The sequence below is a fragment of the Pholis gunnellus genome (genome assembly GCF_910591455.1).
Source record: "Pholis gunnellus genome assembly, chromosome: 13".
Classification (NCBI taxonomy): Eukaryota; Metazoa; Chordata; class Actinopteri; order Perciformes; family Pholidae; genus Pholis; species Pholis gunnellus.
Genome location: NC_136540.1, coordinates 7281463 through 7406722, shown reverse-complemented (window position 1 = coordinate 7406722; position 125260 = coordinate 7281463). Strand labels below are relative to the sequence as shown.

The 125260-nt window shown below is 41.6% G+C and overlaps 11 protein-coding genes across 16 annotated transcripts in view; 8 read left to right on the top strand and 3 right to left on the bottom strand.

Annotated features, from left to right (window-relative positions):
- crcp (calcitonin gene-related peptide-receptor component protein) overlaps window positions 1-1502 on the top strand; it is a 3877-nt gene extending 2375 nt beyond the window's left edge. Inside the window, exon 6 of the mRNA XM_079171544.1 lies at window positions 763-1502. Coding sequence (XP_079027670.1) covers window positions 763-909 — 147 coding nt within the window. The 3' untranslated portion in view covers window positions 910-1502. The remainder of the gene's footprint in view (window positions 1-762) is intronic.
- Window positions 1503-3760: 2258 nt separating this feature from the next.
- LOC306704697 (protein-tyrosine sulfotransferase 1-like) lies at window positions 3761-12470 on the top strand. The gene is made up of 6 exons (XM_079171187.1): window positions 3761-3923; window positions 6389-7091; window positions 8166-8324; window positions 8488-8741; window positions 10485-10686; window positions 11876-12470. The coding sequence occupies exons 2-6, from the start codon at window positions 6684-6686 to the stop codon at window positions 11909-11911; spliced, it is 1059 nt and encodes a 352-aa protein (XP_079027313.1). The 5' UTR covers window positions 3761-3923; window positions 6389-6683; the 3' UTR covers window positions 11912-12470.
- A 615-nt stretch (window positions 12471-13085) lies between these two features.
- Window positions 13086-16818, bottom strand: LOC306705603 (pinopsin-like; the record flags this gene model as incomplete). Its single annotated transcript, XM_079172399.1, is given in 6 exon segments — window positions 13086-13203; window positions 13205-13293; window positions 14275-14508; window positions 14587-14758; window positions 15430-15604; window positions 16467-16818. Coding segments are annotated over 6 exon segments (1131 nt in total). The 5' UTR covers window positions 16810-16818.
- A 3845-nt stretch (window positions 16819-20663) lies between these two features.
- Window positions 20664-28813, top strand: LOC306704633 (clathrin interactor 1-like; the record flags this gene model as incomplete). Its single annotated transcript, XM_079171062.1, has 12 exons — window positions 20664-20704; window positions 23720-23824; window positions 24051-24147; window positions 24695-24803; window positions 25274-25522; window positions 26166-26334; window positions 26458-26674; window positions 26761-26842; window positions 26943-27020; window positions 27142-27449; window positions 27935-28118; window positions 28255-28813. 12 exons carry the CDS (start codon window positions 20664-20666, stop codon window positions 28596-28598), a joined length of 1983 nt encoding a protein of 660 aa, XP_079027188.1. The 3' UTR covers window positions 28599-28813.
- A 5250-nt stretch (window positions 28814-34063) lies between these two features.
- Window positions 34064-46402, top strand: tcerg1b (transcription elongation regulator 1b (CA150)). 4 transcript variants are annotated; one of them, XM_079171315.1, is made up of 22 exons: window positions 34064-34146; window positions 35121-35352; window positions 36109-36261; window positions 36852-37122; window positions 37258-37584; window positions 38879-38932; window positions 39746-39946; window positions 40440-40549; window positions 41159-41247; window positions 41337-41524; window positions 41630-41711; window positions 42019-42157; window positions 42296-42385; window positions 42514-42632; window positions 42929-43079; window positions 43324-43488; window positions 43960-44142; window positions 44368-44547; window positions 44659-44697; window positions 44795-44878; window positions 45146-45246; window positions 45620-46402. In XM_079171315.1, the coding sequence occupies exons 1-22, from the start codon at window positions 34100-34102 to the stop codon at window positions 45819-45821; spliced, it is 3207 nt and encodes a 1068-aa protein (XP_079027441.1). In that variant the 5' UTR covers window positions 34064-34099; the 3' UTR covers window positions 45822-46402. The 4 variants fall into 4 exon arrangements, with proteins under 4 accessions (XP_079027441.1, XP_079027439.1, XP_079027442.1 ...); XM_079171313.1 differs by having other exon boundaries at window positions 34096-34146; window positions 41337-41497; XM_079171316.1 differs by lacking the exon at window positions 38879-38932 and having other exon boundaries at window positions 34096-34146; window positions 41337-41497.
- A 558-nt stretch (window positions 46403-46960) lies between these two features.
- pcyox1l (prenylcysteine oxidase 1 like) lies at window positions 46961-54782 on the top strand. Of its 2 annotated transcripts, XM_079170971.1 has the most exons (8): window positions 46961-47290; window positions 48474-48680; window positions 49378-49552; window positions 50147-50358; window positions 50805-50945; window positions 51536-51947; window positions 52578-52864; window positions 53773-54782. In XM_079170971.1, the coding sequence occupies exons 1-7, from the start codon at window positions 47182-47184 to the stop codon at window positions 52825-52827; spliced, it is 1506 nt and encodes a 501-aa protein (XP_079027097.1). In that variant the 5' UTR covers window positions 46961-47181; the 3' UTR covers window positions 52828-52864; window positions 53773-54782. The 2 variants fall into 2 exon arrangements, with proteins under 2 accessions (XP_079027097.1, XP_079027096.1); XM_079170970.1 differs by having other exon boundaries at window positions 52578-54782.
- A 6036-nt stretch (window positions 54783-60818) lies between these two features.
- On the top strand, window positions 60819-87658 carry crebrf (creb3 regulatory factor). Its single transcript, XM_079171805.1, has 10 exons — window positions 60819-60940; window positions 69947-70187; window positions 70354-70476; window positions 72341-72516; window positions 74265-75421; window positions 75556-75753; window positions 77190-77379; window positions 77491-77564; window positions 77784-77903; window positions 78390-87658. Exons 2-10 carry the CDS (start codon window positions 70179-70181, stop codon window positions 78506-78508), a joined length of 2166 nt encoding a protein of 721 aa, XP_079027931.1. The 5' UTR covers window positions 60819-60940; window positions 69947-70178; the 3' UTR covers window positions 78509-87658.
- Window positions 87659-89355: 1697 nt separating this feature from the next.
- bnip1b (BCL2 interacting protein 1b) lies at window positions 89356-93711 on the top strand. The gene is made up of 6 exons (XM_079171276.1): window positions 89356-89460; window positions 90596-90688; window positions 90791-90882; window positions 91345-91452; window positions 92091-92209; window positions 92381-93711. The coding sequence occupies exons 1-6, from the start codon at window positions 89377-89379 to the stop codon at window positions 92575-92577; spliced, it is 693 nt and encodes a 230-aa protein (XP_079027402.1). The 5' UTR covers window positions 89356-89376; the 3' UTR covers window positions 92578-93711.
- A 512-nt stretch (window positions 93712-94223) lies between these two features.
- Window positions 94224-98793, bottom strand: stc2b (stanniocalcin 2b; the record flags this gene model as incomplete). Its single annotated transcript, XM_079171880.1, has 4 exons — window positions 94224-94545; window positions 95240-95451; window positions 97161-97303; window positions 98664-98793. 4 exons carry the CDS (start codon window positions 98791-98793, stop codon window positions 94224-94226), a joined length of 807 nt encoding a protein of 268 aa, XP_079028006.1.
- Window positions 98794-102302: 3509 nt separating this feature from the next.
- bod1 (biorientation of chromosomes in cell division 1) lies at window positions 102303-103869 on the bottom strand. The gene is made up of 3 exons (XM_079171803.1): window positions 103649-103869; window positions 103292-103416; window positions 102303-103018 (listed from the first exon to the last, which is right to left on the bottom strand). Exons 1-3 carry the CDS (start codon window positions 103796-103798, stop codon window positions 102805-102807), a joined length of 489 nt encoding a protein of 162 aa, XP_079027929.1. The 5' UTR covers window positions 103799-103869; the 3' UTR covers window positions 102303-102804.
- htatsf1 (HIV-1 Tat specific factor 1) lies at window positions 103420-107960 on the top strand. Of its 2 annotated transcripts, none has more exons than XM_079171802.1 (10): window positions 103420-103485; window positions 104812-104976; window positions 105614-105848; window positions 106081-106128; window positions 106238-106392; window positions 106570-106733; window positions 106877-106973; window positions 107057-107146; window positions 107254-107391; window positions 107614-107960. In XM_079171802.1, the coding sequence occupies exons 2-10, from the start codon at window positions 104812-104814 to the stop codon at window positions 107866-107868; spliced, it is 1347 nt and encodes a 448-aa protein (XP_079027928.1). In that variant the 5' UTR covers window positions 103420-103485; the 3' UTR covers window positions 107869-107960. The 2 variants fall into 2 exon arrangements, with proteins under 2 accessions (XP_079027928.1, XP_079027927.1); XM_079171801.1 differs by lacking the exon at window positions 103420-103485 and adding an exon at window positions 104011-104060.
- Window positions 107961-125260: the final 17300 nt, after the last annotated feature.

Sequence of the window (125260 nt, the reverse complement as noted above, 5' to 3'; positions counted from 1 at the left end):
TATCTGGACTCGCTCAGATGCAAAGCATATTTCCACAGCTAGAAAGATCTCAGGGTGGTCTGGTTGGTAAACAAACAGGCTCTGTCTTGTTTACTGATATCCTGTTATGATTCTTGAGAGTTTTACGGTGCTGGTTTTTAGTGACCTCTACCTGTCGTTTGTATCTGCCGACACCCAGAGTTACAAAACCATGCCGTTATGCTGTTAGGCAGTAAAAAGCAGGAGCGTAGCAAAACCATCCTCAAACCTCCAACTGTATGGAGTAGCTGTTCTGGTGCTTTCCGTCACATCACGTGTTCTTCATCAGCAGATGGACTTTGCCAGTTGTGGAACTGAATTTATCAGAGTACTTTGAAGCGGCCTAATTATGTTTTTGCGATTTGTGAGTATTATGTTGTCATAAATACAGTTCATGTTGAATAAAGCAATTTACAGTCTGAGAGAAATAATGTGTTGACATTTAAAGCATGTAAACATTTTCTAGAAGACAAATATTAACCCGGAATTGTAAATAACATGTCCCCTTCAAGGACTCCTTGTCCATTTTGGGAATTTGAACATCTAAATTTCGACTGACAAACTGACAATCGGCTGAAGAAAATATGTGTTGCTAATGCAGCTTGAGGGGAGATTGTTTTGGCAACTGCAGATAAAGGGATGGACACAGTTGAGGTTTGGCAAGTTCATATGTATAGCATGTATTGAATAAGGCAAAGAAATGGACACCATTTGTGATAACCGACGCTTTCTGTTTGTGTTCAGATGGTGGAGGAGAGTGAGGAGCGGCTGTCGGAGGAGCAGATCGAGGAGCTCATCCACACGGTTGCAGACGTCCTCCCTGGTGACCCAGAGCAGGAGAACGCAGCTCCAGCAGAAGCAGAGATTGATGAAGCCGTTGAACAGTCTTGACACGGTGACGGGCCAGACACCACCCGCAGGTGGAGAACTGGAGTGAAGGCTAAAACTATTACAGAACTGGACCGGGTGCTTTAACCTGCTGACTGAGCAACATGCTGACAGAAGGGATTCACAATGACGACCATATAATTACTTCATTACCTTTATAAAAATGACTCACATTAAGGTGAATACTTTAATAAGTGGAAGAATTGTTTGTTTCTGATTTGCATTTTTACGTGTAAACATACAAAGAACAGGTTTTTGGACAGTGAGTCGTAGATGTCTTGTTTTGCAGCTGACTGGTGTAAATCAGATGATGTGCCTGCAGAGACAGTCTGCTATTAACCTGATATATTTTCGGTTTCTGACTCAATGTTCGTCGTCGGTTTTTTACGTGATGCATAGAAATATGGGTTTTAGCTGCTGTATGATTTCCCAAGCTGTAATATAAGTCGGTCATGCAATTAAACTTTGGTACAGCACCAACACAAGGTCAGACGGTATTATTAGAGCGGCTATGTAATAAAAAGGAGAGCAGACGTTATGGACCAAGAGGTGATTGTTGTCTCTTAACAAGGGTAGAGAAGCAATCATTTGTAAAATGTGCTGATGTCTTCCTTCTGTAACAAAATGAAGCAAAACAGCGGAAATGTGTCTGCATTTCTTTTTCCCCTCTTGAAATGACATGTTCAGCAGGCAGGCAAGTTAACAGGAAGACATTTGCTTTCAGGACATCTCAGTGTTGACGTACATGTGAGGTGTGACATGTACGACAAGAGCCCCTGATTCTCATGTGGTGCAACAAGACCGACTGTGAAGAGCTGGTGCTAAATTAGGACTATAATCTGAAACCCATTTCAACGTCAGACGACGGTGGTGCCCCCCCCCCCCCCCCCCCCCCCCCCCCCCCCCACCTCAATGTATCCTTTCTCTGCATCATCCTGTAGGACTGTGAATGCAACAAAAAGGTAGAAAACTCACAAACTGCTCAACCACAGGCTCTGGACCATCTCGTGCTTTCTGTGCAGGGATGTTTTAATGAAGCACAGGAAGGATGTGCTGGTTAGACTTGTGTACATATCTGTTTTGAGCTTCCTGTTAGAGTGTCATATCAGTTTCCTGTGCTCACTAAGCACCTTACTGAGGCAAGATACAGAGACAAAGTGAAAGTCTGGACTATGTACCAGCACATCCAGGAGCCCCGAGTGACCCCCGGCCATCGGTTGAGTTTGGAAGTGAACACATTCCAGGGACAACCTCTGAAACCACATGAAAGAGTAAATGTTCAGCACCTACCGATCTAACTATCTTTTACCTATTCCATTCAATCATAAATTGAATACACATATATATATATTTTTGGGATGCCTCTTTGTGTTGTGGTAACGTGATAAGCACGTCATCAGTGCGTACATTACGCACAGACCTAAATGTATTAATTAAATAAGATTTAATTGCAGTGTTGCCAACTTTTCCCAAGGATGGATAATCAAACGATTCAAGCAATTGTCCAGGGACCCACAAACCCCAGGGGCCCTGGAAGCTCCAAGTGTACTATATGTCTGCTGGCATGGGCTAATTCATTTCATTTTAAATCAGTTTGAAAATGTGCAGCAGTGTGACGGCCTCTGGATTCCAGCAGGGCTTGTGGGCGTTCTTTTGGGTCCTTTGTGTCTTGTCTTGCAGGTCCCTTGTAGGCGGAGCCTCTCGGGCCAATTGGGAGCACCTGGCCAGTCTCCCAGGGATATATAGGGGACCTGCCTGTCGCAGTAGAAGCTCTCTCTGTTCCTGCAGCACCATGACTTCCTTGTGTTGAGCAATAAATGCAACCGTTTTTGTATAACAACCTGTGTGTCTCCCTTCTTGTCACGGCTTGTCGTGACCCGGCTCTTTGATGAAGGCTTAAATGTGGTTTGGCCTTTATTACCTGAATCTCTGGGTTAGGGTGTCTAAATGAATGTGTTTTATCATACAGCAGACGTGGGATCAGCTTTGTAGCATAGAAAGACTACATGTTGCCTGTCACCTAATTTGTGGCCCCTCAGGGCCCCATAGTACTCTGTCCGTAGCTCATTTTGTAAATCACATGCTATTCATGCTGCAATGGGATTTGCTATCTACTTAGTGTTGACTTGGCAGTTTATCCACTCCAAGCCAACTTGACATAAATCAAGCTAAGAGGTTTCATTATAATTTGAGATCATATTGTAAATATAAAAACCTGTTAACACAAGAGAATCAGCCATTTATTTTCTTAAAAATATTTTATTGCACACCTTTTATCAGTTCAATACTCATTAATGTGTTCATATTTAATTGATTATTGATGAATCTCATTGCTTATTCATGAATTTCAGAGGTTATTTTATGTTTTATTTATTTACATTAGACAGGCTTGCCTAATAAGTCGCATTTGGTTCTCCACAGAGCACGCGATATATCATGAAGATATTAGATCCCACTAAAAGAGTCGCCAAAATCTGGTTTACTAATGAAAAGGTGGGTAAATGAAATGAGGCGGGTTTAACCTCAACTAAATCCCACAGTGTGATTACATTCCCCCTGTGGGCTTTTACTGAGAGCACACGAATCGATGAAGTAAAGTAATTTTAGCCTCGAGGACGAAGAAGAAGGAAAAAAAAGAAAGAAAAAAAAACTCGATTTGTCACTGCGGCGGAATCACCCTTTAACACCTCCACCAATAGGATCCTCCCGAGCAGATGTGTTGAAGCATTCAGAACGTTCAGGGACCAATCAGAGCTCAGCATTCTCTGCCTGGCTGCGCTCGTACTCCCCCCCCCCCCTCCTCCTCTCAGCGGTAGATACAGCTCGACTTCTCAGGGAGCAAAGTTACATTGTGAGCAGCGTTGTGTAACACTGTGTCTTCTAAAGACACTCAACAGATAGACCCTCCTCGTGCGCGATGACACGGATGTGGATATAGGAGCTGCTGGTTTCACCTTTTTTTGGATCAAGGTTCGTGTTTTTTTTTCCTCCGGATTTCGTCAGTTTCACAGACGCTGGTGAGTGAACACCATTTTTCACGGTTCTGGTGTATTTACGACGCGCAGTGGCTACCTACGGACAACTTAAATGAGCCTAAGTGTGAGACGGTCACAACGACACGCTGACAGGCGTTTCGTGGCGTGTTGCGCCGGAGCTGTGGGTGGCCGCTGGTCTGTCGCGCGCTGTGTTTGCACTGATAGCAGGTCGTTCACCTGGCGGCTGCCCGCCTCGGGTGCATTCTGTGCAAACAAGACGCATCATCAAGTCAGGGCCAGATGTTTGGTGGATGCTGGGCCTTCAATTTGCAGCCGTTGAGTAATCCTGTTTCTGCACACACTGCGGTGGTAGCTTGACCTGTTTATGATACATCCACCGATATGCACCTGGGTCACCGCATATGTGTATTTGTTTCAGCTGCAGTTGAATATTGTACCTTTTTTTTAGGATATTCAAATTATTTGTGCCACTGAGAGGGTCACTGCAACATTAGGAGAGCAATAATGACATATAAACAGCAATATATGAAGAAAAACATTCAATGAAGGGCATTCAGGGTCCAACAGATCCAACAAGGGACATGCTCCTGACTGCAATGCATTAACCAGAGAAGGGAACATGTATAAGTTGCTTTCTCTCTCTCTCTTAGACTTTCCCTTCAGCAGGAAGTCGGTGTCATTGCTCCCTTCTGTGAGAAAGAAAGAGGCTTTAGGCTGGTCAAAGATGTCCCGTCCCCCCCCCCCCCCCAAATAAAAGGGGGGCAGTAATTCTTGATGATGAAGCAGCTGAATTGAACATGTACCTTTTTTTTTTTTTTTTTAGGATATATTTAATTAATCTCACATTTAGCTGCTGATGGGAAAAGGGGATTGCAGGGTAGAATAAAGAAAAGAGAAATAAATGTATAAAACTACTTAAGAGTCATGTATTCAATGCGGGGCATCCGAGGGAACGGCTCTAAGGAAGCACAGGCTCTTGGCAGAGTTCAGGTTAAATGTCAGAGATGTTCTCTGCGTTCCACTTTCCCATTTGGCAGGAAGTACGTGTTCCCTCCTGTGAAGAGGAGGTGACACGGGCTTTGGCTCTCCTGACAGCCTTCTGCTCAATCTAATCACAGATCACTGCTTTCTGTTTATTATAGACTGAGTTTGTTGGCTTGGTGGCAAACACGTTGACCTTTTCGAGGTCAATTCCCCGATTAATCAGAGTGGCTATCCTCTCCTAGTCTTTGCAGAAACCTCTAGTCTAGACGTGTCGTGCCAGTCTGGTAGTTTTGTCTGTCTGAGATTTCTGCTTCCATAATGAAAATAATTCTTAGCTTTGAGAAAATACCCTTTTTTGTAATCTGGGTCAACTGGCCCTTTAAATCTGTTGAGAGAAAAAAAAGCACCAATGCTCTTCTTAAACCGCTGGCCTAATTCTCTGCAAAACTCCAAGTGGCTTAATCTCTGCATGGAAATGCATTAGAATTACATGTAAAGCTTGTGGATACCGCTGGATTTAGCATGGCTTAAGGCAGCACCTCACTATCCCAGCCAGGCAGTGGTGTCCTCATTTCCAGCTGTGTTTTTGTTTTTGCTGTGATCATCAGAATTAATTTTTACAGGCAAGCTACTCCAGCCCAGCAGAGAGAGAGGAGTTCCCCCACGTGGCATCCAGATGTTCGGCTCCTTGCACGTTCAATCTGAACAAGACAGAAACCAAAATCCCTCAGAGAAAGGCAGACGTATTCCATATTTGCTCAGAGCTTCTGTAGGAAGTAAAACTGCAGTGAGTTTGAGTTCCAAAGCTGCACTGTTGCTTTAAAAGTAATCCAAACACTGCAGTGAAATAGACACATTAGTCAAATCATTAGTTATTGAATGTTCACGCGTGTGTGTTTTAGTTTGTTGTGTGCCAATAAGAGAAATCGGATGCTGCCTTGCGCTGCTGAATCTGCTCGCAGGCCTATTGCAGAAGCGAAATGGGGAAGTTGCAGGTTGACTCGCTTGGTCAATAGTAATACGATCTTCAACAAATTGCCTTGAGTTTCATTGTGGCAGAAACTGTCGGTGAGAATAAAAGCATGAGGAAGCTGTAATTAGTGCATTCAGATACACTGCCCCGAGAGTGTGTCTGCGTTGCATGCCACAGTGAACTTTGATATGGCTTAACGGTCAGTGGCCCTTCCCGGAGGAACGATGCAAAATAGCTGCTTTGAGAACAAAAATTGGATGCGTTTCAGCCCCTCTGCGAGCGAGTACAAGTGTTCTTGGCAAAATAACACAGCAGCCACCACCACCACACCCTGCTGGCTTAGAATAACTCACTCGTGCAGGGCAGTGGCTAGCGTTTGGAGTTTACCCATTGATTGGAAATTTAAAATAAGGGGATTTTTTTGAAAGGAAGTTGTGAAATCGTGCTTGGAAAAGAAACCTCATCCCACACTGCAGTACGATCTTGTAAGCTTTTTTTCTTGTCTTGAAGTGCTCTTCTCGTGTTTTAGGTAGGAACGATGGATAAGAGACGTGGCTGGCAGCGCAGCGCAGCAGGCCTAACGCCTGCTCTCGGACAACAGGGCTGAGGAGCTGCAGAGGTGTGAGGAGTTTCCCCGAGGACACAATCCACCCTCCTGGCCTTCCTCAGCATCCCCTCTGCTGTTTTTCTCGCGCTCATCCTCATCATCGCGGCTAAATCGTCAACTGAGCTTTGCTGACATTAAAGCTGCATTCACAACTGATTCCAGCCCGCCTCCTCAGGTGCCTTTGAACATCTTTTTATGTCCTCCTGAATCTGAAACCATGAGGAACACCAGATCGAGCCTGCTGCTGGGCTGCATGCTCCTCTGCTCTGCCTCCCTGATCTACCTGGGCATGAGCGGGATGGATTGCCCCCCAAAAAGCCATCGGTACCGGTGGATGGAGCTCAACATGGGCTCGGCCAATCAGAGCTCGTCCCTGAACGAACACTTCCCCGAAGACACGCCCCTCATCTTCATCGGAGGCTTCCCCAGGAGCGGCACCACGCTGATGCGCGTCATGCTGGATGCCCACAATGCCGTTCGGTGCGGGGAAGAGACCCGGGTGATCCCCCGCCTCCTGGCCATGCGGGCCACCTGGAGCCGCTCGGTGAAGGAGAGGATACGACTGGACGAGGCCGGCGTCACTGACCAGGTGTTGGACTCGGCTGTGCGAGCGTTCCTCTTAGAGGTGAGCGGCTCGGTGCCTCTGCATCATGTTCGTGTGTCGAAAGAATGTTTCAGCTTTAGGAGGATGTGTTTGCATACACTATTATAAATATTTAAATGTAGATATTAAGCAGAATAGGCTTCATGTTTAACAAGTATTTTCATTATTGATTTATCTGGCGGATATTTTATTGATTAATCGATGAATTATTTAGGCTACAGTATAACTGCCTCCCACAGGTGTGTCTGACCAACAGTCCAAAACCCCAAAATATTTCATTTACTTTCAAATATCACATAAAAACAAAAAAATACCTCACATTTGAGAAGCTCGATCCAGCAAATGTTTGGCATTCTTGCTTAAAAAAGAACTGAAATGAAGAATATAAAAATATACTATACGTTCCATCGACTAACTAACATTTTACTGCTAAACCACGTGTATCCTCATTTTTGCTTAACTGCCTGGAGCCATTTATAGAAAATGTAACAACAAAATTGCTAAATAGATGCAGTTTGGGTAACAACTACTGAATTAGATGATGGAAACTGATGACACATAAACTTGATAGTGATTATTAAAGGAGTCGTTTTCTTGCGGAAAGGTCAATACCACTCTAATGTCCTTCCATTAAATATGAAGCTACACACATGCAGACCCTTATTTTAACACATTATAAGTGTTTAGATTAGGAGATGACGAGCCAGATTATATCTCAGATGGGCGCAGAGCACCAACTGATGTTTTTACACTCTCGCTGTATCTTCATATTTAGTGGACAGATGAGGGAGCGTCTCATCTAACGCTCAGCAAGAAAGCAAATAAACGCATTTGCATGCCAAATTATAGCTTTACACAAGGTCATTTGTGTAAATGTCACACTGTCTCGAGTAATAACAAGTCTGTTTTGGGGTAAAATATTCCTATTTCTCTTTAATAGGATAAAAGTGCCCATCTCCGTTATTGTAAATGACATATATATTTAGCGTGTCAATATGTGTAATCAAATCTTGGTATTCTGAGTATTAAGAAGGAATGGTTTGCATGTAGCAGCGGTGGTACTCCTTGTTGTAACATTCACTCGATGTGTTTCAGGTGATAGTCGGGCACGGGGAGCCTGCACCTCGCCTTTGCAACAAGGACCCGTTCGCCTTGAAGTCTCTCTCGTATCTGTCGCGCATCTTCCCGAAAGGCAAATTTGTGCTCATGCTACGAGACGGACGGGCAACCGTCCACTCCATGATATCACGCAAGGTACGGCTGGGTTTCTTTCTCTCATCTGGGATGCGGGCAGACAAACTTCCTCTTGACAAGTTTCTATTGTTGCCACATTGAGACATTTTCCATTCTGTGTTTTCGCTCTCTGTCGTGAAAGGGGCCTCCTGCCTTTATCTAACCACTCTGCCTCCATTCACAGGTGACCATCTCTGGCTTTGACCTGACCAGCTACAGGGACTGTCTGACCAAGTGGAGCAGCGCGGTGGAGACCATGTTCAGCCAGTGCCAGGCCGCCGGGGAGTCCAGATGTATGCCCGTCCGCTACGAGCAGCTCGTCCTCCACACAGAGGAGGAAATGAGGAAGTTGCTTCACTTCCTGGAGCTGCAGTGGGACCCGTCAGTGCTGCACCACGAAGAGCTGATTGGAAAGGCCGGTGGCGTGTCTCTGTCCAAGTAAGTGTGTGTGAAACGTGTTTGTGTAACGTGTGTGTGTGTGTGCACACCAACTCTAGTGGTATATCTGACGATGCAGATGGTTTCCGTTTCGTGTGCTGAAGTTTTACAGATTATCTTCATCTGTGTGTGTGTTTCGGTTGGCTTCATTATTCCTCCTGTGAATTCCCACTTTACTGGCTTTGAGGTGTATTTCAGGAGTGCAGGTGTCATTTCTTACAGGCGGCTAAAAGGCAGCTGTGATTCTCACATGTGACTCTTCTCTCTCAGTCTATCGGCCAACTCAACACGTTCCTGAGCTGCTGCTCAGCTTTCGCTTACACCCGTGCTGCTTATAATGACAAAATCTTATATAACATAATTTATAAGTTCTCAAGACATCTAGTGATGTATTTCTTTGAATATAAAGATTAAGATTAAACACCTTCCATTGAATTATATTTTGGACAGTACTTTCTTAATATCTTTATTATCTTCTTGCCAATCGTCTTGAGTTATGTGACAGGATGAGGATGAAAGAGATGTGACACAGGTCATTTAAAACTATAGATCGATCAAGAGGAAATGTGTTTTAAGACTACAGGCTTTAACGTTAATTCAGTTATTGACAACTAAATACTCAAAACACCTGCTTGTCTTTGAGGAAACTGTTGTCTGTCGCTTCTAAAGCAGCAACAAACGATTATTTTTAGTGTTGATTTGTCTTCATGTGAGAAGATGGTAAAATATTCTTCAAGACCGACAGCTTGTTTTGTCCAACCAACAATCTGAAACCCTAGAGACGGTCATAGTAGACTAAGATAACTAGACTGAGAAGCCTTTTGATTGATTAATTGATCATCAGAATTGTTTATGATAATATTTTTTGGTTTCACTAATTGATTAATGGACTAAATGTTTCACCACTAGTCTCTTGAGAATTGGATTTCTCTGTCTATGTTGTACCTTCATGAGACTTTATATCATGTATAATTTGCTTGCTATCCATAAAAAACAACAACATTTAAACAGGGGCGTAGCCAGGAATTTAAAATTCATAAATCAACCCCAGTGCTGCTGCATCTGAGCACAAAGCGAGAGGCAGATTTGAAACACGCGCGTCATATATTTGAATCCACTGATCTACCAGGACGCTCGAGTTCAGCCAGAGGTTTCATCTTTAGCAGCCAAACATTTCAAAGTCAAGTAAAGCTTTCAATCAGCAGAGTTAAGTTTTTGTCGCTCCACTTATTTGTCGGGATTGAAATAGAGCAGAAGCTCGGGGGATTCAAACCGCAAAAACCCAAACCTGGCGTGTATTTGAAGGAATAAGTCCACATTCGGAGAGAATTAGCGCCATTATTTTGATTAGTTATGCAACGGTTGGTGCAATATTAGTCACACAAATGTTCTATAACCTCCTCAGAAATGTAAATTCTCATAAAATGTGGCATGTTCTGAATCATGCATACACATTCACTTATTTTAGAGTGGAAACGTTAATGTGTATGGAAGATTTAAAATGCCTGAGTCAAAGTAGATCAAACAAAAATTGTTTTTTAATTTTTTTTAACTGATTTTCACTAAAATGCTTTTCATAGACACAGTAAATACATAACAATAAAATACAGCAGTATAACAATGTGTAGATTTCAGTGAAAATGTTTGATTTGTCTTCATTTTCATAGACTCTTCAGTGGATTATTACAAGGAACATTTTCTCCTCCATATAAACACATGAACTAAACGTGTGTTTGTGTGCAGGGTTGAACGCTCCACAGACCAGGTGATGAAGCCGGTGAACACGGACGCCCTCTCCAAGTGGGTCGGTCACATTCCGTCTGACGTGATAAGCGACATGGCTGAAATCGCCCCCATGCTGGCTCGCCTGGGCTACGACCCCAACGCCAACCCGCCCGACTACACGAGAGCGGAGACCGTGGTGTCTCTGGTCAACGACTTACAGGTGAGGTTAAAAAACTGATCTGAGGAAGAACAGAATCACAGGTCATAGTTAAAAAAAAAAAAATGTTAACAGAAAAGTAACCGGATTAAAATTAAATGATAAATTGTTTAATCTGACTTGTGATAAAAGTCCATCACAAATTTAAGCTATTTTATCTTGATAAATGACTTAAAAATGAATAAACTAAATAATGTTTTGATTAATTATTATTATTATTGAAACGATTTTCACCTGGAGTTGATGTACCACGCACGTTTCCCTGTTTCCAGAGGATTATGTTCACCAGAGTTTACAGTGACAAATGTCTAAATATGAAATTATAATATAATATAAAACTACAGAGTGCATAAAATCAAGAATAACTGAAACTGATTGACCCTAAAGATACTTTAATATTAATATTAACAAGATTGCCAAATATGTGCGGTACTGAAAAGACAGAAGACTGAGCTTTTCTTCAACTTCCACAATATTGTCTTTACTCTTAACAATGTCCACAGGAATCACAAGCAGGCCATGCTGACCAATCACAGCATAGTCCGTAACCCCTTAATAACCAACAGTAGACTCGGCTTAAATCCCTACCCCAAAAAACAACAACATTGCTTCCCACTCACCCCTAGTGGCCTCCAGTCATGCAGATACCTTAAAGGTGCTACAGTATATATGGGATTGGGAGCATTTCGATCGCCTCTCAAAGGCTTTCAACGAGGACACGGCTGAGCCGGCTGCTCGCAGCTAACAGCGCTAAGAGGGCTAACAGCGCTAACAGGGCAAACTACAGCAATGGTGCTGACAGAGTACCGTCGGTCTGGAACAGCGGTATCAGCTGAAACCGCCGTATGAGAGCGGTGCAGAGCATCCGCAGTGAGCTAGCCAGTGGGCGACGATCACATGCGTGATCATGCACTGAAAGCACGCGTGGCCGGCCATGTCAACAAAGCAAGGATAGCTTGAGTTACATCACACAGAACAAGCAACTTCATTCTCTGCTCAGGTTAGCCATAACTCCATTATATCTTTACATAGACAATTGTTGTTTGCTGCTGTATTAATGCTCTGAATCCCGTATATTGCACCTTTTGCACCACAGTTGGAGGATGCAGTTTCGACGTAATTCCTCTTTGTTTTCTCTTTCAGTTTTGATAATTCCAGTCATACTAGAACATTGTGTCTTCTCTTTCCACAGAATGTGAAATCAGCAGAGACTCCACACCCTAGTTAAATGAAAGAGTACATTTTGGCTTCGGTGCTCCACGATTTTGATGCACCTTAAAGACAGACTTCCAGTTCAGCAGTAATTACACCTCACAGGAAACATTTTTCAAGTGTCCCATGTGTATTTTTGGATCGTTTGTAAGACTGATGTGCGGTGTTAGTGTCTGAACGCGGTAGAGAGACTCATCAAGTGGATTGGGTTTTATATCTCATGTGGACTACCTGCTCAAGAAGGTTTCTCCAACATTTCCTCCCAAGGTGAACCGACAGTATTACACTGCACTATGCCGCTTCCTCTCCCCTCGTACCTGGAAGTATTTCTACATGTCTGTAAAGTTGTATGATTCAGCACAAATGTGACTTTAGACTAATCTTTCACTTACTGAGATTTCAGTCAGGGTTCATGAAGCATAATGACTGTATATTTTTGAAGACGTATTTTTATTTTCTTAATAAATTATTTTGGTGTTGACCATTCATTCAGGAATCTAAAGTTGTTTATTCTGAATTGAGGGTTTTTTATTGTTGTATATTGTTGATCATGAATAAAAATAGTCTAAATGTCTCTTTATATATCTAATGTGGTCTATGTATTATGTTCCCTAATTATTCAGTTACCAGCCTTACTCGGTCATACTGCTGTGTGTGCATATTTGACAGACAGCTGAGCCTCGCCTAAGGGTGCAAAACACGTTTTTTGACATAAAGAGTTAGACTTCAGTTTTGATGGTTCAGTAGAAATAATGTCCAAAGTGCCATGTAGTCAATCTTGTTTTGACTTTAATGTGACACATTCTTTGTGAGATGTAGTGGGCTGCTTAGTCATATATAAAAATATTTAAAATCTAATTATAGTTTAAACTATAATAGACAACAAAATGAGCTCCATCTGATGCAAAGTTCAACAATGGACAGAGAGGTAAGTCAGTGCAGCTATACTATACAGACATTCAGGGCCAGCATACATCTGACTGCTGCTGTGATAAACAGTTCCAAATGGAGCTACATGGTCCGCTAAATGTATCAACAGAACAGGTCAAACACACATTTCTAGAACTAAAATAATTCCTGCAGCATCTTTCTAACATTTTTTTCTTTTAAATAGGTCAAATACATTGGAAAAACAAAAGTTATATAATGTATTTTTTCATTGATTGTTAAGCTAAAGTGACCGTTGACCTCTATGTTGCATATTGAGCCACTTGCAGCAGAGCAGGCTGCTGTACCTGCTGGTCTCTGGATGTGAACATGGCATGCACTGTGTTTTGCTCCTCTGTTGGTGGGTGGGGGGCGTGATGACACACCCCTTCTGCTGGGCAGTGTATGGTGAACTCTGGTGGGAGGAGCTTCTGAGCTGCACCTGATCATGTACAGGAGACACCTGGAGAACTGAGAGACACACACACAAACAGAGGAGGTCGAGGCAGCGAAAGGAATAGGATGCAGAATCAGACGTTACATTCAGATGTCCGAGCAAGTAGGTGGGAAATATTTCCTCTATATGTGAGGTGGGATGTAATCACAGAGGATGTTAGTTATTGGTGAAATGAGCCAGCTAAGGCAGGGGTACGATGTGAAAAGAATATATAAACCATGGCTGGATTGCCAACCAGGCAAAGTAGGCAAATTAATTAATTCTAGCCTGGTTTCAGAACCTCTGAATCTCCGCCCACATCTTCAGCAATGCAAATAGGTCTGGCGTTGTGCCCAGTGATGTCTGTTTCCACGGTTTGGAGAAACTATCAACCTATCAGAGCTTTGTGAGCAGAATAAGAGCTGCCTAGCAACACCCATGAAAAATAATGACAGTTATGCCAATAAGTGTCGGTGAGATTTAAGCTTATGAAGGTTGTTGCAAGTCGACTAAAACTATACCTTTTTTTGATCATTGTGAAAGACGCTGCAGCAGCTTTCAGTGACTGAACATTATGCTTGAAGGACACATTTGTCACTTGCTGCTGATTGGTTTAAATTAAAACAAATTTAGTGTGTTCAGTTTATTCAAATGAAAAATAAAATGTTGGTGGATGGAAAGTATTTTTCACAAAACAATCAGCAATAAAGTGCAGGAATACTCCGATTCTGGTGTGTTGGTGTTTATTTATATTAGATTTAAACAAATTTAAAAATAGATTGTTCTGTGTTGCAAAATAATACACTATGGTTTCGCAAACCAGCTTTGGTGCAACAGAATTTTATGATGTATCATAAAGTAAAAATAAATGTTTATTGTGTGAACATATCTTTTAATTGGTGATGCCTAACAAATGTTTTGCACCTCTAGTTTTATTTTGTTTGGAGTTTATTAAAATGTCATTTAGAGCACGACAGATGACTTTGTGTCAGATATTTACAGGGAATTGTTGGTACCTGGTTGTTGAGCAGCACATAAATAACAGGGTTGAGGACGGTGCTGGTCTTTGCCAGCAGGGACGGGATTAAACTGGCAGCAGGCGGCACCACGCCGGGCTGTCCAAAGGAGGCGAGCATTGCCACAACACCATATGGCATCCAGCACAATAGGTAGCCTGTCACCATTGAGACCACCATTAGAAGGACGCGGCCTTCCCTCCGCTCAGCTGACGACCGATTGATCCTGGTGACCTGGACGGACAAAAAAACACTAACACCGACACCGGTGGACCTGGTATCATAGTGGGGTCCGTCACTCTGCGGGCTCACCTGTCTTGCCACCGCTCGCACAGCCAGCAGGATCCTCCCGTAGCAGAAGAACATGAGCAGCAGCGGCAGCAGCAGGCAGAAGATGAACAAACAGCTGATGTAGGAGCGAGCTGCGGTCGAGCGCTGGTGCCACTGAACGGAGCAGATGGTGCCGGGACCCTCTGGCCCGTAGCTGCTCCATAACACACAACATATGCTCTGATTTCATGTGCTTCCTGTTTGACATTATTGATTTCTGTGTTAGGATATTTTTATTATCTCTCTGTTTGGGGCTGAAAAATTGAACGGACTTATTTTATTTCATTCTTTTGTTCATGTTAATACTTTTATGTGTTAGATGGGGCTTGGGAAAGGAAGGGAAACACCTCCCCAACATGCTATTTTTTTAAGTCTAACATTCTCTCCACTATAATATTATCCAGTTGGTTGGTTGTCAAAGCAAAGTATTAGTTAAATACCAAAAATTTTGTAAAGCCCTCTCTTAATTCTAAAGTCAATTTGTTTCGTTTGAGACAGGCTTGAGATAACATTCTTCAAATAAACAAATAATCATTTGACTTTCTCATTGTTTAGGGACATTACTGATTATCATTTGACCCGTAAAACAAATAACACATTATTCAGTAAAGTCATATTGTGAAGTTAGGCAGAACATTTGCAGATGACCATAACTTGTGGCTCTCTTAAGTTATTTTCCTTTAAGGCACTAATTTCACTATTCACTTTTTATTCAAGCGACTAAACCAGGACATTCCTCATAGTTTTAGCATCATCAGCCTGAATAAGAGAATGATTGATGTAGTAATGAGGGAAATGATGGGTTAATATTGGGGCAGTACGGACCTGCTCCAGCCCAGCAGCGGTGGCAGAGTCCAGACCAGCGAGTAGAGCCAGGAGGCCGATACAGCGAGCTTGGCCCGGCGGTACTGAGAGGGGTCCGAGTCCAAGTGGGTTCTGCCTAGCACCGCAGAGTACCGCTCCAAGGACAGCAGCGAGAGAGACACCAGAGATACTATACCTGACAGAGAGAGAGACACATTATTCAATATAGGACAACAGATATCAAAGTGAGCCTGATTAATAATGTATCTGCTGCAGTACCAATTTACTTTGAAGATGACAATTTGACATCCAAAACACATGAACAACCTATAAAATTGGATGCATTGTTGTAGATTAAACTACCTGAAGTGTTTGGTTATCTGTAATTAAAATGTCGCTAACAAGTTATTAGTATAATAAAATCTAGTAACATTACCCATATAGTGTCTATTTTTACAGATTTTTTCTTGTTGACATTTCCCATACAATTCATATGCAGACCATATTTCCAGAAAATTCATAAATTTAAAAAAAGAAAAAAAATTCAGATGTTTTTTTTACTACTACTAAGTATCTTTATTTTAAAGTAACTGTACATTATCTCAAGTACCTTACACAATTTTGAGCCATACTACCATTTTCCGATACTGTAGAGGTCTACTTCTTCTCCACTTTTTCATATACAAATATTTTACTACTACTACATTTATCTGAATGCTACTTGGCAGATTCAGTTTACAAAATATAATCAGCAAATACATTATTATGTACTATTGGGCTATAGATTAAAATAAGACCTCATTGAGTAAATTCACAAGCAATCTTGCAGTATATAAAATATTAAAAATTAGCTCCACCTTTACCTGCTGCAACATTAAGGTGATGCATACAATAACTGCATTGTATATAATGCATCAATAATTATAATAGCCTACATTATTCTGAAATGGGCTATTTTGCATAATGAATATAGGCTACTTTTACTTTTGGTATTTTGAAGCCACATTCATTTTTTTTCCAATTTCATCGCGGAGTTTCAAATATTCTCAATAACTCACCGAAAAACGCGTTTGAGAAACCGTACCACCGGCACCCGTAGGACCCGGTCAGCCACCTGCCGCGCACGCTGGCCGCGAAGCTGAGGGGAGTGCCGAAGATGCAGACGAGCATGTCGCTGGCGCTGATGTTGATCAGCAGCACGTTCACCGGAGTCACCAGCCCGGGGAAGCGCGAGAACACCATGAGCACGAGGAAGTTACCGAGGAAGCCCAGGACCAGGATGAGTCCCAGGACAACGGCCGCCGCGGTGTGACCCGCCCGGCCCAGCGCGGCGGCACCGGTATCCGACACGGAGCTGAGCCCGGTGCTGAGGTTGTTGCTGTGCTGCAGGAGGACCACCATGGCAACCTGGTTATCACTCTAGGATGAGTTAAACCAGAGACAGAGGGTGCCCGTCATAAAACAAAGAAAGAAAATTAATGTTGAAATGGTTTGTGAGGATTTATTTTAACCTGCCAATGCAGTGGGGGAGTTTCCACAAAAACACACTTATTCAGCCCACTGAGTACAAATACAGGACTTCAAGATGTTTAAATATGACGTCGGGAGGAGAGATAACAATGCATATGCATGAGTTGCTCCATCTTTGAACACCCTCACTGTGTTCACATATCTTAAAGGTTTTTCGTCCGTATCACTTTTTATTTAAAAGCAGAACAGTTTTTACAGTATAACTAAATCACAAACCCTCAATGAAAAATAAATACTTAAATATGGTGAACACAGTTTTGAGGCAATAAAATATGTAAGATTTTTCTTATTACATTTGTGAAAAATACTCAATTTATTCAAACCCAGAACCTAGACAATTTAAAAACATGAGTCATAACAAGGCCTAAATTACAGTTAATTACAGTTTTAGAAAGTGAAAAACATCTCCAAACCTTCAATAAGATCAAGGACACTCCCACAAAGAAAGAATGAAAGAAACAATCAAACAAAGATGCAGACGGTGACGTTTTCCTGGAGATGACCATCACTCTGACACATGTCTTCATTCTGTTCCGTTATTCTACTTTATTCTAGACCAGATTGGGGACCTAAATAACTGAGCCAACATATCAATAATACAAGTTGACTCAGATGAGCCAAGAACACACACAGGCTGGCAGCATTAACCGATGAGATGCTGAAGAAGAAAACTCTCCTACCATTCATTTACATTTAGAGCAAACTAAGATTCCACAAGTAACTTTTAGAAACGTAACTTTGAATTCTGTAATATTGGCCATTTGACTCTCAAACTTTACGTTGATTAGGTGAGTCGGCTGCTTAATGGCAGAATGAATAAGCAAGATGTGGTCGTTTGTTACGTCTTCCATTGTCCATCTTTGCCAACCTTCAGTGATGCAGGTGTCTGCTTACATGTTACTTGTTACTTTTCACACAATAATGTGTATATAATCTTCATCTGTGCACACACACACACTTTCATTGAAACTCTGGAGCCAGACGAGGGTCACATTTATCACCTTTTCCATTTAATAGCCGAAGCAGGATTCTTCCTCTTGAGACAATGACTGATCCTTTCGTGTTATACACAGCACACAGATTTAACAGATTAGTCAATGTTGCTTATATTGTTCTTTGTTTATTGTTGATAGAGGAAGAAAAGGGAAGCAAACAGCAGCACGTGCAGTCACTTCCAGTGTGGCCTCCCACACATCAACGTAACTATTGTGAAGCTACGTCACCAAACTCATCCACGTGACATGTCTTCCTTCTCATTGTCCAGGTCATCAGTGATTATTAGAATATTATATAACATTAAGGGTTGCACGTTTTAGGTTTGTTCTGCTTTTCTCTGACATTAAGGCCTGTATCAGCCATGTTCATCTTGTCATTTTATGATGTAGGAAACATATTTATGTGCACTAATTAACAATATAAATGGTATATTTTCACTAATAAGGACAAGAATTATACTAAATTTAATGCAATAATTCAAAGAGGGCATTTGTAACATGGGGTCATTTGTAATACTGAAAAAATAAGTCATATTAAACTTTTGTTTTAAAACACCCTTTTTAAATGTAATTATACATTTAAATTTTGTGAAATATGTTCATTTTATAACATAAAATTAAGTCTACACAGATAAACAAGGAGCTTACGATGGGCCATATGGCTCATCACGCAGCCATGGTAACATCTTGTATTCTAGATAGCAACACCAATACTACCATTGGTTGATCATGTTGATTTGTAACCAGTAAGCTAAATAAATAAAATGCATGTAAGTTTAAATGTGCATTCATCTAAACTTTAGACAGCAAAAGAAAAATACTGCACATCCTAAAAGTAACTTTCATACCCTAAATCCAATTTTTTGGGTATAAACTTCTGCCAAGCTGAAATGATTCTCCTCCTTTTCCACAGACACAGAATCCTTTCATCACTCTAGCCTGTTTCTGATTGGAGGAATTGAGTGTGTTACAATTGCCCCCTGTTGCCCCCGGATTATACATTTTCATACATGATTGTAAGATTATTATGGATTCCTGTTTTTAATGGGTGTTTTGATGGTGAGCAACAGGAATTCAATATGCATCTTACATTAATTCATGCATTAAATCATCATGAGCGATGCATTAGTTCAGTATGTTTCGTACTGTCCAGTTTTAAATTAAACAGATATTTTGTATTTTTTGTAACAGACAGCCCCAAACAGTGGTGGAGGAAGTACTTAGATTGTTAACTTTAGTAAAAGTGTACCAAAGTGTAGACATACGCTGTTACTTCAGTCAAAGTAGGTATCAGCATCATACTTAAAGTACCAAAATAGAAAGTATTTGTGATGCAGAATGGCCCATTTTAGAATCATATGTATTATATTGGAGGATTAAAGCTATGGTTATATTAATGTGTATGCGTTGGTTACGTGCAAATGCTGCGTATACTTTTTATGAGCACTAAAAAAAGCAATTATTCAATTAGAAACCAAAACAGACATCTATTTTACTGTATACAATTATTGTGGGTGTGGTGATATGACATGAACTGCCATCACTCTTGAGCAGATTGTGCATTTGAACCAAATGATCTGAATGTGCACACATCTACTTACAGCATCAGGATGAATTCAAATCCATCACTTCACAATTCATCACAGTTCAAAGCTCCAATAATCCCTGACAGGATCTAGATATTGTACATGGCTACTGTGCAACCAGCGTAATTGTGTATGCATAACAGCATATATATGTATTTATAGATCCATGTAATGTAAGCTGTGCAGCCTTAGCAGATAGTGTTTTCCAGTGTGATCATTTCATTCAAATAAATAGAGATTCATAACAACCATTATTTTGAATAAATAATCAAAAGCTATGAAATCTTTACTCGAGATCTGAATGAAATAGCCTACTTTTATCTTTAAGCCCATCCTTCCACTGAAAAGTCAAACTAATGCAAGATCTGTAAGCACACTACGATGCAATACTAAATTTATGTCACTAGAGGGCGGTATTTTCCTGCTGTATGAAATATATGTATTCTCTTTTCATTCCTTTGCCTTGTTTTCATCCGTATTCGTTTTCGCCTATACTCGTTTAAATTACACCCTTTTTTTATTACATATACGGACACATCTAAAATAGACGTTTATCTTATTAGAATAACACATTCATGATCAACCAATTTGGGATTAAAATCAGCAGTTGTTAGTCAAACATGACTTGATATGTCTTTAACAGCCTAGAGGCAGCTCTATATCATTGAGGGAACAATAAGTTTACATTTTATAATTCTAGAATTATACATAATTGGTTTTAAAAGGAAGATAACAATGTGTTTAGACACAGTGACGTGAAACGTGTCATTTTTTAGTCCAGAGGTGTGAAAACTAAGAAATATAATGTATATAATATAAATAAATCAGATTTTAGAGCATCATAAAGATAAACTGTGCTCGTAAGAAGAAGAAGCGTCCTTGAGCAAGGCACGTTCATTGTGCGTCAATTTGATGTGAGTGAACATCGCGGCGCTCCTGTGACGTAGACAGAGTACGACGTTTCCGTAGCAACTGGGGGGCGATCCGTTAACCGCAGCGGCCGCTGTTACTACGGGAAGCTAATAGAGGAGTAACGGGGATTTTGTTGTCGGATAACCGGACACCTCGTCTGTCTTGTGGGGGGGCCTGGAGACACAGGGGCGACGCACCATCGAGGCGGCGAGCCCGCAGTATCCGGACGGAGATGCTGAATATGTGGAAAGTCCGAGAGCTGGTGGACAAAGCGTGAGTACCGACGAGCAGGTGGAGCTGAGTGGCTGCTATGCTAACCCGGCTAACGTTAGCTCGGCAGCATCAGCAACGGATACAGGGCCGTGACGTCACGGCGATAGCCCCTCAGCTGTTAGCTCCGACTAGCTGGCTAGCTGCCAACCTTCAACCTTGTGGCATAAATAGAGACGAGTGCTTTACGGTGACTTCTACCGTCGTGCGTTTTTAATCACTTTTCCATACAGGGGGCGGGGAAAAAAAGGCAATATCACATATTGTTGATTCATTTATTTATGAGCCACAACGAACGCGATGCAGTTAGCTAATTCCGCTAGCATTGAGGAGCCCATGTCTGCTCTGTGTACTGTTTCTGTTGGTGCTGCTGCAGAATCACGCCCTGTGTCCGCCTGGTGATGCCTGCTACCTCCACCGTGCATCCACCTGACATTATATCCCGAGCAGAGAGCTAAGCACTGATGATGGAAGGCTAAGAGGCAAGATAATTGTTTGTGGATGGCACATATCCTGCCAATTAGCGAGCAAACATGTCTCAACGAAGCCCAGCTAAGACAACAAAGCTGGTCGGCTTAAACAGACCATACTGTTGTAGTGTAATGCTGGTGTCCTTCTACGTTGTGTTGTTTATCTGAGCACTAGACTGCGCATGCTTCATTGTGATATATATTGTTGTAAGTATAGTGTGCAGTATATAGTATATAAGTCCACCTGTTTCTGGTAACGGGTCCCTTTATTTAATAACCAAGTAAACTACTGGTGAAGAGGATGGTGTCACTATCCGGAGGACTAGGTCTGTGGTAGATACAATAACATCATTTGTATGTAGCTTGACAAAGGAAGCTGTCCTCATATGTTTCATAGAGCAACAATAACCATGATCAACTGTATTGGCTGAGTATATGTACACATATAAGGAAGTGGACTATGTTGTTGTTGTTGCTCTCAGTCTACGTACACAGAAATAGACTGGACCAAGGTAAAACATAAACATTATATAAATAAAATGACAAATAAAGACTTGTCATTAATGTTGGTTCAGTTCAAACTAATCTCACAAATATACTTTCCATACACATTAGAGTCATAATGTTGACATATTTAAAGGACAACCTTATCTCATAAAAACACTGTTTTTAGACAACTTTTAGATACTTTTAGAACACTGACTCTAATCTCTCACAGTCAGGTTCATGTGATTGACTTCATACCTCAATTTCATCAATACAGCTTTGAGTTGAATCTGCAATAACATTGTGAATCTTTTTCCTAAGCAATAACCCTTGAGCTTCCTTTAAGTAGTTTGTTTGTCTTCTATTTGATTTCTGATCTATGATCTAGTGCTTTGGCCAGTCTTGGACTGATATTGATTATAGTGCAACATATGGCTGGGCGGTAATTCAAAATGATGGAATCTTATCGTGACAAAATCATATATCGAGATATCGTGATACACAATTACGTTGTGTAAATAAATTATAAGCACATACTAACTCAGATTTAGCAGAGAATCTTATCAGATTGCACTAAACTTCTTAATTAAATGAGAAAATACTTTTCATTGCTTTTCATTTGACCAGTATGTCATTCACACGTGAGTATACAAAAATAGGCTTTACCATTTCATTTAGACTATTCATTTATTGAATTATCAGTAAACATTCTTTGTTGTGATGTGGAGATATGAAATGACCTAGATGGTAATGGAAGATTTTGGCCATATTGCCCAGCCCTAGTGCTACAAATCAGTACTACAATTACTTGAAGGTTTCAGCTCCCTTTGGGTTATTAATGTGCACTTGTATTTTGATAAAAACTGTGCAAACTAGGTTAAATGCAGGCTACTGTTAGATAGAGGGTACAGCATGCCAAAAGCATCTTTTAATTTTAGGGATGCTGATGAACTCTTGCATACATATTGTCTAAATCCTAAATTATTTTTCATATCATGTCTTTATTTGCCACGTTTACATCCCTGTCTGTCTGTCTGCTAACAGTTTTTAGACCCTATATTCTCTCCAGTCTCCCGTTGGCTCCGCTCTTTAAAGGACCAATTATATTGCAAATGTGACAAGGAAGAAAGAGTGAATAGACTGAAGAAAGGAGATAAAATGAGTGAAAACACTGTACAGAAGTAGCACAGATGGAGAGTTCAACAGAGCTTTAGATGGAGTAATAAACACCAATCAGCTGTTAGATGTGCCTGGCTGGGCCTGATGAATACACTCTATTATTGATCCACCTTAGCAGAGCTGGCAGCAGTGGCCTTGCTTTTCCTGCAGATTGAGAGTCACGCTATTATGGTGCTCTCACTGTCTGTGTCAGTCTTATCTGCTGACAATAACACCGTCAAAGGGGCAGCTCCTGCACTGAAGGTGCCTCTGATTCTCTTTTGCTGGGAGGATGGCAGAGCTCAGAGGAGAAAGAGACGGAAGAGGAAAGGTGCTGCGGAATGAAAGAGTAATGATGGGAACGTGAGATTGGCAGACACGGGGAGCAGAAATTGAAGGGGAAAAAAGGCCAGTTTAAGAAGGGCAGAGAGAGATGCATTTCACGTTGCAGTGCTTTGGCTGTTTTTTTTGTCAGCTTTAGTGTGTTTGTGCTGCATGAGCGAGGTGTTGCCATGTGTAGCAGTAGGTAGACATCTGTGTTGTGTAGAAGTTAGACATGATAATGACGCTCTGCTAGCCAGAGGGATTGTCTGCCATTTAAGAGTCACCCTCATTGAATGTGTGTGTGTGTGTGTTCTACTGTGTAAATATATCAATGTGTGTGTTTTTGGTGTCTGTGTTTTGGTCTGCCTGACCTCTGGAAATGGGACGAGTGGAATCAGCAGAGAACATTTGCTGACTGACCGAAAGACTGACAGTAAAAAGCTCTGTGTTCACAATATGTGAACAGAATGACAAGAAAACGAAGCCACGTGGTTTCACCTTTTATATAATTGAAATATTGATGGTAATACAGATATTTTATTGGAGTAATCATGAAGGAAATATATGTTTGTGTCAACAGCACTAATGTGGTGATGAACTACTCGGAGATCGAGTCCAAGGTGAGAGAGGCCACCAATGACGACCCCTGGGGACCCTCCGGTCAGCTAATGGGAGAAATAGCCAAGTATGTGTAACACACACAGTTTCAGTATGTGCAGGCAAATACATGCAGGTTATCAGTAAGCTAGCAGGTAAACCATGTTATTATTAGACACACAGTGTTTTATTTAGAAGAAAAAAAAGAGTTCTGTTCAGAAGACACGTGAGACTCCGGTCACTTGGATTACCTATATGGGTTTTCCCAGCACAATAACATGTTTTACTTACTTACTACATGTTTGTGTGTGTAGATCTACCTTTATGTACGAGCAGTTCCCAGAGGTGATGAACATGCTGTGGACCAGGATGCTTAAGGATAACAAGAAAAACTGGAGACGAGTCTACAAGGTAAGGTTACACTCTGGTTTATTCGGTTGATTCCCAGGTATGTTGTATATGTGTCATGTTCTGCAGTGCAGCTCAGTTCTGTATCGTTCTATCAGGATTCAGGAAAGCTGAGTCTCAGGGCGTTTTTGTTCCTGCAGTCAGACACCCACATGGGTTCCACTGTTTACACAAGTGACTGGATCAACACTTTTTAGGTTCATTGATTCTCTGGTTTTCTTTCTTTTTATCTTAGATACAATAATGTATGCATGTATGCAATGTATGTATGAATCCTGTATATATATATAGCGCAAAGATCAGAGCAGTGCATATCAACTGCATTCTTCAATCCTGCCCACATACTCATGAGACTTATATGCAAAGATGATAAATTATGCAAGAGCCTAGGAAGAATGAATTTGTTTGGATTTTTTAGAGCACAATTAAGATGCGTTTAAGAGTAGGGGCAGTTGAGTAAAGATTATTGCTCACTGAGTGGTTCTGGTTACATCCCCTGCGTGGTCTCTTATCACGTCTCTTACTGTCTCTCTCTATCATCCTCTTCCAGGCTTTGCTGCTGCTGGCCTATCTGATCAGGAACGGGTCTGAAAGAGTCGTCACCAGTGCCAGAGAACACATCTACGACCTGCGGTCTCTAGAGAACTACCACTTGATTGGTGAGTCTCTTCAAACTAAATTAGCTTCTTCTTTACGTTTATGAATATTGAGAATGAATACAGTGTGCACGGTGAAACTTCCATTTGATTTTGGTCATTCTTGCATACAAAAATACATTTTGACCCGGTGATGGTTCTAGAGGAAAGTAACCAAAAACATTATGATTGATCCTCTCTAGATATTTAATATCTCTGCAAATGTCATGAATTATCTGACGTTTCATTTTAAAGACACCTTGCCTTTACACAGTGGGTAACACGAGATGAAAAGTCACTATCTACAACAAATGTCAAAAAGTCTGGTCAGTCGTCATCCTGTTTTACTTTTCTGTGTGTGTGTGTGTGTGTGTGTGTGTGTGTGTGTGTGTGTGTGTGTGTGTGTGTGTGTGTGTGTGTGTGTGTGTGTGTGTGTGTGTGTGTGTGTGTGTGTGTGTGTGTGTGTGTGTGTGTGTCTATGTGTGTGTGTCCAGATGAGAATGGTAAGGATCAGGGCATCAATGTGCGTCAGAAGGTGAAGGAGATGGTCGAGTTCATCCAGGACGATGACAAACTGAGAGAGGAGAGGAAGAAAGCCAAAAAGAACAAAGATAAATACATTGGAGTCTCCTCTGACAGTATAGGAGGAAGTGAAGGAGGAGGAAGTGGAGGAGGAGGAATTGGAGGAGGAAGTGGAGGAAGTGGAGGAGGAGGAGGAGGAGGAGGAGGAGGCGTTAAGACCTGTAAGTAATTCACTACATCTCCTTTGACAGCTGTCAGATGTGGATTAAAATGCTAATAATAACTTCCCCTATTCAAACCCAGAGGACTTAAAATGAATTAGACGAAGGATAACATGTAAAGCAAGCGTGAGACTTTTTGAATCAAACTTGAATTTCCCGTAATAACGAGGAATTTGTAATATTGGTTTGTCAAAAAAAATGGCACCCATCACAAGAGCCCAACAAATGTCTTGAAGTATATGAAACACAGAACAGCATCCTAACTTTGGATGTTGGTGTGTGAGGATATTATTTAAATTGATCATTTGAAAGATTTATCAATCAAAAGTGCAAAACATTTTCCAGGTCCAACTTCTACAATGTGTTGATGTGTGTTAGGAGTGACATTTTACAGACCAAACAATCAATCAAAAATGATCAAAATGATAATTATTTAGCGGCAGCTCTAATGTTATTGTTGGTTTTAGTGTCTTATATTTGTTATAGATCGGCATTTTTACACAACATTGTTCAGCGGGAATGAAGAGCTTGATATGACTAGTATGATTTGGTGGATGCTTGTGAAGCTGCTCATGTTCAAAAGTCTTCTCTCTCTCTCTCTCTCTCTCTCTCTCTCTGTCCTTTTCTTTGTTCTTCCTTCCAGCAAATGAGTTGGATCGCAGTAAGTGGGATGAAGACTGGGATAAGAGCAGAGGAGCTTTCCCCTTTAGCGAGAAGCTCGGAGAGATCAGTGACAAGATCGGCAGCACCATCGACGACACACTCAACAAGTTCAGAAAGAAGGAACGAGACGACTCGCCCGACAGAATCAGGTAAACGTACCAAGTCCTCCTGCATAGCTATACACATTACATTCTACTGTCTTGGGTTATCCATCACATAAACACACACAGACGTACAATAACTGCAAAGCAACAAAACGCTGCTTCTTCTAGTGACAACGAGGAGGACAGAGCGTCGAGAAACGGCAGGCAGGAAACCCTTGAGTTCAAAGATGAGGAGGAAACTGTCACAACAAAGAGCATCCAAATCACACAAGCAACAGAAACCACCACCACCACCACGCGGAAACGCAGCGGAGCAACGAGCAGCAAGGCTTTGGACCTCGGTGCTGCAGCCCACTACACTGGAGACAAGAGCCCAGAGGTGAAGGTACGCACACTCTCGCTTTTCCAAATGTGGGATACATTGTCAAGAGTACACATTTAATCACCTTGTCTTTTTATTTCTGTCTTTAGTCATCAGTCAGGCAGTCTTCCAGTAGCGGTCTAGCTGACCTGCTAGTGATTGACCCTTTATCCAATCAGAGCACTGCAACAGGTACTTAAAAAAACTTTTACACAAACAAAGATATGGAAGAAATGTGGGTGTTGTTGTGTCACTCTTACATGTGTACATATGTGTGTGTCCTTCCATCCAGGTGGCAGTTCAGACCTCATTGGTGGCTTTGCTGACTTCTCCTCTCCTGCAGCCTCTGCCAGCCTCCCAACCTCCACTGGTAAACTTGTTCTTGCCTCTCTCTTAAGAGTGAAAGTCCACCGTGAAAAAAGCCATTTAGTACATACTTTTAAAATGTATTTAGCTTTTTTCTAAACACATCACAACTCTCTTGTGGCCAGCTGCTGTACCACCCAATGGAAAAGGAGAATTTGGGGACTGGAACGCTTTCTCGGCCAATACACCAGTTTCGTCTTGCTCTGGTTCCTCCCAGCCCGTCACTGACCTGTTTGGCAGCGTCCAGTCCACCGCAGCCCCGGCCTCTAATACTGCCCCACCTTCTACCGAGCTCTTTGACCTGATGGGCGGAGTCAACCATCAACTAACCAATCCACATACAACACTGAGTGCCTCTCAGAGCATGACTTTCTCTCTGGGAGGTGCAACGCCAGGATCAATGCCAACCATGCCCCTTTCTCGCTCTCAACAGGTAGGTACGGTATATTTCACAGGGAGGACTAGTTTGTCTCAAACTGTATGGAAATCAAAAAATGTTGAAGATAGTGAATTCCACTGAAAGAATAACCCAGATGCTTCCAGTGTGTATTAAATGGTCCAGTTAATAGTGGTGCAGGTCTGGTGGGTGGGAGGGCTAATTAGGTACATGAGGTTAGATGAGATACAATGTGTTTGTTTATTGTGAAAATCTGCAATAAAGAGACCTGGATCAAAATAACAATGTGAAAGGTAATGACACAAACGTTCAGCAATGCTGCAAACATAATTAAAGATTTATGTCAGTGCGCCCTTAATGAACGCTTTTTATTCAAATTTTCAATAAACATTAAGGGTTAGAAATTAGTTTGAAGCTGTTAATTGCTTTCAGTTTTTGATTTTGGTTTCTTAACGGTGTTTGTTTTTCTTGTACGTGTCAGGAAAAACTATTTTGTGTAAAATGTTTGTAATTCATTTTAGAGCTTGGGAGGCATGACATCTCAGCAGCCCATAGGACAACAGCAGAAGGTTGGTGTTGGAAGTCCAGGATCATTAGGGTCAACCTGGTCTGACCCCTCCGTCAACATCAGTCTGGACTTCCTATCAGCAGGCCTCAACCCCACGAAGACACCGCCCACACTCAACAATATCATCCAGCAACAAGGTATTATGTTCAATATTGTGATTCATTTTCTATATATCTATACACACATATATAGTTAACATTTTAGACTGGTCAGTGTAACTATCTGAACAAACAGAGTGGATTAACTCCTCCCTCTCCATATGTGTCTGCGCAGGAGTACCTCCGGTTAGCCTGTTGACCCAGAGCTTCGGAGGACTGAACCTCAGCTCCCCGCCCCACGTTAGACCCAGCAGACCACCAGCCAATCCCATGATGGCATCAATGGCATCGAGTATGCCCCCTTCAATGACCACGGGGACCATGGGGATGGGGGGAATTCCTGTAAACCAAGGCATGATGGGAATGAACATGAGCATGAATATGGGCATGGCCACTCCAGTGATTATGGCTGGCATGGGAGTGCCAGGAGTGGGGATGGGCCTAGCACACTCCATCACCCCAGCCGTGGTGCCACCCAAACAGGATGCCTTCGCTAACTTTGGCAGCTTTGGGAAATGAAGGAGTGCAAATGTGTGTGAGTGTGAGTGTGCATGTCTGAGATTTTGAGAGTGTGAACCAGAGGACTGCTGTACTTGAAGACAACCTTGCATGTTTCTCTCTCTGCTTCTGCTGTCTTCGGTGAGCTGGCGCCACTGATCCTTCACCATGCCAGTCTGTCGACATGATGTTGGAGGTTGGGGGTAGTGCCCACTGCTGCCCTTCACCCATTTGATGTGTGGAATGATGTCACACAGAGGACGCCTGAAGAGCAGGGAAGGTGTCAACCCACAGCCGCGAGTCATTACTTTCCTGTGGGGGAAAAGCTCCTCTTTGCTTTTTTGTAAATGTACAGAGAATCAATCAGTAGGATTAACTCCAATAAAAATGGCATTGCTGCCTTCATTTTGCATTTTAGCCTGAGGTATTACAATAAAATGAATAATTTCAACCAAACTTTATCGTACAATTTAAACCATTTTAATTAAACACAGCAACCAAAATCTTGCAGCTGCATATTGAATCCATACTCTGGCCCTCCAGCAGAGGGCAGGATGGGTCTCTGCTTTGAGATAACGCTGCATCGTGGTATTTATTCTTGAGACATTACTGTGGATGAATTGCATATTACATCCGTTTCCTCCGCTCTCCTCTTTTTATCAGGCCCGAAGCAGTTCACAGTAAGTCAATGTAAAGTAGGACACCTACAGTTGTATTGATGTTTAAAAGACAACATGAGTGAAACCTTGAACTGCTCACAACAAATGTCCCTAAAATACTGTTGGGCTCTTTATATTACAATAGTTAGTCAGTTATAAGCGACAATTTTCCTCTATTTTCCATTTTGGATGCCTCTGTCAGATTAATGCCTGATAAAAGGTTCAGTCAGTATTTTATTTTGAATACTAGTCATTAATAGTTTCTTTTGATGCCCCTCCTGATGTTGCTTCAGACATGATGTTGTAGGACACGTGACTTTATCGCAGCATTGCTTTCTGACCCACATAGATCTCTTCTATCTATTGTACTTTTTCATACAGACACTGTTTATGGATAGCGGTACAGAATAAGTTTTTTTTTTAAGTATTTGCCAACAGGCTTCGGGAAAAGAGGGTCAACGATGGTCACCATCGACAAGACTGAACATTACAATCCTCTATACTTCTTCCGTGTTTAAGGCAGTGGCTCCCCTCTCAATGTGTGGGTCAACACAGCAACGTACCTTGAATTACAAACTATTTTTGCCAGCAAACATTTTTCCGCCTGCAGCTCTCTTGGTGGTCTCTTGGTGCACCTCACAAACTGTGGACTAGAAAATACTCACATGGATTACACACATTGGAGGACATTTTCTTTCGTTAGCTGAGTTTTAATAAAGGATTTCTAAGGCTAGTTGAGACCAATCTAACGGGTGCTGGGGGTCTCGAGTGAAGTGTGTGTGCGTGACAAAAGAGTGAGTGAGTGTGTGTGACTGTGTGTATGGGTATAGTTCTCTCAGTTTGATGTGCAAACACAGCTAAGCAGAGCCTGTTGTCATTTTCTGAGGCACTGCACTCCAAATGACCAAATCTTTATTTTGTTACTCTCAGAGGAATGATTCCATAGTTATTAGTTTAATATTTTTCTTAGTTTACTTGTAAGGTTATGTTCATACGGGGAGCTACTAATAACATTTAGTTGAAGAGAACCATGTTTTTTTTTTTTTTCTTTTCGGTACAGCTGGTTTCATTTGATTGTACTCTATATTTTCTGTAATTCATTTGAAATCAAATTAAATTATAACATTAAAGATTAAATCTCCTTGTAGGCTTTTTGCATCATGCTCCGGGGTTGATTCCAGTATTTTTTCAACTTAATGAAATGTAGTTTTGACAACTTTGAAACCAAGTAATAAATTAACAAAATGTATTTACCTCCAGAGTTGTATTCTTGCTAGAAGGCTTTGAAAAATAAAACTAGACAATAGCATCAAGTGTAAGCACCGCACACCTGAATAATACACACTGTCTGTAGTAATGAGACTGTGTTGTCAGTATTACTATGCCAAAATTTAAATATAGTATATGATGTGGTAAGATAGTATAACATATTAACATAATATAGTATGATATAGCATTGTATGGTATGTATGTCTAATATATATAGATATGTGCAATATAATATAGTAATAATTTAGTATACAATAATAGTATAGTGCAGCAGTATGACTGAATGTCAAATGCACTATGGTATATGTTAGCTCACTGTATTGGATAAAGTGTATCATATAATAGAATGATAGGCTCCTTTATAGTATGAAATAAATATTGTAGTAGGCTGAGTATTTAACAGTTAACAATGAATACAGAAAAACTGTATTTGTGTTTTTCGGTCATAAAACCCCATTTACCTGGTAAATAAACAGTTAGCTGGAATATGTTCAAACACCTTAACGTGCAACAACATTCTGTTGTTACGGCAACCGAGGGTTTTTAATCGATCTCAATCCAGACGACAGATTGAAACCCAGATCTAGACCCAGAATAAAGGATGGACATGCACCTCAAAAAAACACAACAAGAACCGGGTCCGCAAACCAGAGACACGGGCCAGGATCCAGCGGATCAGATTCCGCTTGACGTGACCGGAAATGGGTCCAAAACTTGCACAGACCACATATCCTCAGTTGGCGCAAGTTCTGAATTTGAAGACGGGAGGTTACCACCGATATCAACCCTTTCCAACAAACTAAAAACGGTCCCCGAGAGGCTGGATACGCCACGGGATGCAGCTGGAGAACCCCTGAACCCAGATCCAGTCCACCTCACAACCTCACCCGTACTCAGAGGTGACAGTCCGGTCACCAGCTTTACCATCCCGCCCACGGAGGAAGGTAGAGTATGCCACAGGGCCTGTGTGTGGTAGTCCTGCTGGGATGTGTACCGAAGCAGAGACACAGGAAAATAAAGATGAAATGTTTGGAATAACACAAATTAAAACATCATAATTATGAGATACTAAATCAAATTACAATTGTGAAGTGACATTTTGACATTCAAATCATGAGATACTAAAATACAATTATTATTACATTAAGTCAAAAACAATAACTGAGTTTTTATTGTGTCAATCGGTAATCTTAAGTTTCTTGCAATCAGCATTTGTTATGAGCTTCAATATACAGAACTCCAAAATCATCACAGACCAATCATCTGTGCCCTAAAATGTATTTAATAATGATAGGCGAAGAAAAAAAAAACAATCAGCATTTCATTAGGTGTTTTGTCTATCATGTGTATTTTAGCTGTAAACCATTTTTGTTGTCTTACAGATTACTGAGGGAATCTTTGTCTAAATAAGTGATGAATAATGTAACATAAACCGTGAGTGCAATTCTGAATGTTTTCTACAACTGTGAGCGAACAAATCAGTCTCCCCAAATGTCCTCTTCAGATCTGAAGCAGTTGCAGTCTGGCCAAGACAAGAATGGATACATTAAACGGCCAGCAAATGCCTTTATTGTGTGGTCTCATATCCACCGGCAATACGCCCTTCGCAAAATCTGCCCTGGAGCCGACATGATAGACACCAGCATTGTGCTGGGCTGTGAGTGGTCCAAGCTCAGTCAGGAGGAGAAGAGGCCCTACTATGAAGTGGCTCACAAACTGAAATACATGCATAGACAGCAATTCCCTGGTATGGTCAATACTGATGAGAGGATAATGAACATTTACTGCAAGTTCACTGTCAAGTCACAGTAGGATGTGTTCAGTTTGAATCTGTTCTGGTATGGATGGTGAACCTCTGACTCTCTGCTTTGTTATATCACACCAGATTATGAGTTCCGCCCCCAGAAGAAGAAAGTGTGTTTATCCTCAGGGCAGGGAGCAGGACAAGACCTTGGTATTTCCTTCTCACAGGCAGTGGCTCCAGCTCAGTCCCAGTTGAAAGAACCCAGCATGCATCCATGTCCCACCATGATGCCCTACTACACAGTGGGCTACCATCCGTACCCACGTTTTACCCCATGTCATCAAATGGGCCTCCACTCCGGGATTAACCGTCCAAGGTAAGGCATCTTCAGTGAAATATTCCAGCTAGCCGATGTGTGAGAGCTGGTTCATATCCTTCAATATAGCCCATGTACTGAATTTATTTTGATAATGCATAAATTATAGCAAATATTAATCATTAAATGTTTATTTTTACTGTCAACCCACAGGATCACACAGACATACAAAAACACTTTTTTCCTTTAGATTTCTTTAAAGCCGCAGCAAGTAGAACGTGTTTTGTTTCAAGCAAGATTGCTCAGTTTTACACACTGAATGTTGCATGATACTTTAAGAGGGTGTACAGATTCCCAGAATTCACAGTTCAGTGACATTTGCTCTGAACCATTGAAATGGAGCATTTTCTAATTGACTTCCTGTGTGCTTATGTCACGTTTTTCTGCCAAAATGCCAGCAGCTCCACGGAGGAAGTGAGGAATTACCACCACACTCACCTGCAGAGGGACCAAAGCTCATCAGAGAGTCTGAAGCAGCCAGATGTTGACACCAGGCCGCAGCGTCCAGCTACCAACAAAGAGTAGACAACACTGGCAGTGATATTTAGAAGAATCATACATTTCATTTTTATTGCAAAATAAATAAAATTCTCTGTGACTGTATCTGTTGGTCAGCTTTTATATTCTAAATGTTCCAATACAAATAAATGTTCTGTCTTTGTTTGGATTTGAATAATTTCTAGTGGACACAAATTAATGCTATGGAACCCCCAAAACAAATGATATCTGCGTGTAAAAAACATAATGTTACCTGAGGGGGAGTTTTTCCTTTCCAGAGGATAGTACAGGTCGTAAAGCCCTCTGAGGCACATTTGTGATTTGTGATATTTGGCTGTACAAATAAAATGTAATTGATTGTCAGCTGTAAAATATATTGTGCACTGGTACTTTATGAGTAATGTGTCTAACACACTATTCCACTGCAAACCAATCAAGAAAGATTACATGACATTAATTTGGCAGACAATTTTGTTCATGAGTGGACATTAATATTTTGCTTCTGGAATGTTTTTAAGGTTTTAGCATGCAGATTTTGTTATGGATTTGACTTTTATGCAAGTATCTTTTTGAATACAGGACATCCCAAAACAGTGCAGTGGTTTTCCCCTGTCGTAGACTATTACTATTTTTAAGTTTTTCCCACCACTGTTCACAACAATGGACTCACAAAATACCCACAGAATACAAAATACCCAGCACCGCAGAGAGAGAGAAGGTAATGGGCTATGCGGAGAGTGGTCGTGATCAAGAGTCCAATTAAATATCAACAACACCCTGCTGCTGGACTAAACAAAGACATTATGAAGAACGAGACCCAGTGATTGCTTGGCCAAACCACAGTGAGAAAAACATCATCCAATCAGAGCTCAGAGAACTCGGTCTGCGCTATGATTGACAGCCACGCTCAGCGAATACGAGAAGCGGAAACCACTTAGGGGCGTTTCCAGGAAGAGAGTGGTTACATTTTCCTGTAATGGCGGAGCAGACCGAGAGCGAGGCTATCGGGTTCAACGACAACAGGTCAGATAATAGCGGCTAATGTGTCTACATGAATATGAGCTCAGTGTACTATTAACCACAAGCCCACATTGCATATGGAGTTGGGTAGAATTGTTTTTGGTTGAGAGATTGTGATAAACAGTGGTCTTACTTCTTCATGTAGCCGTGCTAGCTAACTAGCTTCTAGCTAACTAGCCTGTGTTGCCAAGCGGCTCGTCTCTGCTCTCCGCTCGTGGCACGCGGTAAACACAGGCAGCCAGATCAAACATGGCCAGATGTTTTCCTCTCTCACCAGGCTTCCTTCTTCACCAGGCCCCGAATGTGTGTTCGGACACGGCTCCTATCTTACGTGTGCGTTCTGTGCTCACATGTTAATGTACAATAGTCAGCTAGCTAAGCTATGCTACATTAATTAGTAAGCAGGGGCACACAACTCCGTCCATTCAGTGTTTTGAATGGACTGGCTTTCTGTTAACGTTAGCCTAGTTAGTAGTAAACGCGACTATCTTGAGTGTTTGATTTGTTTTATGATCTAAGCATGTAACGTCACCATGACCAACAGGATATCACCTTAACGAACATGTGGAATAATAAACACCTCCGAGCTACACAACGGACAGTAACGCTACTTCCGTTACACCTCAAGGCTCCATAAACATCACGTCACGTTTCTCCAGCTCATTTACTGTACAAACATCATCAGAACCTTAGCTAAACTAAGCCATGTTTATTTTTCATTTGTGCAGGTGGTTCTCTGTAATGTTATAAGCATCAGAAATGAGCCTTATGTAGCAAAAGGTTGAGAACCACATGTATAGACATGGCATAAAATGAATTATGATGCCCAGCCTTACCTGTAGATAGTTACTTTTAAAGCATTATATCTACCTGCAGCATGACAAGTTTACTACTGATCAAAGTGCTCCTATCAGAGGGTTTTTGTTGATGCTACACTTACAACACTGGTTGTAACTTGATATTGTGTTGTGTGCTAGAATGGTGCAGCAGGCAGTACGGTTCCGCGGCCCTGCGCCTGCACCTGCGCCTGCCCAGACCCCAGTGTTACGAGGCCCACCTCCACTCCTGCGGCCGCCGCCACCTCCTTTTGGGATGATGAGGGGACCCCCGCCGCGACCCCCGTTTGCACGTCCTCCCTTTGACCCCAACATGCCGCCCATTCCACCTCCAGGAAGCATGCCTCCACCCATTGGACCCCCCCATCTACAGGTGACTGTTGCCCACATGCATGCTTTTCTTTGTAGACGTGTAGACTGTTAACTCTGCCTGCAGTGATGTTACACACACCATTAATACAGAGAAATACAAAGACTCAAATTAGTCTAGGAATAGGACGGTATAGGATTTTATCGCGGATTGTGATAGGAAAGAACATAAGAAAACAACACACTGTTGCTATTTGTACCCTTTATTTATGTGGGGGGGGGTTGTTGTTCACTAAAAGAGATATCTTTCCTATCTGTGATGCAATCCTTTTTTTATTTACAAAATGTAAGGTAAAACATGATTCCAGTATGTTTTAATGCTGTTTGACGAGTTGTGTGCATATTTTGCTGATTATTGGGTCAATATCATGATTCGCAATTATTTTGGCCTGGGTAATTGTTACATGAAAATGTCATACGCCCCATGTCCAGTGAAGCCATTTGGCAAAGAGATTGACAATCAAAGAAAGCTTTAGTCCTCTCTGGCACGAATACCAGCGGTACTAGCTCCTAGAACAAGACAGAACCCAGGAGGAATATGACTAAAACCAATTAATATTCCTTTTGAATGATACAATTTGATGACTCGAGCCTCCTGATTTGACTTCAGAGGTTTTAAGTGCCGGCTGCTGGCTAAAGAGTCCGTTGCTTGTCTACCTGGCCACCAGGGAGGACTCTAATTGGGCAATGTATATTCCCAGTCCTGCTCCTTTTTCAAAGTCTGAAAATGTAATACTGGGTCTTTATCTTTTTGCTGCAGAGACCTCCGTTCCTTCCCCCTCCCATGGGGAACCTGCCTCCTCCTCCAGGAATGCTGTTTCCTCCTGGGATGCCCCCCGTTCCTGCATCTGGAGCCCCTGCACTCAACCCTACAGAGGAGATCTGGGTAGAGAACAAGACGCCCGAGGGAAAGGTAAGCTCGAGATCACACATAAGCACATCGCTGGGCCACTATACTTGTCTGGAAAATGAATTAATGATTCATGTTTTTACAGTCTTTTAATGTTTTTCCAAAAGTGTATTTGAATATAACACTTAAGACAGAGACATAATTGGTATTACTGGGGGGTTGTTGTTGATAATATTTTGATGATATGCGACTTTAGATAGACGGCTGATTTAATGGTGCTAATCACTTGATTGCATTTGCAGCTTTGCCGGTTTTGAAAACTAGAAATGCACACTGCTTAAAGTAGCCACTGTCTCACTATACATTATCATTTGTCATTTGTTTCACTTGGAAATCCCCTTCTCATTAATATCTTTAATATTGGACTGGATATTGTGCTGCCATTCTAAACTAAGTCATTTTGGGATACGTCTTGCTTCATAAGCAGGTGTGCAACTTATAACTTTAGCTTGAATGTCAATATAATCAACAAAATTGGTTGTCACTATATACACAAACATTTTGTTGTGCGATTACGGGGGTGGATGATAAATATATTCTAGTTACTTTTAGTTCCCTAATGAGTGTTTTCTTGTCCATTATCCCCTCTAAAGGCATATTACTATAACGCCAGGACCAGAGAGTCATCGTGGAGTAAACCGGATGGTGTGAAAATCATCCAGCAGTCTGAACTCAACCCTCTTCTTGTAGCCGGGTCGGGTCCGAGTGCTGGGGTGACTGCAGCTGTTAGCTCGAGCAGTGTCAACACTACAGCCAGCACAACATCCGCAGCGTCCTTTACTCAGGCCCCGTCCACAGCTCCCTCCCGCACACTCGCCTCCAGTCCAGACTCCACCAGCCCCTCCCCCTCTGTGACCATCGCAGGTACGGTCACAGTCTAATATGGACCCCACACACACGCACACACATACACACTACAGCAACAATACAAATCTTGTTTACGTGTGTCTTTATATCCAAAAGCCACTGTTGTAGCCGACCTGTCCCCTGTTGCCACAGTGTCCTCAACGGTTGCTGTATCTCCAGTCACTGTGGTAACTGTGTCCACGGTGCCCTCCCCGGTTACGGCGGTGCAGACCATGCCTCTGCAGACCATGCCTCTGCAGACCATGTCGCTGCAGAACATGCCGTTGCAGAACATGCCGCTGCAGAACATGCCGCTGCAGAACATGCCGCTGCAGAACATGCCGCTGCAGAACATGCCGCTGCTTCCTGCAGGTCTGCCTCACGGTGTGGGCCAGCCCAATGCAACCATGCCTTCCTTCCCCCCTGTCATGGTGCCTCCTTTCAGGGTGCCCTTGCCGGGCATGCACATCCCTCTGCCAGGTAAGAACTACAGACTAAGAACTAGAAACAATATCTAGCTGCTGCTATCACTGTGCTAATAAGAGGAACTGCTGATTAAATACATTTGGAATCAGGTAAAATACTGCAATAAGCTATCTTGCAGATCTATTGGTCAGGCTCCATGAAAGAACTTTCAGTACGACGTGTTGAAATTAGAGATGTCCTGAGTCAGGGGACCGATCCGGGCTAAGAGTGATACGTCTTCTCTCTCGCGGATTGTGTGTCTCTGTTACACATTCATCCATGTCAGATCAATAATTGAAGTTGTTGATTTTAACAGTTTTGAACCAGGCCCTTTGACATTTGGATTAAATGGCTCATGAAAGCTATGGTGGGCCACATTTCGTAGGCTACACCTGTTATTTCAATGTGTTAGTCAATACATAGATCTGGTGCTGCTATGTGAATGTAAATAACGGATTAGGTATCAGCAGATATCTATTATGTAAGGGCCACAAAAACTTGACCGGGACACCCCGAGGAGAAAGTGTGTTTCTGCTGGTAAGTTAAGCGGTTAAGATTACTCCATTACTCTGATGCTAATGAGCTACTTAGCGTAGTTTTGTGACAACTGATATGTAGTTTACAGTCTCTGTAAAAACAAACTCAGCAATGTGGGTACATGTTTGATTACGACAAAAAACAGAAGGTAGCCAGTGGACTCTAGCTGTTATCACATGAAGGAGGATTATAGGAACATCAACAAGTCTTGAGTGCAGTAGCTTGAATTTAAATGTAGGTTAATGTAAATGCACTTGTGTGTTTGCTTTCATGTTTTTTCTTTTCTCTGTTTTTTTTGTCGTCTTTGATTCCTTGTTTTTTTTCTCTCTGTCCCTCATTTTGACATCATTTGATGAAAGATGTGAATTCTTGTTAATTCTCTCTGTATATTGTGTCCTTTGTGGACGAAGTGTCAGACTTACAATCCGATGGGGATAGTTTTAGATTAGGGCTGATTGTTATTAAGCTGACAAATATCTGACGGAGAGCTTCCTGATTGACTTTAGATCTGTGGTGTTCCAACATTATGCGTTCACTACTTGAGATGTGATTTCTGTTTTTCTTTTTCTGTTTATCATAATTGTTAATGTAGCAATAGCCTCCAAATTAATCCTATTTTGTAAACCTAATGTACACTGTGCTCATTCCCAACACGTCTAAATACATTACGGGCTCATAAGTGTCATAACAATGAGTTAACAATAAGGCACAGTCCAAACCATGAAGGCCTGCTGTGTTCACCCAGATGCTTGCTTGTCCGTTGTTCTTGCAGGTGTAGCAATGATGCAGATAGTAGGTGCCCCCTGTGTAAAGGCCGGCCCCAATGGTAAACACCCAGCCGCTCGCGCATCAGATCTACAGTAGAAGGCATGGTAGTGAATGGTGTCTATATGAGTCACATGGTATATATGGGAACCCTCAAACAGTGGCATGGTGGTGAATGCAGTGAACATGATCCATCCGGTGTACAGTGGACTCTTCTTCCATTCCAACAGACAGAAACAGATTTAAAAACTATTCCTGGGTGCAAACGGAGTATTCAGCTCTCACTAAATGATGAATGTCCAGTTGTTTGGCTCTTGGTAAATGAGAGACATAGTTAGATGTGGCTGAGCTGTTGATTGTTAGGATCAGTCATTTTGAGGCGTGTTTTTGGTGAAATGGAAACGTGTTAAAACCGACTCAGTTAGTTCCCATAATGCTAGCTGGCTGCTTTAACCAAGTAGAGATTCAGTAGGATTACAGCAGTACGGGCTACATGTTGTGGTTGTGTGTTGTCTTCCTTTGTGGCATGGTTGTGTGAGTGTGTGGTCACTGCTTTGTTTGTTTGTTTGTTTTGTGTATGTGGCCAATGTTGTCAATGAGTTATGTTCCTTTAGACTTGAGCCGTTTCTTCCACAAAATGATAATCTTGATCTTTTTTGTATTCACTTGTCTAATAATCTAATCCTCTAGATGCCCCGGCAAAAGGTTTAGAGGGACAGCCCTTTTTAAGTTGTATTCTCTCTTTCTCACCTGGGAAATGACATTTCACAAATGAATGTACAAACGAATGCCTATTCTAGAGTATAGTCCACTTGACAGAAAAACGAGCCTCCGCCAATCCTGGTCTGTCTTTCCCCTCTCTGTCTAATGACAGGCATGCTTCCCGGCATGGGCCCGCCTTTAGTTTCCATGATGCACCCACAGCTGGCTCTCTCGGCAGCTTCCGCCTCCATGGCCGGCGCATTGCATCTCCCTGAGTGGTCAGAGTACAAAACAGCTGATGGGAAAATGTACTACTACAACAACCGAACACTGGAGTCCACCTGGGAGAAACCACTGGCCCTGGTGGAAAAAGGTAGGCACTGCTGACTAATGCGCGCACACACACACACACACACACACACACACACACACACACACACACACACACACACACACACACACACACACACACACACACACACACACACACACACACACACACACACACACACAATCGTTGCCAGCTCCAACATGATGAGATGATCTGCCAGGCCTGTAGTGGAACATAAATGGATTTGGTGGATGATGTGCGCTAGGGCTTGGGTTGGTTTCCAGTATCACCTTTATCAAAAGCTTTACCCACTTTGCTTTTCTTCTCATTAACACCACATTTGCAAGACGAGCTTTACCTCCGATCCAACATTATCTGTCCTAAGACTTACCAGGGTCACTTGCAGCAGCTACACTTCCAGAACATGAAGCCCTGGCAGAATTGATGATTGACGAGCTGCCTTTGTTGAGCTACACTACTCTTCTTGTAGTTACCTCACTGTTTGTGTGTTGCCTTTTCTCCACGCTGTCTTCAGAGAAAGAAGCAGAACGGCTCAAGGAGCGTCTGGCCCAGGAGGAAGCTGAGGCGATGGAGATGGAGATGGAGGAGGAAAACAAAGCAGAAAACACTAACAATGTGAAAGAGGTATGCGACTGGTTGAATTACCTGATTGTACAAAAAAAAACTCAAATCTTTTAATTCCCAGGTACATTGTTGCTGCACATTTTACAATGTTTTGCATCAATCTGGTGCACTTAGAGCAAGTTTAAGAGGCTAGAGCTATGAAGAACGTTGTGCTCTAGCAGAATGTAACTAAGGACATTTAGGCTACTCAGGTACTGTACTTAAGTACAAGTTTCAGGTACTTGTGTTGTACTTGAGTATTTTCATTTTATGTAACTTTATACTTGTACCCAACTACATCTCAGGAGGAAATATTATACTTTTAATTTCACTACATTTATTTGACATTATTAGTTACTAGTCGTAGATTGAGACTAGTAACAAATTCCCTCCTTCACAGCCATTGGCAGTTGTGTGGCCTCTTATTTATGGTAGATTATAATTCAGAGTGTAAGAAATGCTGTACACTGCTCATAATCTACACCTCATTACTATTCGACATGTACTATAATGATATATAATGAAAGACACACTTCTGAAATAAAACACACACAAAATAAAAGAATATAGTAAAGATATTGTTTAATAGTGTGAATGCAATAGTAATGAGAACTGATTTTTGCCTTCAAGGAGCCTAAAGAGGAAGAGATGACAGAGGAGGAAAAAGCAGCTCAGAAAGCAAGACCAGTAGCCACCAACCCAATCCCTGGCACGCCATGGTACGCACACCCCAGCCCACACATCACTCTACGCCACTTTATTTCAATCAACCTCATGCCTTTTTTTAATTTAATTTTTTTAATATCAGGTGTGTGGTATGGACGGGTGATGAACGCGTGTTCTTCTACAACCCCACAACACGGCTGTCCATGTGGGACCGGCCCGAGGAGCTGGTTGGTCGAGCGGACGTCGACAAGCACATCCAGGAGCCGCCGCACAAGAGAGGCCTGGATGACGGCAAGAAGACAGGTGTGGACAAACGCTCCTTCACACACAGTCAGTGACAAAGGCATTCAGCGCAGCACTTCTGATAATCGGGAAATACAAGCCAATTATTTGATTGGCTTTAATGATGCATTTAATATGTGTGTCTGTGTTCAGGTGTCAATAAGGAGGAGCCAGAATTAGCCATTACTACTGAAGAAAATCAGGACGAGGAACCGACCAAAGCTAAAAAGAGGAAGTAAGTCGAGTGTGTCTCCTTTTACTTATTGCTATAGTGCCGGGGCGCCCCAGTACATCACCTGTCAGAGCGGGTGCTCCATGTCCTAAGCTGGTGTCCCGACAGCAGCGGCCCGCGTTCTAATCCGACCCGCAGCCCTCTGCTGCATGTCTGTCCCTCCCTCCCTCCCTCCCTGTCTTTCTTCAGCTGTATCTAATAGTTTATGTCTCTAAAAAATATATATTGTCAATCTTCCTGAAACCTTCTCTTGTATTTTCCTTTCTTTTCTTTCTACTTCGTCTCTTGACCTTTGCCGTTTCACCCTCAGGAAGGAGGAGGTGAAGGAGGCGGCGGACTCTGAGAAGGAAGCAGCGATGGAGGCCGAGCTCCGAGCTGCCAGAGAACGAGCTGTAGTGCCGCTCGAGGCCCGGATGACCCAGTTCAGAGAAATGCTGCTGGAGAGAGGGGTAATGCAAATATGTGACATTTTTACATGGCAATGTTATACGTTACGTTCTATATTTTTTTTCTTTTCCCTTTACTCTACATAGACAACTTTTTTATATTGAACTGTCTTTCTAATGCATTGTCTATCTTATATGTAGGTGTCTGCTTTCTCGACTTGGGACAAAGAGCTTCATAAGATTGTGTTCGACCCACGTTACCTTCTGCTCAACCCAAAAGAGAGGAAACAGGTTCAGATTCTCTCTCTTTCATGTTTCCCTCTCTCCCCACACTGTTACTCATTCTCACAGTCTTGTGCCACATACTGGCCATTTATTTCCATGGTTCAGTCACAGTTTTGTGATTATGTCTTCTTCAGGTGTTCGATCAGTATGTGAAAACACGAGCAGAAGAGGAGAGGAAGGAGAAGAAGAACAAGCTGATGCAGGCCAAAGACGAGTTCAGGAGGATGATGGAGGAGGCAAAGTTCACACCAAGGTAAGGAAACAGGCCAGCTGTTTGTGTTTAAAAAGAGTGTCGATATTTATCACTAACTTTATTCTTATTATGACATTATTCTTCTGCGAGAGTAGGTTTTCTGACGTTTCTGTTTTATTTTAGAGCGCGAGTGAAACGGATATGTTTTTATGGAACAGTTATTTTACAATCCTCTTCTCCTTTTGGGAGTTTACTTGCAATATTTAATTTCACAATATATTATTAGTATTTAACGTATTATGTTATTGGTATTTTATTCTTATTTTATTGTTATTTTTTTCCAAAACTCTTTACAGAACAACGTTTAGTGAATTTGCAGTGAAGCACGGACGAGACCCGCGATTTAAGACCATAGAGAAGATGAAGGACCGGGAGGCCATCTTCATGGAATTCATCACCGCAATAAGGAAGAGAGAGAAAGAGGACTCCAAGTCCAGAGGAGAGAAGGTATCACCCGCTCACATAATAATGTCAATGCATGGTATCTCTCTAGACCACGACTGTGGTGGTATTTAGGTGAAAGAGGTCAGTTGACCATGAGATGAGGCCTTGCAGATCCTGCAGATGGTAAATCTCTTGGACAGATTTCCAGTTTTGATGCGTGTGTGTGTGTGTGTGTGTGTGTGTGTGTGTGTGTGTGTGTGTGTGTGTGTGTGTGTGTGTGTGTGTGTGTGTGTGTGTGCGCTCCCAGGTGAAGCTAGACTTCTATGATCTCCTAAGTGAGCAGCACATAGAGGTCGGCCATCGGTGGAGCAAAGTGAAGGAGAGGCTAGAGACCGACCCACGATACAAGGCTGTGGAGAGCTCCGCACTCAGAGAAGAACTTTTCAAACAGTACATGGAAAAACAAGCCAAGGTACGAGCACTTCTCTTCTAGGTGGATGATGGCTTTGATATGCATGTGCTAGTGACATGTGATCTGCATGACAGCAGCTGTGAACTTGGGTTGTATTATTTCAGGACTATACAACAACATATACGGGTTTCATTGACATGGAGCTAATAAATTCCCGTTGAGTAAAATCGAGTCAAAGCGTTTACGAATGTCGACTTCAGAAATGGACTAAATCATCTGTCGCAGATGATGAGAAGCTCCAAAACACTGAGACCCGAGAAATCATTTTAATCAATCTGTTATCAAGTATTCTACAAGACTACTCGACCTGTGAAAACGCATGAGAGTCAATATCCCTAGTATAAATACACCAAGTGTGTGTAATTGACTAGTAATGGAGAGTTCACGTCTCTGTTTTCGTACACGGTCCTCATTGTTGACATCGCATGACAAAACGAAACTGATGCCGACCTCGTGTGTCGTCCTCCGCAGAGCGTGGACCTCGACAAGGAGCGAGAGCTGGAGCGGCAGGCTCGTATCGAGGTCAGTCTCCGAGAGAGGGAGCGGGAGGTGCAGAAGGCTCGATCAGAGCAGACCAAAGAGATCGACCGAGAGAGAGAGCAGCACAAAAGGGAGGAGGCCATCCAGCATTTCAAAGCACTCATGTCTGATATGGTGAGGCACTCTGCAGCATATTTATTCCCCCATAATGTGATAAAATAAGTGAATTATATGAATTGTCATCAAAACCTAATCTTTTTGTGTCACTGGTAATTTTTTTACTCCCTCAAATTTGATCAGATTGACGGAGAAATAATCATTTTTGAACATTTGAGAAATGCAAGTATGTCGGCGGGAGCACAAGGCTGACTGGTGTTTTTTTGTCCACTTATTCCTCAGGTACGGTCTTCAGATGCAGCATGGTCAGACACTCGTCGTAACCTTCGAAAAGACCATCGCTGGGAGTCGGCGTCGCTGCTAGAGAGAGAGGAGAAGGAGAAGCTGTTTAACGAACACGTAGAAGCACTGGCCAAGAAGAAGAAAGAACATTTCAGGCAGCTACTCGATGAGACCAGCATGGTGAGAAGTAAAAAGGTGCAAAAAGCAGTAAAAGTTTCCAGTCACCTGTACTAAGATTTTCATTTTGTCTCCATTTGTTTTTTTCTTGTATGATCAATGACGCACAACCAGCATGGCAAGAAGGAACAGAACACTCTGCAGCAGTTGATGGCATGTCCATTTATCTTCTTTATCAATTAATATGATCGATTTATCCCCGTTTTGTTTTATAAGCTTATTGATGGATTTTTTTTTGTTGGTGTTGTAGATCACTCTGACAACCACATGGAAGGAGGTGAAGAAGGTTATCAAGGAGGACCCTCGCTGTATTAAGTTCTCCTCCAGCGACAGAGTAAGACATGCTGTTATGCTTGAGTTTTGTGACTCTAGTGACGGGTTGAGGCGCACTGTATAGTGTACAGAAATAATCTAGAAAGACCAAAACTATGAGCTCATCAGCCCAACATCGGCCGGCTTCTTTTTCATAAAATCCAAACACCGGTTATGAACTGATCAACATTTGTTGTCTGTCTTAAAGGTGTTTATGGTGGGAGTTGAATTAGGTTTCATCCATTTTATCTGAGTTTTGTGTCTGATGTTTTATTCTGTGTGTTTGCAGAAGAGACAACGGGAGTTTGAAGATTACATCAAAGACAAGTACATCACAGCCAAAGCTGATTTCAGAACCCTGCTGAAGGAGACAAAGTTCATCACATACCGGTGGGTACACTCACTTCACATACTAAGGCAATAGAAGTGTCTCTAATAGCAGTTGAAAAGATTACAAATCGTTTTGTTGCACATGTAATCAATATACACTGCTGATAAAACCAGTCAAATTGAGACACCAAATGTATTACTTACATTTGAAATAGTCTAGTCACTTTTTACCTTTTTTTTCATTTTAATTGTTTACCTCTGATCAATCACAGTGACTTTGTTGTTACGATATAAAATTGCACCCAATGAAGAGACTTAAGAGAGCAAATCTGAACAGCAGGTACTTAAATCTCAGAGAGAGGATACTGTTCATAGTATTACCGTACTTCTTTTGAGTGCCTTCTGCCTGTCTCACATCCTCTCTTCCCGTCAGGTCGAGAAAGCTGATCCAGGAGTCTGAGCAGCACCTGAAGGATGTGGAGAAGATCCTTCAGAACGACAAGCGGTACCTCGTTCTGGAGTGTGTCCCCGAGGAGCGCAGGAAGCTCATCATGTTCTACATCGAAGATCTAGACCGCCGTGGCCCTCCTCCCCCACCCACTGCCTCTGAGCCCACCCGACGCTCTACCAAGTGACCAATCCATCATCTTCTCGGCCGGTGCCCTACTCCTCCTTGCCCTCCCTTTGGCCAGAGCATGATCTCCCCCCGAAACTCACCCTGAGCCCCGCCTTTCAGGCCCACGGCTGGCCTCGCAGTGTTATTGCTGGGGCTCCAGTTGCTTAGAGATGTACCATAGAGATGAACGGTTATGGTCTCTGTGTTATGTCGCCTCTTAGCTCTGAAATAGCCCTTCATTTAAGGCAACAACAGGGAGCAGAGGTTACCTGAGCCCTCACCTCTGATCGGCCACATTAGAGGGAGAGGGATAGTGATGAGGCTGCTGCCCGAGCAGCAATAGAGGTGTAAGATAGCTGATGTAAATGATGACGACGAGCGTGTGTGAGAAAGCGTGTGTGTCGGTGTGCGCGACTGTGTTTGTGTATGGAGTGTGTGTGTGTGTGTGCGTGCATGTGTCTGAGGCGTCCTTAAGCCTTACTGCTCCACTTTGCCAGTCATTGTTTCAGCGGCTCAGTGTGAATATTAGTTTCTGCTCAGTGGTTTACTCTGATGTTGCAGCAGTTTCTCTGTTGAATGAAATAAAGGCAACTTCCACTGTTTTTCAATATGTCGTCCTGTGGATTTTCTTTTCTAAATGACATGTAGTCTATATATATATACACACACACACACACACACACACACACACACACACACACACACACACACACACACACACACACACACACACACACACACACACACACACACACACACACACACACACACACACACACACACACACACACACACACACACACACACACACACACACACACACTCACACACACTGAGGGTGACATGTTTTCTCTGATTAGAATTATATAATTATGATGGATCATACGTGACTCCGGTTCCGGAAGTGAATTTCTCATTCATTCACTCCAGTGAGGTTTCGGAACATTCTTTTACAAAGAGTTTTAAGCATACAACTAATCCCTCCAACTAAGACATGAATCGTGACAATAAAACATTTGATTTGTAGTAAAAAAAGAAAAACAACTTCGGAAATGTTAAAAGGAAAATGTAAAAAGTGCGTACATAGATATCTCGCGTTCACGGCTGTGATTGGTTGAAACAAGCCTTTCTAATCACGTGATGTTTCCGGACGTGGATCTGTAGAGTCGATACATAGTATGTGCAGTATCACGACCCCATTTAAAACGCAGTCGTACTAATGTACAGCGACAGATTCAACTGACGTGCATTCTGAACATAAAGTTACTGTCAGAAAAGAGGAAATAAAAGAGCTAACGTTAGCATTGACCTCATGTGCTAACTGTCGCTGCACCCGCTCGTCTCCGCTCCTCCCCGGTTGTCTCGGCTCTGGAGCCGCTATGGGCGACCCTCTTCTCCCGCTGCTCGTCGTGGTGTTGTCGGCTTGGTCGGGTGTCGGAGACCCGGCGGGATCCGCTCATGTCGACGGAGTTCCGCCTTCTAAAATAGGCAAGAAAAGCACTGTTAAACATGATAGTTAGCTGTTGAATTTAGCCTCTGTTAGCCCGCATTCAGAGGGTTACAAGCTAGTCTGATTAGGATAATAAAGTGAATGTATTCGTTAGCTAATCCTCTATGTTGCTGTTAAGTTGTAAAATCATTTTTGTTATTGTTAGTTGTTACGCCACGTGCATACCTGTGGGCTATTGTAGTTATATCGGAAGGTATCTTAACGTTAGTTTGGAAACGTGGGCTAATATTTTGGAATCCAAATTGTACGTTTTCCTTCTTATTACACTTTGAAGGGATCCAGTGATGACTTTATTCAAATATAGCATCCGTGTAATAAAGATAAAATCACATGGCAATGTGTTTTAAAGGCAGTCAGCTAGATAATTGTGGGCCCTTTGAGTCCTCTCATCTTTACACAAACCTGATCACTTGTCACCATCTGAGTCCACCTGTTTCACAGTTCAATGCATGCCATACCATGCATGTCCATAGATGGTGTTACATGACTGACGTCAACAACGTTTTCATTGGCATCGTATGAAAATCCTCATTGTTTGCCCCATCAGTATCAGTGCATGTATATTTTACAACTACTTTTTTTGACAAAGGTACAACATTGCTTGTGCTGCAATTTAAAGTCTGGTCAAGTCTTAAAGTAAAATGTAATGTGTTAGTAGTAGATACATGTCCTTTTGGATTGGTTAATTGTTTCAACATTAATTGGGACAAAGCAAAAAGTTAAATAAGTAACCTATCACAGTCTATTGGAGGAGGAGACTCTGTTTAAGGTAAACCCTGAAATGGAAATTTCCAGTGGGAAATAGATACTCCAAGAACCAGCTGCTGCACCTACTTCCCACTACAGCATTACCCCAACACCCCATCAAACACACCATTGTGAACACTCCTCTGTCCAGCTCTAGATATGATGACTGACCACTAAAAGCTGCAAAATAACAGAAAACAAGTATTACTTTTTAATCGATCAATTGTGATTAGTTTATATTCTATATTGAGTAACATACATGTTATCATGTCTTTAAACTCCCAGATGCCATACAATAATACAAACGATTCAGTATGATTAATGGTCATTAGTTTTCTGCCAAATTTCACTCCAAAGCCACATTCTGATTTCACTCTTCTTCTCTGTCTTTGCCTCTGATCCTCGGTGCTCCAGCGGTGGTCGGGGCGGGGATAGGAGGCAGTGCCACAGCCCATTTCCTGCGGCAGCACTTTGGCCCTGAGGTCCAGGTAGACGTGTTCGAGAAGGGGGAGGTCGGAGGTCGCCTTGCCACTGTAACCGTTAATCACAACGACTACGAGTCTGGAGGCTCCATCATTCACTCCCTCAACCTCCACATGCAGGAGTTTGTCAAGCAGCTAGGTTTGTGTACACACACACACACACACACACACACACACACACAAAGCTCTAAAAGGCAGAGAAGACAGTAAGTGTTTGACTGCGTAGCATTAATTTAGTCACCGTCTGTCCTTTTCTAGTTATCTCTGTTGGAAAGGATGTCTGGTTGCATGTTAAATAGTCAAAAGTGAGTTAAAACGAGAGCTGGGCTTCAAAAACAGAGGTAACAGAGGTGATTCCCAGTGGGACCTGCAAACATCGGTTCAGGTTTACGAGCTAAGAAAATGAGTTGTGCTTTTAGCAGAATACAGAGATCCTGTGTAACAGCGATGAAAATAAGTATCTTGCTTGATCGGATTCATTTTGTGCCTCCAGCAGATGTAACCTGAGCAGGAAAAGTGCTCATCAGTCAAAAAGGTTGATGGTTTGAATTTAATAAGCAGCACTACACATGTGGCTCTCTAACTGGAAGACGAATCCTAGTGGTTCTGCCTCCAGTATTCAGTGCCCTGCCAAAGTAAACGGACCACACGGACTGTTTACATCTTCTTGTTTATATCAAGTCCAAAAAGGTTCAGAGAAAAATAAATGGATTAATGTCAAATCACAGTTTGTAAAGTATAAAGGGGAAAATATTTATATTTGAATTTGAAAATGTTTCATGTGCCTTTGTGTATCTGTGTTTGTCCTTTGCGTCGTCCTGTGTCCACACCTCCAGGTTTAAAGTACCGACGCAGCGTGGCGGGTAAGACGGCAGTGTTTAACGGCGAGGAGATGATTCTGGAGGAGACGGACTGGTACCTGCTGGACCTGTTCCGGCTGTGGTGGCGCTACGGCATCAGCTTCATACGTCTTCAGATGTGGGTGGAGGAGATTATGGAGAAATTCATGAGGTGAGCCAGAAATATTAGTGCCCTGTTTGCTCGACAGGATGTAGCTGTGGCGCTGCTAAACCTGGATCTATGGCCATTAAGGTTTAACATTTTTTCTTGCTGCCATTGTTTTCACTCAATTGAATCATAGACTATTGAAACAATTACTTTAGGTATAGAATGAATGCACGATACTGCCTCACAGTGTGGCAGTCAATGGGTAAAACCTATGCTGAGCTATTTATTATGTCCTACGCCTGCAGCTGTAATCACTGCAAAACCTCAACTAAGTGTGTGACTTTCCAAACATGACCTCTGTATAAGTACAACAACAGAATATCAGATGCTCCTTGCTGGAATTATGTTATTTTGACTCATTTGAAACATGAGATGCAGCGTCTCTGTTCATTGACCTATATTTCTTCCCTCAGGAAGTGATTCATCTCCTGTATCATGTTGTCTTTCTTGCACTGAGCCTGTGTATCCCTCTGTCTGTTTCTCTCTTTTGCTTTTGCACAGATTAGGCTTTCAGATAGGAATGAGGCAATCGGCCCACTAATTTAGTAATTGACTTCTGTAATTGACAATTCACTATTTGTCGCATGTATAATACAGGATCTACAAGTACCAGGCCCACGGCTATGCCTTCAGCTCGGTGGAGGAACTATTGGACTCTCTTGGGGGGAGTGGCTTCATCAACATGACCCAGAGGCCTCTCTCTGATTCGCTGCTGGAGCTGGGCGTGTCGCAGCGTTTCATCGACGAGATCATCGAGCCTGTCATGAGGGTCAACTACGGACAGAACGTCAGCATCCCCGCCTTTGTAGGTCAGATGAGTGTGAAGAAATGAGCAGTAGAAGAAGAGGAGGGAGCGACGGTGGAGGGGGGCGGGGGGTTGATGAGTAGAAAAGAGATGGGGCCGATGTAGGTCAGGAGAGAGGAAAGGAAAAGAGATGCAGGAGAGAAGGGAGGAGCACGAGTCGAAAATAGAAGAGAGGGAAGAAAGGTGAGAGGAAGGGGTGGCCTATGGGAGCAAGAGAACAGGAAAATGTGTGGGCAGCTGGTTATTGGTTTACAGCACTTGGCCCTGTCTGTTGTGACAGAGAGAGAGTGTGTGTGTGTGCGTGTGTGTGTGTGTGTGTGTGTGTGTGTGTGTGTGTGTGTGTGTGTGTGTGTGTGTGTGTGTGTGTGTGTGTGTGTGTGTGTGTGTGTGTGTGTGTGTGTGTGTGTGTGTGTGTGTGTGTGTGTGTGTGTGTGTGTGTGTGTGTTACAGGCGCTGTGTCTTTAGCTGGGGCCCAGAACAACCTGTGGGCGGTGGAAGGAGGCAACAAGCTGGTATGTTCCGGCCTGCTGAAGATGGCCAACGCTAACCTGCTGCAAGCACAAGTCAGCTCCATCTCGCCCGTCTACTCAGGTACAATCCCCAGGAGCAGAATATTAGAAACTTGTAACCTGGGGCAAACGGAACTTGATGCTCGGTTCTTTCTTGTGTTTCCGAAGTATTTTACAAACTGGGAGGTTTTGGGTATAAACATCATTAAAGCCTTTTGTCCTGTCATAGATGGGACATCTTGAGACATAAGAAACGTGCTGAATGTTACTAGATTATATCTGCCAGTAGATACTAGGGGTGCAGTGTATGGATTATTTACCTGCTACTCACATGGATGATTTATTATTCCACAGCTCTGACTTAACCAAAACATCCACACAAGCAACGTCACCTTTGGCTTTCTAGTCAGTGTGCTGTGCTTGTGAACAGATTAGTGCGTAGTATTTTTCAGCATCTAGTGGTGAGGTTACAGATTGCATCCAACTGAAACTTTTCCAGCGTGCCAAGCCAGTAGGAGAACTACTGCGGTCGATGTGAAAACGCCCAATCTATGGCCACTGTCTGGTTTGTCCGCTCCGTTCTAAATGCTACAAAATTGTTCCTTTTAAGTCAATGACAGCAGTTTTGGTACAGTACAGTGTTGACTTTGATTGTGTGTGTTTTCCTGACAGGCGAGGTGCCCCAGTACCAGCTGAGCTTCACCACAGCATCGGAGACGGGATCGGAGCTGTATGACATCGTAGTGCTGGCGACGCCGCTCCAGGCCAGCGTCCGGTCTGGGGTCCGGTTCCAAGGTTTCACCCCTCCCTTTGAGGAGCTCCCCGGCAACTATCACAGCACTGTGGCAACCATTGTCCATGGTTACCTCAACACGTCTTTCTTTGGTTTCCCGGACCCTCGCCTTTTCCCCTTCGCCAGCGTCTTGACAACCGAGACGCTCGATCTGTTTTTCAACAGCGTGGCAAGTGTTTGTCCCGTCAACATCTCGACTGGCTTCCGGCGTAAGCAGCCACAAGAGGCTGGAGTCTATAAAGTGTTCTCACCACAACCTCTGGACAAGGCTCAGCTCAAAACACTGTTCAGGTCAGCCACTCCCTCCTCGGCAAAGCAATCATGTATCAGCCAGGGCCGCAACTAACTATTATTTTCATTATTCATTATTTGGCAATTATCCTCAATCTCAATTAGTCATTTGGTCTAGAAAATAGTGAACAATGCCATCGTAATTTCCCAAAGTTGGCGTATATATTTAGCTTGTTTTGTTTGACCATTTGTCCAAACGCCAAAGATATTCAATTTACTATCATAACAGACCAAAACATATTCAACTTCGTGCAGTTGGAGCCAGTGAATTTTGGGCAAGATTATCTAAATTGTTGCAGATTTATTTTTGTCAGTCCAACTAAAACATTTCCTCTCGATACATTCTGTTCATTTAGTTAGATAAGAAATGAACATGATGCATGCTAGCAGGTCTGTATCTGGGCACAGCAGTGCTGTAAACTAAAACATGTCAACGTGCTAATAGTGGGGTTTTATGTCATGATGTCATGTAAAGAATTGTCATGTTTACCAGCAAAATGTAGCTTATTGGCCACAAAGTACTGCTGAGACTGATGGGACTGGCATTAGATTTTCAGGTATTTGGACAACGAGATCTTTTTAAAATCGGGAGTAACAACTTTCCTCCTTTACTGTACCTCTGAATCTCAGGTCGTACTACTCCGTGCAGGTGACGGAGTGGCAGGCCTACCCTTGTTACGGCAGCAGCCAGGGACTGTCGCCTGTGGAGCTCCACCCCAATCTCTACTACCTCAATGGCATCGAGTTGGCCGGCAGCGCGATGGAGATGAGCTCAGTAGCGGCCAAGAACATCGCGCTGCTGGCTTACCACCGCTGGAACAGACAGACGGACATGGTGGACCAGAAAGATCTGATGCACAGGATCAAGACTGAGCTATGACCTGGTCACCTGAAAACCCTACAGCATCCGTATTAAGGTGCTACATTTTAAATTTTGACTGACCTCTCAAATGGCATATTGAGACACATCCAAGTAATACAATATACATTTTAATAGAGTGAATCAATGAGTAATTCGTTGAACGTAGTCTTACCCTGCCTTATCCTAAAGAAACTTAAGCAAACAAAAGAAAAACAAGCCTCAAAGTCAAGTCTAAGACTCATTTAATCACACCACTTAAAGAACTGTGGTCCTGCGCTACTTCTCAAAGACCATTTTGATTTTGCAGATTGCTTCGTTTTCTATGCCAGAGACGTTGCGGATATATAGGACACTTGTTGGGGATTGATTGCTAATGCTAGTTAGTGGTTTCATCCAAAAATGCAGCTGCAGGAAGCTTTGCTTTGCCAAGAAATAAGGAAACCAAGCAACTGTGGTAAACATCAGCTATTCTCTCAGTCGGTAGTGAATGGACTTTTAGGAGTCACCGTCTTATTGAGTTGCCGGTGGTGTGAATGAACACCAGTTAATGTGAGCACCAGTTTAAGGTCACTGGTGATGCTCTGTGTAAATAGAAAATGCTGTGGTTAAATCAAGAAAACGCTCTTGGAATCAATATTGAGAGCATGAATGAGAGTCTTATAAATGGCTGCTTTTGTCTGCCTCGTAACAGCTGTGAGATATGACAGATCAGCGGTTTAACTGCCTTCAGTCATATAATCAGAAACAACTGCAGCCTTGCTATTACGGTCTATACATTTAAGGACTGTTGAGGCCTGAATCTCTATACATTGATTTGTGTTAATTAATAAAATCATTATTCAGTGACTCATGTCAGTGGCCACTGGTGCTATGCTCTATTGCCCCTTTCATCAGACCATTTCATTGTCTCCCTTTCCTGCTGCTTTTGTTGCATAATAATAAAAATTTTTTTTCGGGGAACAGAGCCAACAAGCTTTCACACTGGACCAAATGAAAGCGGAGGACAGATCCGTGATGATGATGACACTTTTCTCTCAAGCCCTAAAGCTTTATCGAGATACGTTTAATAAGCGCTGTAATCTTGGAAAAACTCATATGAAGACAGAGTTGGACATTCGCTCTCAGAAATGGCAAGTGCCTAAAAAGATGGCGTGATGTGAAAACCTTGACTTTTGATTATCTTCATAAGTAACTAAGAAATGCCTTGTTTTGTTCATTTAAAATTGAAAAAAAGTGGATTTGTACTGAAGTAGATTTTTGGACTCGGGAAACCTAATTTAACTGTTGTCAACTTAAAACCTTGGCGTCAGAAATCATTTTTATTTATTTTTTTCACTCCGCAGCAGCTTTTGTACATAGAAGAGTCAAATATTTGTTGCAATACTACCGTTGTGATATGCTGTGAAAACGAATGGACACAATGAGTATTCTAGAACCATCTTGTGGATTGAACACATAGGGATCGACAAAACAATCTCAATCAAGGTTCACTTTCATCATCTCCGAACCCTCATGAACTGACCGACTGAACAAACTCCATCCACTAATGGAGGCCGTGAGATGTGATTAACAGTTAAGACGAAGTGAGTAGAGAGACCAGTGAGTCCAGATTATGTCAAACAGCAGCTTTCTAAGACTGTTCACATCTAACCACTATTGCTTTACAAATGTAACTTTCTGCTCAGCACAGCATGTATCAACATATTTCATCTGCCCGATAAACAAAATATTGCAACTGTTTATAATGAATGAAGTGCGCTATTTTGACTGTTGATGAATTTTGGATGGATTGCTATGAAAAAAACACTGAAAACTCACTCTGATTTATTGTGGGCATTCAGGTTTTATTCCCTGTCTCGTAATAATTACACAGAAAGAAGATTGATTTGTTGATTTCACTCTGCAGGTGTTTGGGTTATTTGAAGTTGAATTTTCTTCTACTAGAATGGGAATAAATAAAGTTATGAAAGTGATATGTCACTAATGGGACGTCTAACGTGTAAAATGTTGGTTTACAGATTAATAAATCGCACCCATGCAGTTAAATGGACGACATGCTGCAGCTTTTTTCATACTGGGCTCCAATTATGAGATCCCAAATCTGCCTAATTTACCCACTAAATTATTTATTTCAGTCTTTGTGCCCTGAATTTGAAGAAGTGGCCATACTGTATATCTCAAGAAGTTCATTTGAGATCCTGTCGCTGTCCTCTAGAATCTAGATCACCAACTATTTCATGTCAAAGATCCTGAATGAATTTGAGCAGACCATCATGCACCCACTAAGGTTTGTGACAGATTTCTGCTCTCAGTGGAGAAAGATTGATTCACCATCTTAATGATTTAAACGCTATGAAATATATTCTGTATTTTCCAGCCGACCCCTTGTGAAGTGTTTGAAAATGAGCCGTTCCAGGACGATGCCGTGGACTGTATTCATAATCAAGACTGTAAAACGTTCAAGGAAGTGGAAAGCATGAAGAGGCCAACAACAAAGCGTATCCTCTTCTCCACAGTAGTCTGTTTATTATAATGTTGTGTATAATGGGCCCTGTGTCTGCTCTTCCTTGGCTTCCCAGCAGCAACAATCACAATGCTGATAATAGAATGAGGGAACATTCGAAACATGGGTCACTTATGCTCCTTTAAATATGTTCATATAAATAAATGTCTGTTAAGTCACTATCGCTGAACGTGGTAACACAGTGGTGATTGCGCCTATAGCAGAATGATGAAAGTATTACAATATTTATTTTTCAGAAATTATAACTGCTTGTCTCCGGAAAGAAGTGCTGTTTTACAGTTTTTCTCTGTTGTATAAACACAAAACATGGAACCCACACAACTTTGCACATTCAGCTCATTTATTAAAAACAAGACTGCAAAAGAAAATGCCATTTACACTCAAATAGAGTAAATCTCTAGGTTTGCCACTTTAAATCCCACGACTGTATGTTGTCGATGAGCTATCGGTCAAACTGCTGCAGTGGTGTCCAGATGTTTTACTTAAATAAGAGTAGCAATACCCGTGTTAAAATACTCTGTTACAAGTTAAAGTCCTGCATTCAAACTATTACTGAAGTAAAAGTACAAAAGTATTATTAGCAAGATATACTTAAAGTACCAAAAGTAGCTTAACCTATAAAATGTATTTGCTAATTAATATTTGTATTAATAATCTAAATCTGCACTTAAATAGTGACTAAAGCTATCAGATAAATGTAGTTGAGTAAAAACTACAATATTTGTCTCTGAAATGTAGTGGAGACGTAAAAAGTAGCATAATACGAGTAAAGTACAAGTATCTCAAAATTGTACTTAAGTACAATATTGGGATAAATGTACTTTGTTGAATAAAACACATTTTCCCAGAGGAGACAAATTAAAGAAAAGCGCCACGATGAAACGGTATTTAACAAAGAATCTAAACTGAAAGGCACACTTACTAGCTTTCAGAGCTTTTAACCACAGCTCACGGTCTTCATTCAGTGACTAGAGCTAGCTCAATATCAAACAGGTGATTCACATCCGACGCCAAAGAAAGTCCTTGAAACAGGTTTGCCCGTTATCACGTGACCAATAGTTCAGAAATGAGGTCACACGCTGAAACCCAAGCCAGCTCCATCTTCTGAGTGAAGACTGTGAACTGTGCTTAACTTGGATTGATTTGTTACATCTGTTTTGTTTCTTATGTTGTTCACAGAGATCGGAAATTAGTTTCCACGCTCTAGTGATATTACTGGGGTTCAAAAGATGTTGGCATTTACCAGGTAGAGAATGGATAATTGGTTGCATTGTGGGAAAAATCACCTCAATACTCCTTTAAGATCTCAGAATCTGTTGTATTTTCAACCCTTGCTGCGAGTATTGAGTTTGAAAACTAAACAATATCTGCAATCTGTCTTTACATTGGTAAATGCGCTGAGCATGTCCAATTTATAGTCACATAACTTTTATTTTAAAATCCTATTGACGCTAGTATCAATAAACACTATTTATTTCAACCTTGAGATATTCTATAGTAACATTTTGAGTAATTATAACTAAAATGTGTGAATTTTTAGAGGCTCCTGTGTCAATTTTTCTTGTATTTTGGATTTCCAGGCAGCTTTGTACTTTGATAAATTGACATTATACTGTATTTCTGCTAAAAAAATAGAATAGTGAACATGTGGGGGTAAGAACAAAAAATGATGCATATAATGTCAGCAAGCATTTACCAAAATGAACCTACACTCCAGAGTTATTAACACATACTACATCATGTTGTGTGCCCTGCATGAAAGTCACTGAAAAGAGTTTTAATAATAACAACCCTGTTGAATGGAAAAACAAGTCACATTTCAGTAGAAGCTCACAAATTCACCAGAACGCACACACACACTAACACACACACACACACACACACTCCATATTTCATCCCATCCTCAACCTGGCAGAGCTCTCTGCAGGCTGTTTGATGTGTGTGTGTGTGTGTGTGTGTGTGTGTGTGTGTGTGTGTGTGTGTGTGTGTGTGTGTGATATGTTCGATCAACGCAGTGGAAGCATGTAGAGCTGCTGTGTTCATGCTGCTGCCAGCGTTAACTGACCTGCACAGATACATAGATCCAATGGCGGGTTTAATCAGAATCAGAATCAGCTTTATTGAACATGTACTGTATGCGTACGCAGACAAGGAATTTGACTCCGGTTTTCACTTTGCTCTCAACGTACAAGAAAAACATAGAAGAAAAATATGTAAGTATAAACATGTAACGACTATGTACAATATAAATATATATCCAAAAGTGTATATATATATATATATATGAACATAAACCAATACAACAACAATGACAGTGGAATTGAGGTGATAGTGGAAACAGAGGTGATAGTGCAGTATGACTAATGTCTGATTAATTGTTCATCAGAGTGATGGCCAGTGGACAGAAGCTGTTCTGGTGGTTTTGGCGTACAGAGCTCTGTAGCGCCTACCAGAGGGGTGGAGTTGGAACAGCTTGTGTCCAGGGTGTGAAGGGTCTGCAGTGATCTTTCCTGCCCGTTTCCTGACTCTGGAGGTGTACAAGTCCACGATGGAGGGCAGGCTGGAGCCAATAATTCTCTCTGCAGACCTGACAGTCCGTTGTAGTCTGTTCCTGTCCTGTTTAGTGGCCGATCCAAACCACACAGTGATGGAGGAGCAGAGGACAGACTGGGTGATAGCCAGTCTGCTGGGCCTTTTTCCTGATGGTGTCGATGTTGGAGGCCCACTTCAGATCCTCGGAGATTGTGGATCCCGGAAACCTGAAGGTCTCCACCGCAGACACAGTGCTGTTGAGTATGGTGAGAAGGGCCAGTTTTGGGGGGGGGGGGGGCTCCTCCTGAAGTCCACTGTCATCTCCACAGTTTTGAGCTTGTTCAGCTTCAGGTTGTTCTGGCCACACCAGAGGACCAGCTGAAGAGCAGTGGGGAGAGCACACGTCCCTGGGGGGCACCAGTGCTGATAGACCGGGTGCTGGATGTGATTTTTCCCAGCCTCACCTGCTGCATCCTGTCTGTCGGGAAGTTTGTGATCCACTGACAGGTGGAGGCTGGCACAGTCAGCTGGGAGAGTTTGGGTTGGAGTATTGCTGGGATGATGGTGTTGAACGCTGAGCTGAAGTCCACAAACAGAACCCTTGCGTATGTCCCCGGGGAGTCGAGGTGTCGCAGCATGTAGTGCAGCCCCATGTTGAGAGAGGCCCTGTGATGTTCTTCAGATGGGTCAACACCAGTCTCTCAAAGGATTTCATGACCAAAGACGTCCGGGCGACGGGCCTGCAGTCATTTAATCCTGTGACGGAGGATTTCATGGGGACCGGGATGATCGTGGAGCGTTTGAAGCAGGGGGGGACTTCACACAGCTCCAGTGATCGGTTGAAGATCTGCATGAAGATGGGGGCCAGCTGGTCAGCACAGACTTTAAGGTAGGAGGGGGACACACTGGGGCAGATCTGGGGTCCGGAACCTCTTGGACCTGAGCGAGCCCCATTTGGGGTTCAGAGCGAGATGTTTAATCGAAGAGAGCATCGTAGAAATCAAAGTTCAAGGTTTTGGAGTTTTATTGGCTGAAAATTCTGTCAATCACAATAAGCACCTGGATCTAACGAGATGTCACATGACAAGATCCGCCCGGCACAGCCTGAGCAAGGGCTCCAGACAAACAGACAGAGACGAGGAAAATGCATGGAGGAGAGATATGAGAGGTCAAAATGGGCCAAAATGATACCAAACAGCTCTGTTATGATAGATTGTACAATATGAGTGATAAACAAAGTGAAATATAGTGAAATATATAGTTATATAGTATATAAAAGTACAACGGAACAGCTGCAAATTCTGGTTCGAAAATGAGAATTTGGCATGTTTATTTTTAGATAAACACCTATAACTGAGGTTTGCTTCACTTTATTTACACCATATCTTTTTGTGAGGCACCTGCACCCTTTGTGCTATGAATTGGGAATGTTTTTAGGCTAGCCAGGGCCTCATTTAATAAATTACAGTGCTTTTTCTTCAGACGAACCTGGGAATTTCCCCTCTTTGCTGTGTTCAGGCTTCAGCTAATATTAACCAGTAACATATACACAATATTTACCCATCTCATCAAATCTCACAATCCCTAGTGTTATTCAAGCATCAACATTTTTAAAATAGACCTTGTAGTTACAGAATTGTAGTCTCTTTTGTGTGGGTTACAATTTTCGAGAAGAGGCCTAAAAAAAAGGCTTAGGGTCCAAGAGGTTTTCAGAGAAAGATCCAGCCTCTCATTTTCTGTCAGCTGCAGGATGTAGGTCATAGGTTTCTCTGAGAGTTGCCCTGCATCTAGTGATGTTATTTTGTTCCCTGGCTCTGCTGTGGCTGTTTGGCCTGAAAGAAGGCAGCTTTCAGACCCAGTACTGTGTTGACGCTTGTTTATTTCTCCTGACTAATACTGAAAGTGAAAGAATATGTTTTTTTCTCTAAAAGCTTCAACTCAGACCAACTGCTTTTATTATCGCTCTTTTCCCTAAGTTGTCACACTTTGTAATGGGTGGAGTCAAAGTTTCTATTTCCGGTCAAAGGGGGGGCTTCCTGGAACAGCTGCTTGTAGATAATTTATTTTGGACTGAGCTCAATGGAGACTGTTTGTGAGTTAATGGGAATCAGGCAGTTGATTGCTTTTAACTTATCTTTAAACCGTTTTCTACAGGTGGGGGCTGAAAACTACATGTTATGGAGAAATGCAATCAATAAATGTTTAATGTTCACAAAAATTGTTTTCCTGTAAACTAAGTTCCTGTTTACATTCAGTGTCCCTCACCAAAATGCACTTTGTGTATTCTTGAGGCCCGCCTGACAAAACCTTCACAAAGCAGAACTTTTTTTGTTTTTATGGGGAACCCTGCACTCTGTTACAATCTTGTTTACTTGCTAGGGATTAATCTTCTTCCCTGCTGGTGCCATGCTTTGTTTCTTTGCTCGTTTGCCACCAGTAAATCAACGGAAATGTGTGAAACCACTTGTCGGTGACACATGCATGTGCGCCCTTGTGCATGAGAACAAACAAAAAGGAGATCAACTCACAAAAACATTTGCTCTAGAGTGCTACTTGTCAAAGCTCCACAGGGTCCCTTAATGCATTTAAAATGCAATGATGTTAAGTCAAAAATTATTGTATATGTCTACACTAGAATTATATTCATGGCATACTGGAAATCCCTATGAAACAGCATTCATAACCTCATGTGGGAATTCATATTTTACAGAAAACCCTAACTGAATAGCTTAATAGAAAATGAAGTATCTTTTTGAGAATTTCTTACTGGTGTTTGGTCTTAACAATAGATATTGGGACGTGGACTAACCTTCGTATTGCTCTGAATTACAATATTACATGAGAATGATGAAATGTTTTCACCCAGCTATGGGGCTCTGCCCCCATTCGCCCAGCGCTGCACCACGTGGTCGGGCAGTCACGCGCTTTCAAACAACCCGTCAGGAAGAAGAAAAACAAAACAAACCCGAGACAGAGGCGTGTGGACTCCATTGAAAAGAGGATCCTATTATTTCCAACAGGGGACCATACACGAGGTCCGAAACGTAGCGAGATGTATGCACGGGCGTCCTAAAAGTGAGTAGGACCGTTATTTATCCGTTCTGGGGGAACTTTGCTGAGCGGAGGATGTGTGTTTCCTCCGCTGCAGAGGATTAGCTGCGAAGCTAACGGTAAGGTTGTTGTTGTGTATCGGGCTTCAACTGGGACGAGGAAGGGGGCGGACGGAGGCCATACTGGTTGAGCTGCGGGTGAAATGGAAACAGGATTCTTTGGTTCCGCATAAACAAAACACACAGTTTGGGTAAAGTAATCCGCTCAACGCATTTCTTATTGTGCATTGCAGTTCATCTAGCTCCTGCTTGACGTGTTACGGTGGGGAAATGTAGCGTACGCAGCATGGTGATCTGAGATACATGTGACTGTCTAATGTCAATTCGCGCTATATAAGCCCAAATATTATTTTCCGTTGGTTTTGTTGATTATGCCCTCTTATAATTGATTGGTCGGTTTGTTCAGAAGTGGGGTTACATGTCATATTCGGGGTGAGGATGGTTGAAACCTGCACTTATTTAAGAAGATTGTCTTGTAACTTTACTTTTAAAGTGTCCAAATCACGCTGCACTTTTTTTTTTTTACAACATACTGCTATTTGATATTCGAAGAAGAACATCATTTAACCGTGTTTATGACAATAGAAGACTTAGTGGGCCAGTGAAATGTCCGACGCTGACTTTTTAAGGCAGCTCGTGCTCTCTGGAGGAACACGCCCCCCCCCAACGTGAGACACATAGACGGTGCTGCTGGGAAAAAAGGGCTCGACACTGCTAGAAATGTCCATGTGCTGCAAGTTATTTAATACACCCGAATCAGACGTATGTTTACACCGAGGACATATCTTGAGTAACGATTTATTTGTGATGAGAGATTTTTATGGGTTTCAACCTAAACAACACGATGTATAGTTTTATCAACCGATTTTGGCAGATAAACGTTTGATTTCGTGTCTCCTCTAAAGTATAAATACTAACAAATGGCACGGATTGATGTATAATCTTATGTTGTGTTGTGGTACGTAGTAGATTTGACATTAAATATATCTATCTAGGCCACGGGCATGTAGGCCTCCAACGTGTTTATCTTCTGCCTCAACCTAGATTGAAACGGGTTGTTTAGTACGCAGCAGTCGTTGGGAGTGACAGTTGTGGCGGCCATTTCCCAACGTCTGGAGGCGGCACGTTATTTCCGCTCGACCAATAGGATTGACGGATTGGGTGGGTGTTGGCACCACGGGTTAGGTTGAGGTTTGTTTTGCTTTGCTGAAGATCTGTGATGAGTGCAGAGACTGGGGAGATACTGGTGACATCTATGGAACCGTTGGTGTTGATGAAAGGTAATTTGTCATCCATACCCGCCTGTTAGATGGTGATAATGATGATGCTGAGATGTAGACGTTTGTGCACTCTGACTGTGTTTCTTCAATACAAGTGAATAAAGAGATGTTATTTTTAAAATATTTTTTATTATAAAAAATGTTTCTTCTATTTAATACTTTTTCATACTTGTTTGTGTCGTGTTATTCTACTGGAATTGTGGTTGTTGAAACACGGTTTTTAAAAAAACAAAGCTCAGTGTGCTTTCACCATCAGTGTCTGTACTAGATATATTGCGATTGCTTTTGTATCAGTGCTGGTTAAATAAAAGCATTTGCAGGCTATATCATGACCACCACATGCATCAAATTCAGGGTATTTTGAGAAGTCCCCTTTTAGTGTTTAATTGTTTTGTTATTAACTTATTATCGTAATTAAGTTGCGACCATGTTCTTGGGTGTATATAGCAAGAGGATCCATGTTCATGTTGAATCTTATTGAAATAACATGACCAAGACTATGATCTGTGTGTTCCTGTTTACAAATAGTTCTCATGAAAAGTTAAATGGCCACACTTTTATTACACACAAGGCTCTCCTGCTTTATTGATGGTGAACTTGAGATCAAGATAGACTTCCTCATAGACTTTGTCATTTAGATTCGACTGACGTGGTTGCTTGATGAGCATCGCCAGAAAAGCATTTCTTGTACTTAAAACTTCAGTATTCTTGTGTCATGTAACTTGTTGCACGCAACATCTTCAGTGTCAATGCTGGAATATTTAGCTAATTTTTGTCAATGTGGATGCGATGCGATGTTGGACTTCTCCAAGTCAGAAACAATAACAAATAAACCAGATTGAGCAAGAGGTAAAGAAAAACGTTTTATTTTTCTGTATGGTCCTTTCCATAATGTTGTTAGCTAAACAACCATCTGAGCCTGTCGGTGGCAAAAACAAGTCCTGTTAGTGGATGGCATTGGCGGTGAGGCCGCGGGTGTTTTACATCGACTGCTTAGTGTCTGCCATCTGCAGCATTCCTGCTCAAAACTTAACTAGTTTAAAAAATAGTTGTCACTTATAAACAAAAACATGGTGAAATAGAATACAATTGAGAAGATACCGAAGTTACCCTCTACGTGTACTTAACTCTGTATCGTCCCCAAATTAATCGGATCGATTGAGCTTGTTCACCTCAGACATTTTGTCCTGTCGTAGCAGGAAAAGCTCAGGTGGGGCAAAAAACATAACCATGGCTCAGATTCAGAAATGATTGCAATGCAGTGCCGCAATTAACAATGGCATTAGTTACACCTGTGTTTGACATGCCAAATGTTGCAATGTTCCCATTGCAATAGTTCTGTGACTCCCCTCAGTGTAGTTGTGTTACAGAGCTGCTGTGGATTAGACCTAGAGATCTGAAGTAAAGAATACCTATCAGTTGGGACATATACTTGATGATTGCTTCTCAAACTGAACTCATTCTCATTGGTCTGAGCTGTAGAATGTAGTATAATTGAGGTGAGCGATGGGAAGTAAGACAACACAATTAACCAACCCATCATATTTTGTTTAGCGTGTGTCTTTAAATGCTCAACAGAATTTAACCGGATAGCGGCAATAGTGCAGAACTCTGGTGCAAGGGCTGTTCAGTGAACTGTAGATAGAATTTGCACTCGTCGGCCATCTTGTTGACGGAGTGGGCTGGTCTCTCTAACCATGACTCCTCCCCATAAACACATCTTGTGATAGCTATTTAAAATGGATATCTTATCTGTCGAGTAGGACTGAGTGAAATGACTGAAGTCAGTATCATGATAAAATCACAAACTATTTTCTAATGTTGGTATATATGAGCTGTTTTTCTCTGTTATATAAGGCTAAACTTCCAACTTAAACATTTGTCTGTTTTAGTACTTATTTATAATACTTGCTTTGATCTTGTTTTTTTACTATGTCTCTTGTTTGCACTATACTATATGCTGCTGTAATCCTGTAAATGTCCCCGCTGCGGGGCTAATAAAGGATTATCTTATTTGATCTTATCTTAAATAGTCGGGTATCTCCTGCTTTTTACCCGTTAAGGAATCAGGAACCAACTGGTTTTGGTAGGTAACTCATTCCACATACGACACTGCTGATTGGCCTACTTGGATCACGTCCAATGTTGTGAGGCGAAGAATGTGAGCTGTTTGCATGAGAGTGAGTCACCACTATCCTCCTCTTGTCCTGAGCTGAACCGACAGAGGGGCGGAAACACCGGGTAGTTGGTTGTTGAAAGTATTTATTGTTATTTTTACTTTAACAAATTAATTGTAAAACGTATAATTATCACTTTTGCTTTAAGCTTTCTTTCTGCCACTTGATTAATTCATAAATCCACTTATTTGGCACACATTTTTTTTCAACTATCGCATAATACTGCAACCCCAGCCAATGCTGCAAAGAAGACAGAGCGTGTGAACATCGATACAGGAAACTGTGCGTTTGTAGAGAGACTGCATAGTCGTGACACCACATGTCAAAGTTAGTTGTCAAGGTGTGCTATAAAGAACAAAAGCACAGTTTCTAAATTGTGCAAGAAGACATTTGATATATCCAACATCTGAGCTGTAGCAGTTGACAAGGATGCAGCAGCCACAGTGCATCGTAACATAATCATAAGTCAATCAAATTACTGAGAGTGAGGGTAGTGTTGTGTTACCTTGACTGGAGGGTTGAAAGTCGGGCCTTGTTTCAGACTCAACTAAAATTGTCTCACCCTATGCACCTCTGAGACGTAAGCATGATGCTGCAAACATTCTGTCCTGTTGAGCAATGTCTGTCTTCTTCAAGCTTATATGTCTCTCGTTAGGGAACGTTTAGGTTTCTATGTATAAAATAGATTTATTTTACATTTGCCATAGAAAGGGAAACAAGAAAATCTTGTAAAGTAGGCCGGTAGAAAATCAGACATTTTAAACCCTGACCTAAGCCCACAGTTGAGACTGTTGTGACCCTAAACCAAGCACATTTCCTAAGTATACAAGCTAAAAGAAAGTATCTAATGCTGACAGGTTTCATCTCAGAACTAAGTCTGACCAAAGCCTGAGAGAGGCATTCAGCTTGAGTCTTTTGGGGCCTGTCAGGCTCTGTCATAAATATCCGGCTCTACATCACAGCCTGTGTCAGCTACTGAGCAGTGGGTTGGATTAAATTTAATTCTGCTTCTGGAACATATTCAGTGCAGCTTTGCCTGGAGAGGCGAGGAGCGTTGTGACTTGTTTTCTGCGTGTTTGTACACACAAAGGCTTTCTGTTTCCTTCTGTGATAGCAAAGAGCCTGGATCAATGCTGCTGGAGGTACTGTTGTGTTCAGGCCATATGCTTCCTCATTCTGCTTCTGTGACAAGTGACACCAGACACAGGTGCCCTGGAAGGAAGCACATATTGAGATATGATAATGATCACGATTCGTATTCAAGAGGCCGAGCTTCCAAATATATTGTTGGTCCTTAAACGGGTTTACGTGGATATTTCTGCGTATTTTCTTGTGTGCTTGCACGTTGTTTTAATGTTTGCAAATGTGTTGCTTTTACAGTCCTGGTTGTACTCGTGGTGTTGTATTGATGTGTCTTCTTGTCACTTCCTGTCTCCATGCAAAGTACTGTGAACACACGGCGACAGAGCTCTGGGGTGAGAAGTTCATTTTAGTCGGTCAGCACCCTGTGAGAGGGAAGTGATGTCGTCCCCCTGGCCTCAGAGGAGTGGGATTGGTGTACGATTGTGTGTCAGCTGTTCACTGCGGGGGGTCATGTCTCCATGCAGATTTTTTTTAGAGTTATTTGCAATGCAAAAGCAGCAAAGGGCCCAACAAATGACTCAGTAGGTGTTTAAGGAAAGCGAGAGAACGTCAAACAAGCAGAGAATGAAGGGGAGGGTGGAATTAGATTATTTAAAATGAAGTTACGGTTAAGCTCGGTGAACACAAAGCAAATCAGATGCTCTCTGAGCGACTGTGGGGAGGCGGTTGGGTGCTTTCCGAACAAATAATGGGGGCAGGGATTGGACTGCACACACAGTGTTTCTTATTCTTCTAAGAAGCTTATTCTCTCAAAGACTTCCAGCTGCTACTGGGTCGGCAGAGAGCTGCTGTGCACTTTGCTAATGGACTTGCTGGTTCAGTGTGTTGATTGAACGAAGAGCACAATGAGTGACCAGCATCCTGCAAGTCTTTGAAATGATTCGGATGTAACAAGAACCCTTAATATCAACACTCTGTTTTCTTACTTTATGTCAGAGTTGAAACCTTTAGTCGATTAATCAATTAGTCCATCAACAGAACAATAACCAGCATCTATTTTGATTTTCATAAAAGTGATTATACCATTATAACTGTGAATATTTGATGCTGTTTTATATAACAGAAAATCTTTGGGTTTTGGACTGTTAGCTGGGAAAACAAGACATTTAACACCTTGGGCTCTGCCAAACATTTTTACATTTTATATAGACTAAATGATTAATGAATTCATTGATAGAGCAGATTAATCAGTAACTTATCTAACACTAACGGTCCACTTACATTCTACGCATCTACGCACACACAACAGGTGACTACTTTGATAAAGTCCTATCACAGCGACTGACTGTCTGCCACGTGGCAAAGAGGATTTCTGCAGCCTGCCTGGTCTGGCTTTCCCGTAGTGATTAATTTACTTATTAACTGGAGTGCACTGCCAGAGCCTGTACTGCACTCTCTGCTTGTTAGAAGTTTTAAACCCAAATTGAACACAGAAAATGTTTCTTCTATCTTTGTTTTTCGATCTGATTCTCGAAACGTTGTGGTCGGGTTATGCTCATACACTATAAATCAACGAGTGGACGTTGTCACCGTGACGTCACCCGTTTGTTTGTGGGCTGCAGTTTTGAGGGCCAGAGTTTGGCATTTTGGCCACCGCCATCTTGTTTTTTGGGTCGTTGTTTACTATAATTGGAACCATAATTTACTAAATGAACATCATGCTGTGTTAAAGAAGACTTGAAATTAGCAATTGAGACCATACACTCATGTTCACAATGTTTACTGAGGGAATAGTTTAAGTGAGGAGCCATTTTCTCATAGACTTCTATATAATCACACTTCTTTTTGCAACCAGAGGAGTCGCCCCCTCATGGACATTTTAAATAATGCAGGTTCAAGGCACTTCCGCATTGCCTTCTCTTTTCAGACCTGGAGGTTGCCGCCTGGTTAATGCTCGATCAGAACTAGTTTGTGTGACGTGTTGTGTGACCGTGTTGGAAGGCTAAAGTGTTTATATTTGTTAAGAATGGCCACATTCAAAGTATAAAGCTAGTCGCCATGGAGAGGGGGGGGGGGGCAGTGCTGTTTAAATATGGGGATAATGGTGCACATTTTCAGATGGTCTCTCCTGGAAGGCATTTATAGTGTTGCTCTCAGTTGTTCCCATAAACAAGGAAAGATAAAGTCTTTAGATAATCGGGGGGGGGGGGGTTCCTGAAACTATTTGACCAACCGACAAGCAGTTCTGATGGAGTCTACTGGCAGCTCTAACCTGCCCTGACTGTTAAGCCTTGTTCACACCAAACGCGTTTAACGCGATGAACGCGGCGCGATTACATTCAAAGTCTATGTACAGACGCGTTGGACGCGATGGCGCGTTTGACGCGTCAAAACGCCGAAACGCCCCAAACGCAGAAGTTGAAATATTTGAACTGCTGCGAAAAAATCGCGTGACGCTCCAGCGCGATAGCCAATCAGCGTTGAGTTGCTCTCTCCGTCATCAGTGAAGTCCTACCGTTGCTAAATCAGAAAATAATTGCTGTAGCCGCTATGTTCACCCAGAGCTCTACGATACCTCATATCAGTAGAGACCGGACCAAACTATGTGTAGACATGTGTGCGTGTAAACCATATGGTACAAACAATGAATAGACGCTGCCGTATTTACGTCTATATGACGTTATCGTAATGTTAGCATAGCCTAGCACCGATCGATCTGAGCTTCATTGATAAAACAAGTACAAATCGGCATCATTACGTAGTTATTTCGGAGTCCCTTTTTGTCGGTTTATTGCCGTTAAATCACAGCCAAGTCAGTTTATAGTGTGTTCATACAGCTGTAGTACAGCGACGTGTGGCTCGCTAGACACAGTGAGCTCGATGAAATCCACGGAGCTCCTCTGGACTATGTTATGAACCAGACATGACGGCGTTTAGTTCCCCGTGATATCTGGGACTTCCACAACACGTACTGAGCAGAAATAGAGGCTATTTTCTACGGTTGATGGCGGACAGTTGAACAGCTTTCAGGCCGATAAGCCACGCCCCCTTTTTTGCGCGTCCAGCGCGATGGACGCGAATGAACACAAATAGTCCCCGGCGATGCCGGCGGCGCGATTCGCGCCGCGTTCAACGCGTTTGGTGTGAACGCACCTTTAGCTGTGTAGCATTGGTTACCGTGATACCCTACACTGTTTAAAAGTGAACCAGCCCCTTAGTCAAGCCCAAAGATATCTGGCTATCGACTAATGTTGCTTCATCAAACTGGCCCCAGAACGTCAGAATATATTTAGGTCATACGTCTGAAAAAAGCAGAAGTGGACAAGAGGAATAGAGGACAGATTACGATAGACTAGCGTGGCCTAGTGCCTTGTTGACTTTAGGTCCAGCTCTAGAGATTTAGGCTTAGCCCCGCCTCCCATCCAGCAGTTATCAGTAAACAGAGGGAATCCTGGAGGCAACAGTTCATTTTCAGAAGCACTGGGACATTGTTCCAATGATGTGAAGAAGCTTTGTATGTGACAAACAAAAGCCTGGCTATTGTTATTGTTCAGTAGGGCGTTTACTTGTTGGTAAGAGTATTTTTAATAACCTTAGGTAGTTACAGTTTCATTCACACTGTACTACAGTGACCTGTTTCAACCTAGCTACTGAAATCCACTCCCGATTTCAGTGAAGAGGAGGGGCGGTGAGGAATTAGCTTTTTGGACCTTCAGTGTAAGACTTTAACACTATGAAATATTACTCGTTTATACACTTATTGATGCGGCTGCATGGTAAGATAGCACAAGCACCAGAGAGGGCAGGGTGCTACATGGCTGGCAGTGAATGAAAGGACATCGATGATAAATAGTGGCAATAAAATGTTTGATGAAAATGTTTATGATTCTCAATTTACAACAACAAAACGCTGTTGTCAGCCTGCTATAGCTCCTACAACTTGTTTTTGCAGCCACACCATCTTCATTTCCTGTTCGAATTGCTCTTCATCGCGATGTGCATCTAAATTTCACCTTGCCAATTCCTGTCTGACGTCACCAGAAGACCTTTCCAACAATTAAAAATGGGTTATTATATCCTCCGCAATCATATCACTTTCAGAGAAGGCAGACTAAATGTGAATTTCCATATCTACGAACCACAAAGGAAACAAACTGTTTCTCTGTTTTGCTGCTGCCATTTACTTTCAGTTCTGGTATCATTAGCTCGCAAAGTACATTTCAGAGGAGGCAAAACGACTCTCCATCTAAATAACATTGTAAATGAGGGCGGAATAAATAATCGGTATGGATAGTCGGTATTCATCTTGCGTTTTGGTGGGAAATAAACAAACAAACTCAGCAGCTGTGGTTAAAATGGTGGTTGATTTCTTTGTTTAGACTCTATTGATTCCTCTAATTCTGCTCCTTGCACTCTCTGTTTTTTCCACAGACCTAAAGCATACCGAGAACCACACCAGACCACAACAGATCCAACCAGACCAGGTTGAGCACAAATATTGACACCCTCCCTTTCCCCTTTCCCTCAGCCTTGCGGGCTGCATCCACCAGATCGTCTCCTTTTAGCAGTAATTAATTGCTGCTAATCGAGCAACGTCAGATCTCTGGGACTGGACAGGAGACCCAGAGTATCCCCTAGCTGGAGATCTAAACTGTGCTCTGCAATGCCTCAGGTAAGAGGGCCGACAGAGGGTGGTCACACAGGTAGACGGGTTTCTTCCTGCACAAAACAAAGTGAAGTGTAAGAAAGAAGAACTTGGTATATCCGATTTTAATGTTGGTGACGATGAGGTCTGCTGCTGTTTGTTCACTTCAGTCTTTATTTATTGTGTGTTGCAGCCCAGCGTCAGTATGGAGCCTTCCTTTGCTGACGCCTTTCAGAACTACTCCTTCGCTGACCAGGCCCTCACCAGCACTGAGCTGCTCGCCACCAGCTCCGACCCAGCTTTCATGTACGAACTGGTGAGTGGTTGCACACACACACACACACACACACACACACACACACACACTCACACTCACACTCTCCGGGTCAGTGGGGGTCCCGGGCTTTGTTGATGAGCCCATCTGCAGATGGTTCCTGATGGAGCGCAGCCTCCTGCCAGAGGGAAGGGACTCAAAACAGTTTGTGTCCAGGGTGAGAGGGATTGGTTACAACTTGTATGGCCCGCCCCCAGGATCCTGGAGGCGTGGCATTCAAGGAGGGATGGCAGATTGCAGCCAATCACCTTCTTAGCAGAGCGATACCTCTAACTGGGATCTCTGTAGTTTGGAGTTTAGTTTCACTTCTACGTTCCTGTTCATACTGTCAGAAATCAGCCTTATTTTTTTTTTATGTTAACTGCTGGTGCGACTTTACATTAAAAGCTCTGCACTGGCAAATTAGCATTAGCCTTTCATTAATTGTGAAACAAACAGAAATGCAGCATCCAGGTAAACAGTTATTTTCTACCTTGCCATGTAGTGTAGTGGAAAAAGCCTCGCACCGTGTCAGCGCGGCTTGAGTGGTCACAGTCGCTCACAGCTTGGCACAAGTATCCCCACCCGTATCAACAAACAATATTAGGTTACATGTTACCCAGCACACAAGCTTCCAACAAACAGCAGAGAGGATTTCAATTCCCAGGACAGTTAGTGGCACACGGATGTTTTTTTTCTTTTTTAATTCCGTTGTATATGTAAGTAGAGTTTCAGACATGTTAACAGAAGAAAGCCAGACTCCCGATTCCACTCATATCAACATTTACAATCATGTTACAGTTTGTTTAGTCATAGTCATAGTAGAAGTCAAAATTGTGTAAATTCAGATTCCACTAGAAAAACTGTACATAAGTGCGTGCGTGCAGTCAGCTCGGCCGCCAGAGTAGCATTGAAAACAGAGAGGCCGGCGCCTAATTGTTTAGCAGCAGTGTGACATTCGACAGGCTCACATGTGGCTGATGTGAGACAGCTCACCTGTCGCCACTCACATTGTCAGCCACAGGTGTCTACCTCAATTTACTGTCCACTGTAGACTATAGTGATTAGCTGCTACGCTCTCAATTTTCTTGCACCATAGTAACACATTAATGTGGTGAATGAGTGTCATCTTCTTCAACCCTCCAGTTAGTTTTCATTGTGGACAGATATAGTTTTCTGCAAACTCTTTTAGATTATGTGAAATATGTTGTTATGGTCTTTTCTCTCTCTCTCCTAATATAGTTTTAACATACACGAACAGGGCAATTTAGCTGTGCAGTTATAGTATAATTCCTGGAAAAACTGTTTATTAATACAAATACCAGGTGAGAATGACAAATTAATATACTTCATCGCATCGGTGCATAATTATTATAACTCTGATAGCATACTGGCACTCTGGTCGGATGTGTTATGTTTTCAGGTTGTCAGTCTGTCTGGTCATGTTCTGGATCAATTTGATAAAAAACGTGGGCTTTGAAAAACTTCAATAGTGTGTCATTTTCTCCAATGCTTTTCTTCACTTCTAGCCACAATATTTGGCATGAGAGGGGCTTCCTCTTTTGTTGTCAGTTATTGCAAAATTGGTGGGGAAAAAAACAAACTCTCCTTTTACTCTTTTAACTGTTTTTTTATTGGTATATACCGTAATATCCGTTTCTGGGCCCTAAGTCCACACAATAGTTCCAGGTTGCAGTAATCAGTAATTCTTGGCTTGTGATCTTAAATGTCTTCGTGCAAGTTAACAAAATCCTTTGAATGCAATAGAACTGTAACAACAAAAAGTAAACTAAACAGAGTTAGAAATAGACCGTCTTCTAACCCGCCACCTGCTTGACTCGCCTCCATGTTTTCCTCCTCTCTGCAGGACAGAGACATAACCCACCGGCAGAGCCCCTGTCGGGACAGCATCGTGGGGGTCGAAGACGGAGGCAAGGAGGCGGAGGGCTGTGGAGACCAGCTCATGAACCTGGGCGAGTGTGAGACAGCCTGCAGCAGCCCAGCGTTCGAACAGTGGGACTCCTACTGGGAAGACGTCACCAGGTACGGGATCATTTATTTATGTGCGGTGGCTTATTTTAGATTGAGTTTAAAAACAACAGCAATTAAATCATACATTAAAAACATACTGATGAATCTAATGGAACTTAAATGGCATACTGACAACTTTTCTGAAGTTAAAGGTGGCTTACATTGCCAGTAATTGTGCTCAACATTACCTCCCTATTAGTGCAGTAACTAGCGTGGTATTAAATAGTAACAGTACAGGAGGTCGCATTCAGTGTCCACAAGATGTGTCTGTTTTTAGTTGGCAGCACATTCTTGTCTCTGAGAAAGAATCAGCTGCTCACATGAGCCGCTTAATATTGACTGGTTGTAACCAAAGTAGCCTCTTTGCTTCTGTTGTGATAGTTTTAACAAATCCCATGAAAAGACCAAAAATAACAATCAATTAATCCTATTAAGAAGTGCTGTCTTGTGTAAGCCTTATTCCTCTGTGCCATAGAGCTCCGTTATTGTCTAAAAACTATCGATAGACATCCGCGACTGCTGCACTGGCTGACATTATCCTTAATTACGACAGTCAAGGTTACTGTAGGTTATTTTGAGCCACAGCGTTGTGCTGCTGTAAATACTCACTATAGCTACAAATGTGTGTTAATGTGCAGCTGAAAATACACGAAAGCATGTCGGATGTCTATTGTTAAAAAGCCAATGAGAGGTCAGTCTGTGAATCTGTGAATGTTATGTGTTAGGACAGGTGCCTAAAGGTTTGCATAGCAGCAGAGTTCACCATCACTGACTGGTAATCGTTCAGGCAGGTCATCGTGATGTGACACAGGCAGAGGATGAATCGAGGTAGGTACTGGTTTTGCTCGAAGGGCGGCGGTGGTTTAAGAGGCCAGTAAACAGCAAAGCACCTGGCTGACGCAGGTCTCCCGAGGTCTCGGGCGCTGCTCTGTCTGTCCTATAGTTTGTGTACCTTCTCCTCTGATGGAGAGTGCCATCTGAGGACAGACGACCATTTCTCAAGACTAAAGGTGATTAAAACTGAGGCGGTATAGTGCTGCGGGCTGTTGCAGGGTTGGTCGGAATCTGCTGCTAACAGGGTTGATTGAGGTCATGTTTAAATGGAGCAGGAACAGAGGAAAGTGCTGTATCTTTTTGGCTAATGAGTGAGTCATTCTTTTACAACCTCGACTGTCCAGATTAGGCCCACGCTGCTGTTCGGTAGCTCCAACGTCTGATGGGGCGTGTTTCTGGGTCAGTAGAAGTCATATTCTCTCTGTGAGCTCTGAGGCACTGTGGTTTTATTTGTGTGTTGTGGTACTGGTAGGAACAAGTTGAACTACCTCCAGGCTCCACAATACACAAAAAACCATGTACTAAAGCCAAAATGAAAATTGCAGGCGAAATAACAAGTACAGACAGATTTGTCGCTCCAGGCGGTATGGATTTAGGCACAGATGCATCATTCAGGCGTTTCCACTTCAAAATCTGCACTTATCCCAAACACGGAGCCATTGCAGTTCTAAATAGTGTTTGTATCTAGGACTGCAACAAACACTTAGTTTTATTATTATTAATTAATCTCTCATACGTTATCCATGAATCGATCACTTAAAGAAAATACCCATTTTTCCAGAGTCTATCTTAACAATGATGAGGAACCTTTTTTGTGATGTTCAGGAGTTATTTCCTCCGTATTTAAATGAAACACAGCCAATAGTTACATTTTAAATATGAAAGCTTTGACTGTTGATACTACTGCATGTCTCTGTGCTTGGCAGATACACACGGCTGGCCAGCTGTGACATCTGGGGAGCCAAAGAGGTAGATTTCCTTGGATTAGATGACTTCTCTAGTCCCTACCAGGATGAGGACGTGATTGGTAGAACCCCAACGCTGGCTCAGCTCAACAGCGAGGATTCGCAGCCTGTATGTGAGGTGCTCTACCCACCTGCTGACCTGATGCTGCCTGCCCCTCAGCTGTGTCACAGTAGGAGAGCCTTGGTCCCTGGCCAGGGATCGGGCCCCTACTCTGCACGGCCCCCCCTAAGCTCCACATCCTCTCTCCGTCCATCCCGTAGCTTTCTCCCAGACTTTCCTGAAAGCTCCAAAAAAGCCACCAGACCTGTCCCCTCCAGCACTGAGACTATGGCCAAGAACCAGAACCTCCTTAGTCTCACGCAGGGCCACGGCCAAGCTGAAACCAAGCCCCAAGGGCGAGGAATCAAGATGGCAGCCCCGACTTCTCACGGCACTGACTTCGTGCGGAAGGCTAAAGTCCGTGTAAGTGCTGTGCATACAACTCAGCCCAACACGCCCTCCCAGACAGATTTTGACAAGTCAATTCCACCTCCACCTGTTTCCCAGCCACAAGACGAGAAGGCCTGCACTTCAGCGAGCGCACCCGTGGTGGTAGTTCCTGTTGCTGCAGCCAGTGGCTCTGCCATCCTGATGAGCTTTGAGAGGAGGGCAGAGGGGGCAGAGAGGAGGGAGATTCCTGTAGGCTGGTCTGCCACCGTGCCTCAACTGGTTGAGGCGAGCCAGGCCCTGGAGGGCAGCACCTCTGGGCCGGTCAGCAGCAGCGATAGTGTGGCGGGGGCTAGCGGCGGTGGCAGCGGCCCGGATGTCGACGTCGAGAAGAGCAAGGAGGAGGAGCACAACTACTCTCTGTTCTTAACCCGCAGCAAGCAGGCCGGCACAGCCCACTCCCAGCTGGAGGAGGAAGACGAGGAAGATGCGGAGGAGGAGGAGGAGGAGGAAGAAGACGATGAAGATGCGGAGGAGGAGGAAGGCGATGGGATTGAGATGGACGACGAAGACCACGATGAGGGTTTCGGCAGCGAGCACGAGCTGTCTGAGAATGAGGACGATGAGGAGGAGGATGAAGACTACGATGCTGACAAGGACGAAGACATGAGTGATGCCTTTTCAGAGCCAGGTAGCAGCCCGTCATCTTCACGCTTCTGGTTGTGTGTGACCAATCAATGGCGTGTCATTATTTGAGACATTGTCATTCTCTGTCTTTTCTTCTGCTCTGATTTCCTCCCCATTCGCCTGTCTTGTTGTCTCCAGGCTGTGACATGGAGCTAATGGAGGACATAAAAGGCCTGACAGCAGGAGTCTCCAGCCGGAAGAGAGGCAAGCGTCGCTACTTCTGGGAGTACAGCGAGCAGCTCACCCCCTCCAAACAGGAACGTATGCTTAAGCCGTCTGAGTGGGACAGACACACGCTGCCTAGCAACCTGTACCAGAAGAACGGGCCTCTCCATGGTATACATATACGCACGCACGTACACACGCACGTACATACAGTGTGTGTGTATATATATATATATATATATATATATATATATATATAGATACAGTATATAACACAAGCTGGCACTGTAGGATGAACTCTTCCTTATGATGTTTAGTCAAAAGCTTTTTGAGAATCTTCAAAGGAAAGACGTTTGGATTATTCTATTTTTTACATTTTATTTCACCACCTCGATCACACATCACTGCATAACGCGTATCTAATATTGCCTTTTAGTGGAGGCTGCAGTGCAAGTACTGAGTCTCTCAGTGGGACTGTGGCGGTTTGGACTTCCACAACAGCAGCTGTGCACAGCATGTTGCAGTGATACTATAGTTTAAGTGATCACATGTGGCCTTTTTAATTGCTCTGCACAAGCCTGCAAAGCATTTTTCTTGCATTCACGCCCGTATTTATTTTTATCGTTTTTGTTTCAATTTTGTCTTTGCATATGTAGAGGATGGCTTGAATTTAGATAATTTAGCAGTGGTTTCAGAAAGAAAAAGAAATCGCTTTCTTTCTTATGGAACCTGCCGGGTTCACACTGGATGTGGAAGTCAATTGTTGCGTAAGCAGTAGTCTGGCTGTTCACACAAAAAGATCATTTCTCTGCACCAGTCATCAAGCAATTCTGCTCCTCTGATTAGCTATATACAGCTAATCTCTGTGTGTGTGTGTGTGTGTGTGTGTGTGTGTGTGTGTGTGTGTGTGTGTGTGTGTGTGTGTGTGTGTGTGTCTGCTCGTCGCACTCGCTCTCTGTTTAAGTACAACTATCAAATATATGGTATAAGTACATAATGTAAAAAACACATTGACAAACGGCAGTGACGCTAGGCTATTCTAATAAATAAAGTGAATGGATTTTAAAATGTGGGTGGGGAATAGAACCTCCAGGAGAACAGCATGGAGAGAGAGTTCAAAGCGTGGGATGCATATTGTATCATTTATCAGAATGAGATCATTTATATCGTATAAGATTTATCGTTTATAGTAGATTATCAGTCCGCTTTCTAGCTTGATTCTGTCGCGGCACGCAGAGAAAATATATCACTGAAACTATTGCTTGAGATCGCAAGCCGGCCCAATTATTTTACATGAGCGCTGAAGGGACGTGGGCAGCGCTTCTTAGAAAGTTATGGTGCCTCGCGGCGCTTCCACCTCCACTATGAACCCAGCATTCGACATCCACCGCAGGTGTCCCCAACTGTGACTGAATGCTCTAAAAGAATATTCAGTGAAAAGTGAATAAGTATTTATTCTACCTTAGCACTTAAAGAGGAGGAATAAACAGGAGTTTTGGTTTAAAAAATGGAAATGGAAACTGCATTAGCTGGCACACATACTTGTGAGACATTGAAATGGATGCGAGGGTCCTCTCTAATGCCTCCTCTCATTGGTTGTCATGAAGGGAAGTACATGCTGAAGAAGTCTCGCCGCACAGACGTGGAAGACCTGACCCCCAATCCACGCAAGCTGCTGCAGATCGGCACCGAGCTCCGTAAACTGAACAAGGTGATCAGCGACTTGACGCCCGTCAGTGAACTGCCGCTGACGGCACGACCCCGGTCGCGCAAGGAGAAGAACAAGCTGGCATCCAGGTAATGCATGCATGTACTGTACGTACACACACACCAGAGTAGCACGGACCTTCTTTTACAATCACACTATCGCCCTGTTGGTTAACTCCACTCGTCTGTTGTTTATCGTAGAGCTTGTCGTTTAAAAAAGAAGGCCCAGTACGAAGCAAACAAGGTGAAGCTCTGGGGACTCAGCACAGAATACGGTACGTTGCTTACGACACAGTTTTTACACCTTGATAAAGTTCTTTGTCAAATGTATTTCACTAAATCTACCTGCATCTACTTTTAAGCTTTGTCACATTCAAAATTGACCATCAGATCGTTGAAAATGACCAAACCAGGGTGCTATCACCAACTGTTCCTGAGTGTGTTGACGGTTTGTCGGTGCTTAGTTGTGTGCTCCACCATGTGCCCTCCTGTAGATCGGCTGCTCTTTGTGATCAATGCCATCAAGGAGGAGATAGTCGCCCGAGTGGAGGACGCTTCTCCGCGTCCGACCAACATGGCCGACACTCTGGATCATCTCATCCAGGAGACGCTCGGTGAGAATTGAAGAGCGGGACGACAGCTGACAGACATAACTGGCAGTAACTTGTGAAAGATTAATTCCACACATTAAATGTACTTGAAATTACATTCAATTGAAATGACTTGTATCATTATGAAATTCCAACACTGAGAGGTTAAAAGCTATTTATTTGAAGATTCAAAGATGAAAGAACATATAATAAAATATGCATAACTTAATGGAAGCCAATTTTTTTTTTAACGGTGTTGAATACTGAATTAAAGTTGATTTAAAATATGTTGTATACAGAAAAAAGGTTCAGAAAACAACAAATTACAAAACTCTGTCAAATACATTTGATAATGAAATATGGTTTAAACTATGATATCATTCAGAATTAGATTACACATAATCAAAAGTTAAATTTAACTTTTATGAAAGTGGTAAAAAGAAAAGAAATAAAATAGCTAGTAGTAAGACAGCATTTAACTTAATCACTTCTGAATGTGTCTTACTGCAGTGGCATCACCTGTTGCTGGGCAGACTTCAGATTTCGTCAACAAGATCTTGGAGAACACGGGACGCGGCGATCCCACCGGCGGACTGGTCGGCCTGCGAGTCCCGACCTCCAAAATCTAGACAAACTGCGGTCCACTGAGAGCAGTGGACTCAATATTACCACCGTGCTGTCCCATTGTAACTATGCTCCCTGCTGCATGCCCCCCTCCAACCCAGAGTACATACACATTGTTAGTCACACAAACACACATACCACTCCCTGTGTGTATGTATGTGTGCTTGTTTTAGCCATGCACCTGTATGGCATATACCTTAGCTTACTGTCTCTGCACACTGTCCGCAGAATCAGTGCGTCTCTGTCTCCCAACCCATCGCCAGCATCTGTTGGGAAAGCGCCTCTTAAAGCAAGGGATGGTTAGGTGTATAGCTAATGGCACGTCCTAAATCCACTGGTGACTATTAGATGTGTTTAACATAGTGTTTTGTAGGGTCGATTCTGTTGGAGGTCTGCTTCCAGGGCTGATACAGAGACAGTCACACGAGTGTAACCACTGGAATACTTTCACACAGTTTATTTGAGGTTGTAATGATAGAGGAGGAATTGTCACTCGTCAGACACCGGCAAAGGTTGTAAAAAGTTCCAGTTATCGTTTCCTTGAAGAGGCTCACCTTACGTGGCAACAAAAATGAACTCCAGGATGTTAACTTGACCCGCTCAGAAAAATAACTTTGACGAAAACATCTTTGGTTGCCAAGACAGCTGCAGAGAAGAAAAAAAACAAAAGAGAAGAGAAGAAAGCTGCTCCGAGGCGTTTCGGGGTGGCAAGGAAGTATTTTGTATTGAAGGCCTAAATATGTTCATGCCAGCCCCGGTTTGCCAGTCAGGTCTGCTGCTGTTAAAATGTAGGAGTTCACTTTTAGCAAAATATGGCTCGAAACAAAAAAAGCAATAGAAGCTTAAAGTCGAAATTCGACTTAAGCGACTAAGCGACAGACATCCTGCTGGGCTGATGGAGGAAGCTTAATGCCTCATTTTGACTACGTTAACTCAAACAGCAGGAGGCGGAGGAAGTACATGTAGTTTGGTGCTTTTGGCCTTGTGCTGGTTATAACTGGACCGGGTGAAACGGGCATTTTGCCAGAATGGGAGCAGACTGTGAGGAAGAAGATGACAAACAGTGATCCATCTCCTCTAAGGAAACTGTACATAAAAGTGTCTCCCAGTGAAAAACGGCACTGGCTCCCCTTTTTGTACAGTAGAGATGACCAGGTGTGTTCATACTAGTGTTTGATCAGAGTTCTATTCATTGTGCCTTGTATATGTATGTGTGTGTTTCTGTAAGTCTGAGTGAGTGCATGAGAGGGACTGAACGAGAAGAGGTGATTGGTCAGAACTCCCCGAGGTCCAGCCAAGGAGAGGACAGCTTTACACTGAGGGAGATTGTTGGTGAATGCGAGGAGGGAGACAACTGTGGGTTTTTTCGTGTGTTTTTCAGTTGTCTAAATATCTTCTGAATGTACAAAAAATAAGTGGAAGCTCTCGTTGCGTCATGCCACAGAGTCTGTGTATATAGGAGGGCTCTGCAATTGATTACTTTTGGCTTTTGGTACTCTGTCTTTTAGGGATCGGGGGAGGGTTAACAGATATTTTCGTTTAGAGTTACAAAAAAAATATTTGCACACTATATTTTGATTGTTTTTTGTACCAAAGACACATGCAACGAAATGGCGACCAGCCAGTTAAAGTAAGGTTTTGCACAGCTTAACTGACGCCGTAATGAATGTAAGAAATGTGGGAGGGTCAGGGAACTTCATAGAACTGTGAAATTAGCTTGGGTCCAATTCTGTACAGAAAAGGAACATTCAGTCATTTTTTTTGAATAATCTGAACATTTACTCCATCTGTGGGCTTCTCCAGTAGATGTGTTGCTTAGCAAGCACTTCATTCCTGAACCGGTTCCTCCCTCCACATGCTAATTGTTTTTATGGCGCTATCTAGGACAAAAACCAGGAGCGCTAGTAGATAAGCTATGTTACATTTTTGTTCTGTCAAAATGTCACCAACAATAACCAAAACGTTTATTTCCTGGTGTCACTTGTTTGATTTCTGTATGGAGATGAGGTCTAGTCCATCAACAAAATATTAACTGAATTGTGTTTTAAAGTACTGTATATAGAAACATTAATGCTATATCTGTCAATGGTGAAATGCCACTTTTCATGACATTTGATTAATTTTTAAGCATGACACATTTCTACATCCTATCCGAGTAAGTTAGAGAAAAAAAAACACAAAACCCCCCCAAAAAAAAAAAAAAAAAAACTTGTTATATTTTTGTACTTAAGCTGCCTGCTATCTTTCCTGTTGGTTTGGAAGTAATTGTTGAGCGGAGAGAAGGAGATGAGGACGAAAAGAGGAGAACGGTCTTAATTAAAGAGCAACCAGTTGATCTGAGACTTTGATATATAAACCGGCGCCTGACCCTTTCGCTATCATTTACTGGCTGAGGGATTTACAGAGAATCGGGACTGGATTTATTTGAAACGCAATGCAACAAAGCCACGGACTAGTTTGAGTGGTCTCTAAAGAGAATGAGCACCTGCTGTCCTTAGCAAGGACTGGGGCATGTCCAGATAAGCAAGAAAGTCAGAGGACAACAGCGTGGAGACGTGAGGGCAGTTGCTGCGTGAAAGCCAAAGCCATTTGAGTGTTTCCCAGATTGATCTGGATTCAGCATTGTGAACCCGATTTTTATATCCTGGGATTGGCATTGCTGCCTTTTTAAGGTTGCATTTTGGATTTTTTTTTCGCCTGGCTTTACCTTCAGTCCTCAAGCTCACATCCTTCCTGACCAGTCACAGCCGCAAAGAAAAAAACAAGAGGAGAACGGTCTTAAAGACCAAAGTTTGACCAAAACATGCAGAGTTACATTTATCAGGCCACAGATTGGCAGCATGTCCAACCTTTAGAAATGCATGATGCCTGCATGCTTGTTTTCCTGCTGCCTCCTCAGCGGAAATGCCGCTGTTCCCAGGCATTGTAAAATTCAAACAGAGTTCTATCTGGTAGCAGGCGAATACAAACAAAAGAATTCTTGTTTGACGAGGCTGAATTCAGGTTAGTTTGAAGTGAAGAATGTACTCCTTCACAGAGTGAACTCTGATGTCTGGTGATGGCGATGCAGAGCTGTGGTCTCTCTGTATTGTGTGATTGAATAACAGCCGGTGCTGCATATATATATTTTTTACAAATTTCTGTTCCGTCTAAAAAGGGAGAAATGGTGCTTTTTTCTGAAACTAGAATGACGAGTATCCATGATTCTTATTTGAATTCTTAGTGCTAGTTGTAGCCTAATGACTTGCTCCTCCTACCGTCCATAGCTATTTTCTTAGTAGTGGTTCATTTTTGTAAATAGACTATAAGTTGATATGTAACTTCTAAATGTTAGACATATGTATAGAATACTCTTATCCTATATGTTTGAAAACAAACGCACTTTGTCCAAAAAAAAGAAAAAGAAAAAACAACAACAAAAAGAAAGCATTTTTTTCTTCCATTTGCTGCTAAAAGGCCAGGTGTGAATGCTGCAAGTGTACTTGATGACTACTTGCTCGGAAAGGTCTATTGCCTGACTTGGCTAGGTCTATAAACTACCAGGGAATAGGTGTGCGGTCTAAACGTTTCTGTAGCCATGTGATGATAAGAGGTGCTGTATGAGCATGTATCATTGCTTGGCTTTGGGAAGCCCAGACAGGATAGATTTATTTCCTGGTCAGGAACCATGAGGATGGTGTGTTTGTGGTCTTAAAAGAAAAAAAAAAAAAAAAAAAGAGAGAAACAAAAGGGTTTCGTTTCCAGGGCCCCTACGTTGATCCTGATGCCGACCCCTTTGGCGTCATGATTCTTTTGCCTTCAGTAGAGGTTTCCTATGGAAAAATGTATTCTGCTTTGGCTTCCTCTTCAGGGTGATGTACAGTGAAGACACATTTCTCCAGAGAGCTATATTGTTATCATTTGTAAACTGATTTCTACTTGTGACTTAATGAGGAGGGGGTTTAGCCCAGAGCGGCCAGGAAGAGCCCGTTTGAAAGATGCTGTTCCGGGCCGCCTTGGGGGAGGTTACTATATCACTGTACTGTATGGCAAGCCAGTTACAAATGGAGGCTCAATCCGGACACTTATTGCCTTTTTGAACGTTTCACTTACACACAAAACAAAAATATCTACTTGGCAGACATGTCAGTTGCCAAGGGGTGTGCCTGAGGTTTATGACATTGTTCTGCCAATATATTGTCAACAACAACAAAACAATTCAGCTTCATTGGCTCAAAACAACCTTGACTGAAGTAGCAGACGTGGTGAAATCTGTGTGAAAAATGGCTTCAAAAAGCTGAACTCCTTGTGCCCAGTCGTATCCTTTGGGACGACATTTGAAGCGTTTTTTTCAACTACAATTTTACCCAGGTCTGGTAGGGGGTCAACAGGGGTTAAAGAGCCGCTTGTTGGCCAATAGTAGACCAGCTCAGCGGAGTGCGTGTGTGTGTGTGTGCGTGCGTGCGTGCGTGTGTGTGTGTGTGTGTGTGTTTTGTAGACGATCACGAAGCTGATTCAAGATAGAATCCTCACAGGTTTTTACATTTAACATGACAGGCGCAAGCTGTGCAACTTTACATTTAGACCAGAAGACTCTGTGGCATTTTAACAGTAAAGGAAATGAGTGAAAAATCCTCGCCAGTAAAACTATTCCTTATTCTTTTTATTTCTGATGATATAAATCCTATACAGTCAACTATTAAGCTAATAGTGTGTGTGCTCCTCTTGTCCAATAAATGCTAAGTGGATCCATAAAGCTCTTCTTCAGCAAATCAGGGTAATAGTTTTCTTCTATCTGACATATGTGAGGAAATATATAATCAAAAGAAAATATATTTATGTATTCCAATTATTGTCGCCATTCTTTACTCTGTACAAAATATTTTGTGCGTGTGTGTGTGTTATGACTTGTCAATGTCAATCAATATAGTGCAATGCTCGCTACACAAACTTAAAAAAACGGCCAACAGACTTGTCTCAATAATTCATCGGTATTCAAACATACACAACCTGCAACAATTATCCTCTCACAAAGGATTTGACTCTGATTTCCCGCCGTGATCCAACTGAGGTTTGTCACATGGTGCTGATTACTTTCCCAAGAAATCATCCAATAATAAAAATGGCATCTGTATTAGATCCACTCACACAGATAACATGTGATTATTGTTCTCAATAACTGTCATCCGACCAGACTTCCCCTCCTGATCATTTGCATTGAACTGTCCGTGTTGGACCAATCGGAGGAACATTGTTACTCTGAACAACAGTAGAATGGTGATTTCTGTATTATTGAGCTGTGTGGTCGCTATTGTTAGGTGTACCAATATTTCTTTTGTAAAAGTCAGACTCTTTGATTTGATACCATTGCCCAAAGTCACAGAGGATCTTTATTCCATCTGAGAGGCACAAAAACATTCACCACAACTGCAAAATAAATGCATACATTTTTTGCAGTTATTTGTTAACAACTACAACAACCAATACGACAATCTGTAAGATGAGCATTACCAAATATTATTGTCTCAATAAATTGGGTTAGTAAAAACAAAATACTAAAATAACTTCACCTCCTGCTGGCTGTGATGTCAGATCTCAGAGTCTGGTTTTGAGTTTCTTTCGGGGCATTTCAAATGTTTCCTGTCTTGTTCGGACCCGTGTGGGCTACCCTGCTTGTCAAAAACACCTCATCTTCAGAGGCTGTATACTCACTAACCTGCACATTTTTCCCAGTGTGTTTTAGAAACGTACAGAAATGTCCTCTGTGACAAAACAAACAAACCTGCAGCAGGAATAACATTCCTGCATGACGATTTCCTGCATAGCACTGAGAGAATCAAGTCCCGTCTGGATTTCTTTGCAGATAGGGAAATAATTTGACCAATCAATGGAAAGCGTCTCCATTGTTACTGCACTCTGAGTCAAATTATTTCCTACCTGCTGCTATTGAATGAGCACAAAGAGACGTCCGTTTTTGGTTTAGAGTGTCCATGACGAAATTCAAGTATTTAATTTCCACACACCCTGGTTTTTTTTTTTTCTCACACCTTTTTCCTACAACAGTCAAAATACCAAGAGTGTTACTCACCTTGCACTTGGTTTTTGAATATGATGCCTGCTGAACCAGGTGCCTTAATCAAATATATGAGAACACAAATCTGCACCTTCTGTCAGTCTGAAGGGGATTCCCGAACAAGGGGCTGGGTTTCCCAAACCTAAACTTGAAGTACACAAATTAAATGAAAAACCTAATTTTAATCCCAAATCAATATATTTTGTATAACAGTCGGCCTTAAACGGCAGACATGCTGATTGTCGTGTCGGCATAGGATTTACCTTTTAACGTATAACTGAAGAACAACATCAATGTAAACTCTAAATTGATGTTGTTTTGGGAAACCTGGTTCCGTTTTGAACTCTTTCTCTGCCCACTACGCCACGTTATTGTGTTTTCTGTATTGGCTGCTGCTGCTATCACTGCTGGTGTGTCCGTGTAGAGAAGAGCAAACGTCCACTGTGTCTGAGGCAGAGGGAGACTTGGGCCTGCTTTTTACCTTGTCAATTGAATTGCATTCTGTGGTTTTGACATGGAGCACCGTGTTGCCGCCTCTTGAGACCTTTTTCGAGAAAAAGAAAACGACAAAAAAAAAAGAAAAGAGCATAAAACAGAACTTTCCGTTTCTTAACTTTGCTATTATAAAGTGCCAGACCATCCGTGAAGTCAGTGTTGGCACTGAGTCACAGGTTGCGAATGAAGCGACAAACTGAGCATGGAGGTAAACTGTGGTGCTAATCTGTCAGTGGCTGGGTGCTAACATGGCTGTGTTAAAAAGCTGTTTTAGCCATATTATTCCTTCTGTCGACGACTCTAGTCAGTCTTGTGTTTCTGACTGCTGCACTGCTGATATAGCGAGGTATAACTCTGTTGCTGCTGCTTTGCTGATGAATGTAGACTAGTCTTCCTCAGCAGGATCATAAAGACAGACGTGAGTGTCTGGTTGAGCTTTTCCTGGTGTGCTACTTCCTGTTAGACTTTTGTTTGGATACAGAGGGAGACTCTTGTCATCAGGATCCAGAAAGTTAATGAATGTCGTATCTTTATATGGCGCTGTCCTGCTTGTATGTTTAAACCTTTTTATTTTTATTTTATTAATATTATGGTTTGATATTTATGCTCTGACTCTGTCAAAAGTTGCATGTTAGAATTTTTTTCTCCCTAAATTATATTTTGTTGCGTATTTTTCCCGACCCCAGTGTTCGTACCATTTCTTTGATATTTATTTGTTTTGTCCTGTAAATTAACATGTAAGGAGACAATTTGTTGAAACTCGACTTAATAGCTTTTCCACTGAAGCAGGTTTTACCAGGAGTCCCAGACTTCACATGAGGTTCATAGACACGAATCAAAGTCACAATGAAATATATATATATATATATATATATAACCTCATCATTTAGATTTGTTTTCAATCCAGCACTCGAGATGGTTATAATATGACATATAAATTGTTATAAATTCATTAATTTAAACTTGCAATACATCACAAAAATACTTTGTATAATTACATAAAGATACCACACATAGCGGCTTCAGTTATTGCCTTCTTCAGTATCCTATAACTTCATACTCTCGCATTACGTTCTGCCCTAAAGCCAGTGAAAGGAAGCAAGATGCTGTCAGAGCTGCAGTTTCAGTGTGACTTTGATTAAGCGTCGTCTGTGAAGCCCATGAAGCGTTCTGTCATTGAAGGTTTGAGGCGGTCAGACGGGGACGGTAGAGCCCCAAACCAGACTCACCGAGTTGGCAAAGAGAACCTCTCCTTGACACAACTCTTTTTTTGTCATGACATGAGGTTCGGGTGCTCCACAGCCTTGAAGCTCGGGTTAGGAGTCGGCTCGCCTGCTCTCTCTGTCTTTGGTGGGGGAAAATGTAAGCATTTGATCAGTTTTCTGGGAAAACTTTACCACTGCACCAGAGATGTTTTGCCACCCTTCTGGGTGCTTTTATTTTTTCAGAAGGGCTTTGGTTCGCAGTTGTCTTGTCAGGGAGCTCCTGATATTAGCCAGGGGCCACTAAAGGCTGGTGGGCAGAGACTCCTCATCCTCCCCTGCAATGAATGATTGGGGGAGGAGAGTCATTTCCTCTTCTGCAGACTGATCTTATTGAAGCAAACGGCAACAACCCACCCTTGATAATACAAACAATCCCCTCTTTCCATATCTACACACGTCGTCATACAATACTGCAGTAATTTACATCTCCTTCCAGATTTGCCAAAATGCATGGAGAGAGACATTTCACAAACAGCACATGTTTATCCTAAAGCATATGCTCTGTTTCTTTTTTTCATTTTTTTTTCTTCAATTTTTATAATCAAGACAGACCGTGAAAAGATTTTATAGTAAAATCCATGCAGAGGATGTGGGAGGTATCGGTCATTCTGAGCTCCACAGCTACATGCCATTGTTATGATGCTTCTGGTTGTGTATGGTCACCAATTTGACTAGATCAACAGCATGGGATCTTTCTGTAGTTAGTCCTGTGTGTGTGTGTGTTCCTCTCCCCAGTCTCACTAGGAAGGCTGTACTTCATTGCTAAGTGCTCTATAATAGATCTCTTGGTGATTTTAATTTCTTTAACAAGCAAAACCTGCAGAAAGTGTATCCTGCTGAAACTAACTTCATCCTCTCTTTAGCAATGACGTCTATATTTGTAGTTCACATATATGCCTGTTCGAATACAATATCTTGACAGTTGTTATATTTATGTTGTGTAATAAATGTTGTGCTGGGTTTTTACTTTTGTTTTATCTCACTTTTGTTTTGTTTCACATTGTTTTTTCTTTTCTTTTCTTGGATGCACAGTGGGTGGCTTTATGCACAGGCATGGAAATCTAAAATATGTTGGGTTTTTTTTGGGTTTGTACTACTGTAACAACTCATTCAGTTTCAGAACTTCTGACAGTTTTGTCTCCGGCTGCTTGACATCCTGCAGACACCTGCCCGGAATCTCTGTTGTGTTATTGTGCCTCTCTCGTTTTCTTTCTTATTTTGTAAACCATTCTTTCTCTGTTGTATCAGCCGAGAGTTGGTACCACAGCTCTACTTGTAACCACAATAGTCTGATTATGTTTATTGATTTTAATATCAAAATAATAAAACCATTAGCACCCCCATCCTTAATCTTGTGTGTTTAATTGGGTCATGTAACTATGTGCACATTGGGTTTAGGATCACTGATTTGTGCAAATATTTTAATTTAGTTTTCATAGTATTAGCAAAAAAACAACAACACAGGTTCTCTCATTCCTCTTAACTTTTATCTATATGTCTAACAAGATAATATAGGTTTAAGGAAGTGACAAAATACAGGGACGCTATTCCTATTATTGTTTGACACCCTGTTGGAGATTTCAGGCCGAAGTCTATTCATTTCTACTGAAGATGTTTACGGGTCAGAAATCTATAGTTTCCTTTCTAGAAAAGGCTCATTATTTCCTAAAATAACTTTTTTTAGCAGGTGATACTTGGAAGAAGGGAAATATAATTTGGTGCTCTTGTAAGTATTTATGACATTAGGATAGTATATGTGGGATTGACCTAACATAAACCTCAGTGCCAACCTTCATCATAGTGAAAGAACCGGTCACCCAGTGTAACGCTGGGGCTCACCGAGTAAAGGTCTGTGGCACAGAGGGATAAGCTATTTCAGAGTTTTAGACAATACCCGTTAGTAGGTTTAATTCACTGTTGGTTTGGGTCTCTGGGACATTACATAATATCACCAGACTTACCACACCAAATACGGTATGGCTGCCTGTATGAATAACTGTGCCACATATATTTGGGAGGGTGTTAAAACCATAGCGCCAACTACCTCAACCAGAGGCTGCAACCAGTGTCTTACCACTGCAAGTTGTCTCTCTTAATACATCTTTGGCTTCAAACTTCTTCTTACCTGTTTTGGTCTTTTTTGGCTTAATTTTGGATCAGCAGCTGAATTCTGTAGGAAATATTAAATCCCAGCTCACCAACCACAAGATACAACATCAATTCAAATACATCAATGTGGATATTATTACCTATTTTCCCCTTGATAAAGCTCTGCATATTTACCCACAAGAAATTTGAAATTTATAAATAACAAAAATATTGCCATGCTTTTTCATAAACACATAGGTGGAGTGAAGCTGATTCATTGCTTTAGTATGTAATTGTAGAATTCTTGAATTTTTTTATGTGTTGGTTTATTTGATAAGGGACAGTGCACATTAATAAAAACATTGCTGTAAATGCGCCAGAGGTAGCCAAGAGGCTATTTTTCATCTGTAGTCCCAAAGCAGATGTTACAAAAATCACGTGCAACTTTTAAGTAATAACCTCATAAACTCATGCAAGCCCATTGATGGTTCTGTTTTTACAAACTCGCATTGTGTTGTCAAGCAGTAGAACATACAAGAGCTTTATTTTACATTCCAGTGTGGATCCTGTGTCCCATATGCCAGGGCAACATTTTGAGTTGTTGCGCCAGACATCAAGTGTATTTCTAAGCGATGTAATGGTGCAGCCATAGAAAACAACTTAAAGAGATAAGGAGTCCAAGATCACAACACTAACAAAGAAGGTTTTCCAAGAAATTTTTACTATAAAACCGTACATATTTGGGAAGCCATGTTATAAATAAAATGTAGTTATTAAATGTGTTATTCATGAGTTAGACTTCTAATCTTTGACCTCAATTATTCATTAATATGTATATCAAATGTTAACATAATAATTTATTTATTGATCACACAGTGGTTTAAATATTAGCAGTGTGGCAAGAAAACTATTGCTTTGCCTTCAGCAGAGCGCGTCATATTTAGAGCCTCCAGCTTGCCGTACAAAAACAAATATGGCGTCTTCCGCGGATGTACACGTCCGAATTTGTGGACAAGAAATTATAAAATATGACTTAGAAATTAAGGCTCTTGTTCAGGTAAGAACACGTGGTTTGTCTGTTGATTCATCTTTTTTTATCTCATGCTGGTATCGAATGTCGTCATCAGATCTAAAAGTTGCTCCAACCGTTAGCTAACAAAAGCTAATGTTAGCTTACAGTTACGCAGGTAAAGTCAAGAAGCATTGAGGTACACTGAGTGTCGGTTCTTCAGTGTAATGACAGTATATTTGTTCAACTTTATTCCCATCACTGATCAGCGATCCCTCCATTTTTTGATTGTCTAACGTTATCGTGAAACTAGCTAGCGTTAGCCGATGTGAGGATTAGTTATTATTAGTTGAGAAATGGGTTTTAAAATCACACCAGACCTTTTAACCAAACAATGAATGTTACAAAGGTAACCTTGTAAGTTAACTCTTGTAAACCCAATAGTGTTACCAAACGTACGCCCAAACACTAGATGTAAACCCTATTTTATGTATATCTTTACATTTAAATCTATTAAAGCTGAAACAATTGGTCGCTTCTTTTAGATAATCGCGAGTGAATTACTTATTGACATTTAAATAAGCGATACATTATTTATTCTAAGTCTTCTTTTATAATATTGTTAGACTGAGTATATATAATATACAAAATATAAAAAACCCGTAGCTACATCTGCAGATAAATCCATAAAGAGTTACAGAATTAATATATATTATATCATGTTATTTGAAAATATTTACAATACTGTAGTATTGTGTGTCAAAGGAAAGGTTTACTGTTATGTTTTTTATTTACAGGATTAATGTCAAACAATTTTCAGTTTATGTAGTAAATATGATAATAAAGCATTACTTTGGGTGTGTGATTGGTGTTCCCCTTTAGTATTGAGTTTTATAAACAAAATTAGAAGCAAATAAATATGAAACGATTGATAATACCTCTCTGTATGTGATTATGGGTCACCACCACTCATTTTAACTTGTAGTAAAATGCATTATATTTAAAGAACAGAATGATTTAATTAAGTCGAGCTGTATTTTCCAAAATGAAATAAAAAATCAGTCGTTAGCATTATGTTTCAGTGTTAGTTTTTCTCTTACAGACCTTAGAGTAGATCATGATCCTATCATCATAAATACAGACCATGTCATTTTGTTTGTGTGTGTGTGCGTGTTACCTGCAGGACATCAGGGATTGCCCTGGACCTCAGTCAACTCTCATGGAGTTCAACTCTCAGGTCAAAGAGAAGTTCAACAAGCTCAGACTCAGAATACAGGTCAGGGCTCACATCACCACGTGTGTGTATACTGTGTTGCATCTGACAGATTTCTTGCTTAAAATCCAAACTGTCTTATTTGATGCGGTGTGCCGTTGTCAGGATCTGGAGCAGATGGCCAGAGAGCAGGACAGAGAGACGGACAGACTGGCCATCCAGGCGGAGACGGAGAGCCAGCGAAGGCAAATGTTGAGGTGTGTGTGTGAACTCATTTTCCCCATGAATCACTGACTTTATGCACATCATCAATCCCACTTAAATGCCAGCGTCCAGTCGAGTGTTTTTAAGTGAGTGAACCCATCTTTATGTCGCTCTCAATCAACACATCGCGATGAGCTGTGATGCTTGGTTGGAACCCCTCTGTACATCAGGTTTGGTGGAAGCTCTAATTTATCGTGTTCATGGTGCTTTTGGGAGTAGTTAACATTCTAGGTGTTGATCCTTAAAAAAAAAAAAAAATGTAATACATTCATACCTGTATCTAATAATAGTTTGAGAGGCAGATAAATGCAAGTGTTACATTTGGTGTAGATGAGTTTAAACAGCATGCACACAAAAAGATTCAGACACACAGACCAGTTGAGGTGAACATACCTATAACAGAAACTGAAGTTGTCACAGTTGTTTTTTGTGTTATTTCTTCCTGTGGATTCCAGTAACCAGACAGCGTGGAGGAAAGCTAACCTGGCTTGTAAACTGGCCATAGACTACACGGAGAAGGACGAGCTGCTGCATGGAGTAGAAAACCAGAGCACCAGACAAAGGTCAGTAAGCCCAGAGGCTTTACTGTGGCGCTGACACGATGAGCCAATCAGCTTCATGCCATTATATATTTAACATGGCATGTGTTTTGCTTTTGTTCAGCCTAAACACCCATCCCAGCATTTATTACACCTCAGTCAAACTCTCTGGTCCCTTCGTAACCGAAGTCCAGTCTGAAGAGACTATTTGCATTTTAAAAGTTTGTCTCTCGGCTGCGTTCAGTGTTACTGATACACTGTTCACCAGTTTCTTTCTTACTGCAAATGCGGCCTAATCGTTAGTAACAGACATTTAAGTTGCTTCTGAAGTCTTTATTAATAATATAATTGCAGCTAAATCATTAACCACCTCCCTATTATATTAATCCTGTCCGAATGGAGTGATTACATTTTTAACGAGTCATTCGTTTTTACATTTAAGAACTCTGATTAAAAACGTATGCAGTCACAGTCTGTGATTTTTGCTTTTAGTCTGGATTTTAAACATAACTTGATCGTAATTGTCTTATATTACAGCCAAGTTTGCCCTTTGTGTAAAATATGCTGCTCTGCTGACAGTTACTAGACTTGTGAAGTAATTTATTAACAGTGATTGACCCCATACAGACCTCAGATCTGCTTTGTGTCTGTTTTTGTATCAGGAAGGTGACCAAAGATAGCCTCGTAGAAACCAGTAACAACATCACCGAGAGTCTGATGTCTATGAGCAGGATGATGGCTGAACAGGTGAAGCAGAGCGAGGACACTATCGGCACACTGGGTAAGAAAAAAACTCTACTTTGTCGATGTGTTTTACTTGGTCAGGGTTGTAGTTTGTGTACAAAAGGTAAATCCAATTTACAACAATGTCTTTATCGCTCATCAATATTTACCAACACATATTAAGCCTTAAGCCTTTTATGCTTTCTTCTTCCTCCTCCTCCTCACACAGCCACTTCCTCAAGTACGGTGCATGAAACCAACGACGAGTTCAAAAGCATGACAGGAACCATTCACCTGGGGAGGAGACTGATCCTCAAGTACAACCGGCGGGAGCTGACAGACAAGCTGCTCATCTTCCTGGCTCTGGCCCTCTTCTTCGCCACCGTCCTCTACATCCTTAAGAAACGTCTCTTCCCTTTCATTTAGCTGCCTCGCTAAAGAACTCACGTAGGCTGCAGGCTGTTGTATCACTCAGCAGAAAGTTACCACAGGGGCTTTTAACAGATATGGACTACATGAAGACTGGACTTTCGCACAAAGAGACAAGTGTCTAGTGAGAACTTTTCATATTGTTTAGCTTCTTAATTATTAGCTTAACAATATACAATATGTGAGTTTATAAAAAGGGTATAAAGGTTAAACTTAAATTGGTATTCTGAGGTTTCATGCAACAACAGTGATACGGTTAAAGCCTCAGCATGCTTCAAACAAACGTGCGCTGTTCAACCATGTCTCAAGGTAAAAGCTTTTATACTACTACTCAAAGCCGGCTGTCATAGCGCCCTCCTTCTTTCCCACGTCACATCCCAAGAGCTTTGGCTTTTCAGTGACTGTGTCGTCTTGAAGCAGCGATTTATACAAATTTAAGATAAGGGTGCACACTTTCAGGCAGTCGCTCCTCGAAGGCTGCATGAAAATTGTCAGCAGTGGAACAGAGCATTGAGAGAAGTTCAAATTCGGTCTACTTTTACACCTCTGCACTCCTGATCAGGAAGTAGGCGTGACTGATTTGGAAAAGCACTTTGAAGCATTCTGAGGCCTTAGTACTTCATCTGGCATTCTGAACTAACAAGGGTCAAAGCCATAGTATACATCAAACCTCACTTTGTTTACTTTTTGTCCAATTACAATCTGTGTGTGTGTGTGTTCAACAGGGAAAGTGTCTGTTTATCTGCTCTGGACTATTGCAAATACGCCATTGTTATAGTTATTGACAATTTACCTTGTGCCTTTCTTCCTTCCGACGTCTAGACAACTGATCTGATTACTTTCCTGTCCCGTAAAAGTAGTCTGCCACATTAAGTCAGAGACGTTGTGAATGTTGAACAATGTTTGTTAGAATAAAGTTTAATTCTTCTATTTCCCTATAATGAGGGAAGTGTTGATGTGAAGCGTTGCCACAGATGTGCCAGTAGATGGCAGGATACCCAACATTTACCACCATCAGAGATGCTTTTTATTAATTTGTATGAAGGAACTATTTTACAGGACTGACTGACCAACACACTTCTCTCTGTCAAGTGATGTCATTGTGATTTAATTTCAATCAAAATGCTTACACATGCATTGTTTTAGATTCATTTAAATAAAAAGTTACAAAACATAGCTTTGAAACCTGTGGTCTGTATGAAATGTGAGTCAAGTAGAGCATCAAAAATACATATTTATAACGTAACAGAAGAGTGCTTTCCTTCCTGCAGACTGAACCCTGACTGTCTACAAGATGACGTTTGATAGCATGTCCACTTCACGGTGCATAATAAAACGATACTCATAAATACAAAAAAACTGATTTAAATAGTAGAATACTGACTTTGAGCCATCAGCTGCACTTGAATAAAATCCCTGTGGTATTTACTCGTGTTTTCACTGCCCGTTGCTGCAGGATGCAGCCGCTGTGGTTTACTGTGACGTTGAAGTGAGGTAGATAAATGGTTTTCATCCTTGTAAAAAATATTACAGATTTAATAAGTTATGGTGCCTAAACTACTACCACCACTACTATTATAATAGTAATAAGTGCATGACTTTTGTGTACCATGTCTGCACCTTTGCTTGACTCGCCTGTCTGTTTATACAGCAGTAACATTGGTTTTCTCAGACATGAGGAGACCGAATTCGGTGGCGTTGTCGATCTGACTCGGCCCGTTCCTGTCCTCTGGTTCGGCCGCTTTGGTCGGCTGGTGCAGGGGTCCTTGATTGGTGATGGGCCAGGACACAGTGGGGGGCGGAGCGGTGGTGTGCTGCAGAGCTTGGCTGAGCGAGCAGGTGCTGCCGAAGCTGCTGCACAGAGCTCCCCAGTGTTGCTTGCACTGCCTGCGCAGCCGCTGGCCGACCCACAACCCGACCGTGTCGCCACACTTCAACAGGAAGTTCATCAGCTCCACATAAGGCCTAATGGCCCAAGCACACATGAGGATTTTTTTTTTTTAGCTTGTCTATGTTATGATTTCAATTACATCTTCATGACATACTATAATATATACTTTTTATTTTTTTATTATTATTTTTGTGACATACAGTTGTTACTTTTTAGACTTTTTTTACAAAATGTTTTGACATACTACACTGAATATTTATTACATTTTCCATGCAATACATTCATATTACTTTTTAATGATACCCTACACTTAGTTAAAAAAAGTCATGGTAAAATAAGATTTTTTTTCAACATGCTATACTATGACTTTTAATGACTTTTTAAAAAATGCTATACTATGACGTTTTTATGACTTACTATACTATGACTTTTTTCGACATCATAAAAAAGTAATGTTATAGAATGCCGAAGAAAGTCATAAAAAGTCATCGTATAGCATGTCGAAAAAAGTCATAAAAAAAAGACTTTTTTATGACTTTTTTCAACAATATTTTTTATGACTTTTTCGACATACTACACTATTTTCTCAACTTGATATGACTTTTTAAAGATTTTTTTCGATATACTATAATATCACTTTTTATATACTACTTTTTTTTTGTTAAACTGCGGGTCAATACTGCATTATTCCACAGAGGATGTGGTAATAATGTGATATGATGATATGATGTGATAAAAGTTTACTGATTGTGTGTCTCTGTCTCTCACCCCGGGGGAAACATCAGGTGGAACTGGACCAGGTTGCCCATGGTATCCAGGTGGTCTCGTGGTGCCAGGCAGAGCTGGTGTTTGGAGTAACACTCTCTCTGGAGCGAGAACACCATCTCTTTTACCGCTGAGCACCGGCGGCTCACACAGCTGAAGCGCTGCCGCAGTCCCAGCGCCATGCACCGCAACGCTTCCTTCACAAATGACTTTCCCTGGGAGGAGGAGAGCAACAGGAGGAATCAGTTTCATTTCTGATGTACTACAATGTGAAATCTGGCAGAGGATGTACTATGCCGTCTCCCCGGCCTCTGTCACTTCCTGTTTAAAATGATATGCCTGCAGACTGTCCTTTATTTTCTGTGTACATTGGATCCACCAGAATCTGACATGCTTGTGTGTGGTCGTTATCTTAAGTGAATAACGTAACAGTGTAACATTAGGCAGGCATCAGTGAGATTGAATACAAATAATGCCCATGCATGTGTTGTGAAAGTGGGTCATATCTATCATTTTACAGAGTCAAAGTAGGTGTATGTGTGTCCACTTACCAGAAGATAGTTGAGTTATAGGCAAGTGCAATATTTTCCTTTGTTGAGACACCATAGCCATTAACACATTAAAGTTACGGTCATAAAAATATTGTTAAAAAGTCATAGTATATGTCATAGAAGAAAATATCAGTGTAATATGCCATACAAATTTATGTTCACATAAAATAGTATGTCATAAAAAGTCACAGTATAGCATGTTATATGAAAGTAATAGAATAGGATGCCATAGAAATGTTTTAAAAAAGTCAAAGTGGGGAATGTCATTAAAGTCATAGAATGAATTGTCGTAGAAATGTTACCAAAATTGTCATCGAATAGTATGCCATCAAGAAATCATAGTCAATAATGTCATATAATAGTCATACTATAGTATATCATGAAAATGTAATAGTATAGTATAGCATGGTGTCATAAAGTCATGGTTATTATGCCATGAAAATGTCATAAGAAAAGTCATAATATAGTATTTCATCATTGCAATAAAGAATTCAAAAACGTCGTAGTATAATATGGCAAAAATGTCAAAGAATAGCATATCGTAAAAAGTTCATAGAATAATATGCCATAAAAATCTCAAAAATCAGAAGTCATAGTAAAGTATGACAGAAACAGTACTTGTACAGTATGTCATAGTGTAGTATGCCATACAAATGACCTAAGAAAAGTCATAGTATAGTACATGATATATCAAATACATCAAAAGTAAAATGCCATAATAAAGTAATAGTACAGTATTGTACAGAAAAAGTCATAAAAATGATATAGTATAGCACATCATAAAGATGTTATAGTACAGTATGTCATAAAACAATTCATAGTATAGTATGCCATTAAAATGCCATAATAAAGTATGTCGGGGATGCAAGGGTTACTTTTCCCAAACAAAAGGAGGATTAAAAGGTAAATCATGCCTACATATTTGTTTACTCATAGGATAGGATGATACACAAAATAGTTTATCTACAGAAGAATCAATATTTTCAAACCAAACAGAAGTGTAAAAGCATAACATAACAATTGTTCATTTGGTGAAAAAAGCTCCAAATTTGGCAGATGTGTTGATAGATATATTGGGAACTAAAGTGGGTATTGGACCATCAAAAACTTGCATCATGGTGGCCGGGGCAGACATTTGTTTTAAATGTCCACCAGCGGTTGGTCAACCTTTTCTATCTCATCGGACTAACAGCAATAACAGACATAATCTAGACCATAGTAACCCTGAGAACCAAATAAAATACACATTATACATGTACCAAATGTGATGCTTTCGTCAAAAAATGAACGATAGGTTAGCTGTAGCCACCCCGCTATTACTCCATTATATTCTATTTTCTTTTTTCTTTTGAAATTGTCGTGCTGCAGCCCACCTGTGAGTCATAGCACCCGGCGTTGTGCAACAAAGTGAGACAGATGCGGTGCAGCCCTTGGATTTCACAGGAATTGTTGTTGAAACACTGAAACGTCCCACAGCCGACATCCCCTGAACTCACCAGGCATCTCTGAATCTCCGCTGAGAGAGACAGAAGGACATAGAGAGAGAGATCTGTATTAACATACAGGGATACAGAAACAAGTGTGTCTCTCAAATCATGTGTGCTGTAGCCTATTCTAATTAGAGAGGACAATATAAGCATTACAAATACAATGATATCACACATCAGGATGACTTTGGGAACCTCCTGTCATGTCCAGGACTGCCTCGGTTCTACAGAAAGAAAGGTTAATGCCCTTGTCATGTAATTTTAGGCTGTTATGAGTTCAATGTTCTTGTATAGTTTGTTTGGATTCTGGGAAGTTTAACACAAGTAGTACACTACTGTAGTAGACAGCAGGATAGGATGACAACATCATCCAGAGGAGAGAGCAAGCTCAAACTGGACAACATGGAAAGCATTTATTTCACTTTGAAAGCAATATTTCATTTCAGTTTGATACGTGCTTGCAATGCACATTACATTGTAAGCAAAGAACTACTTCCCTGTCGTTCACATGTTAATTCTAAACAAAGATATTGCTTTGAGAAGAGTTTTTGTTCACTTTTGCTGAGGACACAATATCACTATACCCGAGTGGGACTCATGAAACATCACCTTTTGTTGTTAGTTTCACGTTAACCTTTAACGAACATATAGGATTCGTATGTTGTTCTCATGGTCTCTCTACTAGTTTATGCTTCTGTTGATGTTGTGCAGCTTGCAGGTCAGGCCGCCCTGCTGGTACGGAGGGAATGTGCTTTTGACGGGATCGAGCCGCCGGAGCGACGCATTGAGTTACAGCCACCAACAGAGCAGGAGAGCAAAAAGAGAGGCGCGCTCTGCTGCCCGGCTCAGCCGGCTAGAGGGATACAGTTAAAACTGATACAGGCTTTCGGGGTGAACGGCATGCAAACTATTCTGCTGATGCAATGAAAACATATAGAAGATGAAAATATTGGGCAACCATCAGTCGCCTTACCGTCAGTTTAACCTACCTCACTTCACTGCATACACATCAAAGGAGACTCAGCAATAATATACTTACTTATATAATAAATATTATAACAAATGTTCATGGCAGTGTGTCGTCACCAAGGCTATTGCACAGTGGCATCCGGTGAGGAGCATTGCAAATACCGCAGACAGACCACACATACAACATGCCCAATTGTATCGGTGCTAAATCTGGACGGAAGCCTAAAATACTGAATTGTTTTCTCAGCAGTAAATACACAATGCATGTCCAAAAACAACACAATTTCATGAAATGCAAAAAGCGCATATTCAAACTAAACCAAGCTCCCCCCAAAAATGTCAGTGTCTTCAGGCGCATTTAGTCACAGCGTAAATTGATGAAACAGTTAAGGCAGCAGTACACCTGCTGTTAGTACTCACCTGTGCTCTGCAGGGACAGGCGTTTTTTGACTTGGCTCACTTGTTTCTCATGGAAATCGTGTAGATCCGTGGTCAGCACCTGTTGACAGGCCAGGAGCAGAAAAAAAACAGCGGACACGTTCGCCGGCATGCTGTCGACTGACCGCAGCTTTGTATTCGAGATCTTGGTTTGTGTATAGTTTGTTCGTTGTATAGGTTGGAGCAGCACGGGCGCAGCCTTGCAGAGGAGTTTCTGCTGTAAAGTATTTTCCGCGGTATGAAGTTCTGAAATATATAAAGCCACATGAGCACTGCGCGTTCACATTGTATCTCCACCAATCACAGCGCAGCCCTGTGAACACACTACAATGGAGCCAAAAAGTGTATCATTGATGAGAGAAAAAGAGGACCGACAGGAACAGAATAGCTGCGATTAAATGAACTCGTTGATTGGGCTTCGATCTGATTTGGTTTTCCTATTTATTATCCAATATCAGTGGCGGACTCAGGCTGTCTGAGAGGCAAGGGCTAAACAATGTTTTCTAGCATGCAACGCAACCTATATGGCACTGCATAAGGACGCCCATCAGTGCACTGCATCTTGTTTCTCCACTGGAAGGGCATCCGAGAGGAAGCTTTCATTTATTCTATCTCATGTTGTAGCTTTCAAGCGGGCACTTCATCATGTCTTCTCCACTGGAAAGGCACGATCAACTCTATCTCTTTTTTTTTTATAAGGGCATCCAACAGGACACTTGTTGTGCTCCAGTGTCCAATAAAAATAATATTCTCTTATAACAGCTGTGCGATATAAGGTCTTCCTGTTCCTGGAGTCTGCAGTAAGGTCAAAACCTCAAGACATCTACACTCAATTACCGACCAGCCAGAGTGTGACGAGTGCGTCTGAGGGTTAGCAGCTGCTTTGTTGGCAGGGAAACGAGAGAGAGAGAGAGAGAGAGAGAGAGAGAGAAGGAGCGAGAGAGAGAGAGAGAGAGAAGGGGGGGGGGGGGGGGGGCATGACATGGGGGGATCAGGTTTTACAAATGTTGTGTTAGAGTGCTACATTCCTGTAAACTGTCACTTTTTTCATCACATCGGCCTGATATGCTTATATGAAGAAGCCTATAGTATTCTTCTACAAAATATCGAGTACCACTCCCTAAAAATGCACAATTTATGGGGTCATGAGTTGAAATGAATGGCTTTATTGACAGTTAATACATCATTTGGGCTATTGCTTTATAGCTCAGGTACATTTCATTATTGATACGAAGAAACATGGGGTTGCCAGGTTGGGTAAAAAAGAGCTTTCACAACATATATCTCAAGAAGACTAAGATGCTATAGCCATGCAGACTACTGCAGACGTCAACCATTTTTTAATGACCTATTAACATTTATAACTGCGGACTCAATTACATAATAGAAAGGGAGAAACCCATGAGCATCTATTAATATATTACGGCTATTTATAACTGAATTTTTACCACCGAGAAAGGATAAACACCCGCCAACCACCTAATGCAACCCTACATTTGTTATTAATGGCTTGGTTACTGGTTAATGCACACACACAAACATAACCATGCTCTGACTTTGATTAAACTTGCCTTGAAAAATATTAAGTCTGGTTGAAATGTCTGTGACCAAATATAATAACTATAATGTATTGTGTGGTCATCCTCCATTGTACTGGGGTGAAATCATAATGAAAAGAACAGCCACACACTCTCATCATTTAAAGTTAAAAGTGAGCTTTCGGTCAGAGACGTCTTTCACGGCAGGAACCCCAACCTCAGCAGATACAACTGAACCATGTATCATCATTTATACTACTAGAGGTAAGTGAGATTGTTTTTAAACTAACTCTTTAACTACTACTTTGTACTTTCAGATCGGTAATTAGGCTTTATTTGGTTACAATAACTGTTGGTAGTTTCTGACAATTTGTAAGCTATTGCTGTCACATCATAGAGTAACATGCTTTTGTTTGCGAGTCCAAGGTGAGTTATGCTTTTTGGTTTGTTTTCTTTACGATACGCTCCATTCTTGCAGCCCACTTGTTGTGGTCGTGTTTTGTCTCTTAACAGCCATGACCACCTGACCCTTGACATCAACAGAGAGACAGTCATGTGACACCAAGTTATCAGCATCGCCAAGCGAGTGAAAAAAAACGAAAAAAAAAAAACTCAATTCATGCTACTGTGCCTCCTCAGGCTTATCTCCCCTGCATCCTATAGAGGCCTTCAGTGAAGATGGTTTAGGACAAGTGTGTGTGTGTGTGTTGTAGTGGGAGGTCAAGGTACAGAGGCAGGCTGTATTTATGTGTGTGTCCATGCAGGGGCCCAGTTGGGGAAGACATACTCTTTTGGGGGGCAAATGTTCGGACGTTCGTTAAGAGTACTTTTTTTTCCTCCCTGACCTTTGCAGCGCGTTCCATCCCACAGCTTCCCTCACACAACCCCTGACGACCACCCACCCAATGACCCTTCACCCCGACACTGAACACACTAATGCATACAGACACCACTGTGCAAACAGCACACATGCAGGAGCCTCTTCTGCTCGGACTCTCACATGAACCATGTTGTGAATAACATGTCTGCCTCTGGATGTGTTTCTGCATTCATTCAGTATCTTTAAACTCAGATCAGTTGCTCGTCTTGCTCTTATGTATTCCGTTCACCATTTAATCGACCTCAAGAACCATATTGCTGTTTTTTTCTTGTTTTACATGAAAGTAAACATATTGCTGTTGATTTTTTTTATTTATGCTTTGAGCAAAACTAGAGGTCAATAAGAAAATATGATTTTAACTTAAATGATTAATAAGTTAAGTGGTTAAAAATTGATTAATCCATTGACTAATTCTTGCAAGTTTTTGCACCAAGCCAAAAAATAGGAGGAAAAAAATTAACTATTGGGTATTTCATTCATTTAAGTTTAAAAGGGCAATAAGGATAATTTAAATAATTAAAAAATATTATCCATAAATTAAATTACTTCAGTGTAATACGTAAAAGCGTATTTAACTTAACACAGCACACACACACACATTATACATGCAAACGAACAGAAGGCATCAGATTTGTGGACACTCTCTGACACACACTTGTGTTAACGGGTGGATCAATGTCAAAAACAAGTAGTTAAATCAATAAAGTTACGCAAGCTGCAATGACACGTGCAAATACCCAAAACTGATGGACTGAGGTTTAAGACTGGAAACTGCTGGGAAGTCCCTTTTATCCTGTGAGGAAAAACAAAACCAGACGACAGGGACGCCACTCGTGGCTTACGTCTATGACTTTTTAACACGACATGCCACCGTTATGCATGCCTCTGCAGGGTTCATGGTATATTTTACAATACCGGAGGAACACAAATAGCTGACATGACTGGCTCATGCAAAGTGTGCTGAGCCAGTTCATGTCCCGTCTCAAACATGCAGATAGGCCCTGTATAGGTCTCATGTGGTGGAATCAGCAGGTTTGCCTTGAAAATGTAAACCTCAGAATACTTTTGGGTGGATTTTGGCTTTGAAATGCCTAACTGAGAAAAACTACCCCACCTAGTGGTTCTGTTGTATGATTACACAGGAAACAAAGTTATTCCCATCATTGACTGTGTGGCTTCAAAAACTAAGACAATAGCTTTGCATACTGCAGAGTATCTTTACTAATAAAAAGGCACAGGTACTACAAATGGGTACAATAAGAAAACAGTAGAGGGACAGGATGTCAACTGTGTTTAGTAAAGCACAATCAATGCTGCATACTAAATACAAGCAACAAAAAGGAAATCTGACACAGTGTGATAAAAAAATGTAGACACCTAGCTGCTGATAAAAATATATTTACATAAATGTCTTTCCATAATTCAATCTGAGTTCGACAGAAACTGTAGGATCTTCTTCCTGTAATCCTCCCAGCTGAATGACTTATGATGAATCAGTGCTGTTTACAAGTTTAACATCTTGTTAGTCAACATGTGTTTTTTGTGGAAAATGTCGATATCGCACATTTTTTAATAGGAAGAGCTGCACAGTGAAAGTGCACCACTCCGCACTGTCCAACTTCCACAGACGAGCCATTAAAACAACATCTCATGCTGAAGACTTTGAATGCAGAAACAGTCCAGATGCTCGTCTTCTTCTTTGACCTCAGGGGGTTTTGGGCCCAGAAGCAGGTGGGGCCTCCTGTAGTTCCGTCTGCTCAGACGGTGCAGAGTTACAACTCAACACGTTCTCCTCCCTCCTCTCCCCCGACAAGAAATCATGGATAGCAGTTTCTATGTGCGGCCGAAAAGTGTGGTTCATCTTGGGATCGACGACCTGAGTGATGATCCTGTCCACACCGGACTCCAGCATACCCGATCTAGAAAAAACAATTAGGTAAGTTCACCATTAGAGAGGAACTCTGCTGACTTTACACAGGAAGATGAGTTTAATCTTCGTGGAATGCACAACATATTCCTGCACGATGACCTCATGTACAGTATATCTGACTGGGTTGAACCGCCATAAAATCATTAGCTGCAGACTAACATGTTGCTCATCCAGAAGAAATTGAAAACAACATAAAGTAGCTGTTCCTTTGAATTGTACAGGAGGACGATAAAGAAGTCAGACAGTTGAAAGTAACACTTACTGGACAACACTTTGTCTCAGTCCGTTCCTCATCTGGTTCTTGTTGATGGACGGGTTCCAGTCCTGTGTGCTCAGGTGCGACGTGACGTAGTTGTCAACTTTCTGTCGCAGGTTCTGATAGGCAGGCTGGCAGCAACAACAGGGACAGCGATGTAAACCCAGTCATTAAACAGCGATGCAGCACAGAATAATACGGTAACATAGAAAGTAACGAATGAATGCCTAACGTAAGCACAATATAACGTTAGTTAAGTAGCGACTGAAGTTACAAGCTCGAGCTTAGCTAGTCTGGTTCTCTAACCACAGCAGTAACTGTAACGTTAGCCAAAGCGGTGTTGTCGTTAGCCGACTGGCTTACCTTCGTGTCAACGTCGGCGATACAGTCTCGACGGAACTCGTCAAAAAGACCACGGTTCTTCAGATGCTCCACGATCATACCGATGAGCTGCGGGTCTCCCGGTGGAAGGTTGCCCGGACTGACGTTAACGTTATTGCTACCTTCCGCCATGACAAACCCAAGTAAAGGTCTGCTAACGTGCCTGCTAGCTAGCTGAGCCGTGAGTGCTTGTTTTCTATATTCGCGCTGTCCTCAGCAGACTGCGGGCGGAGTGACCGCGGTAGATGCTACGTTAAAAAGAAAGGTAGACGCTGTATAACAAATCGAGCGCTGAATTTCCAGTTGACACGCATGCGCATTCGAAACCTGACATCGGAAGTACTTCATTAAAGTGTTGGCTGGAAGGGTAAAACGTTTGCGCGTAAATCTAAAGGTAATATTTATTTAACACTGGCTGAATTCTCAAAGCACAGATCGTTTCTGTGGTTGGGTCTTTAGACGGAGGGAGTATGTTTCGTTAAGCTTTGCACCTACCATATTTTAGACTGGACTAACGCTATTGTTGTCAAAGGTAACGATGGCTAGCCTTAACCAATGTTAGCTGTGTTGGCTAACACCAAATAATGTAACGCTAACTATCCTAATACTCACAAGCACACACCTTTAGATGTTAGCAAATGTTAATCATTATTAACCTCATGTGAGCTGAACATCGACAGCCTTGTAAACACAGATTAGTCTAAACTATCTTGCTGACACTGATTCATGCTGTCGGTACATCAAACGCACCACCGTGTGATGAATTAAAGCAACTGACTGACACCCTTTTCAGGACTTACGGGGCGTTGACAGTGCCAGCAGTTTGATTGGTTGGTTAATTGCGTGGCTGTAAAAGGTGTTTATTAAGGGAAGTCGTCTGTTAGGACGGTCTGGAGCAAGCTGTTGACATGTTTTATAGGCTAAGCAGAGTCGTTTATTGTTTGTTTTTAAAGCACTGACTTGACATATGCGTTTACTATCCTGCTTTGATATTATTGTTCAACCACACATACACACACACATCTATGAGCACAGCGAAAAGACACACGTTGAGCTTCTTTGCCACATCGGGGTGTAATGCAGCTGCTGTATACATGTTGAAATGGAATGCTTTTTGACCTGGATCGTTTCATTGCTTGTTGCAGATGAGTGGTCAAGCAAATGCCAACAAAGAGTTTATGGAGCAGCTGCGGATGCAGGAGCTCTATGATCGGAGAAGTGAGGGTAGCTCTGACCCCAACACCTACACGGACCCAGAGGATGGGACCGCATATGACTGGGACCCTGAAAAGAAGGCCTGGTTCCCTAAAGTATGGACTTTTGTTTTCCTACTTCATAAGTTTGTTCTTAACTATTTTTTGACATATTCATATTATGGATTGTACCTGTTCTGTTTAGACTTACTGTTTGCAAGTTTGGTTGACTTTGCAATGCACAGTAGGGCTTAACGATTTAGATTTTTTTTTTATGTATGATTTGCAACATTAGAGGAAATGATTATTGTTATATCATTATCCTAATTTTCATTGAATACCAAACAAAGATGGTTTTCTTAGGCCTGTAGAATGTGATGTGTTGGCCAGAACATCTCTGCAGCATGACAGTATTTAATTTTTAATAGTACGTTGACATCACACAAATATATGAACAAATATTGCACAAATTGTAATAGGCCATATTGCGATTTCGATTGATTATGATTCATATACTATGCTGTTCTGACCGGGGGCGCTGTGGCATAGCAACAATGCTGTTAACATAACAGTTCAAGGTCTCCGTCATACCAGCTTGTACTTGCCACTGACCACACTTGGCAATAAAATGCATTATTGGAAGCTCAAAATAGAGATGTCTATTCACCCTAAATTGGATCACAGACCTCTTTTTGGTATGTAGTCGTAACAGTTTCAGTGTTCATTTTAAGTAGGTTTTGCTTCGTTTCTCCAGATAACAGAGGACTTCATTGCTGCCTACCAGGCCAACTATGGCTTCACTCAGGATGGAGAGCCAGAAGCCAACAAAGATGCAGTGAGCAGCTCCAACCCAGCAGCCCCAGAACCACACAGCAAACCCTCAGAAAAGGAGAAGCCAGGAGATTCCTCCAAGAAGCAGGACCCAAACCAGCATGAGACCGCAGCTAAAGAAGACCAACAGAAAGGGGAGAAGAGAAAACCAGACCCAGGTAAAGTGACATCCACAACCATAGAGAAGAGACAAAACCTGTGGATTATCTAACACACAAATTGTAAACAATGGTGGTTTTTTTCTTAATGTATTGATGTACGTTTCCACCTTTACCCCTGTCTACAATAGTGATTATTACCAGTATTCATATTATGTACAATTTCTGAGTTTAAGTTTGTACAAACGTATCGTTTGATAAATGCTTTTTTTCCCCTTTCTCGTTCTTGTAGGATGGTTTGATATAGAGGAAAATAAAAACACGAACGTCTATGTATCAGGTTGGTATTGATGAGACATTTATTTTCTCATTGTCGAGGAGACAGCTGTCCAGTGAATAGCTGACTGTGTTCGTCCTATCTCTCTCTCTCTCTCTCTCTTCCTCCTCAGGGCTGCCTCCGGACATCAGCAATGACGAGTTTGCTGAGTTGATGTCCAAGTGCGGCATTGTGATGCGGGACCCCATTACTGAAGAGTACAAGGTCAAACTCTACAAGGATAAAGAGGGAAATCTGAAGGGAGATGGTCTCTGCTGCTACCTCAAGGTCCGTCTGTCCTTGCTTGTCTAAAGCTTCATTTATAGTTACCACAGCTGCGTGACCACAAGTTTCCGCATGGCTTTTGGCTCGAATCACACAGTATAGAGGAGAAGTATTAGTTGCAGTAGTATTGCATTGCACTACAGTGAAGTGACAGTGTGTTGTTTGTGATGATCTCTGCAGAAGGAGTCAGTGGAATTGGCTCTGCGTCTGATTGACGAGTCCGAGGTCCGAGGTTACAGACTCCACGTGGAAGCAGCACGGTTTGAGCTAAAGGGCCAGTACGACGCCAGCAAGAAGAAGAAGAAGAACAAAGATTATAGGAAAAGAATGCAGCAGCAACAGAAGTACATTCTACTTCCTTTTTCCTTTTTAGTTAACCTCCCACTGGTCCCTCTCTGAATCTAGGGATAAACGGCCAAAATGCTCAAGTGGATTAAGAGAAGACAAGTAATTGAGTGTTTTCTCCTTTGTGTCTTTGTCCGTGCAGACAGTTGGACTGGAGGCCAGAGAAGCAAGGAGAATTGAGGAAGAGACATGAAAAAGTTGTCATCATTAGGAACATGTTCCACCCCAGTGACTTTGAGGTGCGGAGAGACACGCACACGCTCACACACACACTGTCTGTTGAGAGTATTAATCTCTGTGTTCTCCGTGTTGGCCTTCGTAGGAAGACCCGCTGGAGTTGAATGAGTATCGTGAGGATCTGCGGGTGGAGTGTGAGAAGTTTGGGGAGGTCAAGAAGGTCATCCTCTTTGATGTGAGTTCAATGTCATTCATGCTCGTTCATAGTCACAGTAGGATGGTTTGGATTGTATGTTAGTGGCATCAATAAGGAGCTGGTATGTGGTTGTGTTTGTGCTGCAGAGACACCCGGACGGCGTGGCGTCAGTCGCATTTAAAGAGCCTGAACAAGCCGATGCGTGCATAGAGTCGTTCAATGGTCGCTGGTTTGGAGGAAGGCAGCTGACTGCTCTGCTTTGGGATGGAACAACAGACTTTCAGGTAAACCCAATGCAAAATACAAATGGGAATTTAGCAAGCAAGAAGGATGATGAAAATATGCCATTGAATTTCATTATGGAAATGCAGAATGCAGAATTGTTAAAGCTTTTGAAGCTCGTCCAACAAGTCATGTGATATTTGAGTTATTGTGATATCCTTGATTAACTTAAACTCTGCATCTGGAAAGAATTTGCGGCCTTAATGCTGATACTGTTTGTGCAGGTGGAAGAGACGACACGTGAGCGGGAGGAGCGACTGAAGGGTTGGTCCACTTTCCTGGATGGAGGCGAGAAGGGCCTGCAGAACAACACTGCCAAGCCAGAAGAGGGCAGCACCACCAAAACAGAACCCACAGAACCCTCCAGCACCACGGAGCCCGAACAGCGTCCCGAAACAGAACCACAGAAAAAGGAAAAGGAAGAGGAAGCAGACTCTACTGATAGCAGCCTGGAAGGAAGTGATGACGAGAAAGCCTAGATACTTACATCCACATCTTTGGTCCCCATGGCTAACAATCAGGACAGTCCTGCTAGATTGTGAACTGTGGTAAACACCCGTTCTTAATAGGTGAGGAGGAGGAGGAGGAGGAGGAGGAGGAGGAGGTTTGAGCTGTTTTGTAATGTAGAAAAATAAAATTATGATTTTGTCTACCCTATTTTCACTATTTTGGTTTACACCCTAATTTGACAAGCACAGCACAGCTTTCCCTGAATTTCAATGTGCCAGTTTGTTTGCAGTTTTGTGTTGATAACCCTGAAATCTTGATGAATTACAAAAGACAACTTACACTGAACAGATATCAAAGGGACACTCACTTCGGGTTGAATCATTAAGTACACACATTTATATTGTTACATGGTATACATCGTCATATCGCCCAAACCTTGTAGAAAGTACATATGTATGGTAGTAAAAAGTCCAAATATCATAACATCAAACTTCAAAATAAGTTTAAGTTTCAACACAGAGTACCTATAACGATGCTTTACAGCAACTTCTTTTGTGATTGTCATAGATGGTACAGACAGCGTGCTGGTTACTCGGGTTCCAATGTGTCCAGACATACATTATTTAATGCAAAAGGGACTTCAAAACAAGAACCAACATACTTAAATGTTCACTAGATTCATAGTGCTTCCACTATATAAATGCAAACAAAAATAGATAATTGCGCTTTTCCTTTTTGGTGTCCAGTATCTGGATCTCTGAGGTGGTAACCAGGGTCATGTGCTATAAGACTACAAACTTATTATTACAAACACACAATCCCTTTGGATGCTGTCTTGTAAATATGAGCATCGATGTGTTTAATAAAGTTGTTTGGATTTGTAACATTTTGAAGTCTCATGACATATTATTCTGAAAACTGTAATGACAGAAGATACAGATTGTGTTTGATTTAAACCTTGTGACAAAGTGAGTTACAACTCACTACAACTCTGTAAAGTATACTAGAACTACGAGTAAATACTACAAATCCAATACTACTACAGTATCTGTGTTCAATATATATGGAGAAAGGCTAAAAGGTAAGATTTTCTGAGCAGGGGACACATACAGATGTTATTTTAGTGCTACACTTGCAGTCAGGGCCATAAGTATTTGGACTGTGACACAATTTTTCTGATTTGGCCTCTTTACACAACTCCAATGGATTTGAAATTAAGCAGTCAATATAAGGTTGAAGTGTAGACTTTCAGCACTAATTCAATAGATATAACAAAAATATCACATTAACCGTTTATGAATTATGGCCATTTTTACACAGTCCCCCACATTTTCAGAGGCTCAAAAGTAATTGGACAATTGTCTGACAAACGGTTTCATGGCCAGGTGTGTCCTGTTCTGTCACTATTTCATGACAAATGATGCAGATAATAGGATCTAAAATGTTAAATTAGCATTTGGTAGCTGGTCCATGGAACTCTCAGCATGAAACCAAAAAGGTGTCAATGTAAGTGAAGGAGGCCATTAATAGGTGGAAAACACTTAACAAACCTATCAGGCAGAAACATTAGGATTGACCAAATCAATAGTTTGGTACATTCTTAAAATGCACTGGCATTCAACACCAAAAAGCCCAGAAGACCACGGAAGACATCGAAAGTGGATGATCTCATAATTCTTTCCTTGGTGAAGAAGAACCCTTCATAACATCGACTGAAGTCAAGAACACTCTGGAGGCGTGTCATTGTCAAAGTCTACAATCAAGAGACGCCTTTTCATCTTTTGTCTGAAGCTTCAACAAATGCAATTATTCTGAATAGTTGAAGAGAAGGGTAGCCCGATATTAAAACGAAATGGCCACTTCTTTTCCCCCATATTATTTATAGGCTATGAAAGAGTTTGTTTTTTCATCACCACAATTGTCTCTAAAGTTGATCAGACATTTGACCTGTGGTGTATGAAGTTTTACAACATGATCAATCGATCTCTCAAGTTTTGATCGCAGTAGTAGACTTTTCGTGTCACTGTACTTCAGTTTACGTGACAAGATTTTCGTGGATTGTAGCGTTTTGATACTTTCACAGTTTATATATTAGGCCTGATTTCTATTAAAAGAGACAAAAATTTCACATTTTACAATATGGTACCTTTGAATACCATCACTACCTTACATTATTACATAGTACATTTCTTTTAACTTTTGGCTGAAGCAATACATGAAGACAATTCCATTTTGGGATGCAGGAAACGCTTCATTCACTTGTCCTTTGCATGTTTATTTATAACTTTCAGTATTCCCAGTGTGATCTCAGCTCAATCCTTCACGGCCTGCGACAAGTCCTCATGGACTACTAAGCAGAAAACAAGGAGCTGGCTGCAGAAAATGCTCCTCTGAGGGAGCAGACAGCCAACAAAGAGCTCAGATGGGAGCAAGAAAAGAATAAGCTCCAGGTACACGACCAACTGATCATTCTAATAGAACAGAGATGTAACCTTTTAAAGAGAAAACACAGAATTACACACTGTCTCTGTCATTTCAGGAACTTGCTTTAAAAACTGACGAAGAGAAGGTGATGATAAAAAGGGAGGAAAAGAAGGCAAAGGAGGAGACATAGAGGCTGAAGAAGGAAATAAAAGAGAAGGAGAGAGAGCAGAAAGAAAGAGAAGAACATGAGAGGAAGGAGAAGAAGAGACTGAAGAAAGAAAACAGGAAAAAGGAGAAAACGGAGGAGAGGAGTAACATCCTTTCTCCTTTTCTAATATCTCTCTCACCCCTTAACAATTCTATCCTTGGTCTGTCATAGAATGTCATTTTTCTGTGCCTATAAAAAGTTTTTGCTTTGTTTTTTATTGTTCTTTTCATTGTTCTACAACATTGATCTTTTCTTTTTCTGTCGATTCTGTAATTCAGACAGAAACAGAAAAGATCTGAATACCTCTTCCACCGCTGTGTCATCCCTAAAATCAATCTCACTTGAGGGTCCACGTTCAACATCAACCTCACAGAAGATGTATTCATGCAAGTAGAAGTGACAGTAGTATACTCACAGCTTCTTTTGAAAACATTTAGTCATTTAGTAGCTCCCTGCTAATGATTCTCAAACTTTGGAGCATCTACACTCCACCCTGCCTCACCACTAGAGAGCACTGTGATCCCGCTGTTGCCTCTGATGTTTGGTGAACTTTGCTTTATTATAAAGTAGATGAGTTATGTCACATTGGCACCATAACAGGACTGGCTTTTTAAAGTTTAAGTTTTGACAGCTTGCAAATATTTTCACAGTTTCAAAATAGATATTGCTTGCAGAAAGCAGTGGAAAGTAACTATGTACATATAATGTGCTTAAGTACAATTTGAAGAAAGTATGTATTTTTTAGCCACTTTGGTTCTTTTCTTAGATCAGAATTGAAATGTTCAAAACTACTTGTTCAACCTCCGAATCATTTAGTCACTGCTCATTTATAAAGCCTCTTTGTGTTAATTTGAACACATTTCATGTCCTTTGGTAAATTCATGCAAATGATTATGTACAATTGTCTGCATGTTTCCTACATTATCAATTCTTACACCGTGTTGATGAAAATGTATTGTGGTTCTCTGTTGAATAGTCTTACAGCCAAAATCATCTTGGCGTTAGTTCACTGCATAAGTCATTACATGAAATACGATTGTGTAATTGAGAGGAAAACCAGGTTTGAATTCAGAATTGCAATAGTAAATAACACATGTAACCAGGGTGTGATTGAGAGTGGTGGTGCGGTTCTGTTTCATAGATGAAAGTATGCAGGCTGAGTAACATCAACAAGTAACATGTTGATTTGTACCTCAACAGACTCTTGACCGGAGGGGAAGGAGAGCAGAATTAACCAAAGTAGATTTGAACCTCAGTTGGAGTTGTACTTTACTTAAGTATTTTTGCCATATCAAACAATTTTGAGACAATTTTAATGCAAAGATAATTGTAAATACCTTTTTTTGCAGGGGGGAGTAAAGGATACAGCACCGATCTTGTTATAATCAATAATATCCTTCAGTGTTATTCAATAATAAACTTACTAAGAAGCTATAGCAATCAATCAACCTCGAAGGTGCATTTGTACTTGCAGTTGGACTAACCTGGATAAATAAACCCTAAAAACACCCACAAAGCGTGTAATTTACAAATGGGTGTTCATGGTACAAAGAGTTCCACCGGGTCTTGAACACAATACTTGAACACTGTGTTCTCTGTTTTCCAGTAAACTGTGACTGCAGCACAATTTGACAGTAATGCAACAATATTATATGAGTCAACAAGAAGGCGCAGACAGAAAGATATGGGGCAGGAGCAGAGACGGAGGAGGAAATGGACAGAGCATGTGAAAGCAGGGTCTGTGTGTGTGTGTGTGTGTGTGTGTGTGTGTGTGTCTGTGTGTGTGTTCTGTTCCCTGGAGTCCACCCTGGAGATCGCTTGGGAAAAAGACCTCTAGGTCTGCCTGAGGTCTGACATGCAGCCAAGAAAAGCAAGACTAAAATAGTGAGAGAGAGAGAGAGAGAGAGAGAGAGAGAGAAAGAGAGAGAAGAAGAGAGAGAGAGAGAAAGAGAGAGATGGAAGACGGAGAGGGGGTGAGAGGAAGGAGAGCTGAAGAGATGGAGAAAGAGTGTGGGCAAAGAGCTTTGTATCTGTGGAGAAAATGTATGGAAAATAAAAACATTCACATGGTGTCACACACACACACACACACACACACACACACACACACACACACACACACACACACACACACACACACACACACACACACACACACACACTGCTGATTGGAACCATATGCTGACAGACAGAGAAAATAATGGGAAACTGTGAATTGTTTGATTTGTTTTCCCTCTTTGTTGCGTTGGAGAGTGGACGGAGAGTGGAGGGGGTGGAAGGCGTCCATGACCAAAGATGACGATCAGCCATGGGAAATTCCAGCCAGTAGATGTGTCCAATGAGCTGCATGGACAACAGGTCCTGCTCCATTAAGAGCGATCATGAAGGGGAGGAGGGGGGTTCTCAGTGTGTGAACTAGGAACTTGAGCAATGAGGTGCCCACAAAGTCATGTACTGAGTACAAATGTTGATTCTGACACTGACTGATCACAAGCCAATTTTACTGATGACCAATGAAGTTATTTCTCTCTCTCTCTCTCTCTCTCTCTCTCTCTCTTTCACACACACACGTTCACACATAACAGACTTTTACTGATCCTCTGCAACAAACCCAAAGGCTGCTGCTTTTTATTCGGTTAATTCAATTAACTATTTAATAGAACAGAGATAATAATGCCTAGTTAGCCTCAACAAGGACAACGACGTCTCAAGGACAAGACAATAATATTTGCGTCTGTCATGAAAAAGCAGGTGACATGGATCACAGTGATTCCACCTTATGATGCAATTGAATAGTTGAATTCTTAAGAAAGTATGGGAAAGGCATCTAGCAATCAATTTTTCTATTTTACTTTCCATTTGGAGTGTTGGGGCAGCTTTTTAACTGTTGAGACAGGATGAAGACAAACACCTGTGCTCGACAGTAAACATGCATCTAGAGTGTTAAGTTCAGAGATACAGTAGAGGAAGGACATCTTTGGCCAGTTACACATGTTTCCAATAACTGAAAAATAACTAAATAGAGGAAGCAAGTGAGTGGGAGACCAAGAGTGAAAAGAAGGAGGAAAAGCAAGGTTGATTTGCTGCAGATGCTCCACTCTACTGGGAAAATGACATACGGTTGATTCTTTACGGAAATGGGCGTGTTGTTATTGGTATGTGGGTTAGTGAAAAAGACTATCTTGCATTTTTAAAACAAAATTGCACCAGCGGAAGGGGCCAGCAGTAGCTTAATGATTACAGTAGTGAGCCTGCCATCACAAGGTGGTTTGAGTCTTGAACAGGGGGAAAGAACAGATGAAGGTACACTTCTCTACCTTTTACCAGTAATTGTTTACCAAGATATCCTTGAGCAAGGCAGCCTAGTCTCTTCATTCTCCATCTTGTGTTCTTGTAGAACGCAATCCTGGTAGAGGAAAAGTAACAATTTGAATTAATTCATGTCAAATGTACTTTTATTTTTAGTGTTTTTTTTGGTTTAAACATGTTTAGTTATGCATAGCTGCAGATCATTTTATGTTGAATATAAAAATGCATACATTCCAGATTTTACATCCAGGAAGCACATTAATATCACGAACCTCAAGCTGCGACTGGACCTCTGAACCTGCGATTAATTTTGTTTTGGCCACTTGGGGGCAGCAGAAACAAGCTGAAAACACACAAGTTGGCGTAGTTTGTTAGCCAAGTATAAAAACACTTTTTGCAATATTCTGTATAAAAATGAATAAATGCAAACAATCTCAAGTAACTAAGAAGGCAGGAAAGGAAACAAAAGAATGAAAAAAGAGAGCAAAACCTTTAGCGAATGGTCTCCATTTATCTTAGCAAAACAACAGCCGTGTGAATGTTCAGAGTCCTGACCACATCTCTCTCTCTCTCTCTCTCTCTCTCTCTCTCTCTCTCTCTCTCCTTTGCTATGTTCTGCTTTCTCCCATGGGATGTGTGGTGCTGTATCCTGTGTGTCTGATCATGTGTCCTCTTTTCACACGGAAACTATGACTGTAACACACACAGCGACTTGTTTTTATCACTTAGTAGGACATTATATAGGAAATCCCTGGAGACATCCCCTAACCTAAAACCAAGTCTTAACCCTAAAGTTTAATGGTTTACCGTACCTTGTGGGGACCAGCCCCCAAATGGGAGGTGAGTCCCCGCAATGTGACTGTGTGTAGACACTATGTCCCCACAATGTGATTAATACAAGTTAGACATAAATAATCTGCAAACATTTGCACATTCACTTGGACAGTTTTGTAAAGCAAAAATAGTAAAATTTATAGTTTTTATCGATCCATTTCTCTTAACAACATGGCCAACAGCAATAATTTACAAAATGCCTATTGCACAAATTGAATGTGTTAATTTTAATCAATATTTTTCTCATCAAGTCAGTATTTAAAACAACCAGAGAACCAATCCAAGAGTTGTAACAACTTGGCATCGGACATTTGAACACTACAACAGTGTCTCTGTTTCTCCTGTGAGTTGGAATCATAACTCTGACTCTCATTATGTCTCTGCTTTAACACTACGCCTCAGGCCTCACAGTTGTTATTTTAAATCTTTGCTAATTGTCAGACTTTGGCTTGGTTCCTTTCCTTCACCTTATGAAATCCAGTTCATGGAATTAATGTGTTGTGTGTGTGTACGTGGTGTGTTTTACAGTCTGGCGATATCAATGTATTCAGGGCATGCTTGTGTAAATAGAGTGAAGTCACATGCAGGGATCGTTTCCACTTTCCTTTTCATGAATAATATTATTGTAAACTATCTGTGACCTAACCTTTTCTGCTATAACTTTCCTGCTGAATAAAAACACATGTGGCTGATTTGGGGAAGGCTGGCCGCTGCTCGAGCGCCGGGTTACTGATTGATGACATCATGGCTCCCCGGCGTGAAAGTGGCAGATAAGAGTAACTCTAGGTGCTCATAAAGTTCGAGGTTGTGCTGTATTATAGCTTCTAGTCATGATAACAATGCCAAGTGTTTCCCCCACAGGTCTTTAGTTTTTCTTAACTGATAATTACAGGTTTGTTTGAGGTATTTATGTATTTATATTCCTCTGGTGATTGTTTTTGCCAAGTCACTCTTTAATTTGGGCATTTGTCAGTGCTCAAGTGAACACATGAGGGAGTTGTGAGTTTGGATGGTGAGAATGTGAATGGATATGTGGATGTTATGCAAGAAGGATGTCTTGTCTTCAAAAAGCACAGAATATGTGGGGAAATGGGGGAAGACTGTGAATGTGTGTGAAGTGATGGTGGTCGTGTCTGAGGGCCTGATTTCAAGGTCGGACAGGAAATGCCTGTGCAGATGGGGGACACTGAGAACAGTATACAGGAAACAGCCTACTCTGCAGCTGTGTGTGTGTATATTTATATGTGTGCTTGTGATTAGCAGCAGTAGTTTGCTATTATATATTATATATTCAGAAGAGGCAATAGATGAATGCAGTAATAGTCAACAGAACTGACGGTGGCATGATACACCACTACAATTGAAAATGTCAGGCATGTCTCTTTGTAGCGCTGCCACTCAATATAAAGGGCAGATTGTGTTGTTTGGCACTGGGAAACGTAAAAAGGATTGTTGAAAAGACCAGGTTAATAAGCAGTAGCAAGTGCATAAAAGGTGGCATTTAGTAACAAAAAGTTTACTGAAACAAAGGCAAAAATGGAAATGTACAAAATTATAACAAACTGAAGTAAAAACAACACAAATCTAAAGAAAGCTGCAGCCTCACAGCAAGCTTCACCTCCTTCCTTCCCTCTTCTCCAGTGAATGGCATTTTACATTCTCAGCCATAATTAACGGAAACCTACCACTGCACAGGTCAGTACAGGGTGAACTAAACAGAGAGCAAGCATCAAAATAGAAAAAAATAAACAACAATTCACAAAACTTTAATGTAAGATTCGTTTGTTGCTGTTGATATAATAAATGTGATTTACTGCAGAACTACTTTACCTATCTTCCTACATCTCAACAGTGCCCATCCCCTCCATGCTGAGGACACAATGAGGTAGACCTGTTCACATTATCCCTGATTGAGCAGCTGATCTACCCTAACAACCCAACATCATCACACACAGCAGGGTGAATCCCTTTTACCGGATCATAATCCTATGAAACCACCAAATTAAACAAGTTATTTCTGTAGCTCGATTAATAATTTATAATGTAAACAGAAACGTTGGACTGAAATAAATAATTAAGCAGATAAACACTAGTAATGGTCGGGAAAAGGGCCTGTGAAAAGGGAGACTTTCACACTTTCCTCACCTGATTTATTTATGTCAGACTCGAGGAGAGTTTTGTGTATATTTCTAATTATTTATTGTATTTTACTTTTTAGTCTGCTTTTTAATTGAGTTTTATTTTTTTCAAATCCTACCTCACTACCTCCTCACTGAAAATGTATATTTATGTGAGCGTTTGTTGTTTTTTATAAAAAAAATAAAGTCTGATTGATTGAAAATGAAATGTTTCTTAACCTGGGGGTCGAGATCCCACAAGGGGTCCTAAACTGAATCTGAGGGGTCGTGAATGGATTTGGGGTGAGGAAAAAACGAAATTGTACAAGTTATGTTTTGTTTTTTTAAATTAAGGGGTCACAAGCAAATGTCCTTGCTTGGCAAAATGATCAAGTGGGTGATCCTTTCGCCTCACAAGGTAATCTACCAGGAAAAGTTGAGTCTAATTTAACTTTTTTTCATTCAATATTGTTCTGTTTTGCATATTTGCATATTCTGTGCATCTCATAGGGTCATACAAGTTGCATCCATGTCACTTTATTCCCAGCACCTTCAGACATGTCTATTTTCAACAACTCATAGCCTCATCCATCCCAGAGCACGTAAGGTTACTCACTACGTCCTCATATTGTCACCAGCTCCTCTTGCTGCTGCACTGGAACATCATTTTGGCTCTCATTGCATTCATCCAATATGTTTATGTTGAGTTTGCTGTCATAATTTATATCCTGCCTTTGTGTGAGGTCAGCGCCACATCACACACCCATCACACATGTATGTTTGTAATTTTTTCACATAATATCAAATGTTACAACATGGATTCAAATTGTGCCACATGTTGACCCTGGAAGGTTTTCTCTTACTTCTGTTTCCTGTCTGTCTATGTCTGTAAAAGACCCGATTGACATCCGGGTCACTCATGCAGGAAACCATACATCTACCAGCGGGACTTAAAGGAACCCCTCCCCCTCCCCAGTTAAATATTCAGGGAGAGAAGCAATGTTTATACGGAAAACATAGCATTGTTCATAGTTGGCATATCTTCATTTAAACTGACTAATAAGCGTATGTAAACATGTAGCTTGTATGTTTGTGCTCCAATCATCACTCAAGTCATGTCAGATTTGTACTTGTTTGGATGTCTGTACTGTCAACTGTTATAAAACAAAAAAATAAAATAAATTCATTTATCTGCAACACAGGCACCATGTGAACTGTCTTTTAAAAGAACATTCAGGTATTCACATCTACATTTGTTGGTCACAGACACGGTTACAGACATCTGTAAATGAAACATTAGACAAAAGACCATTGCTTGTTCTGATAAAATTATACTTAAAAAATGACAGACTTTTTGGATCTTTTTGGATAAACTCTAATTTCATTATTCGGCGAGTGATTTTAGGGACAGACACACACAGACACACACACCTTCCTTCCCTCGGTCACTGCTTTGATTGACAGACAGACAGGTAAACCACAGGGCATTCCAAGGCTGCTCAGGTGTGTGTGTGTGTGTGTGTGTGTGTGTGTGTTGTAGCCTCATTACTATTCATCAGGCTCCGCAGTATTTGCGTCTCATCTGCATACTGGTCCAACAGGGAACAGATTAGCATTAGAGACAGAGAAAGATGGAGGGAAGTAGAATCACTTTAATTTTTAACAAGATGATATGAAGGAGACACAAAGACCCAAGTAGTGCTGGTGCTGCTGCTGACACAGCCAGGAGAGAGGGAGAAAAGAGAGGGCCGGGTGGGGTGTGATGTGTGTGTGTGTGTGTGTGTGTGTGTGTGTGTTTGGATGGGGGGTAGCGTGGTGGGGGTGAGACGGCTACACCGAGAAGTATCAATCATGAGAGAATGAGGTTTGTGGAATTGGAAATAAACATTGTGTTTGTGCTTTGCAAATGAAAATAACATTAAAGACTATCCTGTGTTAATGTTGCATATTGATCTCTCTGCCTCGCTTGTTCACTGTGTGTGTTTGTAGGAACACAGCTGAACCCACACATCAATTGTGCATAAATAAATAAGTGGGATAAACAATGTGCCAGTCACAATAGAGTCAATATCTATCATTAGTGGGCTCCACACATAGTTTCCAACACTTATCGCAAAACAGTGCAATACATCAGCTTTGTTCACCACATGAGTTCTATTCAACCTTCATATTTTATCTCTACGTTCTCGTGTGAGTAAGAAACTAATATTTTCGTTGTTAAACTTGTAGATGTTTAAAGTGTTAACATTTCTATTCTACTAACTTACATTTTGCGGTAAAACAGAACTGCTGCCTGGAATAAGTTGCCTAGCGATGTTTTTTTCAGTGTGGGAGCTGCATTTACCGTGATAAGACATCCTGTCTCGAGCTTCAAGCCACTTTTGACTTTTTCAACCTTAACCGAGTGCTGTGAGTGCCTAAAATATAACCAGAAAGAAAGTTGAATCATGCTTTATTTGCTATGAGCAGATATTATAGGAAAACAAATAAATAATATGCATATATGTTCAGTTTAAACATTTCGCGATTTGCCATATGTTCATTTAAAATAATATATTCAGTAAAAAATATGCAATCTGAAGAGCAATGATACTTTCTAGTTGCTAGTCTGATACACTGTGTGTCACAAAATATGTGTTGAAATCAGCAGGAGAGCTAGTAACGTTGATAGCGTTGACAGCGACAGATGTTGTTATGAAGTATGAAGCAGATCCGTACGGATGTATGGAGGTTCTATTTAGCTACATTGTGGTGCGTTCAAGCTTCATCCGGTAAAAATGAGTATTGTACGAAAGTAAATCATAACGTTATCATGATGTGTTCAAATGTAATCTTGTAAAATGTAGATTTGGTGAGAATCTTGAATATAGTTGTTTGAAGGAGATATTTTCACAGCAACATAAATAGAGGGAGGGAATCATGACCTGTTTAACTTCCTAACAATGCTCTAAATAGCTTATAATACATATTTAAAGCTACTAATACAAAGATTACTTATCAATAAAAATCACCACTAACGATGACTTAAAACAAAGTATGAAGAAATAGTTATATTGATATTACCTCTGAAAATAATCTTGACGTAAAAATGTATTTTTATAAATATTATAACATCGTTAATTGCAAATACAAAGTAAACCTTTTGATAAAAATTGCTTTTTCAGGCCACTAGAGGATGTGGAGTTTTTCATGGATCCTGCTCACTTTATCCATGATCGGAGTCTGTGGACTGTAACACAAACAGCTCAGTTTGTCAAGTTTTTCTGACTTGTTGGTCAGTCTGTCGGCTTGACTGACAAAACCATTTTGCTACAATAAAAATGAATGAAGTGAGGTGAACCCAGTGAAAAATATTATCTCATTAGATAAAACAGATTGTTGACACACTGCAGAATTTGCAGTCGAAGAAATGTAATAAATTGCAACATATCGCAATGTTTGATATCACAATTCTATAAATCTTTATATACTAGATATCGCAGAATGTTTTAAAACGCAATAACATTGTACCGTGACATAAGTATTGTGATAATATCGTATCGTGGGGCCTCTGGTGATTCCTCCCTACAAATTAGTAGTATTTGAAAGTGATTTCTCAAAAACAGGATTGCAGTTTATGTTGTTTTACTGGTTGTGGCTCATTTTCATTGCAGTTGCACAAGTAGATATGTTGTTTTTTTTGTACCCTTTGACAGTTCTTTAAAATTCAGATGTCTTGCAGAAATGTTCTACTTCCGTAGATACATTTTAAGCTGCAGTTTGTCTCGATACTGCCTGCACAAGTGCAACTTATTAGCAAAGTGCGCATGGAACCCAGTTAACCCTCGATTAGCAGGACAATGGCATTTCTTTGATTGTTAAGAGCACTGAATAGGTTTTTGAATTCACAGAGAGATATTGCATGAACACAACATGTTGATTATAGAATTAACTATTCATATTATTCAGTAAAAGAAACTGTTCCCCAGTTGTTATACTCTTTTACATTTCCCTTGGCTTGCAAGCCCTGCAATATACAACAGATATTCCTGTTTCCCTGTAGCAGCTGTGAATATAAGTCAGGAATTAATTTTCTATCTAAATGTTGCTGCAAGCACCGAATCACATGGAGGACTACAGTGCAGTGGCAGAATGTAAGTTAGTACTGGTACTGCATACGTATAGTTTTGAGGTAATTATACTTTCCTTGAGTGTTTTTATTTTACTTTATACTCCGCTATAACTGAGAGGGAACTACTTTAATCCACTGCATTTCATTTACAGCTATAGTTACTGGTTGCTTTGCAGATTTTGGTAACAACGTAAACATATAATTCACTGTTATAGATTAAATATTATTCGAATAAATTAGCTCATTAACAACATTAAAATGCAGCTCACAAGTTAAGGCTTCAGTTATGATACATCATTAATTTAGTATTTTCCTGCTCATACTTTTAATTAGAATACTACTGTGATGGTATATTTTATACTGCAGTATTGCTACTTTCACGAATCAACATGGAGACAGTTGGAAACCCTGCCCACAGTGTAGCCACCAAAGAGTAAAAAACAAAATACAGTTTCCTCGACTTCTGTGCACAGAGTACACCTCACGCATTCTTCAACTCTTTTCTTCAAACACAAACTTTGGGACTGAGCTGTCACACCATCACCGTTCTCCAGCACCAGGTAACCCTCTTGGGTTTGTGTGATGTGCATGTTCATGTCTCCATCATGAAACCATCAGGCCTGTGGTGTTTTCACATCAGTGCCCTGAATATAATTAATTCCCGTCTCTATGTTTCTCCTCTGATTAGTATTTTTGACTCACACCCTGCCTCCAGCCTTAACTGTCACACCATCCCTGCCTCTCCCTTGTGATCCTCACACCTTGATCTGTAACTCCCTCACTGCTACCTTTATGCCACATTCAAACCTTTTATCTCGATAATGTGTCTCTCTCTTTATATCATTTAACTCCCTCAGTAGCTTGTGGTGCTTTCATCCCTTTTGCTCTCGGCTCACTTGCATACCAAAGTTGATAGTTTACAAAATTGAGCCTGTTTGTGGTGAAAGAAAGAGCTGCTTAGGTCTTGGACTGCAGAGTGTGCAGGCTTACTGTCTGTCTGAGACAAACAGTCTAAATGTGAGCTGTCAAAGCGACTTAACAAAAGCCCGTTTGTGTTTGTTGTTGTTGTGATGACCAACTGTTGCCGTAACACGACAGAACACAGCAGTATTGCACCGTTTTTTACCAGCCTGTTGTCATTTTCAGGGCGTCAAATACTGACTCTTTGTTACGCGTCAAGCTGTCTGATACCGATCAGGCATCAGACACTCTTCAGTGCAACATAAACCCATCCGCATCATTATTAGATGCCCAGAGAAAGTGTAATGACATAAAGACCAAACAAAAACCACTCAAAGCAGGAGGGAGGGGAGGTGGGCGTCAGGACTTTCTACCAGAAGCCTGGTGTTCGAAGTTTTGTGTTATATTCAAGTTACGTGTAAGTTATGTTACATTTTTTTTACATTTGACTTAGTTCAAGTACTTATTTTAAGTCCAACCATGATGTTTTTCCTGAGTGGTTTTGTTGCCTAAACTAAGTAGTTTTTTTAGTTTTAGTTCATGACGTTAACCAGGTGTTTACTGCGACAGCAGTGGAGTCTTATAGTCTGACATGCTGGGCTCCCCAGTGCTTTTGACGCCAAGGGCACTGACCAAGTGTCAGTGGGTGACGGGTAGTGTTGAGAACGTGTTGTTTTTACAAATGCTTACAATCTGTTTTGTCTGTCTGTAACTGTACAATCCAACATGTCACCGCAGCAATGTTGGTTTGTGAACTGGTGCCACAGCATATGATCCGCATCATTTTCAGACTCAAACCTTTCATAACCGTCACGGTAGAAGCATCTTTATTTGTCATGTTTCGATACTTGTTTTCTTAATTTATTTGACTATATTTGATGTGTCACCAGTCTTTAGTTTTGGAGACAGTTTTGCAACAGTCAGTGCTGCAGCAGGGACTAAACGTTTTAAAGTGTTTAGCAAATATATTTGTGTCACAGAAGAATTGTGACACGAAATTGCAGCTAATTCTTAATAAATATGATATTTTATAAGAACAGTGTATGAAATGACAATGTGAAAAACTTGGAAAGATTACACTTGTAGCGATAAACTTACAGAGAGTTAAAATGTGAATCTGCAGCTTCCCTTGATTTCAAGGAGCTTTATAACCAGTTTCAGCTCATAATCCCTATTGCGGTTCAATCTTTTGACTGAAAAAGCTCTAAAACCCAAAATAAACCACCTGCTCAGCACCAAACAACAGACAGACACAGTTAGCAACTAGTTGGCGAACAGTGGTGAAGCATTTAGCAGCTTAAGAGCCTGATATTTCCCTCAGGAGATGGTGGAGACTAAAAGCAAAGCTAAAAGAGAGCGAATATTGGATTTAAGTTCACCAGATGGACACAAACACGACTCCAAATGAATGACAATTTAGCTTTGTAACTGGATGTGTAAATAAGCTTAAAATGTGATGACATGTCAGTGTTTTGTTCACAACTTGTTTCCACTGCCCTCAAGTTGCCTAAAAGCTGCCTAAAAAAGTTTTGTTCTCTCAGAAACACATTTCATTGAACAGCTGACTCAACATCTCCACAGGTTTACATTCCATAGTATTCATACATATTTTGTTTGGTTTCCTCATATTCCTCTGTCCTCTCACACTCCCATTAGAATGAAATGTAATATTGTTTCCAGTATAGGAAGCGATCAGTTGGACTGCAGTTTAGTTTTGGACACGATTATGTTTGATGTCGAGATATCTTGACAGCTTTGCACCTACTCCTTCTTTATTACTCTGAGTCTTTTATCCACCTTTCACATACAGCAGTCCATCCTCCCTTTGGGGCCCTTGATGATGATTGGGCCCCACTGTTCCCCAATCGACCTTCCTTCTCTCTTTCTCCCTCTCCTTGCATCCCTCTGGGCCTCTTGGCTGCGATGATGCCCCACTGTAGTGCCATTCCTAAAGTGTCGAGGCTCCCTGAGGACTTGGACTGGATGGTCGTCCCTCAGGGGGCTGGCACCGGCATGTTCTCATCTCATCACACACACACACACACACACACACACACACACACACACACACACACACACACACACACACACACACACACACACACACACACACACACACACACACACACACACTTTTACTCTCCTCTTCAGACAGCAGTGGTCTCAGCGGGGCTGCCCTGGAGCGTCGCTCCAGCATGCTGGGTACCTGAAAAGCCAATGATACCAGGGCAAGGCCAGAATGTTAAGTGGTGTGTATATGTGTGTGCGTGTGTGTGTGTGTGTGTGTGTGTTGCATGAGCGGGGTCAAAATGTTAAGTGGTGTATTAATCAGTAGTAATTGTGTGTATGGTCCATTAAGGCAAGGGCTGGCTGACAGACAAGGGTGAGATAGAGAGGGAAAAAAAGCGATGGGTGTGTTCGTATATGAACATGTGTGTGTCGACCAACAGAGAAGTGAAACTGTTAGAAAATAGCATTTTAACTGCACAATTCTGTCTACGGCGCTGTATGCTCTATATCTTTTTATAAATCCCTGTTCTTGTTTGCTTTTCATGCCCCCCCCCCACCTCCCATCATCATCAATCTTCCGCTCTTTTTTAGAAATTCATCCATCTGTGCCCGGAGCTGTTGCGAAGTTGCTCTCCTACTTTTAGAAGCGGGAGTTACCAAACAACGGTCACCACTGGAAAAACAAGACCGCTTTCTGCTATCTGTCTCACTACTGCAGACACACACACACTGACACTCACACACACACACACACACACACACACACACACACACACACACACACACACACACACACACACACACACACACACACACACACACACACACACTACACTTTTCCCCCAGTGATCTCTGCTGGCTGATTTGGTATTCAAGTGCTGTTGCGGGCCCAGCAGGCCTAAAGCTCTCTTTGTATTGTTTTATTACCCAGGGGCTAGGCCTTGCCACACTCACACACACACACACACACACACACACACACACGCGCACGCGCACGCACACAAATGCAGGCACATAAGCATGCACACACACATACACTATAAAACAGCACAGATAGCATACAAGTGCAAAGCAGGATTAGCATATTAGCTTATTAGTATCCTGTCTGTCAATTGGCTCTGTCTGGTTTTCTTTCTCTCACATGCTGTCAGAATGAAGAGTTGCGTGAGGAGGAGGAGGCAGAGGAGGGAGAGGAGAAATGGAGGGAGATAAGGAGGGAAGTGAGGAGGAGGAGGAGGCGGAGGAGGAGAAGAAGTAGGTGGAGGGCTGCTCACTCCTCTCCAATAGACAGATGGTAGTCCGACTCCTACTGAGTTGTCAACTGGCCAAGAGAGAAAGACAGAGAGAAGGGGATTGAGAGGAAGAGGGGCAGAGAGTTAAACCTTTCCTCTACTTTTTCATGCTTCTCTTTCAACCTCTCACTCACTTTTGCTGCCAGCTTTAACTCG

Coding starts and splice junctions, on each gene's coding strand:
- htatsf1 (XM_079171802.1), top strand. CDS start 104,812: ATGAGTGGTCAAGCAAATGCCAACAAAGAGTTTATGGAGCAGCTGCGG. Junction 106,129..106,237: donor CACGAACGTCTATGTATCAG/GTTGGTATTGAT, acceptor CTTCCTCCTCAG/GGCTGCCTCCGGACATCAGC. Junction 107,392..107,613: donor ATGGAACAACAGACTTTCAG/GTAAACCCAATG, acceptor CTGTTTGTGCAG/GTGGAAGAGACGACACGTGA.
- bnip1b (XM_079171276.1), top strand. CDS start 89,377: ATGGCGTCTTCCGCGGATGTACACGTCCGAATTTGTGGACAAGAAATT. Junction 90,689..90,790: donor AGCTCAGACTCAGAATACAG/GTCAGGGCTCAC, acceptor TGCCGTTGTCAG/GATCTGGAGCAGATGGCCAG. Junction 90,883..91,344: donor CAGCGAAGGCAAATGTTGAG/GTGTGTGTGTGA, acceptor TGTGGATTCCAG/TAACCAGACAGCGTGGAGGA.
- bod1 (XM_079171803.1), bottom strand. CDS start 103,798: ATGGCGGAAGGTAGCAATAACGTTAACGTCAGTCCGGGCAACCTTCCA. Junction 103,417..103,648: donor TCGCCGACGTTGACACGAAG/GTAAGCCAGTCG, acceptor TGTTGCTGCCAG/CCTGCCTATCAGAACCTGCG. Junction 103,019..103,291: donor CTGAGACAAAGTGTTGTCCA/GTAAGTGTTACT, acceptor TGTTTTTTCTAG/ATCGGGTATGCTGGAGTCCG.
- tcerg1b (XM_079171315.1), top strand. CDS start 34,100: ATGGCGGAGCAGACCGAGAGCGAGGCTATCGGGTTCAACGACAACAG. Junction 41,712..42,018: donor ACCAAAGCTAAAAAGAGGAA/GTAAGTCGAGTG, acceptor TTTCACCCTCAG/GAAGGAGGAGGTGAAGGAGG. Junction 45,247..45,619: donor ACAAAGTTCATCACATACCG/GTGGGTACACTC, acceptor TCTTCCCGTCAG/GTCGAGAAAGCTGATCCAGG.
- pcyox1l (XM_079170971.1), top strand. CDS start 47,182: ATGGGCGACCCTCTTCTCCCGCTGCTCGTCGTGGTGTTGTCGGCTTGG. Junction 49,553..50,146: donor ATTATGGAGAAATTCATGAG/GTGAGCCAGAAA, acceptor TGTATAATACAG/GATCTACAAGTACCAGGCCC. Junction 51,948..52,577: donor CAGCTCAAAACACTGTTCAG/GTCAGCCACTCC, acceptor TCTGAATCTCAG/GTCGTACTACTCCGTGCAGG.
- crebrf (XM_079171805.1), top strand. Junction 72,517..74,264: donor TACTGGGAAGACGTCACCAG/GTACGGGATCAT, acceptor TGTGCTTGGCAG/ATACACACGGCTGGCCAGCT. Junction 75,422..75,555: donor TGATGCCTTTTCAGAGCCAG/GTAGCAGCCCGT, acceptor TGTTGTCTCCAG/GCTGTGACATGGAGCTAATG.
- LOC306704697 (XM_079171187.1), top strand. CDS start 6,684: ATGAGGAACACCAGATCGAGCCTGCTGCTGGGCTGCATGCTCCTCTGC. Junction 8,325..8,487: donor ACTCCATGATATCACGCAAG/GTACGGCTGGGT, acceptor CTCCATTCACAG/GTGACCATCTCTGGCTTTGA. Junction 8,742..10,484: donor GGTGGCGTGTCTCTGTCCAA/GTAAGTGTGTGT, acceptor GTTTGTGTGCAG/GGTTGAACGCTCCACAGACC.